At 47.1% G+C, this 144,179-nt stretch overlaps 1 protein-coding gene across 4 annotated transcripts; it reads right to left on the reverse strand.

Moving 5' to 3' along the window:
• Window positions 1-7,683: 7,683 nt before the first annotated feature.
• Window positions 7,684-115,244, reverse strand: ABLIM3 (actin binding LIM protein family member 3). 4 transcript variants are annotated; one of them, XM_070414641.1, is made up of 24 exons: window positions 114,932-115,242; window positions 114,432-114,531; window positions 73,353-73,490; window positions 64,312-64,495; window positions 62,354-62,466; window positions 56,058-56,184; window positions 51,189-51,282; window positions 45,030-45,117; window positions 33,380-33,438; window positions 31,180-31,251; window positions 26,871-27,026; window positions 25,302-25,331; window positions 24,676-24,805; window positions 23,870-23,968; window positions 22,248-22,295; window positions 20,280-20,414; window positions 18,737-18,801; window positions 17,295-17,442; window positions 15,965-15,994; window positions 15,321-15,379; window positions 13,617-13,677; window positions 12,925-12,932; window positions 12,308-12,388; window positions 7,684-9,814 (listed from the first exon to the last, which is right to left on the reverse strand). In XM_070414641.1, the coding sequence occupies exons 2-24, from the start codon at window positions 114,442-114,444 to the stop codon at window positions 9,701-9,703; spliced, it is 2,052 nt and encodes a 683-aa protein (XP_070270742.1). In that variant the 5' UTR covers window positions 114,445-114,531; window positions 114,932-115,242; the 3' UTR covers window positions 7,684-9,700. The 4 variants fall into 4 exon arrangements, with proteins under 4 accessions (XP_070270742.1, XP_070270739.1, XP_070270740.1 ...); XM_070414638.1 differs by lacking the exons at window positions 7,684-9,814; window positions 15,965-15,994 and having other exon boundaries at window positions 12,314-12,932; window positions 114,932-115,244; XM_070414639.1 differs by lacking the exons at window positions 7,684-9,814; window positions 25,302-25,331; window positions 26,871-27,026 and having other exon boundaries at window positions 12,314-12,932; window positions 114,932-115,241.
• Between the last annotated feature and the right edge of the window lie 28,935 nt (window positions 115,245-144,179).

Raw genomic sequence — 144,179 nt, forward strand, 5'->3', positions numbered from 1 at the left:
CAGGGCAAGCCCCAAAACCCCTTACTCGAATGTCTGCTCAATGCTGGTCATTGGATGAAAACCTCTCTTGTTCCCCTCAGCACAATGTTGCCATTATAGCCCCTATCCAGGAAAATGACACATGCCTGCTGGTCCACTCTGGGCCCCGGAAAGCAGATAGAGATCTGAGTGGCAGCTGCTGGGAGAAAGAGAGTTTCACGGATGGATGAAAACTCCTTCTTTTGTCAGACCTTCAGTTTCTGTTGCAGGGCAGGGGCTCCTACCTGCACCCAGGCTTCAGGGCTTAGTCTCAGTAGTCAGCAGTGGCTCGTGCACTGGTTGTATCTGGAGGAAAAGGAACTTTTGTTTTCATGTCCAAATGCTGCACGAAGCCCGCCCCCTCCTTTTGGGTCCTTCCTCCAGAATGGAGCACCCTTGGCTCCATAAGTGAGTCTCACAGGCTGAAGCACCTACAGGGCCAGGCGGGGGAGGTGTGTGTGAGCTGAGCTGGCCAGTGGGGCAGTGGCAAAGCAGGGCACTCTTGTTTCAGCAAAAGGCCAGTAGCCAGCAACCTGGGCCAGTGTGGCCAGTGGGAACATGGGCCTGAAGTGGCCAGATGTTCAGACTTGTCAGGAGAATCCATAAATCCAGATTTTAGTGTAAAATCTCTTTTGATGTAAAAAATGTTGGTAACTAATACCAATTGATTTAAGACATTGCAAAATCCAGTTAAAACAGCCTGTGGCTTAATCTGGCCTACAGCCCCCCCCCCCCCCCCCCCCCCCCCCCCCCGCCATATGGAACTCTGAGGAAAATTGTGGACCCAGGAAGACTTCTGGGGAGTCTGTCCAGCTGGGTGCCTCCACCCTGAGGGACGAGATTATGCCCAACAATACAGCACAGACTAGCTCTCCCCTGAAAAGCTGGGCTGCATGCCCATCGTCACCTCTAGGCATCGGGCTGACGCCAGGCTGCAGGTCCAAAGTGAATTTCTTAAAGCTGAAACTAGAAAAACTTTGGAGCCAAGAGGAGCCTGAGAGATTAGCCAGTCTGGAGCCTTCCTTTGTCAGATGAGAAAACTGAGGCAAGAGAGGAAGAAGTCTTGCCTGAGATCACATGAGACCTTAGGGGCAGAACCAGGAGTGGTACCCAGGGCTCCAGATTCCATGACACCAGAACCACACTCCTCCTGCCTTCAGTTTGTGGGACACAAAGAGCTTGACTTTGCAACGAGTCAGATCTGAGTTTGATACCCAGTTAAGAGCATGAGCTTCAACCTCTCTGAACCCTAGATGCCTCAGCTAAAAATTGGGGCTAATGACACCTCCCACACAGGGTGGTTATGAGGCTTAAATTCGACCACCTATGTATGTATGTACCAGGTGTACCCGTTAATAATGCAGATTTTGTAATCAAAGAAAACACGATAATTTCAAGAGAAACATCAAAAGTGCTTTATTCAAAGTAATGTCCATCGCTAGCTACACATTTCCCCATCTTTCAGGTAATTTGTGGATACCGTCCCAATAGAACTTTTCTTGTTTTGAGGCAAACCATTCAGAGACCCAGTTTTCCACTTCGTATGTTTTGAAGTGCTGCTCAGAAAGTGCGTGTGCCATCGATCGGAACAAGTGGTCATCTGAAGGAGCAAGGTCTGGTGAATACAGTGGGTGGGATAATACTTCCCAGGCAAAATCTTTTAACGTGTCTTTAACTGGTTTTGAAGTGTGTGATGGTGCATTATCATGAAGCAAAATTACTTTGCCGTGTCTTCTGGCCCATTCTGGTCGTTTTACGATCAAAGCGTGGTTCAAATTGACCTGGACGTTCTTTGTCTTTCACATAGAAATCATCACTCTTAAAGCGTTTAAACCAGTATTCACAAGTATCTTGAGATGGAGCATGTTCACCATAAGCTTCCCAAAGTATTTGATAACTTTCAGCAGCACTTTTCTTCAAAATAAAGTAATGAATTAAAACTTCCCACAAATGCTCTTTTTTTTGGGCACAAAATTTGACATTTTTATTTTTATTTTTTTTTGAGTTCTGTAAGCTTGAAACTTGACATTTTTAAATGTAAAAATATCTATGATGTTAACACCTTCAGAAAATTTGACATATGAAGTTTTGAAGCTTGTTGTCAATAAAATAAAATAGCATACATATCAAATCGCATATATATATCAACATATGTGTAACTCCATCTATTGAAAAAAATCCGCATTATTAACCGGTACGCCTAGTAAAGTGCTTGGTGCCTCGCCTGGCACCGAGGAAGCGCTCTCCAAATCCCTCTGTTTAGGGAGGAGTTGTGCAGCGGCCACATGCATGGGCTTTGGGGTGAGACATCCCTGAGTTCAAGTTCAGGCTGTGCCACCTACAGCTCTGAAACTCAAAGGCTCAATTTCCTCATCTGTAAAATGAGGATAAAAGTAGTGCCCGGAGGATTAAATGAGACAGCGTAAGCACTTAGTGCAGGGCCTGGCCCACCGGCGGAAGTGTGAGTTATTACTGTAATCAAGGCGGGTTTCCTCTGACGATGCTTCTGGAAATAGTAAGGGCGACTGAAGTCCCCGCCACACACCCAGGCTGCCCCCTGCAGGGTACTTTTTGTAAATCACACCATTAGGTTCTGCCAGGTTCCCCCTTCTCTGCAGGAACACCTGGTAGAGCTGTCATTTTGTCAGGACACATTGCTTGGGACAATTTCTCCTGATCCAGGTTGGCAAGGCTGTGTGCTAGAGAGGCAGTCACACTTCTTTTGTATCCACACGGGGGCTTTGGGAACAAAAGGGCCCTTGGGTCCAGGTCCTACGTGCATCGTTCAGTGACCGACCGAGGCAGATTTTGACCCCTTCGTATGTATTCACTTGGCTGCCCTGGCAAGTCTTCCCTCCCATCCCATGATCCCTCGGGGCAGCTGCCTGCACTATTTAAATTGTCATCACTCTCCCTCACACGGACAGGAAAGGCATGCATGCCAGACTCCACTGTCAGTGCTAATTCGCTCTGGAAGCCAGTGTGTCTTTCATGACTCCTTTGGTGGCAAGTGACGGAATCACAACTCCAAGCAGCTTAAACAAAAAGGGAATTTATTTGCTCCGAGGGTAACGGGGGAGTGGAAGGAGTGAAGTTGGCTTGAAGGCAAGCTCAGATCCCCAGGAATGCAAACGGAGTAGTTGCTACTTTCTCTCAATCTCCCACCTTCCTCTGTTCAGTCTTCATCTTTACATGGTCCCTTCCAACCTGGCTAAGGCCTCACCTCTCCAGGCCTGCACGCCTTGGTAGCAGAGGTTCCAGGGGACAAAGGCATGCCTCTCTCCCTGTAGTCCAGCACCGGCCCAGAGGGGGCTCTGACAGTCTGGCTAAACCACTTGATCTAAGAACGAGGGAGATGCTGTGGGGTCAGAGGTACGCCTCTCCTGCAGCCAGGTACTGTCCCTGAAGCACATCATTCTGTCCTTACCACCCTATGAAATAAGTGCTCTGATTCCTATTTTGCAAGTCTAATAGCATGTGTTGTATTGATTTGCTAGGGTTGTCATAACAAACTACCACAGACTGGGTGGCTTAAACAATTGAAAATTATCTTCCGGCAATTCTGGAGGCTGGAAGTACAAGAGCAGATGTTAGCAGGGTTGGTTTCCTCCGAGGACTCTCTCCCTGGCTTGCAGATGGCTGCCCTCTGGGTGCCTCTTCACGTGGTCTTTCCTCTGCATGCAACCCTGGTGGCTCTCCCTGTGCCCTGTTCTGCTTTCATAAGGATCCCAGTCAGATTGGATTAAGGCCCACCCTGACAGCCTCATTTTTACTTAATCACATCTTTAAAGGCCCTATTTTCAAATACAGCCACATTCTGAGGTGGGGAGAGGGGGGAGAAGGGACTGGTCTTCAACATATGGGTTACTTTTGGGAGCGGGCACAATTCAGCCTATATAACCGGTGCCTGGTGGTGAGGCTGAGTCCAGTTGCTGTGCTATAATGTCCCTGCCGAAGCTCACGGAGGTGCCCGTGGAGGCAAAAGCTTTACCCCCAGAGCAGCAGCGGGGGGGCGGGGGGGGGTGCAATGTCTCCAGGGAAAACCTTAGCAAGGGCCAGGGACTTCTGTTGGCATGATGCCCCGGACCAACCGATGGTACATGATGGTCTTGGCTCCCTGCGGTGGGCGGGGTTAACCCAGGCCCTGTTCGATTGTCAGAGTAGCTTGTGTTTTCTTCTCTCTGTGGCTCCTTCTGCTAGTTTTCCCTTTGGCTCCCCAAAGACCAGTCGTCACGAAGAATTGAGGGAATCCACGTCCTCTCCTCCCAAAGGGTGGAATTCAGACTACTGGTGAGGATGTGAGATGAACTCAGATGTTACACAGGCAAACGTATTTAAAGATTTGATGAAGTTGTCTAAATTTGTATTTAAAACATATAACCAGTCCTTACAAACCCATAATTTCCATGATATTGCTTAAAATAGAAACATCGGGTATGAATTAATTGAAATAAAAATATTACATAAGCAGCACCGACTGAATGAATAACCTTATGAACATTGTGAAGGTGATGTTTGAGTGAAGTTTGGGATCACTAGGATAGTTCCCCCTGAGAAGGAAATGCTTTCTGTCATGGGCATAGTTGTCACTTGACTTTGGTGACCTGATTCATCCGCACACCTGGCCCTCATTTGCCGAGAGGACGAGCCCTGGGGCTGACTGCAGGCCTGGGCTCCCCTGCCTGTGTCCCTCCCTGTGCCGACTGGACCAGGCTCAGTGAAGAAGCCAGTGGGCCCTTGGGTGGTAACGAGCGGCTGGCCGTCATCCTCAGGGCTTCCGGGTTTCATTTATTTAAAAGAGCCTCACTCCAGGGCTTCTGCACGGCTTGGCAGCGGCTCCGAGCTGTGTATATAAAAGCAGGTGTTTATCACTGTGTAGTCAAGGTTTTTAGCAGCTCCAAGTCTGATGAGGAGTGAAGCATGTAAAAGTTAGTTCCCCAGGGGCATTAACAGAGCTGGCATCCTTCTGCCATGTTAATTGCTATGAACTCTAGCAGTGCTTTGTCCTCTTTAAATTTTAAGCCCGTCTGCTCCACGTTTGGCTCTGCTCGGTGGCTAGTGCTGCTGCTGACACGTTCCACAGCCGGTCCCCACGTTTCTGTGCCCGGTGCCCAGTGAGGACGAGCGGCGCTGGAGGCAGTGGAGCTTCGGAGTCCTGATCTGCTCACTCAGTGGGCCTGTTTCCGTGGCTGCCAAATGTAGACCTCACGCTCTAACCTCCTGTTACTTCTGTGCTCCTCCCCCCCACCCCCTGCCCCCCCCCGCCTGTGTTCTGATTTATTAATGTAAGATTGCCCCCCAGTGTCCAAAAAGGTTATATGCATGGGGAACGGGCTCCTTTCTAGGACTTCATTAAGCCTAGACACAAAATGGTGTTACGCTTGTCCCTAAAAGGATGGTGGTTGAGAGTAGTGCTTCTCAAACTGCACTGTGTGTGTGAATCATTAAATTATTAATGATTATTACCTCATTAAAACGCTAGGGACACGAGATACAGCATTTCTTACAAACTCCCAGGTGACCCCAATGCTGCTGGTTGGGGAGCACACTTCAGTAGCAAGGCTTAGACTGCAAGTGGTTCTCAACCTTCCTAATGCCGCGACCCTTTAATATAGTTCCTCATGTTGTGGTGACCCCAATTTCATTGTTACAAGTTGAACATAATTAAAGCATAGTGATTAATCACAAAAACAATTTGTAATTATATATGTGTTTTCCGATGGTCTTAGGTGACCCCTGTGAAAGGGTCGTTCGACCCCCAAAGGGGTCGCGACCCATAGGTTGAGAACCGCTAGCTTAGAGTGATTCTCCCTGCATCCGATATATTAGCAACCACCATGCAAGCCAGACAATCTCCACAAAGTTTGAATGAATAAGAGGTGTCCTTCGACCCTATGCACGTTCTGGCCCCTGCTTGCCTTCCCACCTCTTCTAATCTCACTCCCCTCTTCATCTGCTTCACTTGCTCTGCTCTGTCCTCAGTGGCACTTTTAGTTTCTCAAATATATCAGGCTCTTACCCACCCCAGTGCCTTTGCACATGCTCTTCTTTAAGCCTAGAGTGCTCCCACCCCCACTTTTCCTTTTTCATCCTTCAGTGAATATATGAACTGAGTTCCTTTCTGCTTCTCTCTCCAGCACCCTATTTGTTGTTTCTGTAGCAGTTATCTTCATGCACCATCTCTTTTTTGTTTATTTTCTTACAGTCTGTTTTCTCCTCTAGACCAGAGCTACACGAGAGCGCACACCTGCCTTCCACATTGCTGGACCCTCAGTGCTCCTGCCTGGCAGCATATGCTCAATGAGTAAATGTTGGTTGGGTGCACGTGTAGGCAGGGAGCAAAGGAACATTCCTGACTATCCTTTTGCACATCTGAGCCACCTGTCCGGAGGGCCTGTGGTAGGGATGATACTTAGAAGAATCACAGAATGAGAGGTCAGGAAAGGAGCCTCTTTTGAGTCACATTTCATCTTCAGAGATGTCAAAACATGAAAAATGTGTGTATCTTAGGATAGATGAAATACAGCAAGTCTAGCATCTCTTAAACCGAGTTTTGTCAAAGTAGTTTGTGAATTATTGGATTAAACAAAGTTGCTATAGTACTTTGCAGACTTTTGCCAATGAGCATTGTGAGTGTCCAAGCAGGGGCGGCAGTGGCTGTGGCTGAGACACTGTGATTTATTTATCCCGATGCGGTTCCTTGTCTGCCCTGCTTCTCTCCTTTGCCATCAGGACGCCTGCCTCCCACTATAGAGGCTGAAAATGCCAAATGCTCAGTTTCTGAGGCTTCTTTGCAGCAAGGTCATGGGTCTGTTCCCTAGTTCTGGTCAGAGGGACCTGCGGAGCAGTCTCCCAAGGATTTCTGGGAAGGTCTTTGTGATGAAAAGAGACACAAAGGGAAGTTTCTTTCCTGCTTTTTGATGTGGTGTGTGAGGACATGATGGCTGGAGTCACAGCAGCCCTTTCGTAAACATGAGGGGGTCACACCTGAGGACACAGCCAGTGTGCTGATGGTGAAGAGATGCAACAACTCCCGGGCCCCTGATGGAATCACTGAGCTGCTTAATTGACTAGCCTTGCACCTTGGACTTCCGGTTGTGCAAGACAATGTGTGTTCTCATTGTTCAAGCCGTTTCTAAGAAGGCACCTTCTCTTGGAGCTGAACATATCCTGACTGATAAGAGTGGATAGATAAGCCGGTCTCTCCAGGCGGGCAGCTTGGAATTGGTCCCTGGCTCTACCAGGGTAGTTATGTATCCTCTTCAAAACTGTTTCCTCATCTGTGAGACAGAGATAAGAATAATGGCCACCTCTTGGGTTGTGACAGGGGCTTAAATGAGATGGTAGATGTAAATTCCTCAGCACAGACCTTGGCTCATTGTTGGGACTTAATAACGAGGAACTGTTACTATTATAACTGTTTGATCACAGAATCTTATTTGTCCTTGGAACACCCTCTTCCATCTTGCAGGACCCGTGTGCTGCAGGACCCAACCTGGGTGATGCTGACCTCGTCAAATTTTCCTATTTTACAGAAGGAGAAACTAAGGCCACAGGAGAACTGCCCTCTAAGAGACTCTTATTTTGAAAAAAGTGTGTGTGGTTCAGTCTCTTCCCATGTCACTCATTTCCACTCCCACTACGAACGACAGCAGGACACAGGTCTGGGTTGAAATCATGTGCCTTTATGGGAAACAAAAATATCCAACAACAATAACAAAAGCCCTTCAAATCTTGCCAAGTTCTCAACCAGTGACAATGAGGCAGTTTCAATGATTGCGTCTGGCTGGGGACATTTCTAAGGGGTCAGGACAGTTGAAAGACATTGGCCATAAAGAGAAGTAACCGAGAGGGTTGATGTTTTTAATGAGAGCATAATAGGCCTCCCTTCCGGTCCCTCATCCTTTCACCCTTTCAAGTTACTGTCTCCTCCCAGTTTACAAAGATGCTTCCTGAACTTTGCTCTAATGCAATCTCCTCTAGAACGCTCTCCTTCGTCTGCACCCACCGCCATCTGCCTTTTCAGTACTGTCACAAACACTTTCTCATGCCATCTCCCATCACTTTCAGCCTTACATCCATCACCGTTGAGTCCATGCCTTGTTAGTAGGCACGTCCCCCAGACCAGGCCCATGCTGATCGTCCCAGCGTCCCACATCCCTCCCCCGTTCAGTGCTCAGTATACAGTGAGTGCTCAGCATCAGCAGGTGCTCAGTGAGGGTGTGTTGAATTGAAGTCAGTCCTACAGTTGCCATGTCACATCACCGGCCTCTTGAGAGTCATAATTGTCATTTCCATGCATTGGTCCTTCCTCCAAAGACCTCAAAATTGCCCGACTCAGGGCATCTCCGGGAAGGAACGGGCCCCACCAAACATCACCAACTCAGGGTAGAAGGCCTGAGAAGAAGGCTCAGCATTCACTCCGTTCCAGAAGACAAGGAGGCAGGAAAAGCAGCCACTGGGGAAATCCAGGAGGCTCATGAGTGGGATGGGCCAGTGCTTCATTCTGGAATCTCATGAGCAGCCATTCTTCAGAAAGTTTCCCCTATGATACCTGGCACACTTTTTAGTGGGATTCAGGTCCTGGTTGGGTTGCCCTACCAGCCCTGGGACCAGCAGGCCTAGACCAGGAACCTTTCTTGGGAACATGGCCTTTGTTACCTTGAGAGGGGTGATGGAGGTTGTCTGTCTAGTTGGTCAGTTAGAACTATGGTGGGAACCTTAGTCCTGGGTGTGTTGAGTTGTCAGGCACATAGATTGTAGTAAGGCTGAAGAATACAGGTTGCAATAATGGGCCTCTCCTCCAAAGGGGGAAGGGGTCAGGCGGTGCTGGGAGCAGTGACAGAGTTGCGGGGAGAGGCCCCAAGAGGTCTGCAGCTCCAGTTCTAACAGGTGCCCTTCTCTGTCTCCCACTCCTGCTCCCAGCTCCCACTCCCTCTCTCTGGTTCTCATGGTAAGGGCCAGGCAGAGGGGCCAGTTGGAAGTGGTGGAAGAAAAGGAAGCACCTTTTCCTTTCCTACCATGAGTCATAGATTGGAACCAGGGAGAGGTTAGGATCAAGGACAGAAGGAGGAGAGGCCAAGGAGAGCTGAGGAGAGGCCAAGGCCCTGGCCACCTCTGTTTACTGCTGTGAGGAGTAGTCGTGAGGCCCACACTTCTAACTGCATCACCCCCAGAGAGCACCGAACTCCTAATTGTGGGTGATGAGAAAATTCTGCAAGGGCTCTCAAAGGTGCTCAGTGACTTTGGGAGGTGGCTGTGGATCCACCCAGGGGAAGGCCCCTCTGGGGCCAATAAGATGTGAAACAGCATGGTCAGCGTCCACACTCAAGACTGGAGAAAAGAGCTAAGAAGCAGAGAGAAGATACCTCAGGCACCTCCTTTAGGAAGGAGGGTTGGACCTTGGGGGACTCAAGTTAGGACAGATGTTTCAGTATAAAAAGGATCCCTAGTAAAAGGATGGGAGTCCCCTCAAATTCCTTCCCAAACCCCATTACATTTAGAAAAGAGAAAGTAAGGAGCATAAAAATATTTTGATGACGTGGGCTTGCCTGACAGCACAGAAAAGCAAGTCTCCTGGCAGGCAGCGTGCCCCATTACACAAGGGGATTATACTGAGCTCCAGTATAGAGATTTTACATATATCTTTATATAAGTGCATATATATTTATAGAGCCTCTGTCTAGAACAGCCGGGCTTGCTTCTTCAGTTCGTTCCTCTTCCAGAGGGCCAGCCGGTCAAACTCCGAGATGGTCATGCCGAAGACTTGGTAGAACTCCTCCTGGGACAGGTGGCGCTAAAAGGAAGTGGGAGGGGACAGAGAGGAAACAGCTTGACGATGTGAGGTGTAGGCTGGGGGCTGGTAGAGGCAGGAGCGGTCACTGTATGTTTCCTCTGGGTGCACTGTGCCCAGCGTGGTGTCTGACCCACAGAAGGTATGTGATGAATATGTGTTGAATGGATAAATGTGTGAATGAAGGTTTCCTCGGAGGGACCTCGGGGGCTTGTCTGATTGAAGAGGCTGCCCCCACTCAGGATTCAGGTGGGACTTATGCTTCACCTAAATGCCTCTGGATGCATCCAGGTTGACCTCACCCTTCTACATCCCTGCTACACGCATTCATTCTGTGTTTAGGAGTGTGTATGGACTAATGCTACTCCTCTGTCCTTTGGGGGAAAAAGGGGGCATAGCCAAGGTATTAGGGTGTATATCCTCTTATTAACATTTTTACAAATGATCTAGATGGCTGATCCTCAGGCTAGTCAATGAAAAACACTACTGTTCATGTTCATCCACCCACTGAAATGTCCTTTCATCTCTTTCTTATATGAAAAGAATACGTTGTAAAGTAAAACATTGCTTTGCATTCCGTGGCAGGACCTCCACCCACCCCTGCTACCTACCTTCTGCCTGCTCTCCCTCTCAAACAGTCTTGAAACTTGATACATTGTCAAAAGCTTTTAAGATTTAGAAACATATGGCACTTAAAATGTGGCAAAATATCAATAATTGGTGCATTTAAGTGAAGGGTAGATAGATGTTCATTTTGCTATTCTTGCAACTTTTTGGAGTTCTGAAATTTTTCAAAATAAAATTTAAAATTGTGTGTAAAGAGAGAAATATACGGCATATATCCTGCCTGAAAACTTACTGGAATCACTGAGATGACCTGTTGGTAGCAATTATAGTGGTTAATTGACTTAGTTCAGTCCACTTCCTGAACTGGTATAGGGGGGTAGGGCCCAGTGGTCTCAGCTCAGGCAACACGTTAGCTGTGCCCGTGCGTCTCTGAACACTGATGCCGGAGTTCCTTCCCCAGACTGCAGTTTGACTGGCGGACCCTCTATTGGTATTTTTAAAAAGCTCCTTGGGTAGTTCTGATGCTTAGGGAAGGCTGTGCTTCCCTGGTCTGAGCTTCTGAGTGTCCTGGAGGGTGTAGGAGAGCAATTGGTTTTCAGGATGAACATTTCCATCCCTAATGCTGGTCACGGAGCTGCCCTAGGAGCTGTCCCCTTCAGCACTGGAAGACACTCTCACTGCCAGACAGTGAAAGGAGGCCGTTGGCTGAATCACCTGTTTCTTCGCTGCTACCCCAACATGCTAGGGCTGGAAGGATTCACTTGCATTCCCCTCCGACTGCCCCAACCCTCTCTCTACTCTAGGTGAATTCCTCGTTGTCAGGTCAAGGTGGTTGATATGCTTCTCCTCCCAGTCTAGACCATGTGGTAGACGACACACGGTCTTGGCAGGCAGAGGAAATGGATCTATATGCTAGACACAGGGCTGGGGGAGACTGGAGGAAGAGGTGAGTGACGCATTCTGGGGGAGGCTTGGGGAGGTTTGGGGCACAGGCATCACTGGAATGCAGCCTTGAGGAGTGAGAAGGCTAGTGGGAAGGGAGGGGCAGTCCGGGGAGAGGCAGGAAGAGGCCCTGGGGTGGAAAGGACAGAGGGTGCTCCTGCATCAGAAGTGACCAGGAACTGGAACTTCAAGCCAAATGTATTGAATGGCTCGAAAGCCCAACGCCATGCTCAGGTCACATCCGTGCCTGTATCTATGCTGTTTCTATTGCATGATGTTCTCCTCCCTCTCTCTGCCCATCCAAACCTGCCCACTTTCAAAGGCCTGCCAAATCCTTCCCCTTGCTGGAAGCCTGGTCCTCCAGCCGAGCCTTAGTGGTCTCTGAGTAAGAGAAATCCCACACTGGCAAAGTGCTTGCTTTGCAGGACACTGCCTGACTCAACACCAAAGGCTTTGTTTCGTTGTGTCACTTGGCAACTGGAGGGAAGTATGACAATCACCCTACCTCACAGAGGAGAGAACTATGGTTTAGAAACGTGGTCACCTGGCCAAGCTGCCCACCAAGGGATGGCAGGATCGGGGTTGGAACCTAGGGAGTCTGACTTGAGGCCTCCTTATGCTTTTACTTCTGCAGTGCTACCTCCCTGTCGCCCGTCACAACACTGGTTTTCTCTACAATCCTGCAGAAAACCAGGGCTGACTTTCTTCTTATCTACCAGACTCTGAGAGCAGGGGCCAAATCTAGCTTCTTCTTTCATCTGCAGCATCATCATCTGCAGGTGGGACACGCTGTGCCTGTGTTGCACAGAGGCCGAGTGAATTGAGGAGGCAGCACAGAACATCAGGGAACAGAGCCTCTACTTTTTCAACAGGCTGTGTGACCTTGAAGCCATTCATTTCCCTGGGCCCCTCCTGAGCTGCGTGAGACCAGGCAACTGCTAGAAGCCCTCTGAGCCCAAAGTCCCCTGCTCAGTTTTCCACACTTACCTCTAAACGTGTCCGGTCCACGTCCTTGGGCAGTCGGTTTCTTCCTCTTGTGGTCACCAGCAGCAGTTCGTAAGGGTAGATCTAAGGAGAAAGGATGCGGGTAGGAGTTTGCAGATTGGGTGAGGGCGGTGGGCTTGTCCCTTCAGCCACATTTTGTGTCTGGGCTCCTCCTCTACCCAGAAAGAGCCAGAGGTTCAAGTCTGGAGGGAGGCCTGGGTCTGCCTTCCCTGGGGTTGCCTGGCAGCCTCAAGCCACCCTTTCCCAAAAGGCAAGGGTCCAGCGTTCCCTGATCTTCTAGGGATAAGCTTGGTGGCATTTGACATTAATGTGGGCACAAGGCCTCCTGAATGTAAATGGCTCTATCTGGTGATTTGGAAACTTCCAGACAGTCTCTGAGGCCTACGGGGAATGGTCTGATTTCAGGAGGCAAGAGTCGTAGGGAAGGATTTAGGGAAAGTGGGCCAAAGAATGGGAAATGCTGGTCTTAAGAGGACCCTTGGGGTTGTTTATCGATGCCCCCATTTTCTGCGTAGATAGCACTGTCATCCTCCTGCTGGTCCCCAGTGTAGCAGGTCCCAGTGTCTCAGGGACCTCCCGGGTCTGTGCATCTCCTTTACCTTGTACTCTGTAGAGAGAAAAGACACACAGGATGGAAACACATTGGTCTTTGCTGTGCAGACTATACTGGCCCCTGTCTTAGAGACCCTGTCCTTGCTGAATTCATCTCACATCAAGGCCAGTAGGAGTACCATGGCTGGCTGGAGATAGGGGTTGGGCTGATCCAGAGATAGGGTTTTAGGGGAAAAAATGACTTTTGAGAGATTTAGAAGAGAAATAAGATGAGTCTGAAGCACAGGGAAAGACCCTCCCTCCATTGCCTGGGGGCCCTCCATGTTTCTGTAGGAGCTGCCCTCCTGTCGGAGCTTGCTTGACGCTGGTGAGGCTGGCGGGAGAGCCTCTGGCAGACTGCCCACAGCTCATGGAAGTTTTGCTGGGAACAGTGTGCATTTGGCTCCGAGTGTTTCCCTGCACGCAGCGCTGGCAGCAACTCTGGCTCAGTCGTGCCGGGACAGCAGCGCTCGGGATGGCTCCGGGAACCCAGATGGGACAGATGGCCTGGAGGTCATCCAAGGCCAGGGATTTGAGAGGATGAGGGGTGAAGAGTGGGAAAGGGAGGGACTGGGAAGTGAAAGGGAGTGGGAACTTGGGGTTTGGACAGAGCCCAGCGTGAGGCCCGAGCCTGTAGCAGTCATTCACTGAGGGTCATGTCACAGCTATGAGCAGTGCATCCGAAGTCCCTGTGACTCACCTCGCATGCCCCAGTTGACGGCATTCATGCTGTCGTAGTGGAAGAGGTCCGCACTGGGTGTCTGCAGGGGAGACAGAGCCAGGGCCGGCCTGAGGCGAGCTCACCTTGCCTCCCTGAAGCACTCACCTATCTCCAGAAAATGGACCAGGGCGTGTGGGACATGGGGCCCTCACAGAAGCCCCGGTCTCCAGTTGGGGTCGTTTAACTCACTGCCATATCTCTAGTGCCCAGGCCCAGCACATAATAAGCACTCAGGAAACACTCATTTATTGGTGAATTACATCTCATGCTTTTCTTTCATGAGATCTACCCTGGCAACCCTATTTAAAAATGCTGTTGCCCTCTCCCCAAATCTGTGATCTCCCCTCTTCTGCTCAACATTTCCCCTCCCCTCCATAGCACTCACTACCTTCTACATTCCTATAATTTGACTTGTTTACCACTTACTACTTGCTTTCTGTTTGTCCCTATAAGAATGGAAGCTCAGAGGGCAGGGGTTTTTGTCTTGCTTGGTCCCTGATATATTCCAGGCACCCGGAGTGGTGCCTGATGCATAGAAAATACTTTAAATAAATAACTGTTGTGCGAGCAAATGTCCAGGCTCTGAGCGTGCAGAGGAAAGGGCCTGTGTGTCCTTCAGCAGGACAGCTGGATTAACACCAGCCGCCATGCTCCAGTGGAGCTCAGATCCCTTTCTTATGCTTGACCTTAAAGTAGTCTAACGGGTGTACAGCCTTCACTTCTGTCTTTCTGTAGTTTCTAGTCCATATAGCAGGGAGTCAGGTCACACAGCACGGTTACTGGAAACCCTCCGAAGCCCTTACCAGTGTGCAGGGCCCTACTGACACCCTGTTGGGCTTCATCTCCCGGGTCGGGCTTCATGCTCACTCCCTGCCCTGGGCCTTGGACACTGTGCGTTCCTCTATCTGGATGGGTCTTGCTGGTCTTCAAGCAGCAAGAACCTCTGTGCCCTCAGGCCTGGCTTACATCCATCCCCCTCTGACCGTCTTCTCTCCTTACCCCCATGCTTTGAGTTCCATCTTAGCACTTAGGACCACCTGACTGCAGATCCCACCTTTACTTGCTGGTTGTCTGTCTCCCCAACTAGAACTCAAGCTCCCCGGGAACAGCCACTTTATTCACTGAGGTACCTCCAGCACCTAGAACAGTGCCTGGCACTTAGTAGGTGCTCAGTTAATAAACATCTATCTCAGTGTCCCTGCTTTCCCCGTCACCTGTCCAGGCACACAGCCTCTCCTCTTGCTGACAAGACGTGTTTTTTATTCTCTGTAGGTCCTTAAACCAACTCACCATTTCTGGGAAGGTTTTATGTTGCAGGCCATCAAAGAGCTCAGAGGGCTCCAAGGCAAGTGTGGGCTGTGGGCTTGAGTCCTGGCTCTGCGCTTACTAGGTGTGAGAGCCTGAGCAGGGCACCCGCTCCCCTCCGTGCCTCTATAGTAATTACCTCAGGGTAAAGGCGTTAGTGCTTGTAAAGTGCTTAGCACAGTGCCAGGCATTCGCCAGCCTCTCTCGGGGGCTCCTTTTCACATAGGGCTCACAGGGAGGAGAGCAAGCATTGCCTTTGGGTTCCTCTCACTCTAAGGCCTTTGTCCAGGTTCCACCTCCAAGTGATCACCATAAGCACCACAGCAATGAGCTAATGCTGGAATCGCAGAGGCAATGTCCCCGCATAGCCTTTCTTACCCTGTGCAGTCCATTTCTTCTGTAGGCAGGTAGGGAGGCAGACTTGGAGATGAGGGGATCTGAAAAGAAGGAGCAAAACAGTTGCTAGGGTCCCCTCTCTCTCTGAGTTCATCTGGCTGCAAATGGCCAATATTACTCCCCAACCCCGGGGGCAAAGGGGTCATCGCCGAGGCCACCAGCTCCTCCCACTGCTCTCCAGGCTTGCGGCTGACTAATCTTAGGGGTACCTCAGCCTGACAGAATTCTAGGCCCACCCAAAGCACCCACTAACACAGTCTTCTGGCCTTGTCCTGCACCACCTACCTTCTTATGATGGACTCCTGTCCTGGCCACACGGTGGCTCTGGACAAAGGCCCTGGAATTGGAGGTGAGCTCGAAACCCAGACAAGTAAGCTCTCACATGGGTGGAAGAGGTGCATACTCTTCCTTTCCTTCTGGGAGCTACTGGGCACATCAACCTTTGTTCTAAAACCAAAAATCGAGGCCCACCAGTTGACAAACACAATAGGGTAGACTATTGGAGAGAAGGACTGTGCTGGGACATCCATGTTATATGCTCATCACAGCTATGGGGGACCTGCAGCTGACTCAGCTCTGGCCCTCACAGAACACCATGGGCTGAAGGTAGAGCGGGCAGAACATACCACTGTCAGCCAGGTAGTGGGACCGAGGGGCTGCAAGAGAGAAAAGCCACAGATCAGTGTTCATGGGGACAGACAGATATGGTGGACAAACAGACAGGAGCTGGAGGGGAGAAGAGGCCTCTTTCACTACCTCCTTTCCCACTGGCCCAGGGGTGGGCAAACTTTTTGACTCGAGGGCCACAATGGGTTCTTAAACTGGACCGGAGGGCCGGAACAAAAGCATGGATGGAGTGTTTGTGTGAACTAATATAAATTCACAGTAAACATCATTACATAAAAGGGTACAGTCTTTTTTTTTTTTTAGTTCTATTCATTTCAAATGGGCCGGATCCGGCCCGAGGGCTGTAGTTTGCCCACGGCTGCACTGGCCAGTTTCCAATTGTTGTACTTGTACCGCATCCTCCCTCCCCCTCCCAGCTCCTAGACCAGCACCTGGGGCATAGCAGGTGCTGTGATTTATTTGCTGCACATATGCCATTGAATGTGTTGAATTTTGAGCAGCATGGGTGGTGTACTGCACAGAGCCCAGAAGCAGAAGTTAAAATTAGTGCCTCTCAGTGGTCAAACAGGGAACTATCCTGGTTCTGCCATTAGTAGATACTTAACTTCTTCAAGTTACTTAATCATGCTTCAATTTTCTCATCTCTTAAATGGGGAGGGAGTGTCTCCTTTACAGGGTGATTGTAAAGAACATATGACCTCATACAGAACAGTACTAGCACAGTGCCTGACACACGCAAAACACTGAATGAACTGGCTTTATCATCATTACCACCATCTCCTTTCATCTCACCTAAAGTCAGGGTGATTATCCTTGATTAGGTTACTACTCATCCAGTATTGACTTGTATCCATCAAGTAATGATGTCAAGAGGATTATTCTTGACAAGGTTATTACCCATCAAGTATTGCCTTGAGATAGGATTTCCTGGCAGGACTGACTCCCACAGGGATAAGAAAGAGAGAAGGCAGATAGAGCATGTGTGTGTCCAGGAACAGGGATGGGATTGCAGTGACTCTTAGGGCAAACTGCTTGAATCAATTCTCTGCTTTGTGTACCTCCAGTGATAGGAGGCTCACTACCTCAAGAGGGGCCCCTTATATCTTTGAGCCATTCAGACGAGTAGAAGATGTTTTTGTTGACATTAAACCTGATTGGAAGTCACTGCTTCAGATGCCCCAAGAAGCAGAGTGACTGCTCACCGCAGCACATGGTCTCACTTAGTGCCCTGCAGAGCCCCTTGCCAAGTCTGTATTCTAGAACCAGGTGAGACCATAGCAGGGGGGAGGAGAAAGCCCCCACCAGGCAGGCCTCCAGAGCAGTGCTTACAGCCATTGAGGGACATGTCATAGCCAGCTGTGTGCAGGGCCTCCCGGCTGCTGGTGGAGCTCCTGGGCGGGGTCCAGGGATCTGCATAGGAGCTGGACCGGGCCTTCATCTCCTCTTTCAGAATCAGCCGGCCAATTCCGCTCTGGAGCTGGGGGTGGGGGAGAAGCAAGATGAAGTTAGAAGGAAGCCAAGAGCCCTGAGATGGAACAGGGTTGGGCGAGGCTGAGTGACTGGACTCTCTATAGTGAACCTCCGGCATTTTTGCCTTCCCAGTGTCCCTCCCTCCTTGCAGCACCCGTATTTTCTTCTGGGACTTCATCTCTCCTTCACAAGTGGTCCTGTGGTCGGAGTGAAAGTCACATGCTATAAACTTAACCATTTTAAAATGAACAATTTAGTGGCATTTAGTACAACCACAGCCTCTATCTAGTTTCAGACATTGTTATCACCCCTTAAAAGGACCCTGTACCCATTAGGCAGTCACTCCCTATTTCCCTCTCCTCCCAGCCCAGTCCCTGGTAATCACCAATCTGTGTCCTGTCCTCACGGATTTACCTATTCTGGATATTTCATGTAAATGAGATCGTGTAATATGTGGGCTTTTGTGTCTGTCTCCTTTCACTAAGCACAATGTTTGTGAGGTTTATCCACTTTGTGGCATGTGTCAGTACGTCATTCCTTTTTATGGCTGAATAATATTCCATTGTATGGATATGCCACATTTTAAAATCCACTTGTGAGCTGATGGACATTTGGGTTGCTTCCACTTTTTGGCCATGTGAATAGTGCTGTGATGAGCACGTGTGTACATATTTTGAGTACCAGTTTTCAGTTCTTCTGGGTATGTATCTAGAGGTGAAATTGCTGGGTCACATGGTAGCTCTACATTTAACTTCTTGAGGAACCACCAGTTTCTGCAGTAGTGGCACCACTTTCCATTCCCTCCGGCAATGCTTGAGAGCTGCTGGCACTCACGTGAGCATGAGGCCAATGCAGAGGCAACGGCACAAGAGCAGAGGGAGACAGCTTCCCCAGGACAGTTTTTTGAGCAGCTGGATCTAGTGATACTTGAAGCTAATCCTACCATTTGACTTTTCAGTTATGCCATTCCTTTTTTCCCCATCAACAAATGACTTTGCATTTGGTTTCTGTCACTCGCAAGGGAAAGCATCCTCAGTAACATACTGTCTAAGCCAGAGGTTCTCAACCTTCTGGCCCTTTAAATACAGTTCCTCAGGTTGTGACCCAACCATAAAATTATTTTCGTTGCTACTTCATAACTGTAATGTTGCTACTGTTATGAATCGTAATGTAAAAATCTGATATGCAGGATGGTCTTAGGTGACCCCTGTGAAAGGGTCATTCGACCGCCAAAGGGATCTCGACCCACAGGTTGAGAACCACTGGCTTAAGCATCTCATTCATCAGGGTGGCCGGCTCACCTTGTGCATGCTGCGGTCAAAATCGTCCTCCTCTCCTCCGGACGAGAACCTCCTGGCTCGGGGCACTGCCAAAAGACAGCAAGGATCAGTTCCTGCGTGTGCTGCCCACTCAGCCTGCTCTGGGGAGAGGGCGCAGGGGCAGTAGAGCCTGGACAGGTGGGCGTTTCCTTTAGGTGCTGCCACTTTCAAGCCAAGTGACCCTGCCTAAGTGCACTTGGTGAGCTGCCGCTCCACCATGGCCTCCTGTGCAGAGATGCCCAGCATCCCTTTCCATTCCTGGGCTCTGAGGTGGGCGTGAAGCTGACGGCCCAAACAGAGCTAGTAAGCCGCCCTGTTGGGACTTTGCGTGGTGGGAGAGAAGCCCTTTTTCTGCCCAGGGTAGGAGGTAAGCCTGGACCTGCCGGAGCTCCCGCTGCTATGAAGAGGGCAGAGTCAGACTGAGATGGAGCCACCCAACTCGGGGGACAGGATAAGTCCCGAAGACGTTCATTCACCTCTAGATCCAGCTGTGCCACGAAATTTTCAGTCACATGATCCAGGAAATCCCTAATTTGGCCTAAGCCATTTGGAGTTGGGTTTTTTGTTTGTTTGTGATTGAAGCAGTTTCATCTAAGATCCCCCTGCTCCCCGACACCTGCTGGCTGTGCAGCCTCTGAACACCTCTCTCTTATGGACCCTGGTCACTGTTCACGTTGGGTCACAGTTGTGCTGGTGTCTTAGCTCCTTTCTAAATGGAGGCCTCTTTGAGGGCGAGGAAGGGGTCCTCTCAGCTCCTCAGAAGCTTTGCTTGGAATGGACATTCAGTTAGCAAAGGTGTGCAGTGAATCCAAATGGCATTTGATGAAAATTCCTCCCCGTACTGAAAGGAAACACTTGGGATGCCAGATTGGTTGGGGTTGCACCTTGAGGACCATTAAGACTCTTTGCCAGGTGCCTACAAAAGACTTCCATCCGTCCTCCAAACTATTATTCCCCCTGCGGCCAAAGTGGTCTCTCACAAACATAGATCTGATCACGTCACTCTTAATGGCTTCCTACTGTTTAGGATAAAGACGAAAACCCACGGGGCCGGTGGGATCTGGCTCCTCATCACCTCCCCCACCCCACTCTGAACTCCAGTTAAGGTGATGGCCTTTCTTGCCCCGCATGGAACCACCCTCCCATCTTGGGCTTTGCAGATGTGCTTTTACAAAGCTTCCTCCTCACCCTTCCTGTAGCCACAGTCTCTGCATCTGAGACACTTTGTCATCTCCTAGGCTGGTCAGCATGCCCCTGTCATCAGCTCTCTTACCACCTGTGTCTCACCTCCGGGATATCACCTCCTGCTCTAGTTAGAACCCGTGTCTTCTCCACAAGGCCAAGGACATGGTCTGGTTTGCTCCCCAGTGTTTCCGTAGGCCCATGACTGGTTCTCATTCTCATTACATGTTTGTTGAATGAATAAGTGAATGATCATGTGAAGGAGCAGGTGACTATCCTGGCCCTTGTGTCCCTGGTGTAGGTGACAGGGCTCTGGCCTTGGCTGCCCTGTGGGGCACACTACCTTTGGGGGAGCCATGGTAGGTCCAGTACTCAGACTCTGAAGCGTAGTAGGGGTCTGGAGAGTAGGCTGGACTGTACTTGGAGGCCTGGCTGATGTCTTCACTTGTTTTGCTCTTGGTTGCTGTCGACAAATCACCTGCGAAGGACCCAGAGAGAGAGCTGTAGGGAGGCAGAGTATTCTAGACCAGTGTCCTGTGCACTGTTTCCCATGTCTCAGCCAGGCTCCAGCCCAGGGGAGTAAGGCCACAATAGGGAGCATTGGCGCTGGAAAAGCACTGAGGCCAAGGCCTGCATTTGACAGGTGGGAATCTGAACACCAGAGAGGGGAAGGTGCTTGCTCAGGACACACAGCTAGTTAGACCAGAACAGGATCGCACCTCGCTCAGGGCTCCTTCTACCACATTCCACGGACTCCCAGTATGCTCCTGAGTGAACACTAAGGCCGTGGCTCCTCCAGGTGAGATTGGACACGTCCCAGGTGAGCCCTTGCCCTTCTTTACCTTCCTTACCTTCGAGCAGTTGGCCTTGTTGTGGATTCAAGCCACATTTAGGGTGGGAATTGGCAAGCAAGCCCTGCTGCATGTTGAGTCGGGTCAACCTGCTCACCCTGAGATGCCAAGTCCTTCTTGGGGAGATTACATGACCCGAAGGAAGGAGCACTGGACAGGGAGGGAGTCAGCAACGCTGGGTTCTTTGCCCAGCTCTGCCACTTAACTCAGTTGTAACACTGGGAAAATCCTTCCCCTCTCTGCCTCAGTTTCCTCGTCTGTGAGCATCAGAATTAGTCTTTTGGCTCAGATGCCATCCAGCTTCCAGCTTCCACATGAATTCCACAGCATGGAGTGACCATCAAACCTATCGCAGCCACAAAACCTTCTGGGGCAGTGACTTTAGCACGTCTCAAAGACTGGCAAGAGGCTGACTAGGGCTGGCTTTAGGACAATTCCTCAGAAGAGAAGCTATAGGGACAAAGTTTACATTCCTGGCAGCCAGGGCAGCAGAGGGTCCTGGGATGGCTCTCAGCCAGCTCTAGGCTGTGCCCCCTCCCCCAGCAGCACTTTCTCCCAAAGCCTCCCAGTTCTCTTTGATGTGGTTCAGTCAGTCCCCAGCCACTCTCCTCCAGCCCTTTCATCCGCTCTCCTATCCACTCAGCCCACCTCCACCCCAGACGCCCTGCTTTGGTGCTGCCTCCCAGAGCCATCTGCAAATCCTGCAGTCCTGAGGGCTTTGGGGTCTGGGGGCCTTCTCCAGATGTAAAGTCAAACTAACTTTGTCAGGGTTGGTGACTTTCTGTGGCCACTTGGGGCACATGGTATGGCCTCTGCAGCCACACACAGACGTGCACATGCTCACAGATCTCCCTAGACCCCAGCCCGGCCTCTTCCAAAATCGAGGATGTTTGTCTAAATGATCAGGTTGTAAGTACCCAGAGCCACTATTTATACTGTGCCGTCCCTTCTACCAGTTCAGTGAGTTCAGATCCCGGCTCAGGGCTGCTTCTGCTGGCTCCATGCTCCACCAAATGTTACCCACCTAGACCCGTGGGCACGCGAGGGTGACAGGGTGGCAGCCGCGCCTCGGCTAAGAGGTGTGCTTACTTCACTGAGGCTCAGTAAGTGCTCCTGCAGGAACCGCCAGGCCTCAGTGATGAATGACTGAGCGTCAGTGCCCTGGGAGCGCCCCTCCCAGCGGTACGCTGACAAGGGTTACTCTAACCATGGAATTTAGGACACCAGACAGTAGGGAATGGGGGATTGGGGAGATGGTGGCAAAGGATTTAGGGGATATGAAGCCTTCCTTGCTCTTTTAAAATGTCAGCACACTCTTGTCCAATGTCCCCTGGAGTCAGTAAGGACCGAGGTGCAGCCTTGCAGGTGCCCCTCCTGGTGACCGGTGCAGCGCCTTCTGCACATGTGTTCACTGCCCCACATCCCTTGCCTGGCCATGCCCGCTCTGCCTCAGACCGTACCATGCCGTTTGTAGATCGGGGGTTTCCGGTAGATGTTACTTTCTCCAGCTGCCAGACAGACCCAGAAGGGACAGTAAGGAGGGGAGAAAAAGAGAGAGAGAGAGAGAGAGAGAGAGAGAGAGAGAGAGAGAGGAGAAAAGGAGAAAGCAGTTGGTCAGTTGATCTCAAAAGAGAGAGATGGTCCATAAGTTTTCCCAAGGGTCCACCATCTTTTCCCAGGTGGCCTTCTTCTTCAAAGCTGAACTTCCAACTTCGTACCACCAGGTTCCAGGAAAGGTGAGGGGAGAGGAATGGATGGATTCAAATGGTGCAGAGGAAGGACTTGGGGCTTGAATGGTGGGCATGCAGGCAAAAGGTGGGCACGTGCTCAGCAGGCCCCATGCAGGCCGGGCCCCACTGCCTCCACCCAGCAGCCACGCCTCATTCCATGAGAAAGTGCCCTGAATGCTGCAGCCAGGGTTCAGCGTCATCTCCTCCCACTTCCTCAAAACAGATAGGCTGGGACCTTTCTGGGGCAGGTGAGAAAGGTGTAGATGAAACAGCAGGATGAGCTCCCGGGAAAAGTGAGTGGGGAGTGAGAACCTGCGCTCGGAGGTGGGGGAATAGTCTAGGCCAGGGGTCCTCAAACTACGGCCCGCGGGCCACATGCAAATACAAATATTGTATTTGTTCCCATTTTGTTTTTTTACTTCAAAATAAAATATGTACAGTGTGCACAGGAATTTGTTCATAGATTTTTTTAAACTATAGTCCGGCCCTCCAACAGTCTGAGGGACAGTGAACTGGCCCCCTGTTTAAAAAGTTTGAGGACCCCTGGTCTAGGCTGTAACTCAGGGCGAGATCTTGTCCAGTTCACACCTACAAGCTCACCTATCACTATCCCCCAGGCTCGCCACCTCTAGCCACACTGGCCTGTTTCAGGGCCTTTCTACTTGCTCTGCCAGGATGTTTTCCCCTGGGATCTTCATAAGGATGATTCCTTCTCCTCTTTTGGCTTCAAGGTTGTCACCACCTCCAAGAAGCCCTTCCTGACCACCTCATCTAGCCCAGCCCCCCGCACCCCAGTCACTCTGTCTGTTGTATTATGTTTGCAGCACCTACTGTCACCCAAAATGATCCTTTTACTTATTTGTTTACTCATTTATGATTTCTCTCCCCACATTAGAACATAAACACCATGAAGGCAGGATCTGGGCTGGTTTAAGTTGCAACCTCAGGGTCCAGAATAGTGCCTGGCTGTACAGAAGGAATAACAGAGGCTCAGAGAAGCTAAGTAACTGGCCTTAGGTCACCAGCTTATATATAAGCAGCAGGATCAAGATTTAATCCCGAGTTTTGATGCAACAGCCCCTGACTTTCAGCCTGATTACTGCTGTGTCCCATCACGGCTCCTCCGCATTTGAGGCACTTCCCTGGGCTATTTCCTGGCAGTCCTGACCAAGTTGATCCTGTCAACAGAGTGAAAGACTGTGGGTGTATCAGGGCTGGAGGGTGGGTTAGTTCCGGTGATGGTTAGGGAGGGTCCCCAGGAACTGGCTTCTCCTCGGTGCCAGTGCAGGGTGCCCGGCAACCCCATGAAGCATGCATCCGTCCATGCCGGGAGTTCCGGGCTGGCAGCCTACCTGGGATGTGAAAGTGCTTGGGAGCCTGGTAAGAGGTTGGAGTGGAGGACCTCACATCTAACTGGCTATGGTATGGAGAGCTCCGGCCACTCTCGGGCCCTGGGGCACGCAGGCAGTGGTCCCCAGAGAGAACAGAGGCAGAGAAAACAGGCATTAACGCGGTGGCAGTCAGGCAGCAGTGAAGTGTGGGGAGAAGGGACAGTGGGGAGGCGGCTGTGCGCTCATGCACTGTGTCTGCAGAAACACACCTGACCCTGTTTTCTTGCTTCACCCCAAAGTCAGGTTTTGTGGGTTGGAAGAATCCACTCCACCAAGCTTCAGAAAGGCATTTTTACCCTGCCCTCCCTCCTCCTCCCCTCTCCCTGAATTGCTTTGCTGGCTTCACCCTTAATCTCAGGGCTGGCTGTCCACAACCTGACTGGCCTGGGTGGGGCTGGGCTGTGGGTAAAGGCCAGGCCACAGCCCCATTTCTGGTCCTTTGGTTCTATCCTCTGGACCAGGCAGGCCTAAGGCTGAGGACTGAAGTGTCTTCGTCCAGCTAGGGCCTTTGGGCTGCCTGCCACTCTCCTCTCCTAGCAGCTCACCACCCATTCCCCACAGCTGCTCTTCCTCTCCCCTGCCAAGGACATCTGTAAGGCCTCAGTGAGGCCCAGCTGGTCATCTGGGTGACCACAGGCCTCCAGAGGCCATGCTGTAAAATGGAGATCTCAGGAAAGCCCTGTTCTGTCTCCACAGCTGGGAACATCAAACCACTGTGTTGTCCCCCTGGCTCTTCCTGTCCCTTCGGGGGCGTCCCCCTTCCTTACCAGAGCGGTAGTAGTGGTGAGGTGAGCGGGAGAAGGTAGGGGACATGCCCTGCCGGCTGTACGTGGGGGAATCGATGTATCCCGGGCTGGAGGCCCGTCTCTGCCGGAGGTCCAGGTTCTCGTAGATGTCCTGGGGGAGGAAGTGGGACTGTGAGCAAGGCCAGCAACTAGGCGGGCCTATGGCCCAAGGGTCTGGTAGGCAGGTGGGGCAGTGACAGAGAATCTGGGATTCTAGGGCCTCAAGCATGGTGCTGCCCTTCTGAATAGAGACCCCTCCGTAGGTTACATGCACAGCCCAAGGCAAGGTGCAGAGAATTTCCAGGGCCTTCACCCATCACTCACAGGCCCTTGAATGGAACCTGAGGGTCAGGTCCCTGGAATCCTGGCCAAGGATCACAGAAGCATTGGGGAGGTCTTCTCTGGGTAGAAAGGGTACATCAGGTTTGCCCCCAATCATTTCTACCCTTTACGCCACCACCCCTTCCTTCCAGGTCATGCTCCTATCTCCCTATCACTGCCCTCGTTGGGTCAAGGACTTGGGGCACTTGGGGTGAAATCAGGGGCCTATTTGGTCAGCAGCAAGGGACACAATTATATAAAAGGTCTCCCCAAACCAGATTAATTACCTGGGAGTAGGGAGATAACGTTCCCAGCGACTTAGAAGCGAAGAGTTTGAAGGCAGTCATGGAAGGAGAGAGAAGAGGGTGAGAGAGAGGGACAGAGAGCAGTTAAATGGTTCAGCAAAGAGAGGGCCTCTGCTGCCCTCAGCCTTCCTGTCCAGATGACCCTCACTTAGAGTTCCAGGATAGCAGTGCTGACAGGTGGTAGAAAACCTTGAGATTATGCCCTCCTTTTGCAAATGGAAAAGCCAAGGCCCAGAGAGAGAACAGGAAGGCTCAGGAACTCTCAGGGAGGAGGTGGCAGGGTCTTCACCTGGACCCAGGCTTCTCCACTGCAAGCTCAGAGTCATTTCATGACTGTTCCGTGTCCCTTTACCAGTTCACAACCCCTCTGTGGTTTATGAGGACAATGCCTTGGTAGGGGATCCAAAGGTAGGGCCAAGCAAGGGCCCGGCTGGTGCCATCAACACGGGAGTTGGCCAGTGGGTGGTGTGGAAACTGGAGATGGAACGTCCCCTCCACGGAGGGCTGCTCAGCCCTAGAACATCAGGGCCAGGTTGGGTTGTCTGTCCAATGTTAACACAACTTCTTAAGTTTCCAAGATAAGTCAGAAAAGCAAATTCTTAGGTGAAATCTCCCAATGTTGAAATGTTGAAAACTAATTTACATTTTAAAAAGATATTTTGTGAGCAAAACAAAACAAATTTCAGGGGGTGGTGTGGCTTATGGGCCCTAGTGGGCCATCTCTGTCCTTAGGAAAATCAGCTTCTACCAAACACTTGGTCCCCTTTTCCTGGTCCATTTCAGGGGCCAGACACAGAGAGTCTCAGCACCAGGCTCTCAAACCAAAACAGAAGCCAGTCCCTCTAGAGAGGAAGGGGACAGTGGTGGAACAGGGACAAGAACCTGAGTCTGTGCCCCCCAGGCCAGGGATCCTTCTGCTCCAAATGATCTTAGCTCAGGAGTCTGGGATGAAGTCAGAAATCTCCTGGGATATCGATGGCCAGGACCTCCCGGGTAGTGGCCACCCTGCCTTCCCCAGAGAACACTTTCTCTTGTCCAGGAACCATTTATTTCAAAAGCCATCTGATGCTGAGTGTTTATACTGAGAGTTCCTCTCTTGCTTTGAGTTCAGGGATTTAAGGTCAAGTGCAAAAATCGGAGAACCTACTAACTAAGGATTATAAACCCAAATGGCCATTAATCGTGGCAGGGGATAAGAGCCATGGGCTGTGTATAAAATTTCTCCACTGTACTCCACTGTAAGAAAAACAGTATGTCAAGTGATAAGTAGTTACAAGTTCTCAGCTTCAGTGTTGGGGGACCCAAAAGAACTGCTCCCCATCTCTAAATAATGGAAATACTGGTGTAGTGTCATCAGCTCTAATTTTTCAAGTTAAGTCAGATTTTTGGATGAAATCACCTGATTTTAAAATGCTAATTGTAAATTCCAGTTTAAAAGAGTCTTTGGGTCAACACTGTGGAGGGCAAAGTGTCTGTGATGGAGGGGACTGGGGACCCCATGGACCCTCCTCTCCTCCAGCAGCCCCAGAGAGAGGGGGCAAGAGGCCATACCTCTCCATAGCCACATCTCTCCAGCATCTCATCAGACGTGTATCTGGAATGAGGCTCGTAGGAAATGAGGTCTGGGCGTTGTACCTCGTAGATGGACTTAACCTTGGGGAGAGCTGCCAGGTCTTTGTAATTAAGGATCTCATTATCCACTTTAGCCTGGGGAAGAAGGAAACGGACAGGAAAGAAGCAGAAAGATAAGAGGGAAAGGAGAGAGGCACAGGGAGAACAAGCTTCTCCAGTTTCCACAAGAAACAAAACTTTAGGATGGAAGACTCGCAGAATGTGAGAATAAGACAGGTCTTTGAGGCCATCCATTCCAACGGGGTCAACACTGATTGTGCACACAGGATGTGTGAGGCCCTGTGCTTTACAGGATTTATCTCCTCCACATGTCATGACATCTCTGAAGTGTCAGGGTGTTGGCTGCCTTCTGTCCCCACAGAGTGAAGATACCCAACTCACAGCATTCTTGAGGATGATGAAGATGGCAAAGACAAATAATTATGGTAGAAATTACTAGCTGACATTTAGTGAGCACTTCTTATGAGCCAGACTCTGTTCTAAGTCTCTTATTTGGATTAACTCCACAACTCACAACTGTAATAGTAGGTACTAATATTATCCACACTTTTAAGTAAGGAAACAGGCACAGAGAAATCAATTGACTCGCCCAAGGTCACATAGCTAATAAGCAGCAAAACCAGAATTCAAACTCAGCCAGCCTAACCTGAGCGCCTGCCCTCTCCAGTGGCCTCTCCTAGTTCCCTCGGGTGGGGCGTTCACTGGCTTACAGCTGTCAAAGGGCTGCATCAGAAAGCTGCTCCTCACGTCGAACTGAGCTGAGCCTCTACTACCTGACTTTGCCTGAGTTCAGTTTTCTAGAAATGCATGGATGAGGAGGGAGCTTCCCCTTGCAGGGGACAGCCCATGTCTCATGGTTTCTGAAGCCATGTTCTTTCCATGTCTGTGTCCTCCTTCTGTGACCTGGTTTCTGCTCTGGTTAACAGGATCTGTCGCCCCATAACTACTGTGCTCTCGAGGTCCTGAGGTGAGGCAAAGTAAGAGAGCTCACTAGATAGGGCATCCAAGGAGATTGTATTATCCTCATAACATCTCCCAATGCTTTGGGGGCCAGGTAAGTCTCAGGGCCATGACTAGTATAGAGAGAACAGCTTTCATAAAGACCCTAAAAGTGTTGGTATTTTAAATACTTCCCAAGGCCCTTCCCCTATTCCATCCTGTCCATCCCAGTGCTCTTTGGGCACTGTGCTATTCATCCCCCTTTTCTCCTAGACCAGTGATGGCGAACCTATGACACGCGTGTCAGAGGTGACACGTGAACTCATTTTTTTGGCTGATTTTTCTTTGTTAAATGGCATTTAAATATATAAAATAAATATCAAAAATATAAGTCTTTGTTTTACTATGGTTGCAAATATCAAAAAATTTCTATATGTGACCCGGCACCAGAGTTAAGTTAGGGTTTTTCAAAATGCTGACACGCCGAGCTCAAAAGGTTCGCCATCACTGTCCTAGACCCACTCTCCACTCTCCTTGCGCTGACCTAGGCTCCAAGGCCCCATGGACTCTATCACAGGCTCCCTGTCTTTCAGCTGGGTTGGCCAAAGCGGGGAGGGGGGGCACCTGCAGAGTGGGAGGTGAGTGAAGAGGCTGTGTGCTTGTCCTCCTTGCACCTGTCTTGCCTGGCTGTGGTTGGGCATGGCTCCTGCCTGGGACTGCTCTCCACAGCTCCAGCTCTTACCATCCTTTCCCTTTAGGCTGAGGGTGGTGACAACTTCCCGCTCTTGTAGTCCTGGGATGCTGCACTAAGTGGGTCCCCTAACCCTGCTCACACCTCTGCAAATGCTCCCTTCACAAACCCTGACTCACTTAAACCCTTTGAGGTATGCCGTCTCATTTCTGCCAGACCCTGCCTGGGTCAGACATCCACATCTGTACCAATTTGGGGGGGAGGGGTGTGTGGGTAAAGGGAACCTCATTTGGAGAGTCCACTTGCTGAAGTAACTGCTGCCTTTCATTCTGGGATATTGGATCTTGACCTTGAGCGCTCTTGGCATCTTGCAAACTTGTTTCAACCCATCAATATTCATCTCAGCATTTTACTCCAAACCTCAGAAACACTAAATTTATATTTCTTCCTATAGCTGCCTTGTTACAGGTTATAAATAAGTTCATAGTGATTGGACAGAGGCATCCTAACATCATTAGCCAGGAAGGAAGGAAGAGACCATGAGGAGCTGATCCAAGTCAAGTCACCTGGAGATGACTGTAGCAGTCAGTAGGGGTTGGAGCAAAGTTTGAAAGAACCTGTTCTCTCCAGGTACACTAGTAATTCTATTTTAATGCCAAACCTCAGTGTTTATGAACACTAAACCAGTACTCTTTCCTTCTTCCTGTTATTGCCTGTCCCAAATGTGGTTGGATGGATTCTTCCCTGACTTTGGAAGCCATATTTGGAACAGTCTGACTTAAAACATGGCTCACATCATGTGTGTAGTCATTCCCCCGAGTGTCTGAAAGTGAGGCGTCATTAGGGGAGAGTAGGAGGATACAGAAGGGAGCACACATGCCTATGCGAGGATGTGGGGGTTACTGATCTCAATGTTTAGGCCCCCAGCTGGAGGGCACAGTGGCAGGTGTCCCCAGTTGCTGTTGTTCATCTGTAGTCGAGCTGTGTCTGACAGGGGCAACTCTAGGAGCTTCCTCCAGGGTGAACACCATCAGTGCTTAGCTTATTTCACAAAGGTTAGCAAGGCTCCTCAGAAGCACAGAGACCAGCCAGGGATTAAGGGCTTTACAGTGCAGCTCTATATATCCTGAGTTCGTAGGCCCACTTTGGTCAATAACCTTCTCACAGTATAGGCCCTGAAACTAAGCTCATTAATCCTGCTGTGGTCTGGCCCCATTCAAGATTCCTGTCTTATTCTGACAGGAATCTTCAATGCCTACAGCCTGTGATCAAAGTCGCTTGTCCTTTGTGGGAGCCACGTGGCAGTATTGACCCGTATTGAAGTTGCAGTCAATGGTTACTCTTACATCTTTTAAAAATTTAAACAGAGGAAGAAAGGAAAGGAAATAGTCCCATCAATAGGCATAATCCAGCAATCAAGGAGGAAACTGGATGTGGATTTGGAGTAAAATAATGATCAGGCATGATGGGCAGGGCCCACCGGGGCTGGCGAGTTTGAGGACTGTCTCTAGAACTTCTTATTAGGGTTTCCTGCTCTAGACATTACCCCAAGCCCCCATTTCTGGTCTTCTTGGCTCCTCTGACTTGAGGAAGGTTGAAGTAGTCTGGCGTCAGCCAGACCGAGGTTTGCTGACTGTCAGTCCCTCCTCTGCTCATCATGGTCCTCTCAGGCTGTGCTTCCCCCACCTCCGTTATCTTACTTCTATTTACCTCTCAGGTTTGAGCTTAAATGTTTCTTCCTAGGATTCTACTCCCAATTGGTCCTAGACTGTCAGGTTAATCTGCAGCAGCATCAGAGCACCCTGTACTTTTTCTTCCTAGCACCTATCAGAGCTGCAACTGATTATCCATGGAATTATGTGCTCAACATTATGGATCAGGTTGGTGAGGTACGACCATCTCCCCAGTGCAGAGGACAGCATGTAGTGACGTAGACACTCAGTATGCATTTGTTGAATGAATGAATAAGTTACATACCCAAGGTCATCTAACTCAACTCTTGTCCCTGGCAATGATGAGTGTATCTGTATTTGAATGCCTCTAGGGATGGGAGCTCAGGCACATGCACAAGGTTTACTCCATCCCTGGACTTCTCACATGATTAGGGAGCTCTTTTATGTGTTTGCAAATCCTTTACGGCTGTGTTTCCACATTCATATGGCTTCTTCTTCCTTTCTGCCTCTTTACCTCACACCGCTGTCTCCACATTGACATCCCATTCAATACCCACTCTGAATAGGACTCTAATCTCTTGCCCTTGTCTCAGTTAAGTAATGGGAAGGATGGGCATTGCACTGTTTCAGAGCTCATCCAGGGCTCTTGCTGTTGCTACACTTTCTTTCTCATGTCCCTCCTGAACTCGATATTATCCCTGTAACTCTGTTACTAAGCTGTGTGCTCCGCAAGGGCAGGGACTATGTCCTCCCTGTCCCACCGTATCCTCAGGACCCAGCACAGAGCCTAGCACGTGTTGGCCCACTGGACAACAGTGGACACCAGCTGGATGAAAACCTGACAGCTGTCTCTGTCCTAAGAACCTCCTTAGATTCCAGGCTCAGGGATAAGAAAGTCCTCTCTGTGCTGAGAAGCGATACATACGCAGATGACTCGGTTGGGTGACCCAATGCTGGATCCAGGGGGTGAGATGGAAGTTTCAGACGTTCGCCTGTGCTGTGGGAGAGACAAAGACAGAAGGGGTGAGGAGCTCACCCCAACTTGGTGGAAAGGGGGAGACAGGGTATAAGAACCCAGCTCTTCAGGGAACATTAGCAATACTATTAAATGCACTCTCTGGCAATTCTGTACTTTCTCTTTACTGCCTTTTAAATCAATGTCTGAGTATGAATGAAATCAGAAATGCACGGGACTTCAGGCTGTTGGACTGAATATGGATTTGTTTTTACATATTTGTAATTGGCCTTTTAGATAGGAAGTTACTCATAAAACTTTTTATTTGAGGTAATCCCAGCCAATAATGTATTTACTTTAAATGAATAAAATTGGTTAGTACTATTCCTTAGTAGTTTGCTCATACAAAATATAAAAGTAGGTTAAACTTCATGTAATTGCACAATATACGTAGTGTTTATAGTATATCCATTGCAAATTGACATCAACATAAATGATAAACTTAAAAAATCTTTCTCTAAACAATGGCAATGATGGACTAACGGCTTCCTTAGCAGAACAACACTGTGTCAATCTCAGTGCATCAGAGAGAGGCAGCATGGTGTGGTTAAAAAGTAAACAGATTGAGCATTAAGGACCACTAACGAACTATGTGATTTTAGGGATCTTGAATTTCTGATCTATAAAATGAAGGGGTTGGTTTTTGGGATTGCTAAATTCCCTTTCAGATCTCTCATCCTACAACTTAAAGCATTCTGAGTTGGGCTGTATAGCAGTGTTTTGTGAACTAGTGTGGCTCTAGTGGAGATGAATTTAGGTAGAACAGTTGGTAACACAGAATCCTAGAGTGAGAGAGTAAAATGTGAAGTTCTATTTCAGTCCTCGCAGATCAAGGAGCAAGTCTTAATTTTGTGCTAATACATTTCAACAACTGTCTTGACAATTGCTAATTCCCCAACACCCCCTCCCCTGCCTTTTTAACAAAGAGTGCAGGCAACATGATCCAGCTAGAATTTCCAAGAATTATTCTTGAGAATTGTATTCTTAAGAATTATTTCATTTTCATCTAATTTATTTTATGGTTACCTTCTATTTATAGCAAGTAATACTGGTTTTCCACATGGTGCCATGAAGTTTTATTTTAAAATAAGTTTAGTTAAGTAAAAAGCAGTGAGTTGATATAAAGAAAAAGAAAAATGTTAATTATATAGTGATACAGGGGGCACACAGATATGGCAAAAAGTACCAGGGTTGTAGGGTAACTGAAATTTGAGAAATGCCACCAAAGAGGAGGACATAGAGGAAGAAAAGGATGATTAGGTCTTCTTACACCTTAAAAGAGAGAGGCATGGAGGAAACAGGAAAAAAAAACCCCACTCCTGGATCAAAAAAATTATACATCCATAAACCGTCTCTTTCCCAAAACTTACATTAGATGGATGAGATGGCAAAGGACACAACATTTCACCAGCTGGTCAGAAATTATACGCATGTGTTTTTACCTGAGACTCTGTAACTTTTAACACGGTCCCAGGGGCCCAAGTTGACCTGAGGGCCAGAGTGCAGGGGCACCTTGGAGATCATCGAGTGCCCCCAACACACACTTCAGGTATCTCCTGCGCAGCATCAAGGACCAGGAACAGGGCCCCTCTCTGCAGTTCTTGGATCAAGAACCCAGAGTCACAGTAATTCAGAAGGACATTGGTCCAGCGTGTGCCTGGAAACTGGCTGTGCTTCTGCCTGGCTGCATCACTGTGGGCAAATCCCCGCCCTCTTTAGACCTCGGTCTTCTCACAAGCAAAGCAAAGATAAAATTCCTTCCCGACCTGCCCCATAGTCAAATAAATCAAATCAGACAGTGGCTGTGAAGATCTTTTGCAAACTCTCAATCCCTGTGACAATATTAACTATTATTATTAATAAATGACCTTAGATCGGGGCATCTCAGAGAGGTTGCCATCTTGGTAAGCAATGGTTAGGGTATCGCCTCACCCCAGAAACGCTTAAAAACTCACATGAAGACCCTGCTGAACAGTTCTCAGCAGTGCTCTCACATCCAGTGTCTTAATCCCGCTCCGTGAGGTGGGTGTGCAGCACACATTTGGGGGCATGCACACTATTAAAGCCCAGTGCTCCCAGCCTGTGGCAAAGAGTAGCTGGGCTTCCTTACCTTTAACTTCTTCTCTGCTCGGGCTGCCTGTTTGCAGATTGGGTGCCAAACCTCAGAACCTAGGGGGCCAGGAAAGTAACAGAGGCTCAGACCTTTCACACCTACCAGCGTTCACGTCTCTCCCCACCCTCTCCCGTCTCCATTTACTCCCTCAACAGCATAGGAACCCTACACAGCAGCCAGGAGGACCCTTGCTTTTCCTGGCTCCCTGCTGCTACAGGGATTCAACCAGCCCTGCACTCTTTCTGCCTGTCCAAATCCTACCCATTCCTCAGGGTTAATGCCTGACATGACATCTTCTTGCAAACTTTCTTACCTGCCAGCTGAGAGTGACTTCTCGCTCCTCTGTGATCCATAGCTCTTTGTATCTCTCTTAGCACGTATGGCCTTAACTCATAGTAGCTTGTGGATTTATCACCCCAACTGAATTAAGAGTTCCTTCTGGGCAGGAGCTGGGCTTTATTCATTGCTGGATCCCCCGCAGCATCCAGCATGGGACTTTGCTCTCAGTGGAGTCTCCGTACATGTTTGTGGGGGTGAATAGATGAGTGGACGACCGGCAGTGAGTGACACATAGCAGGTGGTCAATAAATGTATGTTGAATGAATGAACGGCAGTGGAGGTGAAATAAAGTGGCAGACTGTGGTGAACTCCAGCTTTCCGTTCTCTTCAAAGATTTGTGACAGTCTACCAGAGCTATGACATTTAAGGGGAAGAAGTGCAATGATGTATATTCTGCTTAAGAGCATTGACTTGACCTGCTAATTCCTAAAAGACTCCAGACTCTTCAAATTTAGAATATTGCATTTCATTGTGGGTGTGAAGCCAGTTGGCCAACCCCAAACTGAGAGGCCGATTTGGAAAGGCATGAGCAACAGGTGGCTGGTCACATGCTGAGGAGCCCCAAATATTACACATTCCCCAAAGAAGGGACAGATGTCCTGGATTAGAAGAAGAAAATAGGAACATATTATCCCACTGGTGCCATTCCCCTTGTAGTAACCAGCCCTAAAAGGAAAGGAGCCAGCAATGGCTGGATTCCTAAGCACCCAGATGGCATTTGTTTGTCTGGCTTTGTTTTTGGGATATACTCACCATTATGGTTTGTTGCCTGGAACCCCAGGACTGGAATACTGGCTAAGTGACAGGAGGTTGATTTAAGGTTGAACAATTAGACCCGAAAGTGTGATGAAGAGGGGATGGACCTGGAATAAGGAGCCCTGGGTTCTTATGTTTGCTCGGCCTCTAACACCTCCTTTTGGGGGCCCCAATTTCTTCATCTGAATAACAAGGAGGTGAGATCTGGGTGGTCTTGGAGATTGTTTTTATCTCCATAATTCTAGAGCCATTTTGTCATTTGTGGGATAGTGATCTTAGGTTCTTGTTTGCTGACAGTCTTGGGTGTTCCTAATGATTCCACACATGTTTAATTCCTTCTATGTCAAGTGCAATGGCTCTCAGAGCCCAGTAGAGGGACTCTGGGTCTGCGGCTTCATCAAGAAACCTCTGGGTGTGTCTACTGCCAAGTGGTGGGTGGGGATCCTTGCTTTGGGGAGTTAGAGCATTTCCGGGTCCTCTTTGAGTTGCTGTTGAAGCCACCAGGAGTTGTTTACCCCTGTGGCTCTGGAGGAAGCACATGATGTCTAAGGTCACGAGATTAAGCACAAGAGGCATAGGAAAGGTAAAAAGTCAGGCAGACGTTCTCATGGGGGAAATCATGTGTAAAGGGAGGGGGTCAGATGAGATGGTCTCTCCATGCCATTGGCATATCTGCTCTGAAATAAAGCTGAGCCACAAATGGCTTCAGCACTCCATACACAGGAAAGCAGGTTTATAAGATGTGAGGGGTGAGAATCAAAGGGAGAAAGAAAATATAACTGAAAATGAAAAAAAAAGTTTGGGAGTTGGCAGAATATCATTTCAATTAAAGAGGGGAGGCGTTTGTTGGTAGATAGCAATAAACTTAGATAAATGAAGGTAAGAAAAGATGATTTGTCCATGAAGACCTCTATGAAATTATGGTCTGCTGAGCTTCCGCTGTGAGTTAATAGCTAGCTCTACAATGTGACATTAACAGAAAGGTAGCATCCAGAGTGAAGAGGCGGGTTATTCTCTTCTGTGAGCTTTATCCCCAGAGCCTTAAACAGTGCCTGGCTCATGTGAGTTTAATACAGAAACAGATGAATGACTGGTTGGCTTTCATCTTTGTATTATAAAAAAAGGCACAGTGATACGCATCCAGAGGGTGATGGTAACCATAACAAAAGGGTGAAAAGGATTTTTCTTGAGTATTTTAATGCTTCTCTGTGGGAAGAGGGATTACCTCATTCATCATCATGTCTTATAAAGTAGAACAAGGACCAAAGGCAAAAGTTTCAGGGAAGGAAAATTTCATGTCTGAAGTTTGAATGGGCTCATTCTGCAAGTAAGTTTCCCGTCCCTGCAAGTATTTAAGCAAACACTGGGTGTGTAGATGCTCAGCAGGGATGTTGTTGAGGAGATACGTCATGTGGTAGTGACACTCATGAACATTTACTATTCCGCCCAACCATGGAGATTTTATGTTTTTATCTTAACAGGCTTCTTTGTATGGAAAAATAATTATTTACCCCATCCAATATAAATCCTATAAGAAGCGGGATTCATTTCTGTCCTTTCTACAGATACACCTGCAGGGACAGCAGATCCTTAATTAATACTCACTGAATGAATGAATAAACATGAAATTCTATTTTAGGCCAATAAAATTCTCTAAGCCGGCCCAGAGATTTGGACAAGAGGTAGAATCTAGAGTCTAGACTCTGATTCAACAGCTACAATTTCAGATTGTCTACAAGAATATTCCCTAGATTGGGGTTTGTTGAAGTGTGACTTATGGGCCACCTGTCCAGCAGCCTAGTAAAACACAGATTCCTGGCGCCCCAGAAGAGCTCCTGAGGTCTGTGTCCTGGAGTTGGGGCCTGGGAATCTATGATTTTAACAAGCTCCCCAAGGTGATTTATGACTAAATTGGAGAACCACAGGGCTAAATACCTTTTAACACTCCAAATTTGTTCCCCTGGAATGCCATGGGATAAAGAAATCAGTTTTACAAGATGGGACTCGTTTAACTTGTAAAAATTCAACATGTTTTGCTTGTTACAAGACTCCTGGTTCCACAAGTCACTTTCATCCTCTGAGACTGTCACCCACAATTCCAAGTTCTGCAGTTAAAACCTCTGTAAAGGTTGTGGAAGTGAAGGATTAGCCATTTCTGTGTCAGCTGAATCAGAGATAGAGATCTAATTCTCTAAGACTGTCCTTGGGCCAGGTATTAAGGCTGTTTTTAGTCTGTAGCAGAGTCAGCATTCAGTCTTATCTGACTGGTTATGGCACCTGTAACATTTTGGACTTATTTAATGTTTGGGAACCCACTCACCTCTCTGTTGGACCTTGAAATTCAATTTGCCAACTCATTTACTTTTTTTGTATTAGTGGATATTTATGCCAAAACTGGAACTGGTGCCACAGTTTTCCAGAATGCCCAGCTGGGGTTACAAATAGAGCAGTGACTGGAGTTGGCCCAGGGAAGGTTCCATGTAGGCAGCACAGTGTTTTCTTAAGTATTTTTGAATATGAATGCGCTAAGGCCCGGCAGGTGGCCCGTGACCCTCCCTGCTGTCTGCCTCCTGGCCCTTCTCACTCATCTAAGCAATTTAAGCAGGCGATGGAGTTTTCAACCCTGATCCTAGCCAGCCTGTTCCTCCTCAGCAGGTTTCTTGTCTGGGTTTCTCTTGACCACAATAGGGTGGAATTTCTGAGTTCTGCCTTTACGTTGGCAGCACTACCTTTGTGACATAGACTTGCTAGGGCCTTGGAACGGCTCCTTTAAAGTCCCTGCCCAGATAAACAAGTGTGGTGAATCCATAGACTGGAATATTATTCAGCCATAAATAGGAATGAAGCACTGACACATGCTACAACATGGATGAACGTAGAAAACACTATGCTAAGTGAAAGAAGCCAGACACAAAAGGCCACGTATTAGATGATTCCATCTAAATGAAATATCCAGAATAGGTAAATCGATAGAAACAGAAAGCAGATTGGTGGTTGCCGGGGTCTAAGGGGAAAGGATATGAAGAGCAACTGCTTAATGGGTTCGGTTTCCTTTTGGGGTGACGGCATTGAGTTGCATAGCATTGTGAATGTACTAAATGCCACTGAATTGAACACTTTAAAGTGGTTAATTTGATGTTCTGTGACTTTTACATGGTGGGTATGTATAGGAAAAAACGTGGTGTATATAGGTTTTGGTACTCTCCGTGGTTTCAGACATCCACAGGGCATCTTGGAACGTATCCCCTGCAGATAAGGGTGGACCGCTGTACATGCACTTAGAACGGCATCTGCCTTGGCGTAGGCACTATGTAAGTGTTAGTTGTTTGCGTTATTATTATTATTTTCCCTCCCCTACCAAATAAAAGCTGTCTGCCAGATCCAGTTTGGGGAAGGGAAAGCAGTAAGGAGACACTTGCAGGGGGTGGGCGGTGTTTACTCTCCCAGGTGAGCAGGTGGAGCGAGGGGCTTGCAGCAAGCAGAGGACTGGCGGTGCAGGTGGAGTCTCTAAGCAGAAGCCTGACTTGGCTGCCAGTGTGCCCTTCTGGGAGGTTGGGCTTCTGCCCAGGGACGAGGGCACCTCGGGAGCAGTGGAAAAGACCAGCTTGCCTGGAGCTGACATGATCAAGTGGGCTTGAAGCTTAATAAAGATTGAGGGGCAAACCTGCTTAGCTACCATGAAGCTGGTTACCATGGAGGATATGAAGTGGGATGAGGAAAGGAGAACTGCAGTACCGAGTAATTCACAGGAAATAATAACTGCTGAAAAGAACAGTTAGGACAGTAATTAAAATGTGTTGAGTGCTTAGCGTGTGTCACGCACTAAGTATTTTTCTTCTTCTTCTTCTTATTATTATATAGCTAATATTTAGAGAGTGCCTGTGCCAGCCCTTATGCTATACACTGTGTAACAATAGTACTCAACTGAAAAATAATAACTAATAATGATAATAAAAATAATCAAGATAAGTAATAACGATAACATTTACGAGCACATATGCTGAGCCCTGTGCTAAGTGTTATTAACAATGATGATCTATTGACAAAAGCCAACATTGTTAGTGCACGGCATCATGGGGAATGGTTATTTCTACATTACTGGGTGTTTATTATGAGCTCACACTGGCAGAGCTGGTGGTGCCGGGCTCTATACTAAGCCTTTACCATGTCATGTATTCACTCCTTTAATCCTCACAGCAGCTCTGTGAGGTGGGGCCTATGGTTATCCCTGTTCTCAGATGAATTAGGGTTTAGGGAGCTTAGATGTTTTGCTGACCTGCCAATCACTGTCTCCCCACCCTGGCTAGGTGTGGGCATGTGACCAAAGTCAGGCTTCTGGGAGTCTCTCAGGAACTCCTCGGTTGAACCTTGCAGAGAACTCCACCCATCTGCACCCATGGTGTCCAGGGGCTGGCCATGCTGCCCCACCCCTCATGGAGGCAGCCAGTCTGCAGCAGGAGAGCCCGAGGCCACACACAAAAAAGCAGCAGGGAGAAGAACCACCTGCTGACACCCGGGGCCTCTCACCCCAGCTGTGCTGCTCCTCAGTTATGTGAGCTGTTCAATCCTTTTGTGCCTAATGTCATTTGAGTTGGGTTTCTGCCACCTAAAAAGTCCAGAGCAATAAAACATCTCATTGAGCTAAAATGTGAGTATCTGACAAGTTCCTGACTTGCCCTGCAGGCAATTTTGTTTCCCAGAAAATAGAGGAAGCAACCAGGGAAATTGCTACTGTGGACCTAATTTCGATCAACATGGACAAATTGGCTGGTGAAGTGGATGTGACATGTAACTGGTGAGAAAATGGCCACGTTGTCTCGAGTCTGTGGCAACCCGAGAGGAGCAAGTTGGAAACAAACTTTAAAATACAAACTTAAAGCTACTACACTGTAATATCTATAGGATTCAAGATGTGTGGTAACCCTAAAAATAAAAAAAATTGCAGCTCCTCAAAAATTAAAATGTACTCTGTTTAAAATGAAATATGCTTAGTAGAGTCAGACTTTAGGAAATATCAAGTTAGCACAGTAGCAGGATATGTTTGAAGAGTCTAAAATTATGTAGCAGGATTGGGAAAACATAAGATTTAAGTTTTTAAGCATAACTCCTACAACCTAAGCTGTCAGGAAAGAGATCCAATTCAAAATAACAATGCTAAACTACTAAATTATAGCAACCGCTATGACGTTAGTGCCCTTTAAAGTGTGGTTTGATGAGATGTGTAGGTTAGTCTGAGGGCTGGCATTCCATAAGCCATAACAACAGACGTCACCTCTCCCAGACATCTATTGCTCAGCAAACCTCTTCTATGGCACTTGTCAGAGGACAATGAGGCCTCCACTAAATATCAATCCAGCTGTGCAGACAGACACACTTCCTGGTACCAGGCCCTTGTATTATCTGAACCAAAAAAAAAAAAAAAAAAAGAAAGAAAGAAAGTGATCTGAAATAGACTCAGTTATACAAGAGAAGGGTATGGTGTGATTATCAAAGAAGGCTTCCAGGGCACTGCTTTGGATTTGCATTACCACGGAACCCAGGCTCTTCACTTTATTTTGGGCCATGGGCACTTGGCAATTTGATGAAAGCTACAGACCCTCTCCTTAAAGAAACACCTACATGCAAACTTTGGCAAGTGATTTCAGGGGATTCACTGAATTCAGGAGGCCAACTATGAACCACAGGTTAAGAATTCTAATAATAAATGAAAGAAGATGGACTGACCCCCTAGCAAAACAGGCTGGCTAACCTTGGCCCAGGGACATAACCTCTCTAAACTTTCTTATTCTCTAAAATGCAGATATTAATGGCTTTTGGTTCATAGGGTTGTAATGATAAAATGGTATATTGCAGTTAAAACTCAGTGTATGGCACATACTAGGCGTTCAACAAATATTAAAGTATTTTATTTCTCTATTATTACTAGTATTATTATTATTAGGACCTACAATTTGTTATAATATATTCCTCAGCAGAGCAGAGTTTGTCCTAGGATTTCATAAATGACTTCCTGCCTGGTAGGTTTAATTAAATATACAAATGATAACAGAGACCTGTTTAAAAATGTGCAGCTGAACTCCTGTTTCCAATGTTATTCTGAGAACATGGAGGTGTTTAGTGTAGACAGAAGGAGAGAGACAAGTCTCTCTTTGCTTTTTCCTAGGTATAGGCACATTTAGAGCAAGAACAATATTTATCTCATGAGCCACATTTTGGGTTTAGAAAAAGTCCCACTGGCCTGGCCACGGTAGCCTTTGTGATTTCAGTGTAAGTTTTGCCCTGACCCTGCAGCATTTTGGCTATTATTTTGCTGCACAAAATCAGTGATCTAATTCTCTGGTGAAGCCCAAATGAAGGGTTTGGGCAACAAACAGATGAGAAATTTTGGCATCTTTACAAAAACAGTTGCAAGACTGAATGCACAGCAGAATTTAAATAAAAGAAAACTTACTCTTGTCTCCTGGGACCTCAGAAGTTCTCACCCAGACAGATGTCAGACTTTCCCCAATTAGAGCCCATCAGAAAGCCATCACACGGCAATTATAACACAAATAAACTGACCAAGAGAACCTCCCCGCCAGGTTGCCAGCACCGTGGTTCTGTGTCTGGCTATGGAACGGACAAGGCTGGGTGTATGCACTTTGCAGGCTCCCAACACTGTCCCCCCTGTATGCTGCTTTGTGGGCACTTGGCAGCCTCACTTCCATCTCCTGAATATTCATGAGGACCTTGTGGCGTATGCTTGTTCTCAGAGCACTGGCCATGTGGGCTTGCCTCAGTTTCTCCACTATGCAATGCTTCCTCCCACCGTGGGCCTTTCCACCTCCTGTTCTCTCTGCCTCCTTCCCCTGCTCACTCTCCCACCTCCTACTCACTTTTAAGATCTCGACTAGATCAGGAGCCTTAAAACATACTCCATTGTTCCCAAACCCCCCTTCACAGCACTTATCATACAGCTTGTCATTGAATATTTGCACTTCTGTTTGAGTAAAGTCCGTCTTCCCTTCCTGATAGTGTACACTCCACTCGGAAGCAAGTACACCTGCCTCGTTCATCTCTGAGCAGCCAGCACATCACAGAGAGCCTGCTGCATAGCATGGCCTCAGTAGGAATGAAAGAGAGTGTAATTATCTTCATTTGATGGGTGAAGGAAGAGACCCAGAGAAAGAAGTAATTTCTTAAGGTCATAGCCCATTAATGGAAGTGCTGACCTTTGAACCCAGGAATCCCTGCTCTAAGCCAGTTCTCACCACTCCTGTGCTGCCTGGGAGACAGTTTTCTTGCTATTTCGGGGGAATATCATCCCATCCAGGGAGGATGTCCAAGGCAATCACAGGCCAAGCTCTCAGTAGTAGCAGAACCACCTCCCTCCCCCTAACCCCCCCACCCCCCCGCCCCCATGGCTGACATCCTCTCCAAACACCCACAGCCCAAGTCAGCATGACTGTAGCATTGGATGGCCTGGTCCCCCTCATTCCAGGATCACTCAGCATCTCTCAAGGCAGGTCCTTGAAGGCCCTGCAATTACTCCCACTCTCCCAGGAGCCAGGAGGGTGGGGAAGGGGATAATTAAGGAGGAGGGTGACAGGTCCTTTTTCATAACCAAGAATATCTCCTTCCTCCTGGAGGCACTTGCGCCCTGGGTTTGATTGTACATTCTCTCTCATGATCACAAAGATGTTCACTTCATCACTTAACTCTTTCAGCATTCTGTGGAGTTCTGGTCAGAAGCAGAGCTCAGAAGGTAGTGATACACGAGGACGGGCGCTCCCTGAGCGCAGGGAACTTGTCTGACTTGCTCACTGCTACGTCTCCAGTTGTTAGGGCAGTCCCGGGCACTCAGATGATGCTCAATAAATATTTGTTAAATGAATGAACTAAGAGGTTACCATGTGTCAGGAACCTAGCATACTTCTATATATAGGGACTGTTAAAAGCTGATTTGACAGGGTAGGCAACTGAGGTTCAGAGAGTTAAGAGACTCACTCAAGGTAAAATCTTAGGAAGCAGTGGAGCCAGGATTGCAAGCACCTCATGGGGCAAGATTAGGATTGAGAATTCAGGCAGAAAGGTAAAGGTGTTGATTGCTCTACTGATGTGAATGTGGGGGCAGTTTTAATGCTAGGAAATGTGTTAACCAGGGAATGTGGAGAGGAATACCATGCAACAAATTTCCAAACCAAGTGCAAAGTCCAGATTCCCAAGGTGGTCAGGGTCCATAAAGACATCGTGCAGGGTGTGGAGACTCAGGTGGGCTTTCTAGCATGTGGCACAGGGTCCTGCAGCAGGAACCACTCAGGGACTCAGACACCGAGGGATCGATGCTCATGGGAAGGGGCAGCTAGTTCTTGCAGGGACCTGAATAAGCAGGCAGGACCCGGGTCCCGGGTCCCAGGGGATGAGATGCAGAGAGTCCTGGAGTGGGAGTTACAAGGCCAGTCCTGTTCTGCCCCTGTACACTCTGGTTCACATGAAAGTCTCTTCCTCTCTCTGGACCTCACTATTCCCATCTATATAATGGGGTTGTTACTTTAAAGTCTCCAGTGACCTCTAACACCTGTGTGACTGTACATACAAGTAAGTAGTTGTAGAGTCACAAGCATCCAACCCAGGAATTTCTGCTCCAACATTCGAGCAGATGATAAGAGATTCTGTTGAATAGCTCTAGGCCTGTAGTTCTTCATCGAGGACGATTTTGCCTCTAAGAGACACTTAGCAATGCTGGAGATATTTTTGGTTGTCACAGTAGGAAGAGGGTATGTTATTGGCATCTTGTCGGTAGAGGCCAGGAATGCTAATAAATACCCTGCAATACAAAGGACAGTTCCTGTTCCAAAGGCTTATCTGGCCCCAAATGTCAGCAGTGCCACGGTTGAGAAAACCTGCTCTAGGCAGAGACTCATTTGCTCTTGCAGGAACTCCTGGACCTGGCGTTTGTGGCTATGACAGGTTGACAGGAAGTCACACTCTGTGTAACTGCCTCCCTGGCCTTAGATCTGCACCATAGGGAGACTGTAGGGAAATCCACAACTTAATACACTCACCCCTCCCTGAGAGATATTCACACATCTGGGATGGCTAATCGCAGCAGTTCAGCCAACAGTGATCACTGGTAGAGTGAGTACTTGTGGTGCCAATGTCAGGAATAAGGGCTCTCAGGGAGCTGGCCCGGAAGCTAATGCAAGCTGGAGGGGACCAAGTATAGACAAAGGGATGTAGGGTCTCAGGGAGGAGGGCGTGTGTTAAGTTGTGGGTGAGGGCAGGGGCATCTGGGGGGTTTATGGAGTGGGCAGTGACTAAACTGGGCCCAAAATGATAGGACTTTCAAAGGAGGGCATGGGAAGACAAGTGTCTTTGTTGAGGATAAGGCATACAAACAAAACCAGAGGCATGGGGGGCATGTTCATTTGAGGGGCTGAACACCATCCTAGTCACAAGGACAGGCCTGGCCTACCCCTGCCAACCTGCCTCTGTACCTCGGCCACACAGGCTCCCCTAGGTTTCTAACATTTGCCATTTCTTTACCCACCTCAGAGCCTGGTAGATTCTGTCCCCTCAGGTTGGTGCACCCCATATCTCCCCTCTTTGCCAAGCTAACACCTACCTACCCTCTTTCTCTGGGAATCTTCCCTGAGGCCTCTCCCCACCCTGTTATGTGCTCTCATAGTCCCATATGTCTCCTCTTCACAAAACTTATCCTGGTTGACAGTTATTTGTGTGATTATGGACTATGATCCATCTCCCCCATTGGACTGTAGGGCAATGGGTGTAGGGCTGTGGTTGGGACTCATTATGGACCCCAGTGGAGAGCCTGCACATGGTAGGAGCTCAAAAAATAGTTGTTGAATGGATGAAGAAACAATTGAAATTTGGCAGCTTAAGTGTTGAGTTGGTTCAAGGCTAAATAGGCAGTTTTGAGACCTCTTGAGAGGGTCCTAACTGCTAGGTCAGACTGGTGGGTAAGGAGGGGCCCCGCAGACCCCTTCACAGGGCTGTGCCAAGAACACCGTGATGCCCTCGGACGATGGACTGGGCAGAGGATGGAGGATTGAACCTGCCGGACCCTAGGAAGCAGGCCTGATTTGCTTCTAAGAGAGTGCTGGTTCCCTCCCCTTCCTCTTTGTGCCTCCCGAAAGTCCATGGGAACACCTGGGCAGCAGCCTGGTGTGATACTCTGAGATGTGGGCAGAAAGGAGGGGAGATGCTGCAGATACTCTGCAACTCAGGCATCCCTCTGAGGTTTTCTGACCCTGTGGCCTCGTTCAGCTCCACCTCCCGCCCCCAGGCAGAGCCAGTGGAGTCTGCTCAGAGCACTGCCAGGGAAGCAGGCCAGCCAAGCAGCGGGTGGAGGCGCAAAGGGATGGAAGGCAGATTAGATGTCACTTCATATTAGCCACACCGGCAACTTTCCCGAACCACCCAGAGAGGGGCGAGTTAATTGCAAATCTGAGGATAAGCCCAAAGCAAGATAACACTGAAATAAAAGGCGATTGTATCTCCTTTCCAGTCCTGAGTGGATCGGAATGCCTTACAGGGGGTCCGATTTGCTTACCTGTGAGGTACATCTCCTCCCCTTCAGTGAACATCTGGTGGCAGCGTACACATCTGGCACATGTTGGGTGGTAGTGCTTCCCTCCTGCCTATGGAAATAAAAAGGAGAAATAGGAGATCAGACCTGGGGTTGTTGTGTGTGTGTGTGTGTCGGGGAGGCGGGTGAAGGGGGGAAGGTTGGTTTGAACACTTCCTGGGCGTGTTAGTTTTGCTGGCATCTTCATGGCCCTGAGGTTGGATGGGAGTCTACCCAGGAGAGTCCAGAACTATCTAAAAGTCCATCCAGGAAGTTCAGTAATTACACAGCATGGGTTCCTGATGGCAGTTCGGGGGATTTCTCCGGATACCCACACTTCTGTTCTTGCAGTAGAAGGGCCGTTTGGAGGCCACCAGTCCCACCTCATTTCCAGATGAGGAACCAGGCTTGCTTTGAGGACATCCCAGTATGTCCCCGAGGATGGGGCCCTCACCACTGATGGCGCAGCAGATGCTTTTATAGGGTACGTGGGCCCAGGAGGTAATAACATTGGATCAATGGGGAAAAAAATGTTCTCCTTTTCAATCGTCTATCAATTCTTCTGATTTATTTTCAATGAGAAAGTACCAGTTTGGTGCAGTATGCCTTTAACATCTATCCCAAACTTACTAACCTATCTTTATAAGAATGAGAACAGGAGCCTCTACAAGCAGTAAAATCTAGCTAGTACTATACTTATTTTTTGGTTATGAGCAAGTGATCCTGGCTTTCCTGTTATCTGTATATATAAAAGCCTAAGCAAGCGTTATGACCAAATGACCGAACGACCTGTCGATGAGTCGCTATGACGTGCACTGACTACCAGGGGGAAGACACTCAACACAGGAGCTGCCCCCCTGGTAGTCAGTGCGCTCCCACAGCCACCCTCCTACTGCAGACCAACCTCCCACAGTCCCTAACCCCCCTCCCCCTCCCTCTCCCCCGCTCCCAACTGGGCAAGATGGCCCCAATCAGCCCCGATCACCAGCCAGGCTGAGGGACCCCACCCATGCACGAATTCGTGCACTGGGCCTCTAGTTATATATATTTCCTTATATGTAAGTGACCCAACTTAAAGACAATTTAAGGTATTAGTTAAGAAAGAGTACGCAAGGTTCACAGACATGGCAAATATTGTGAGAGTGGCAATGGAAGGACAGACTCATACACAGGAGACAAACAAAGGGACCCACAAAACCAGAACCTGTTGGCAAGCCTCTGATCCCCAGGCCGCTCCCGTGATTGTTGTACCTCGGTGCCTCCACCCCTATCTCCAGCTCACCCCAGTCTGGTGAGCCCCCTTCCCTACTCCCACTTTCCTTCCCTACCATTATTTTAAGGAAAAATGAAAATGACTTGCAGCTGCAAATTTTTTTTAGCTTCAGAGAAGGTCTGACTCAGGTCTTACTGAAGCCGGGAGCAATGTTGGAGCTGGACTCCTGAGGGCTGGTCACCAGCCCCTCACTCCCCTCCATGCTGACCGCTCTGACACTACAATCCCAGCCAAGAGGACTTGGTATGCGGAGCCCTTCAGTGGCAGCTCCGGGATTCCCACATGGGAGGAGCTTGGTGCACTGGTTGGGCTAGAAGGTGGGGCTTGTTTTGAAGGTGTATTTTGCATGTTAGGGTGAAGTTTTTTGGGGGGATATGTCTGGGGGAAACTGATGGATATTGGGAGGGGTTGTTAAAGCACCTCCCTAATCCCCAAGCCATCACTTGGTCTGATGCTAACAAGTTCCTTCCAATTAAAAAAATTATCATTGTGGCCCTAACCGGTTTGGCTCAGTGGATAGAGCATCGGCCTGCGGACTCAAGGGTCCCAGGTTCGGTTCCGGCCAAGGGCATGTACCTTGGTTGCAGGCACATCCCCAGTGGGGAGTGTGCAGGAGGCAGCTGATCGGTGTTTCTCTCTCATGGATGTTTCTAACTCTCTATCCCTCTCCCTTCCTCTCTGTAAAAAGTCAATAAAATATATTTTTTAAAAAAATTATCATTGTGTAACACTGAAGGCCTGTTTTCAAATCATGTTTTGGGGGTGGGAGAGTCTGGGCATAGGCTTGCTTATTCCGGAAATACTTGATGTAGTCTAAAAACTTAGCAAAAATGTGAAAAGGACAGATTTTTAAAAAAGGAAAACAAACAAACAACAACCCCGCCACTATTCCTTGTTCTACTCTGCATGGTTTGCGTGGTTCTCACCAATGATCAAATGTCCTTATTGTCATCAAAGCAGACCGTTCAAACTCTGGAAGGAGCTTGCTGTTTTCCCAAGCTGAGATGTCGTGGCACTGATGCCCCCACACCGTGGCAGGGATAATTGGTTTAATTAGTAGCCTCTTCCCACTTTGTGTCTCTTTTTCATTTGAATTATAGACCTGTTTTCTCAGGGTGGCAATAGCATGTTGGCAAAACTAAAGCTTGGCATCTTCCTAAATGTCATCCCACCACACAGCCTCGGCCGAAAGAGGCTTCGTGCCCACTTCAGCACCCTGGCCATGGATGGTGTTGAAAACAACTTGAGGGAGGGAAGAAATAAGGGAGGGAGGGAGGCTGCCAGAGCAGCTGGCACCAGCATAAGGGAAACCAAGTCAGTGAGATCAGATGAGATATTCTGTTTGGTAACAAACTGAAGTCATGAAAATGGTGAGGAAATAAAGGTGAAGCTCTAGTACCTGAAAAGGGGGCGCATATTGGAGAGCACCACACACAAGGTAGGAAAAGCACATGGGCACCAGGTGTGTGGTTCTCCTTGGCCAGGACACAGACGAGGAAGGAAGGGGTATGACTGGTGCTCAGCGTACTCAGCTCTGTCACTGAGGAAGGGATTGGGGGGTGGCCAGGGGAGGGGATGGGAAGGGGAAAAGGAATCTAATTAAGTGCCTATTGTGTACCTGGCAATGTGCTGAGCTCTGTAGTGGGCAACTGTTGTTTTTGCCTGGCCAACATCCTTCCTCCTTCTTCCAGAAATAGCATCAAGCCTTTCCTGGGTGGGACTTCCCACTCCCCACGTCAGTCCATGCGGCTAAGTTAAGTAGGGCTGACACCACCAATAAGCGTATTCCAGCTCTGGTCCAGATACTGGTTCAGAGATGAGCCTGAGATGGTCTAGTATAGTGGTCAGCAAACTGCGGCTCGCGAGCCACATGTGGCTCTGTGGCCCCTTGAGTATGGCTCTTCCACAAAATACCATGTGCGGGCACGCATGTACAGTGCGATTGAAACTTCGTGGCCCATACGCAGAAGTCGGTATTTTGTGGGAGAGCCACACTCAAGGGGCCAAAGAGCTGCATGTGGCTCGCGAGCTGCAGTTTGCCGACCACTGGTCTAGTAAGAGGCTGTCCCAGGATATTTGTTGAGTTATCAGAAAAGAGAAATTCTCCTTCCATTGGGGATGCTGGGTGATAGGAAGAATAAGCCTGGAGCCATTGGGGTCCAACTTCCCCATCATGAAGGAGAGCCTTCCTGAGAATAAAGTCAACGGAAGAAAGTGGAACCAAGATGGCGAGATATTCCAGATGCATTTGTTTGAGCACTTGATCCAGCTGTGCCTGACCTACTCCCAGGCTCTTTATTATTAATGTGAAATAATAGAAAAAATATATGTTTCCATTAGGAGTGAAATAGTAGTATTCTCCATTGAAAGATAAAGACTCTAAGATTCAGGGAAAGTGACTTGCTTAAGGTTTCATGGCTAGATGTGGTAAAATTGGGATCCAAGTCTGTTTCACTCCAGCCATGTATTTCTCATGACATAACCTTACTTCAAAAACCCCTGAGTGGCTGAGAGCTGTGGGCAGCAGTGTGGGATGAAGGGGCCTGGCGTCCTGGAGTTTGCTCTCTCTCTCTGCCAGAAACATTGCGTGTGACCTTGGAAAAGCATCACCTGTGTTGGGGCTCACTGTTCTCATCTGTAAAGTGAGGAGGGTGAACTAGTTGACTGCTGACAGTGTCTTCCAGCTCTAAGAAAAGAATCAATATGCCCAAGATGCTAATGGAGCCGCGTACGAATGGGATCAATTGAAACGCAGTCACAACAGCTTCTCTAGAAGAGGAGGCTCCCAGGACGCTCAAAGAGAGCAACAGGCAGGAAAGCCAGCCCCCACTGACAATTTCAGAGCAGCCGGGGAAGGCCGGGGCAGCTCCCATTTGCAGCCCTGCGTGTAATCCAAGTTCTTTCCCTTCTTGAAGGAAAAGTCTGCTTTTATGATCTCCCATCCCACTGACCTTTTATCCCACTACAATCTGGATGCTCCTCCCATACAATCCTGCAAACCCAACAAATGGCTCCCCTGCAGGTGACTTGCTCCACACTCCACAGTCTTTTCTCAGCCCACGCGGTCCTTAACCGCCCTGCAGAATCTGACCACCACTCTGACTGACCTTGCCATCTTTCTGAAGGTCTGGCCTCTCACTGCCCCTCCCCTGTTCACCACCTCCGCGACTGCTCTGCCTCTTTCTCTGAGAACTCCTCAGCCTCCACCTGCCACCTGTAAGCAGCTAACCCCTAAGGTTGCCTTCAGTGCGCGCTCTCTACCTCTCACTTTCTCAAATCCCGATGACTTCCATGGTGCTATTCAAATCCTAGCACTTCTTAGGTCCCTCCAGGACTGACCGTTGTCTCTGAGCTCTGATCCACATTTGGCTGCCCTCTTGAAACCACCCTGGAATTTCAGTAACAACCTGTCCCAGATGAACTCACTGTGTGTCTTTCCAGATCTGCAGAGGGCAACACCAGACTTCCTCTCACCCAGGCTTGACACTTTGGTTCAACTATTGGCCTCTTCTCTTTCAGATTTCATGTCTACTAGTTGCTTCACAGTTGCAAAGCTATTGGAATTCCACTTCCATGATCTCAGAGACAGGGTGGTTAGTCTTCCCACGGCCACTGTTCCTCCTGAGTCCTTCCCGTGGGGTCATGGCCTCCTCGCTGGCCTCCCACTTCCAGTTTCTTTCCTTCAAATCTGGCCCATGTACATCTGGCTATCCTCTCTAAGGTGCAGCTCTAAGCAGGTCACTTCTGCTAGGTCCTTCCACAAGCCCCCGCTGCCCAGTGAGTTACATGCAAACTCTTCACCCTGGTATCGGGCCCTTGGAAACCCGGTCCTACTCCCCTCCCTGCCTGTGCTCCTGTTTTAGGCCCTATCTTCCACCTTGCACTCCTATGCTCCCTGGAAATGCTTAATAGTTTATCAACTCTGCACTTGCTTAGCGTATTCTCTCTGACTCCCTATAATTTTTTAAAAAATCTTTCTAGGTCCTTTCTCCTGCTGAGCCTAGATGTAGCTGCAGAATTCTTCTTAACATAGTGCTGACTCCAGAGAACCACAACCAACTGGCCAGATTTGTTAGAATGAATGATTCTGCTCCAGACAGCTGAGCCAGTGTGCCATCCCCAGCCACTGTCAGATAGGAAAACAGGGGCCTAGAAAGGCAAAGATACTCACCTCCAACCTGGGCATGAGTTAGCAGTTGAGTGAATATTAGAACCCAATTGTTCTGCCCTTAGGCTATTGTTTTTCCTTTACACCAAACTCTTTCCTGTTTTCTAATATTTCAAGGTAGGTGGTCCCAAAGCTATGACGGTTTTCTGGGCCCACAGGTGTGGGGAGGAAGGCCAGGAAGGCAAGTGATGGGGGCTCAGGCAGGGGCTCAGCAAGGGTGCTGCAGGTTGTCTCTCACTGGCAGAGCAAGCTGTGCACTGGAGGCGGAGGAAAGCTGTTGCCATGGTGATGGACCAGCCAGAGAAGGGCTTAGGGAGCAGGCTGCTAGACAAACTGGTTCTTAAATCAGCACATTTACCAAATGCTTAAAAAATAAAAAACAGCTTCCATTCTTTAGCAGGGTTGGGAAAGAAATCATAATTGTTACTCGCAATCTACCTGGGTCTGATAGGTTACTGATATTCCCATCACAGCATTTTTTGAACCAGGAATAATTTTGTTCAGCTTCTCATTTTGAGGGTACCCAGAGAGGCAAGGTTATCTGCTCAAGGTCAATTAGCAAGCTAAGCTGTAGCAGAGGAAGTGGGGGAGGGGAAGGCTATGGAAGAAGGGCGTAGGATGACTTCTCTATCTTCAGTGATGACTCTTGGGAGTCACAGGCCTTCCTGCTTAAACGTCTTCACAGTTACCTGTACCCACTCACCTCCAAGACCCTGCCGCTGATGTATCGGTCACAGGTCTCGCACTTAATGCCAAACTGGGAGTGGTAGTCAGACTCGCAGTACGGAACGCCATCCCTGCAAGAGGAAATCCACACAGGAAGAGGGAAGTTGGAGGTTCTGGGGGGTGGGGGGTGGGGAGGCGGTGTCTGTGGAAGTTCCAGGACCTGCATTTGATGGGGACTGAGCCAAGATTAGGAGCACTGGGGGAGCTCATTAAAAACCAAACTCCCCAGACACCCCTCAGATCTACGGACTCAGAGAACCCCTGGGGGCCCGGGAATCTGTATCTTGACAAACTCCCTAAGCATGTCTGGGAACCGCTGCTCTGCTGCTGGCCAGGTGTTCCTTTTTTACTCTCCTTCTTTCCCCTCCCCACACATTCTCCAGACCCAGTCTCTGAAGACCCTTTACCCCAAAGGGCTCTTTTAAAAAATACTTAAGCTTTATTAGGAGTTATTTTATTTAGCATAGATAATATTTGCCCTTGGCACATTACAAAGGCATAAAGGGAAAAGTCTTTACCCTCCTACCAGCCCCTCCCAGTTTCTCTTCCAGGAAAACCAGGAGGTAATCAATGTGATCAATTCTTTGTGTATCCTTAAGGGCTCCTCTTCTAATTAAAAATTCCACCTGTGGTGAAAGCGTCTCCTGACTGCGCTCCTGGATAACCAGATACCAGGAACCTCTCCCGACCACCTCCTCTGTGCTCCATCTTTGCCTAGTGCTTATAACTTATCAGGCAGTAATAAGATTGTTGTTAATTATTCTTATACTACCCCCTGCTACTAATAGCCACTGACATGTATTGCTTGGTGTGCGGCAGGCCCTCAGATGGTGTTTTACATAGATTATTCCATTTAATCCTTAAGGCAGCCCTATGTAGTCGGAACTGTGTGAATGAGAAAAGCCAACTTGTTGGGCCTAGAGTTAGATTCATACCCAGTCAGTCTGGTTTCTCACCCAGATTTTTGTGAGGATTAAAGGATGTGGCCCAGGGCTCAGCACAATGCCGGCCTCTAGCGAGCACCTGGCAAGTGGCAGGCAGAGGAACCCCCATGATTGATGAGAAGGGTATTTAAGGAGGACGTGTGGGGCTCAGCTATCAAGGATCAATGTGGAGATAGTTGGGAACTTCAGAGTGTTTAGTTCAGTTCTGGGCCCTGTGTAGCTCTAAGGACTGGATCTGATGACATCTCACTGAGTGCCGACGTTGTTTGTGAGAAGAGAGGAACATTTCCCCCACTTTTGGGTGTGACAGAACTGGCTCACACACAGGAAGACTAAGGGACAGGCATGTCATTGTTCTATCTCCAAATTGTTGCCATGCTGGGATTGCTGGGAGCCCACCCTGGGCAGCAGGGCAGTCACTGTTTTCCTGAAGGAGAGTCAGCAGTGAGGACCGATGCCCAGCAAAGTCTGGAGGTGAGACTGTTGTTTGTGGGTCCATGAGACAAGCCTCCCTCACTCTGTGGGTGTGGGAGGGTGACTCAGCAGGGGATAAAGTCATTTGTCAGGATGTAGGGACAACGAGCCAGCAAAGTTTGGGTATAAATGCCAATACCACTTGCCGGGAGCCGGTCCATCCTTGCTGCTTGACACAGTCACTGCAGAGAAGAAACATCTGCACAGGATATGTTTCAAAGAACCTGGCGTATATGGCATACTGTTCTTAATATGTTTGCTCCCCTTAGCGCTATGTGTTTTAACCAAGGTCACCTCTCTGAGAAAGGTTGTTTTCCCAGGTAGGGATTTTTCCCTGAAGTCAGGGAGGGAATAAAACCCCTTAACTAAGTGCCAGGTGGGTAGTTAATCACTTTAACTAAGAACAATCACACTTAAGCTACATAATCTTTACTCCCTGGAACAAGAAACGCCCTAACCTTTGGAATAGAAATTGATAGGATTAAAATCAACTGGTATAAATACAGATGTAACAAGACAATAAAACACAGAACCTAGACTCAGAACCTAGACACAGAACCTAGAGAGAGACAGAACCTAGAGACAGGACTTGGCTGGAGATCCTACACAGAACCTAGAGACAAGACTTGGCTGGAGATCCTACACAGAACCTAGAAACAGAACCTAGCAAGAGAACCTGGCTGGAGAACCTAGAGACAGAACCTAGAGACAGAACCTAGCAAGAAAACATGGCAAGAGAACCTGACTAGAGATCCTGGCTAGCCTGCTGATCAACTGAATGCTGTCTCCCTGTCATTCCTTCTTCGCTGACTCCGTCCACACCTTTGGGGATCCCTGGACCTGTTGGGGTTGGACCCCAACAACCACTGCATTTGGACCCATGGGTTGATAAAGCGTTGGGGAATTTAAAATATATATGATTAAAAAGAGAAGCGAGCCCTAGCTGGTTTGGCTCAGTGGATAGAGCGTCGGCCTGCGGACTGAAAGGTCCCAGGTTTGATTCTGGTAAAGGGCACATGCCCGGGTTGCGGGCTCAATCCCCAGTAGGGGGTGTGCAGGAGGCAGCTGATCAATGATTCTCTCTCATCATTGATATTTCTATCTTTCTCTTCCTCTCCCTTCCTCCCTGAAATCAATAAAAATATATTTTTAAAAAAGAAGTGAAAGTAAAATTAATACTTACTAGGTACTTAATAGGTACGAAGCACAGATCTCTGAGCTTTTACACAACACAACCCTATGAGGTAGGTCATCTTCTTATCCCCACTTTTATAAAAGGAAACTGAGACTCGAAGAAATGAAATGTCTTGCCAAGGTCATGTGGGCTGGGCTTCTAACCTAGGCATCGATGCCAGAGCCAGTGCCTCTGAGCACCTGCCATTCTGCTGCCAGACAGAGGAAGAGCCCAGAGCCAGGCTGCAGAGGCCCAAGGTGTGGTGGGCAGTCTAGGCTGGGCCTCCTTAAGAGGAGCTCTGAGCAAACCCTTACTCCCCCGAGAATTCTGACTTAGGCTCCCAGACTCACGAAAGGCACTCCTGACTTGGCAAGCACAGAGGAGAATGCTAAGTCCTACTAACATGGCACTCAGTATGGTCTCAGTGATTCGACCTCAGTGCACCTGTGCATCCGAGGACCCTGCTGCACCTGTGCACACGCCGGAGCACCAGGCAACAGGACGGATGTGCCCCACACCTCCCTACCTTGCCCAGGCTGGGCATTCTGCCTAGAAGCTTTCCTTCGTTGTATTTTCAAATTTCATCCCCTTTCTAAGGTTCAGCTCAAATACCACCATCTTTCATGAAGCTCTCACAGATTCCACTTCCTGCTGGCTAGAAGTGATCTCCCCTCTCCCTGAATATTCCAAGCCCTCGCTTGGGCCTCGGACACAGACCAGTGCTGCCTGGCCAGTATCCATCTCCCCTTCTGCCAGTATCAGTGCCTCGTCACCCCTCCCCATTGCAGTTACTGAGGGCCACAGAGGGCTGCGCTCTGTCTCTAGGGGTCACATTCTCCTGGCCAGTGATTGGTCAGAAATGGGCATGTGACCCAAGGGGGGCCAAGTCCGAGCAGCCGTGGGATTTTTGCTGGAGTTCTCGGGAAAGAGGCCTCGCTCTCTGCAATGCTGAGCTGATAGAAAGAAAGCTTAGAGTTGCGGATGCTCATCTTACCACTTGGGGAGGGTGTACTTGAGAATGGATTCAATACAGAGGAAAGCAGAGGGAGGAGGAAGATAGAGATAGAGAAACAGAGAGAGAGAGAGAGAGAGAGAGAGAGAGACTTCTAAAGTGCTAGACATCTCAGTAAGCCCCTGGATTCACCACGCTGGGAGCTAGCATGCCTCTGGCCTTCCTGTTCCTATGAGTCAGTGAACTTCCATTTTTTGCTTTTAAGTGAGCTTGAGTTTGGTTTTCTGTCACTTATGATCAAAAAAGGTCTTAAGGAATAAAACTTCTCCTGAGCTCCCTATCACATATCCCCCGGGGTCATAATTCTCTGTGTGTATAGCTCATCTCCCTGTTAGACTGTAACTTTCCTGACAGCAGAAACCGTGTATGCTGCACTTTACATGCTCACTAGGTCCCAGTGTTGGGCCAGAGAGTGGTACCTCGGAAGTGTTCAGGTCACAAAGTGTCAAAGCTGCGAGCGTCTGTGGCATAATTCCTTCTGGGTACTTGAGTATAAATGTGGTCACCAGGTGGCTTGTCTAGTGCTGCAGTGTGAGGCCGCTAGGAGCTGGGCCCTCTCTCCTGATGGCTTTGTGTGGCCATCAATCATCTCCTCTCATCTCAATTGAACTCATTCAACAACTAGATTATTGGGTTGGGCACTGTGCTGAAGGCAGCAGTGGATAAAAAGAGTCCCCACCCTGGTGAGGACAGATATTAAATATTACCGCTGGAGCAAGTTACTCACTCCCCCGAGCCTCAGTTTCCATAGTTTATAAAATGGGGATAAATACCTCATGATGCTAGTTATGGGGTTTAATGGAATAGTCCATATATAGCAGTTAATATGTTCCTTGTACATAATAAAAACTCAGTTAATGGTAGCAAGTATAATTATCATTGCTGAAAAGTTAACATGGATAAATATGTAATTGCAAACGGTGTTAGCCTGGATGAAGGAAACAGAGCACTATGAGGGCCAGTAGTGGGGGACCAGAGGTGGTAAGAGATGGTATGAGGACAGCGTGGCACCTGTGACCAGGGGGAAGGGAAGGAGCATGTGAAGAAGGGAGAAGAGCATCTCAGGCAAAGGAAACACAGTGGGAGGCCCAAGGTGGGTGAGATGCTGTCTGAGGCTGTGATGTGGTAGCTGGATGGAAATGAAGGGAGATGATGCTAGAGATGCAGGCAAGGGCCAATGGGGCAGCCTGGCCCAGGGAGGATGCCCAGGCCCAGGAAGCCGGTGGGAGGGGAGAGACCCACTTGCTGATGTACTCCCCGGTGAGGATGACGCTGCAGGTCTGGCACTTGAAACAGCTGACGTGCCACTGCTTGTCCAGCGCCAGGAGCGACTGGCCATGCTTGATCTCCTCCTTGCATCCGGCACAGTCTGCAAACACAAGAGGACGTTGCTGAGGAAAGCATCCCAGGCCCCTTGAGCACTGCCAGCATCTCAGCCCAAATCAAGGACACCTCTGTGAACACGTTTTTCCACAACAGCTCCCACCCTGGCCATGGCACCGACCAGAGTTCCACTGGGGAAGAGAAAAGGCCACTGGAGCCCTGGCTTCTGGACACTAGTGTGAGGGAGAAAGAAAGGCTTCCCAGGGTTCCTCCAGAAAGTTCCTGCTTGCTGTCCTGACCACTGTTTATCCAGAGCGGGCCCTGCGCTGCTTCTGGCCTGCTCTCAGGTAGCTAACCAGCTCATACTGCTCTCCATGACCGGGACCTGCAGCATCAGCCCCACCGGGAGCTGCATACAGCAGCAGCGAAGGCCCTACCCAGACCTACTGCATTTTATCAAGGCCTCGGCTCACAGTAAAGTCTGAGAGGCACTGCTCCAGGGGATAAGCTTAGAACCTGTTTTTTCTCACCCTTAGGCTGTATGCCCAATGGCAGTGTTTTATGGTTAAATCTATTTTCTCGCCTAGCACCATGCTCAGCCTGAGAATAAATGAGTGGGCCTTACAGCACCCAGGCAAGGGTAGCATTTACCATGCCTGGCCCCTCCCCAGTGTGCTCCTATACCAAACGTTTGCCTCCCCAAGCAGCAAGGATGAAAACGTCTAATGCAGCGGTTCTCAACCTGTGGGTCGCGACCCCTTTGGGGGTTGAACGACCCTTTCACAAGGGCCGCCTAAGACCATCGGAAAACACATATATAATTACATATTGTTTTTGTGATTAATCACTATGCTTTAATTATGTTCAATTTGTAACAATGAAATTGGGGTTCACCACAACATGAGGAACTGTATTAAAGGGTCGTGGCATTAGGAAGGTTGAGAACCACTGGTCTAATGAGACTGTCCCAAACCAGAAAGGTACCCTCACTCTCTGTCCCCGTCACCCCGGAACGTGCACTGGGGCCACAGAATGTGGGGGGCCCGGCAGCTGCCTGTTGTTCAACCCATGTCTGGGGAGGGGCAGGAAATGGAGCCAGCGTCCAAGGTACTTGGGAGATTCTGGGAATTGGGGCCTAGCCAACCGGATGGCCCACTCTGGAGGAGGAAAGGGTCACGAGGCAAAGTTTACTAGAGGACAAGCCTCCCTTTTGCCTCCACAAGACAAATGCACCTCGGAGCAGTGGGGAGAAAGACACTGCATGCCATGTTGGGAGAGCCTGGCTGGAGGCCCTCACATCCAGCCAGGAGCCAGTCCTGGGAGAGAAGATGATGAGTCCGCATGTCCAGGAAGGGGGTGAGCCCCTGCAGGCTGTGGGAGGTCGGGGGCCCTGATGAAGTGTGGTAGGAGGCGGCTCCCACAGTACCCGCCTCTTGGCTGTCAGCATCTTTCTAACATCACTTAGCACAGGCGAGGGGCAGGGACCTTTCTGATTGCAAGAGACTCAAAGACCCAGGCTTTCAGATAGCGTCTGGGAAAATATTCTGGGTTGTTTTTTTTTTCTTCTTGTTCTCCTGGGATAAACTACCCCCAGCCCCCCATTCCAGTAATCACAGGCTTTAGAACGTAATAGTTTAGAGAGGCTAGGCATCCCCTTCCCTTTTATAGACAGACAGGAGTCTGAAGTGACTTGCCCATGCTTAGCATAGGAAAACCTGAGGTTCCAGGTATCTGGTCTAGCTTTCTAGGCCACACAGACTGCACCTGTGTCTCCAGGGGCCTTTCCAGCAGGGTAGACAATCCCAGAGGGGCTCAGAGTTCACAGAGCATTTGGTCCCAGTTTCACCCAATACAGGAACCTACAGCATTCTTGACAGTTGGGCACCACCCTCTGCTTAACCACCTCTAAGGGTGGGCAGCTCACCCCTTTGAGGAAGTCGACTTTCCTTTGGACAAGCAAGATGACCAGCACTGCCTTCTTTATATGGAGCCCGGACCCAACTCCTGTGACAGCCCTATTTTATGAAACCAAGAATAATCTACCTCTTCCCCCACATGACACTTCCTTCAAATATTTAAAGGCAACTACAGTTTCTGTCTTATTCTTCATTTCTTACACTTTGCTTTTTCTTGCTTGAAATGGTCACCCACTGGTCAAATTCACTTGTGGAGTCCATGGACCCGGGCATGTTATTGGCCAACAACACAATTCCCTACCTCTCTAGTAAACTCACTTGAAGAGCTGCATTCTTTCATGGACACCTTCTAGTAATGACTCCCATCTCTCTAAGTTGTAGTGACCTACCTGGGATGAACTGAGCACCTTGAGTTAAAATTTAGGAGGTGGTAGTATAGTGATTAGAGGTTCGGTTGAGAGTTTAGAGTGAGGAGAAAGAGGCTGGCAGAGGGGAGAATCCCAGCTCTCCCACTTAATAGTTGTGTGACTGCTAGGCCCCACTTCTTCATCTCAATCTTTTCCTTATAACTTTGGTGTGAAGATGAACTGAAATCAGGCCTGTGAGGACTTAGCACAATGCTTGGCACATATGTGCCCAATATGTGATTGCAGATTATTATTTCACATTCTCATGTTTTCATCCTATATTCTCTGCATTCTCTAATCTCTGATCTGAGGCCAGAAGCAATATCTCTATTGTAGGGAAGGCCTACTGACCCTGAGAACTCTGGAATACCTTTTCCACGTGGTTTTTCTTTTCATGTTAAACTGCTGGCCCTCCATTGTTCTGGCTTCATATTTATCAGAACTGTTTTTGCCTTTCTTTCTCCTTTCATTCAGGCATCTGATCCAGGAGCCCACAAGTCTCATATCGTAACCACACCCTGTCCCTAGTTGGTTTCTGTAAGCCAGCTCTCCACTCCTCGTATGTTCCTCTCTATTCCAAAATTACAACCTTCAGCTGGCAGAATGTACGATGCCTCCACCTGTTCCTCCCAGATTCTTCAGTTTATTGAGGTCTCTAAAGACCCCAGATAGACATTTTTAGTTTTTTTTTAACTGCTTCATTCATTTCACTTAGATCAGCAAAAATGAGTGGGTTTTGGGGGTCATAGCAAGCTTCCCACCTTGTTTTAGGCAATTAATCCAGGCACAGACCCCCTTTCTAAATTAGCAAATCATGTGTTTGATAGAGGGTGCTATGGGAGTAGCCTCCATGGTAATGCCGCTACTGCTGCTGACTCCTGTCAGTGAAGTCTGTGAGGAAACATTTCTTCTTCCTATGGAAAGAGCCCACATCTCTAGGCTCACATCCCAGTTCCATTACTTACTATCTGTGTGATTTTGGACAAGTTATTTATGCTCTTTGAGTCTCATTTTTGTCATGGATAAGACAGTTATTCTTATCTCCCTCATAGAGTTGTAATGATTAAATGGAGATATTGTATATAGAAACCTTAGTGTAGCCTGGCTGGTGTGGTTCAGTGGTTGAGCATCAATCGTGAACCAGGTGGTCACGGTTTGATTCCTGGTCAGGGCACATACCCGGGTTGCGAGCCCGATCCCCAGTAGGGGACGTGCAGGAAGCAGTCGATCAATGATTCTCTCTTATCATTGGTGTTTCTGTCTTTCTCCCCTTCTCCCTTCCTCTCTCTGAAATCAATAAAAACATTAAAAAAAAGAAAACTCAATGTATTTCTGGACAATAGTAACAATCAATGTTAGCAGTGGTGATGGTGGTAGTGATGGTGGTGATAGTTATAGTGGTGATGGTGGTGATGATTGTGGTGGATTAGATGGCTGTGATGGTGATGGTGGGGGTGAAGGTGATGGTGGTAGTGATGGTGTTGGTAGTTATGGTGGTGATGGTGGTGGTGATGGTGGTGATGGTGGTGATGATTGTGGTGGATAATGATGGCAGTGATGGTGATGGTGGGGGTGAAGGTGATGGTGGTAGTGATGGTGTTGGTAGTTATGGTGGTGATGGTTGTGATGGTGATGTGGTGATGATGGTAATGCCACTACTGCTGCTGATTCCTGTCAGTGAAGTCTGTGAGGAAACATTTCTTCTTCCTATGGAAAGCTACATGATTTTTTCCCTATTAACAGTTCCTGAGTATTCTTCTTGACCTATTTTCATTAGATATAACTCCTGCTTTTCCAGAAAGTCTTTATTCACCCTCCAGATAAAACTTCACATTCCTTTAGATGAAAAATACACCACATTTTTCCTCCTTTTTCTTTTTCCATGATCCCTTCCTCATCTTAGTGCTCTTTAGAATTTGGTTTGATTCCCTCTTTCCTTTGGGAGCTCAGCAGACCTTCCAACATTCCCTCTAGTCATTTGCAGCAGTGACAGGGACGACCTTCGGGCAGAAAATGTTTCTATGACACATGTGTTCTGTAGATGCACAGATTGATGTCTTTACTTTGTGAGTAATGAGATGAGCCATAGTCTTGGGTACTCCCCCCGGAGTTCTGCCCATATGCTCACTTGCTTCCCATTATCCATTCTTCCTCACCTTCCTCTACCTCCTGATCTGCAGGATTATGGTGGAGACATTGAGTAGCCTCTCCTTGAGGATACATTCACATGCAAGAATCCCACACTCAGCGAGGAGTCTCCCACCTGTCCGAGATCTGATGCACACAGTAACACACAACACAAGCTGAGAGAAATAACGATCTATTCGGGAATCTTCTCAGTTCACCTTTGATGTACTTTCTAGATTAAACCGCCAAGTGGACAACATACCTCACTTTATATTAGGGAGCACTTTACGTACTATGATGTATGTTAGTCCGATTCCTATACATTAATACATTTGCTTTCTACAAAGCTGGGTAAACTGAGCACCAGGCAGGCTACATAACTGCTTTGCATCACGCAGAAGGCTGGCAGGCCCCTGACTCCCAGCTCCCTTCTCTCTACCGCCTCACAAGTGGTTCCACTGGCCTCCGGGTACTTCAGCAGCATTAGTCGCAGGGCCATGGTCCTGCATCCCAGCATCCTGGCCTTGCTGTCTTTCTGCATGATGCTTTCAAAGAGTTATGAGAGATCACAGTGTGTGCACTCAGCCACCTTGAGATGGAAACCTGCTCAGAGCAGCAAATGGTTCTTGGGAAGAGCTGTTCATCCTACAAACAGATCCAATTTGACTGAAAGGAAGGAAGGGTGAGGGAGGGAGCCTTCCCATGGTCTTTCTCTCCCACTCACCACCTTGGGAGGATTCTAATGGAACCCCTGGGAGCCGACCCTGCTGACTTGGGTGTTGTGTGCTCACCCACCTCAGGAGGATGTAGTCCTAGCACGCTGACTCTGCTGGTGCTATGGCTGACAGCCCCCCGCACCAGCACAGTGATGCAGCACAGGAAGCTAATGGGTTTTCATTGATTCTGCCGACAAGGCCAGCGAGTGTCATGTAGCATGAAGGAATAATGGAGCCTGGCGTAGTTTACTGAGACCCAGGGGGCCGGGTCCCTGTGTATATGTCAGCAGCCTGACAAGGGTGTCTGGGAACAGTGAGTTGCCAGACACACTTGAGTGGAATGGACATTCCACAAATTAGAATGACTGTTCCAAGGAACTCTTGATCCTTAGTTCCCCTCCCCGCAGTCTGTGGTTTAGTGGTAAAATATAACGTTTGCTATAGCATGGCAGATGTCCTCCTCATCCCTAGACGGTGATCCTCAATCTTCTGAACAGAGAATGAATCACCCAGGATGCTTATTAAGAATGAAGATTTCTAGGTTCCTTCCCATAAGTCCAAAGTGGGCCTGGAACTGTGTTTTTCCCAGTTCTGCAGTGGCGCTGATGCAGTGGTGCACGGAACACACGCTAGGAGACACTAACACAGCCCTCGTGGTTCACTCTTTTGTAAAACATGTCTGAGAATTCCTTTTAGTGGAGCTTGTAAAAATGGAGAACCACTGGCAGCAAAACACTTGGTCAGCTCTGTTGGGGTGCCCTTGGGAGGTGGATGCAGAGGGGAGATAAGATCAAGAGCCCAGCTCATCCCAGAAAAGCCCATCGGATGGCATAGGCCATCACTGTTTATAGTCAGGCAGCTGCTCTCCCTGCATTTGTGCTTAGGGAAGCTTGTCGGTCTGGGCCACATGCCAACTGGGTCATGATTCAGAAGTCCTCCAGGGTGGGAACCTCCTGCACGTCTCTCCAGGCCTGCAGGAGCCATTAATGGAGCTGAGACAGGGGAGCCCTGGGAGACAGGGAGGTAGGTGCCCAGTGGGGAGGACTCACGGCTTGGTCCACGGATCTTGATGGGTTTACTGCTGGTCATGGACTGGGAGCACGTCTGACACACACACTCCTTCCCGCTGAAGGTCACTTTGTCTCCAATGGGGAAAGGCTTCCTGCAAGGGGGCGAGGGAGAGAGTCAATACCTCTTCTCTGGAGGAATTCTGTGTCTACTGGTGCTCTGACAACACGCGTCCTCAGAGCTCTTTGGTAACACACTCAGCTTGCCCTCTAGAGCCACCAGATAAATTCAAGCACCGTTCATAGGGCCAGGCTGACTAAACCACTCGGTCAGGGCCAGGGCCAGAACTGGAGGCCCACTTGGGCTAGTTACATGATTTCAACATGGGGAGAGTCATGACACTTCGTTGAGCATACATTTCTCATCAGGTGAATGAAATGGTTAGTAACGCCTCCTCGAGTTTGTTCCTTCTTTCCGGGACTATTTGCACCCCAACCTGATTTATCCCTGCATGGCTAAGAGAACTCATTCAGCTGCTGGACTCACCATCCAGGACCTTTAGAAGTCCACAAACCACCTCTTCCTCCCGCAGCTTGAGTTCTCATCTATGCAGTTTGAGTCCCGCAGCTCTGAGCTCTCAAGCTCGTACATGGCCGTCCTCCCTAAGTATACACTGCATCCAGAACCCCGCATTGTCCATCCCACCACCCAGCTCCTCTTGCGCCTGGTTTGGGACACTTGTTGATACAGACTCTGAGCATAGCCCCTGATATAGGCTCCCAGTGGCTCCACTGCCCTTGTGTTAGCAGCGTGGGATGATGGAGGGTGTCTTGGGGGCAAGAGTTGGGGAGCAGCATTTGCATAGTTCAGGCATTGACTCATGGTAAAGGGACATGGCATGACTTTGGGGAGGTACCACATCTCTATGGCGCTTGACAAAATTTTATACTCTATGGACCCTACTGTGCTAACCTCTGGTGGGCCTGGGAATCCAGAACCCAGGGCCCAGGTTTTAAGAGATAGAGGATGAATGAATTTCATTTCTTTCACACTGTCATTGGTCTCAATAAACAAACCCTTATCAGTATCTAACAAGTGGTTATTTTATGGGGAGGATAATTAATCTATAAACTCCTTTTCCAGTTTAAAATGCATGCATATATATATATATATATATATATATATATATATATATGCCAATCATGTTTTACTTATACCTTAATCAGAACAGTCCATTTCATTATAATGTATTTATGGGCAGGGCTGAGTTTTTGTTTATTTTTATCTCCTTAATGTGGTACTTGGCATACAGTGGACCCTTAATGTATGCTTACTAAGTTAACAAGTGATTGGGATTCTGGGAGAGGAAAGGAGTGAGATTTCCTTCACCTATTCTGAGGCTAAATGATTATCATTATGATAATGAAAATAAAAATAAAAGCGGACACAATTATGTATCAGTCACTGAGCGAAGGTCTTTGGGTGCCTCATCTCATTGATCTTCATGAAAACCCAACGAGGTTGGAATGGTTTTGATGCCCGTTTTACTGATGGAGAAGCTGAGGCTTAGGGAGTGGAGTCACTTGCCAGGATCCCAGAGGAAGGCTATACACAGATATCCCTGTCGCACAGGTGGCTGAGGTGTGGGAGCGGGCCAGATGCAAGGCTTCCAAACTGAGTACTGAGGCTAAGGAACTCAGTGGTTCCTTTGAGCCTTTTGATGGGAAATGAGAGGGTGAGTGTGGGGGCTCAGGTCCTCACTATGCCTTCACTGCAGGACAAAGTAGTGTTTTCCATTAGATCACATTTGACAGAAAGGATTCAGCTGTTAAAAGGTTTGAAAACCACTGGGCTGTCAGATCCTTCCATCCCTGAGATTCTAGAAACCTAAGTGTCCAGCCTAAAGCCCAGGAAGCCCCAGAACTGCCCGGGAAAGACCGTTTCTTCCCTTCCCTGGGGGCTCAGCAGAGGATCCGGCCTCTGCCGGCCACCCGCTCACCTGCACAAGCTGCACACGAAGCACTTGGGGTGGTAGGTGCGGCCCAGGGCGGAGATGACCTCGCCGGTGATGAAGTCCCGGCAGCTGTCGCACCGGGTGCCATAGAGTTGCTGGTAGTCCTGGGTGCAGATGTACTCCTGGTTCTTGAAGAAGAAGCCCGACTGCGCCAGGCCGCAGCCACACACTTGAGGAAACGAAGAGGGAAATAAGAGCAGATTGAGTCCAGGGAAGGTCTGCAAGCATGAGGGTCTTGTTGGAGACAAGGCCAGTGTCTGATTTGGTCATGAGTGACCAAGAGTGGTGGCACATCAGACTCATGGGTCTTTGGGGCCAGTGTTCCTTAAAGTATGGGCTGAAGACCACTTGCATCAAATCACCTGTTGGGCTTTTAAAAATGCAGATGCCTGGGCCTGAATCAGACTCCCAAGGGCTGGGCCTGGGCTCTGCATTTTAACACACTCCTCAGCTGATTCTGGTGCACGCCGACTGAGACCACTGATGTTGTACAATCCTGTCAATAGCGGATGAAAATTTAAGGCCATGTGGCTCACGCTATGTATCATGAACTTGATAAAGAATCATTCAGTTATGAATTTCTGGGGCACTTCTTACCAGCATGACTCTGGGGTAGGTGTTTTAGGTATGGGGACCATGCACTCGAATCTCAAACTGGACTCAATTTACGATGGCAGTGGGATGGATGACTTGAAGATTATAATCTGTCCTCATCATAGCCAAAAAGGGTGCATCTGTTCCCAGGCATGAATGATAAACACAATCCCCACACTGTGAAGGGCTAATAATATGTGTAGAGCGAAGATCGTATTGAACATAAATCATGGTGACAGGCCATCGGCTGGTGTAGGTAGAACATTCTGAGAGTGGGGAGGAAAAGGGAGCACTGCCAGTGTGGGAAGGATCAGGGGAGGCTTCTTGGAGGAAGCAGCACTTAAGTTGAACTTTGAAGAACAGAATAAGCTAAAGCATAGAGCAGCGGTTCTCAACCTGTGGGTTGCGACCCCTTTGGCGGTCAAACGACCCTTTCACAGGGGTCGCCTCAGACCATCCTGCATATCAGATATTTACATTACGATTCATAACAGTAACAACATTACAGTTATGAAGTAGCAACAAAAATAATTTTATGGTTGGGTCACAACATGAGGAACTGTATTTAAAGGGCCAGAAGGTTGAGAACCACTGGCACAGAGGCAGGAAGTTGCAAGTGATATTTGTGTGGAGATAGGGCTGGGGAAGGAGTGGTGTTTTCAGGGACTGGAGGGTAGTACTACATGGAAATATTGTAGTACTACCTCCTCCAGTTGGAGGAGGGCCCAGGTCTAGCTTTGTGCTATACTTAGAAGGTAGGAATGGTTTTTCCTTTAGTTTTTGAAAACTTAAAGCAGTTTTTTTTTTTCAAAAAACATAGACATATACAAAAGTAGAGAGAAGATGTTAATGATTCTCCATTACTCAGTTGTAAAAATGATCAATTATCTTGGTAGCTTTTGAATAGAGAGGCAACATGATTTTATGAGGCATTTCATCAGGTCTTTTGGGATATCCTTGTGGACAACATGAAGATGTATACAAAAGAGAATAGAAGAGCAGGTGGATATAATCATAGGTGTCTGAACAACTGACTCACATGTGACTGTCTTCCCTGAAAGGACTTAGGAAGGTGGGAAATGAGATTTCCTCAAGAGTGGAGTTATGAAATCAACACATAATGGCCAGAGCAGAAAGAGGCAAAGTTTCTTCCAAGAGATCGAATGGCTCTCAGGGCCGCCAGAACTGCTGAGTGTATTGATCCAGCTAAAGCAAGGATGGGCCCTGGCTGGTTTGGCTCAGTGGATAGAGCATCGGCCTGTGGACTGAAGGGTCCCAGGTTCCATTCTGGTCAAGGGCACATGCCTAGGTTGTAAGCTCAGTCCCCAGTGAGGGGCATGCGGGGAGGGGTGGAGGGGGGTCCAATCAGTGATTCTTTCTTATCATTAATGTTTCTGTCTCTCCCTCTCCCTTCCTCTCTGAGATCAATAAAAATATATTTTAAAAAATAATAAAGCAAGAATGGGACATCCAGGAAGGGGCTGGTCAGCAATCAGAGGCCTCTGGAGAGTCCATTCAAACCCTCAGACCAGCTCCCTTTTTCTGAGTGCATTCACCAAGCAGCTGTCTGATCGTTTGACTTTCTACATAGATTGCCTTTGGGAGAGAAGTGGCTGGTTAGAATAACGTGCACTAGAACAATGGGGAGTTACAGCTCTTGTTTACGTTAATAAACAGGCACTCTGGTTTTCTACATTGGTTTCCTGAGGATTTTATTCGCATGAGTCAACTTTCTCAAGTGTGGCCAATAGTGGGGAAACCAATGAGACAGAGTTTCCAAGCCTGTAAGCGTGAGGACCTGGCTTGGACAGGGTGACATCACCCCAGCAAATACCACCCCATCTTGAATAAGGAAAGTTGTTCTGCAAAAGCAGCCAGGTTAAAATAGGAGCGAATTCCAGGTGGATGCCAGAAATATTTCGCAAGTGTTTGTTCACCTTGCAGGCCAGAGGCAGGCTTGCAGGGCCAGGGTGAGTGAGGAGGGCAGCCCCAGATGTCACAGCACCAGTGGGTCAGCGCAGCACAGCAGGAGGCATAGTGGTCTGGGAGACAGGCCCCCTGGGCTTTGGTCTTGCCCTGCCACTAACTCTCTGGGTGTCAATGAACTTGGCCCTCTCTTGTCGGGGGCCTCAGTTTACTTATATGTAAAATGACCTGAGCTCTTCTTTTGACCACCATCCTGTGAGTCCAGGGAGAAGGAGAGCTTCCTTCAGGGCTCACGATGAGCCTAAACATTTAAAACTAGGTGTGAGGTAGAGCTGGAGGCCCTGGAGCCCACCCCTGTGGAGAAGCAGGGTGAGTGGGTGGAAGTGGTGGTAGAGGTGAGAGGTGGGGAGGGTTCTTTTTCCATCAGGCTTCATGAAAATTCATCACATCAAACAATGCCGGGCCTGGAGGGCAGGCAAGGCCAGGGTACAGGCTGTTCTGAGGTGTGCAGGTGGCGGATCAATTGACTTCATGGCTGTGGAATTAGTTAGGTCATGGCTTACGACCTCATTGGAAACAGCTCCTGTTTTTTCCCTTCTTTTTTCTTTTGTTTCCCCTGACAACTCCACCCCCAGAGTCACCTCTCCCAGTGGAGAAAACCAGGAGGCCACAAGAAAACTTAGAACAATCAGTTCCTTCTTTTCCCCCAAGGAGCTGAAGGAGGAAGTTCTTGGTAGAAAGGATGCTAAGGCTGATAAGAATCTCAGGGGCTCCTGGAAGTACAGTGGGGAGCATGGGGATGGAAGGCGATCTGGCCCATGACAGGTGTCTCTGGGGCTGAGCAGAGCCCTACATTCCAATAATAGGAAAGGCCCCACAGAGGGTCTGCAGTGCAGAACTGATGTGGAATCAGCATACCCAGGAAAGTCATTATTATTCCGGGAATCAAAAATATAAAATCTTGCCCTGGCCCATTTGGCTCAGTGGATAGAGTGTCAGCCTGTGGACTGAAGAGTCCCAGGTTCGATTCCAGTCAAGGGCACATGCCTGGGTTGTGGGCCAATCCCTAGTGTGGGGCCTGTAGGAGGCAGCCAATCAATGATTCTCTTTCATCCCTCTCTCCCTCTCCCTTCCTCTTTGAAATCAATAAAAATATATTAACACACACACACACACACACACACTGAGTGGCCAGATTATTATGACTGGCCAGATTATTATGACCACCCCATCAGTACAATGAAGTGAATTAGTTATGCAAATAATCTACACTAATAAAAGAGAAACATGGTAATTGGCGTACGACTGCTACCCTTCCCATTGGCTAATCAGCGTATCCTTATGCAAATTAACTGTCAGCCAAGATGGCGGCCGGCAGCCATGCACTGAAGCGAGCAGGGAGGCTTGCTTCCTCCAGGGACTGCAGACTCCAATGTTCCCCGCCTCACTTGCCGGCCTCTCAACTGCAACTCTAAGCAACTATTACTATGTTGCAAATAAGAAGCTAAACAAAACCGGCTTTCAGTCAGCCCCAGACTGCAACATTGTATCCATGTTTTCAGCAGCGAGGCCTCAGAGCTAAAGCTGGCCCAGAATAAAAAAAAAAAAAAGAAAACAAGGAGCGGTTGGGAGCTTTTAGTCAACTGCCAGCGGGAAAACAGCCCTCAGCCCCTCAGCCAGCCTGGCCAGGCACCCCAGTGGGGACCCCCACCCTGATCCAGGACACCCTTCAGGGCAAACCAGCCGGCCCCCACCCATGCACCAGGCCTCTATCCTATGTAGTAAAAGGGTAATATGCCTCCCGGCACCGGGATCAGCGGAGCAGCGAGGCTCCCGGCACTGGGATCAGCGGAGCAGCAAGGCTCCTGGCACTGGGATCAGCGTGACAGGGGCAGCACCCAAACCTCCTGATCAGCCCTGCTCTGTGCCTGATAGGGGGGGAGCTCCCCAATCCCCCGATTGCCCTGTGGCTCTGTGTGTGACAGGGTGAGGCGCCCCAACCCCCCGCCCCCACGGGCCCTGCTCTGTGTGTGACAGGGTAGAGCCATAACCTCTCCATCGGCCCTGCCCTGAGTGTGACAGTGGCGGCGCCCCAACCCCCTGATCGGCCCTGTTCTGTGGGTAATAGAGGGCGGCGCCCCAATCCCACTCCACGGGCCTTGCTCTGTGTGTGACAGGGTAGAGCCATAACCTCCCCATTGGCCCTGCCCTGAGTGTGACAGGGTGCAGCGCCCCAACCCCTTGATCCGCCCTGCTCTGTGTGTGACAGGGGGCGGTGTCCCAGCTCCCCTATGGGCCCTACTCTGTGAGTGATAGCGGGGAGCTCCTCAACCCCCTGATGGGCCCTGCTCTGTTAGTGACAGGGGGCAGCGCCCCAACCCCCTGATCGGCCCTCTCTGTGCGTGACAGGGGGTGCGCCGCAACCTCCCCATTGACCCTGCCTTGAGTGTAACAGGGGGCGGTGCCCCAACCCCCCAATCAGTCTATCCTGAGGGTGGCATTGCAACCTCCCGATCCGCCCTGCTCTGTGCATGAGGGGGTGGCGCCCCAACTCCCCAATCGGCCCTGCTCTGAGCCTGACCGGGGCTGCACCTAGGGATTGGGCCTGCCCTCTGCCACCCGGGAGCAGGCCTAAGCCAGCAGGTCGTTATCTCCCGAGGGGTCCCAGACTGTGAGAGGGCACAGGCCGGGCTGGGGGACCCCCCCCCTCCCAAGTGCACAAATTTTTGTGCACCGGGCCTCTAGTAATAATAATAAAACCTTGAGAGTATTTGCTTAGGAAGTTTTCAATATTCAGTATTTTTGGAAGTGTCAATGAAATACTGATGGGGTGGTCATAATAATCTGGCCACTCAGTGTGTGTGTATGTGTGTTTGTGTGTGTGTGTGTATCTATACTAATAAAAGGGTAATATGCTAATTAGACCAGGAGACCTTCCGGATGTCCCTCCGGACAAAGCCATGGTGGCGGGGGTCGAGGCAGAGGTGGTTAGGGCGATCAGGCCAGGAGGGGAGGGCAGTTAGGGGTGATCAGGCCAGCGGCGGGGGGGGGGGGGGCAGTTGGGGGTAAGCAGGCCGGCAGTGGGGGGCAGTTGGGGGCGAGGCCAGTAGTGGGGGGCAGTTGGGGGTGAGCAGGCTGGTGGGAGGGGCAGTTGGGGGCAAACAGGCTGGCGGGGGGGGGGCAGTTGGGGATGAGGCCAGCAGGGGGCAGTTGGGGATGAGGCCAGCAGGGGGGACAGTTGGGGGCAAGAAGGCTGGCTGGGAGGGCAGTTGGGGTGAGCAGGCCGGCAGGCAGAGTGGTTAGGGGCAATCAGGCATGCAGGCAGGTGAACAGTTAGGAGCCAGTGGTCCTGGATTGCGAGACATCCCCCGAGGGATCCCAGATTGGAGAGCGTGCAGGCTGGGCTAGGGACACCCCCCCCATGCACGAATTTTGTGCACCAGGCCACTAATATATATATCTATCTTTTTAAAAAAATATATTTTATTGATTTTTTACAGAGAAGAAGAGAGAGGGATAGAGAGTTAGAAACATCGATCAGCTGCCTCCTGCACGCCCCCCAGTGGGGGTGTGCCCGCAACCAAGGTACATGCCCTTGACCGGAATCGAACCTGGGACCCTTGAGTCCGCAGGCCGATGCTCTATCCACTGAGCCAAACCGGTTCGGATATATATATATATATATATATATATATATATATATCTTAATTTTAAAGAGAAACATCTCAAATGCTTTGACAATGGACAGAATACGAAAAGTTAGAAGTGCTTTGAGAAAATCGAGAATGAATGCTCACTGTGAATACAGAGCCTAGAAGAAGGACTTGCACACCACTTGGGCACGTTTCAGTGGGAGATGTACTGTTTTGCGGGTCACTGCCCATGTTCCTATTCTACCACCCAGATGCGACTTTGAAAAAGCTGCCTCACCTCTCTGGAGCTCAGTTGATTCATTTGTCAAATGAGGTGGTTAGGTGGTAACTGAGAACACATCCAGATCTGAGAGTCCAGGATTCTGGCATATAATTCTGTTGATTTTCAACTTTTCAAACAAGACTGAGTTTTATGAAATTTCAAAACCAAAGCATTAGAATGGCCCCTGAGGGTGATCTAGCTCATTACTTAAAATATTTAAATTATGAAATACATTATGCATGCAGAAAATGTATAAAATATGTATGTATTGTTTAAAGAAGAAAAATAAAATTCACTCCTAGGCATCTGCTGCCAAGTTTACGAAATAGAGCATTACCAGCACCTTGGGAGCCTATTGGCCTCTCCCTAAAGCATCCCTTTCCCACATTATCCCAAATTATATGTTTGTTGTTCCCTTGCTTTTCTTTATAGTTTTACCCCCTGTGATGTATCCACAAACAATATAGGGTGGATTATGGATAGACACTTGATACAAGTTTTATTCTCTTCTACCCAGTGCCAAAGTTGGTACAGGTGTGTCTCAGTACTGCCTCCTTCTCCACAGCCAGTTCATTTCTCACTCATCTATACCTTGAGAGTAAGACCTTTGGAAGGGGAAATCTCAGGCCTCCTATTAGAGTCCTACTTTGGCCAGGCTCCAGGCTTCGCCTCCTGCTCTCCATGATCCACATAGCCATCAAGGTAAAAGCTCAAGGTCTTCCAGGTTTAGCATGAACCGTCAGGATTAAATCTGGCACTGGCAGTCACAGCAGGATTTCTGCTTTTATTTTTGCTTTTCACCTCTTCCTTTCATGTCAGCACAGTAGTGTGTATTAAAAGAGTTGTAAAAGAAATTCATAGAGATTTTAGATTTTTCAAATGAGGTTATTTAGTATAACTAATCCCTGGAAACAAAATCCTCTCATTTGTTTCATCTCTAACTAAGCAAGTTGACATTGAAAATAATACTCTTTTCTTCCTCCTTAAAGTCCTACCTAAAGATTCTACCACCCCCCTGTGATAGATGTCAAAATGGCCAAATTCTTCCCTTCTCTGCATCCACACCCTAGAAATCTGATCTGAAGATCCACCCAGAAAAGGAAATATTTATTTCTCAGTGATCTTTTTTTTTTTTTGCAGATTTTCTTATTTATGTATTATTATTTTTCCTACTAGTTAACAAAATTATACAGGTTTCAGGCGCACAATTCTACAACACATCATCTGTACACTGTATTTTGTGTTCACCACCCCAAGTCAATTCTCCATTCATTACCATTTACGCCCCCCCCCGCCCCATCCACCTCCCTTTTCCCCTCCCCCCAGTATTTCTCCATAATCTTGAATCTGGGTTGGCCATTTGACTTGCTTTAGCCAATGGGGCATTAAAAAGTGTGACAGAAGCTGAGGCTTGAAAAGGTCTTGCTGATTGCACTTGAATTCTGAGACCACCATGCAAATGAGTCCAAGCCAGGCGGCTGGAGGATGAGGAGCCATATGGAGCCACTCAGGTCAACAGCCTGCCAAACACAGCCAGCTCACCCACCACGTCATCATGATGAGGCAGGTAGAGATAAGCAGAGCCAGCTCAGACTGGAAGAGCTGCCCAGTTAACCCAGAGAATCATGAGCTAAAAGATTGTTTTAAACAATTGAATTTTGGCATAAATAGAAGACAACAGATACATTCTCTTAAGACTATAATTGCAGAGCCATAGCTCAAACCTCCTTATAACAATTCTGTTATCTTTGTCCTACCTCAATTTCTGGTGATATAAAAATGGTCACTCACTAAGGTACTCTTGCAGGTCAACTTGCATTAAAGGGGTTTTCAAATTCCCAATATAAAATTTAAATCACATCAATTAAAATATATCCCATTTATGCTTCCATAAACAAATTGGGGAATATTTAATTTGTTTGCTCAGTGCTGAATTCAGTTAGATCCCAAGGGAAGAAATCCAGGATTTTCCTCAGTGGCAGGGGAAGTCAACCTCAGATACAGGAGGCTGAGGTTGGAAGCAGTTACCAAAATGAAAAGATCTGGAGGTTTTAATTGACCGTAAATTCAATGTACATCAATGGTGTGGAGTGGCTCCTCAGGAAGTATCAGTCACATTAATGCAGTTCTTCACACTGTCATAGAATAAATGTTCACCTCAGAGCCATGTTGAATTTTATCCAGGACAGTATGCTTTTTCATTCTCTCTCAAATGGATTTTTAGGCACAGGGCAGGACTTTTTTTAAGAGGTGTAAGGTAAGCATGCAGAATTGCCTTTTTCCTTCTGGGTCAGCACTATCATTCTGGGGTCACCAGGCTCCCTCTCTCACCCCCATATCCCAACACTTCTCACCCCCTTCCCTCCCTCTTCTCTCCATACTGCTTAAGAGAGAATTATTATAACAGGCTCGAGGGAAGTCTCTTTAGGCCTCTCTCTCTCTCTCTCTCTCTCTCTCTCTCTCTCTCTCTCTCATCTCTCTCATCTCTCTCACCTGTGTTTGTTTTGCCTGCCTCTGTGGCATGTCCCTGTCCCTGGGATGGGAGCACAGCCAGGAATGTGAGAAGGAAGCTGGGAAATTGGGCCTCTTACCTTGACAGGTGAAGCATCTGATGTGGAAGTGGTTATTGTGGACTCGAACCACCTCCCCTTTGCAGGTGTCTCCACATCGGTAGCACTGGATGGCATTGGAGCTGCCCCGGGGATTGTAAGGATTCTGCTGATAAGGAACTGTGGGAAGAAACAAAGTGATCACCATCCATAAGGCTCTCATTCTTTACAAAGTCTGCCATAAGACACCGTTATAATCTTGGAAGAAAAGGCAGAAAGGGTGCAAATGCTGAGCAAAGTACCTTCAATACATCATCAGGCTGAATATGCCAGTCTCAGGCATCATTAGAAGGGAAGTGGCATTAAGATGGGAGTCCATAAATCTCCTTAGGCAAGCAGAGACTATATATGAGTGAGCATAAACTTTTCTTACAATGATAGAGGCCAAATTCACAAATGAAAAAAAATAAGAGGAAGTAGAGTATTTTAAGGTAAATAATCCAGAAATACCATTTTTTTTTTTGGTGATCTCTGGATCAAAGCCAGGACCCAAACTTCTCAAAGGGAATTTAAATCTTGCAGTTGACTCAAGGGTCACAAAGAAAAGGGTGGCTGACAACAGGCCTTTTTGTTAAGCAGGTTACATCCCCTCTTGTACCTCGGTTTTCACATCTAGAAAATGGGTGTGGTCAATGGTAGCACAGACTTTCTATAAAAGAGGCACAAAGGGAGGCAGTCTAGTTGGAAGGAGGTTGACAAGGGGACTCATCTTAAAGATGCCTTTGAACAGCACTTTCCATAACATTGAGAAAATGTCAAAAGTGCATAATTGAGAAAAAAGAGGTGGTGGAGATTTGAAGGGGCTGAAGTCACTGGGGGTTGGTGCTCAGTGGGCGGCACTTAACGGTGTTCGAGAGCTCTACTAGCCTATCGAGTCTTGTTCTCTTGCTTTGGCCTCCTCATGGTACTTTTCTAAATCTCCCTTCCCTGAGGTAGACTTTGCTCGACGATGCTAAAACCTGGTCTCCTGGGATTTAATCACAGTAGGCACCTGCCTAGCACCCAGAGTATCAGGGTTGGGAGGGATATTAGCAGCTATCTGTTCCAACCTCATTATGTGTACACCGTTGGAATATCTGTGCTAGTGAGGAACCGAGTTTTCTCTCCTGTAGGAAGACCCCAGTGGCACCATTACTTCATTCTCACTGTTACTTCATTCTCACTCAAAGTGTAAAAGTCCAAAAACTTCTGCTCATTCTCTATTCGGGGAAGGCTCACTCTTGTCCTGGCTATAAAGATTATCTGATTGAAGGGGAATTGGTGCCTCTTTAAAATTAATTAATAGAAAAGCAAAGGCTATTTATTCAAAGGTCACTATAGTCAGGGAGTCAGCCCCCATCACTGGCATTTTGGTAGAGACTCAAAGGCAGGCAGAGAAGTGGGAAAGCTTTCTGGTGGGAAAAGGGAAAGATACAGGTTTTCCCTGACTGGTGGCTGTGGGCCTGGGGAAGTTCTAGGAGGCCAAGTAGAAGTAGGGTGTCCTATGTGCCTGGTTAGGGGTGCACATTTGACTCTCTCTAGTTGGTCCTAAGTTGGAAGCAGGGACAAAAATTAGGGATGAGATCTGGGTGCTTCACTGATGTTTTTTACATTCAATATTCTATTAGTTTCAGATGTGCAGAATACTGGTTAGACATTTATATAATTTCTGACATTTATATTTAACCCTGATAATTCTAATACCCACCTGGCAATACATAGTTTACGATAGTATTGACTATATTCCTTATGCTGTACTTTACATCCCCATGACTATTTTGTAGTTACCAGATTTGTATTTCTCAATCCCTTTTGGTGTCTATCATTTACACATGTTGACTTACTGGCTAACCTCTGAATAAGCATATTATCAATTACTCTGATTCACGGGAACCTTGAACTGCCAAGGAACTTAGAAATCACCCAGTTCAGGGGTTCTGTACCTAGTGTGGTAGTTGTTACGTCTGTTCACTGAAATTTGAATCTATTATTCTAGGCACATGAAGGATTGCACATGGTGACTTGCTTGGCAATGAAATGGTAGTTGCCTGTCATTTCTAATTAAAAGTGATCTGCCATGTTGCCTTCTCCATAGCCCAGCATCCAATGATACCCCAGTTGGTGTGTGGGGACATGTCAGTTTAGATCCCTGATTGAGCAGTCTAACCCATGATGATCAACTACCACGAGCAAGGAAACATTTTTTGTGGTTATAGCCTCTAAGGTTTTTTGTTGCTGCAGCATATTCTGACTGATACACTCGGGGTTTAATACTTCTTGCTAATTAAATATAAAATCTGGTGTTATGTGCATTTTCATATAGCTTTCTTCAGATTTTCAAAGATCATCTCCGTAACCCACCCTCCTCATTTTAAAGACATAGAACAGGAAAGCAGGACTTTTGATTATCTTCTACTTAAAGGGATCCCGAATCATACCTGTTCTGTAGGGCAGAGAGCTACTTCCTTAGCCATGACGCTGCTTCTGACAACTTTGCTATCTGAGGTGAGAGAATAATACCCTCACAGTCTTTCTTTCATGGAATCCATGCCCCTTATTCAACTCTTTTTCCTATTTTTAATTTAAGACACAAATTAAATGAATTAGCTAGTTAACTAAATCACAAGTTAACTTGTTAAATGGATTAATACAATAAAGCATTTCAAAAAGTACATCATGACCATCATATTCTCCCCACAGCTCAGTGCAATTCTTCCTTCCTCCCCAGAATGTCCATAAACATTCTCTCTAGTCCTATCTCCTTTTCTTCTCTTCCTGTTCCATATCCTTGGAAAATATTTCATTCTCCCCTTTGCTCCTAGTTTGTGAAAAAAATATGACCTTATTTATATGAGCAGTGTGGTGATCTACTATTGCTGGGGGAAACAAAGGTATGAGTCTGAAAATAGCAACAAATAGTATAATCATCCCCAATGATCAGAGCTCTAGAAATAACCAAAAGTCCCTCCAGAATCACTGCACAAATTTTCATCTACCTCTTCTAACATAACCTATCTTATTTCTCAAGAACCAACTTACAAGATCAATTAGATTTTTTCTGATTTGATTTTCTGGGGAAATGAATTTGTGATCATAGTCTTCAGTAATAACCCAGTCTTTAAACCACTCAGATAAAAAGGCAAAAAATCAGGGTGAGGGAATGGATTGGGAAAATGGGCTTTCTGGGGCCATTTACTAATGGTGCCCCCCTCCTTGACTTTGTTGCTTCTCTCAGGATGAGGGTACTGCTTTGGTGATGCTGACTGTGCCTGGAAATCCACAAATGTCTGAATTGTGTACAAAGTCCCATGAACAGAAATGCATGCATCGCTGGTGTGAATTCTTCCAGATTGCTGGTGTAAGCTGTGATTATAAAAGGGCAGTGGTGTAGCAAGATTTGAGTTTTAAGATGTGTGAAGACCTTTCCTTATCTAGACAGTGCCGCTGGAACTCTGGTGGTCAAGGGAAGCTAGGCCACATCTGATCCTGGAAGCCACATCATTTCCAATAAGATTTTGTATCCTTGGCTAATTAAATCAGCAACCTAATCTTATTCTCTGTGTGTGGAGCTATGTATGGAGGGTATCTTTCTTCCCACAGATCCATAACCCCCTATCCCGAAACACTAACATTTTATTGTTGATTTTCTGCTGGTTATTATTTCTACTGATTTAAAAAAAAATCTCAGTACTAAGTGATTCATCTCAGAAAGTCACATGATTTATAACATTTGTCTTATGGCAAATGTCTTTTGAATTCTAAATTGACTTACACATGAATTTTTGAACTGCTTCATGTGTTAGGAACTATATCTGTAATATTAACTTGAGAGCAAGATTTGAGAGCAGCCACGGCCTCAAAGGACATTAGCTCTGCTTACCTGTGATGTAATCTACAAAGTTAAAAAGTTTAGACACATAAATCATGTGATGTTTCTGACATGTGTGCAGGGAATCTCTGGCTTCTGTTTAATGTTATTTGGCCAATAAAGGGCATGTGGAAGAGACATTCCCAGTGACTAGTCCTTAAGCAGTGCTGGCCAATAGAACTTCCTGAGTTATGGCAATAAATGTTCTATATCTATGTTGTCTAATATAATAATTGCTAGCCCTATGTGGCCATCAGGCACTTGAAATATAGCCAGGGTGACTGAGGTACTTAATTTTAAATTACATTAAATTTTAATAAATATAAACTTACATTTAAATAGCCACAGGTGGCTAGTGGCTGCCATAGTAGAAACTGAAGTCTCATAGCTTTACAAATGGGATATACCTGGCATTGAGATGGGGACAGTGCATGAAACCTGGTTGAATTAATTTATATAAAAATACATGTGCAAATTAATTCAGGAATACCACCTGAGGCTTAAATCATGTTTTATTTGTTTTGTTTTATCCCTGAAGAGTTTTAAAGATGTATTTAAAAAATAATTTGCAGTAGGAACCAATTACACACACATTCACCCATCCTGAATTTGATCTGAAAACAAAAAATTCTGAGCAGTGAAATAAATACTGATTAAAAAAAAAAAATCACAGGTTTCCAGGCACTGCAGGAGTGAACAATCTTAATCTTTCCAAGAATAGAAGCAAGAAAATCAGCTGGCGATGGCTGTCAGTATAATTTTTTAAGACAGAAAACTAGCTAGTCAATGCCTACGAGATAAAAAATTAAAGGTCTGAAACACTAAGGCCTCTTTTATACACATAGCAAGTCTTTAGCGTTCTAAAAGCAAATGCAGTTTAATTCCATCATTAAATTTGCGAGGAAAGCTTTCCCCAAATGTTACAAAGATAATTTAAAATTGTTGGAGCACAACAGATCGGAAGGGCGGGGGCGATGGCCTCCTGGGGAGGTAAAAGGAGCCCGAGTTAAACAGTGCAGCATCCAGTTCCCTCACCTGGCTGTTCCTCCTTCACCCTGTTCTTCATCTCCTGTGTTTCTCTCTCATAGACAGAGCTGGGGAAACCTGGGTTCTAATTCCCTCTCTGCTGATACCTTGCTTTATAATTGTGGGCAAATAATCTAACTTCTCCTGGCCTCCATTCCCTCTTTAGTCACTGAGGAGCCAGGACACAATGATTTATAAAATTCCCTCCAGTTAAAAAAGTGGAACCAGAAGCATGAATACATGGAACAGACTGGCTAGTGCCCAGGGGGAGCGGGAGGGGGTGACTGGATAAAGAAGGTAAAGGAAATAGCGAAAGAACATATATGTGTAACCCATGGACACGGATACTAATTTGGTAAAAGCCAAGGAAGGGGGAGGTGGAGAGGTTGGAGGTGGGCAAATGGGGGAGGGAGGGAGAGAGGACTCCTACAATAATGTCACCATTAAAATAAATAAAAATAGGGGACAAGAAGAGATAAACCAAAGAACTTACATACTTCTATGCATAACCCATGGACATGGGTCATAGGGTAGTGAAGACCTGGGTGGGGAGGTAGGGGCTGGGTGGAGGGGGGGAAAGGGAGGAAATGGGAGATATCTGTAATACTATCAACAATCAAAATATATTAAAAATAAAATAAAAACAGGTAAGTAAAGATAACAGCACCCATTTATAAATTCCTACTCAACACATCCGTAGTATTTCCTGATCCGCATAAGGTATTTGTTAATCTTACCTGAATTTTACTAGTGTTTTAAATAATAAATACCTATGTACAAACAAACAAAAAAATTGATTCTGGCTCCGTGAGTCCTTTTCTGTGCTTCTTTCTCTCCCTCCACATTCTCTTCTCACCACTAACTGGTCTCACTTTTAAACTGTGTTGTATGTTATCAGATTTATTAGTCACTTTTAAAAGCAGATAATGGCATGCTGCCTCTCTCATAAAAACATGACCTAAGTTACCTTCTCTTTACTGATGCGATGCCTGCACAATGCTTTTCCTCCCCTGAGGGTCACTTGAGCTTGTAGATAAAAGTGTTCCCACATTCTAATAGAGTCATCTTTAAAATAGTCTTTAAAAGGTAGAAGCACCTATGTTGTGCTGGGGTATAATTAAAAGAGTGACAAAACTGACTTGGAGACAGTGTAACAACTGTGAATAATTGGCTGGAAGTGTAATAAAAACTGTGGGGCTTCTGGTTGAACCGTGAAACATCAAGCAGAGAATGAACCGACTCAGCAATGAGCTCGCAGCCCCCCCCCCCCCCCCCCCGGGGCCCAGGAAAACAAGCGGGTGCAGCAGCTGTCACGTAGGCTTCCCGACCACTTCATTCGAGCCCAGGCACCCTGGGTGTGTCCACAGGGATGCGACAAACACGGGGGAGGAGGAGACCCCAGTGTGGATCCAGGCACCTCACAGGTAGAAAGCTGTCTGCCTGAAGGTTAGGGGCGGGTCTGTATATGAGTAGGTGGTAGTTACCAACAGGGACCTTGTGTCTGATTTTGGGGTTGAATCATGGCCATGACACTGGTCCTGTTCGCTGGGATAAGACCACAGAGATGTGGGACCCTGCACTGAAGGGGGCTGAAGTGCAGGCACAGAGGTTAATGGTGTGGATGCTGGAGTCAGGAGTGCTGGGTTTGTGTTCCCCTTCTGCCCCTCACTGGTCACGTGACCTTGAGCAAGTTAAGTGTGTGGCACCCATCTCGGTTTGCTCACGTCTAGAGTGGGAATAACTCAGGTCATTTGTGAGTATTAAATTACTTAGATTACATAAAAGTGCTTAGTACACTGCTTGGCACATAACTTGGGCTTAAACATTAGCAATAATTAAGTGAAAGGATCTCTGAAGCTGTGCATGCCTACTTGTAATCCAGTATGTATAGGAATTCTTTCTAAATGTCCCCCATCACTTGCCACTGAGCTTGGCTCGAACGTTGTCAAGTCCAGTTTTGAAGCAGTCCAACTTGGGCAAAGCTTTTCTGGTTTTCCCTCCTTGGTGATTGTCAAGAAAAAAACAGCCCTTGGCTGCAACCCATTCGCCACCTTAAGTAACCTCTGCTTTCTTCCCCATCTCTGAGTGCTTTCTGTTTATGGGTTTCTGTAGGCCACAGAGGTGGGTGGCTGACATGCTTCTGATGTATCCTGCAGAGGAATGTGTGAATTGGGTGTTTCCTGTTGTGGGAAGGAGAGGCTATGATTTATGTTATCCTGGGGCGGTGTATTTTGGGCACATCTGTTGTTTCCAGGAGGACATGTTCGAGTGTTTGTTGTGTGTGCTTACTTATACTAAGTGAGCAATCTGTTTTCCGAAAACTCCGTTAGGGAGACTGTGAGAGCTGCTTTTGGTAACCCCTGAGGGTCATGCACGTGTCATCTTGTGTCATTACATCTATGTTCATTCAGTGAATACCTGGAAACCAGACTTTTAGAGCAGCAAGGGACTGGGAGGTTATCTACACACTAGATTGTGATCAACATGAGGGCAGGAACCATTTCTGTCATGTTTGCTACTGTACCCTTGGCACCAGGCATAGAATAAGTGTTCAATACATAACAGAATACATAACAGAATGAATAAAATGAGTCCAGTGGTTTCACTTCACCAATGAGAAAGCTAAGGCCCAGAAGGGAGAAGGGATTCATCAGAGCTCACACAGCAATTTCTGCCTCCATCAGTGCGAGGGGGGGGGGGGTGGGGGGGGGTGGGGGAGGGGGAGGGGGCGCTTTCTGGGACAACAGGATGAAAGACAAGGCAAACCTAGAGGGTGAGCTGGGCTGGTACAGAGCCCCAGGGTCATGGAAAGGTGGAGAGAGAATTCATAAAAGACTACATCACCAGAGGCCTGGAGTCATGCTGAGGTTTAGCAATAGAATAGCTGGGGGAGTCAGTGTTTCAGGATTCAGAAGCATAGCAGAGTTTAAGGAGCAGTACATGAAGAAATGGGAGGGGTAAATGCATAAGGAAAGGTCTGGTAGGATAAGACAGTACTTAGAGTGTGGTTACTCTGTCAGGAACTGTGCTAAGCAATTTACATATGTCATCTCATCGAATTTTCATAACTCACGAGGGGATATTATCATCATCCTCTTTTTACAGATGAGGAAAGGAAGGCCCAGCAAGCTGCGGTCACTTGTCCAAGGTCACAGTTAGTCAATGGCAGAGGTAGGATCTGAACCCAGGCAGTCTGACTCTGGAACCTGTGTTCTCCCACTAAGCTCTACTGGCTGCCACACACAATTGCCAACAGTGGTTACCTCTGGGGAGGAAGTGGGCTTGGGAAGGCTAAAAGGGTATCTAATTTTTCTGCCAACAGTAATTATCCATCCATTATCCAACTGATTACAAAGATGTGAATATATATTTCACAAAGACATAAGAATAACAGTGGAGGGTACTAGCGTCCAGGCCAGGAAACAGCATCTATGGCAGATGATGAAGAAGCAGGGATGGCTGCCCCCAGGCCCTGCCTTGAGCAGCTTCCCTGGCTCCGGCAGGTATAGCCCGACAGGTGTGCGTGCCTGGGCCCTGGGAGGCAGGCTCTGCAGGTGCAGGCAGCTGCAGCAAAGCAGAGGTGAGAACACCCTGGGAATCCCCAGGCCCTTGCGCAGATGGTCCCGGCCTGGCCACAGTTTCCCGTGTCAGCAGGTCATTACACAGTCTGTCACCCCAGGACGATATTGTGAAACCTTTGCTGCAACAGAAACTCCTCCACAGCCTCTGTGCCAGGCTCATCAGCCTGTTCCACAGTCATGGCGTGTGGTTGGCAACATGGCTCACGCTGCCTTCTCCAGAAATGTGTTGTCAGGACATGTGTCAGAGCCGCACGCTCTTGGCCAGGCCGGCTGCTCCTGCCTGACAGCCAGCTGCCACGCTACATACAGCTCTACAGGAAGGATCCGGGCCAGACCCAACGGGCCCCTCCACAGCGGTGTCACAGGCGAGGAAGCCCGAGGTGCCTCCCGTGACAGCAGTGACGTACCCTCACTTGTGTGGAGTCACCTGATAAAATGGGAACTGCATTTTGTCATTCCTTTTGCAAATTCAGAAAGCCGTCCAGATATAATGTCCCAGAGTTAACTTTTCACTTATTTCTATATTAATCTCCTGATTATATAAAAAAAAACCAACATCTCTAAAGCTTATGTCTGATTGAATTTAAGATTAAACCAAAAAACCCAAACCTCATTTCTTTCTTATAACTCAACTAGGTTTCTATTTCAAGACAAGCACAAACACAGTTTCAGCCAGTTCCCCCACCCCCACCCCGCCCCACCCCTCTGCTGCTCGCTGGGGTGGTGTTGGCACAGGGCCTCTTTCTAAGGACTCGAAAGATCCGAGTCTCATTTCTTCCCCGAGGCTCTCCTCCCCACCGCTGGGCCAAGGAATCATCCTGTTAGCTGGGGGAGAAGGAGCCCTTTCTGCCTCCTCTGTCTCTAGAATATTTAGCTTTGTAATAAATCCTTCCTGTTCTGAGGGCACAGACTTTTGAAACTCAAAAGCCAGGAAGCGACTCCTCTTGTCTCTGGCTTCTGCTGCCCATCCCGGCCCCGAGGCCTCGCTGATTGAATAGAGGGAAGACAGCAACGGGGGTGGGCAAGGGAAATACCAGTTACCAGTGAGCATTTCAAAAATATCATCTTGCCACGCTTGGTCAAGGCTTTTAAAAATATGATATACAGCGCTGTGCAAGAGTGGCTAAGGAACAGACAAGATTTGGTGGAGAAGGGGAAAATTCCAGGGCATTCTCCTGTCCCTCTCTGTCCCTCTCTGCCTTCCCCAAGCCCCCACTCAGGGACACCGAGGAGCTGTAAAAATAGCTCAACAAAGCTAACGTGAATTGGGCAGTGACTACGTGCCAGGCCCTGTGCTAAGTGCTTCGTACCTATCTCCTCATTTAATTCTTACAACAGCTCCACGGGGCAGAGACTACATGATCCCTACTGTAAAGATGGAGCAGCTGAGCCACAGAGAGGTTAGTTCCTTTGCCTGAAGTCACCTACGTGTAAATGCCAGAGCTAGGGTTCAGATGGGCATCCGGGCATCCGTGGGTCTAGGGGAGGCTCAGTTCTCTCTCCTCCCTCTCCTCTCCTCGGATGCCTTCCCAGGAGAGCCTCCTCCTGCCCAGTGTGGCTGAGGGGAAAGGGGGACCTGCCCAAGCACCCCCAGCAGGGAGACCAGGGCTGCCTGGCACTGGAGCCTTGTGGCACCCTTCCCAGCATCTCTAGCGCTTATCTGAAAAATACTATTTGGGTTTCGTCTGGGGTCCTGGAAACCATGTTGGAAATAGAGGAACTCCAGGAAGCCAGTGATTGTCTTCGTGCTGTGAGTGACTCAGCCCCTTGGCCTCTGAGCCAGGGGTTTTAATACTTATACAATGTTTGCTTCCTGAGGCCCTGGCAGGCCATCAAGCCCTGATATACTGTGGGAAATCCAAGATCATCAGCTGCCACTGGGCTCCCCTGGACTTACAGGTTTTCAGTATCAGAGTGGAGAGCATAGAGCAGTGGTTCTCAACCTGTGGGTCGAGACCCCTTTGGCGGTAGAACGACCCTTTCACAGGGGTCACCTAAGACCATCCTGCATATCAGATATTTACATTACGATTCATAACAGTAGCAACATTACAGTTATGAAGTAGCAACGAAAATAATTTTATGGTTGGGTCACAACATGAGGAACTGTATTTAAAGGGCCAGAAGGTTGAGAACCACTGGCATAGAGCAAACACCTCGTCTGGAGGTTTCCACTTTTTTTCTTTTTAAAGCTACAAACCCTTTCTTGAAATGAAGACATGGCCTCTAGGTTATATTGATTCCAATGTAAACCCTGCATGGAATGCAAACACACGATGACCTGGTGCTCATCCAGGGAAATCCCCTCGACCGAGGCTGCTTCCATTGGATGTGGCTCCCAGACATGCTTTATTTGGGCGGCCTGGTGTTTGTTTTTAAACCCTTCCAGATCACCATGGTTCCTACCTCTTCCTTTGGCCTCACCCCTGGCCGGCTTCCCTCCTGCACTGCCAGGTGCTTGCAGGCACTGGAGCTGAAGAGCAGCTGTGACTGCAGTGGGTAGGGCCTGGCACAGGGGTGGGCAAACTTTTTGACTCGAGGGCCACAATGGGTTCTTAAACTGGACCGGAGGGCCGGAACAAAAGCATGGATGGAGTGTTTGTGTGAACTAATATAAATTCAAAGTAAACATCATTACATAAAAGGGTATGGTCTTTTTTTTTTTAGTTTTATTCATTTCAAATGGGCCGGATCCGGCCCGCGGGCCGTAGTTTGCCCACGGCTGGCCTGGCATGTCACCTACTTGTGACTCCCTCGCTCCCCCAGGTTGTGATCAAGGCACCTTCTGCCCCTTGTCATCCCCATTCCTGCCTTTACAGATGCAGCCCCGAAGCTTGAGGCTCGGTGAGGGGAGGCACTTGCTCAGGGTCCCCATCATACTGGCCACACCAGGACCAGCAGGAAAATACCTTCTTTTCAGATCAGGGATAGTGTGCCTAAGGACAGGCTAAAGTGAGGTGTAGGTCACACATGTCAGGGAATTCTCAAAGCCATCCTAAGCAGCCTTAGTTCTCAGAGGGCAGAGGTTTCCTGGAAGCGTCCTCTCTGGTGTCTGAAGTGCTTATCCCATTGCTCAAAGTTCTACAAGGGCTCTTTTTGATAGCCTCTGCAGTCATCTTCTCACCTTACGCTCCTACAGTGAGACTACCGCACACTAGAGGCTCCCCTCATAGAAATCTGACCTGATAGCCAGGCCCAGGGCTGACGGGATAGCTTGCCATCATTCCACTGCATACCATCTTCTCCCTCCCCCCCTCCCTCCATCCCTCCCTTCTTTTTTCCCTTCCTCCTCAGTCCTACTAAGATTTCTATTAATATCTGGTTTTTCTTCTCATCTTTTTACTCTCCCATTAACTTTTGGTGAGGTCTCAGGCCAGGCACTCCCCAGTTTGGGGTCACTGTGATCTCTCAGTTTCCTTTCCAATCCAACATTCTACGCATTTTGAACACAGTTGCAATACAAAATACTTTCAGGGACCAGGCAGGTAATGTCAGTGGAAAATTGACCCACAGGGACCAAGCTGGTAAGACTGGCCTACTTAAAGGAGAAGAAACTCCTGGGTCCCAGAGGATTATTGTCCTGCAAATACACGTCAGGGTCACAAAGAGAGCTGGGTGTGTGGGGGGGCTGGATTCTGCCCATGGGCCACCAGTTTGGGATTGCTGCATCTAGACAGACAGATGACCACAAAGTCACTTCCAATTACCATCTGCAAGAAGTCGCATGTTCACCACATGCCTGTAGGACCTGGAAGAACAGAATACTTCCGAAATGAGGCCGTGCAGAGCCCCAGGCTGGAGAAGAGAGCACCCTAAAAGCAGGTCACTCTCAAGGTCTCAGTGACATCACTCAGGGACAAGCAGAGGTTTTCAAACTTTTTGGGGGACCATGACTCACTAGAAGAAATCAATTTTGCCACATGACCTAGCACACAAATATGTGCAACAAAAGTTTCACAAACAACACTTATTCTAAGCACACATGATATGTCCTGATAGTTTTTCTATTCCATTTCCTTGCAATACTTTATGCCATTTCTTTTTTCTTTTTTTAAAAAATATATTTTATTGATTTTTTACAGAGAAGAAGGGAGAGGGATAGAGAGTTAGAAACATCGATGGGAGAGAAACATCGATCAGCTGCCTCCTGCACACCTCCTACTGAGGATGTGCCTACAACCAAGGTACATGCCCTTGACCAGAATCGAACCTGGGACCCTTCAGTCTGCAGGCTGACACTCCATTCACTGAGCCAAACCAGTTAGGCTTTATGCCATTTCTTAAAAAATGTTGTATACAACCCAATGTGTGTGTGTGTGTGTGTGTGTGTGTGTGTATCTATATCTATCTATCTATCTATCTAATATGCAAAGTGTCCCCTCAGGAGTTTGACCGACCAGGAGTTCGATTGCTTGCTATGATATGCACTGACCACCAGGGGGAAGCATGGAATGAAGGAAGGCCCTAGCCATCAGCTGGGGAAGAAAGGCCGCTAGGGACCCTACCCATGCATGACTTTAGTGCACTGGACGTCTAGTAATATGTATAAGATCAGAGGTGAAAAGAATGATAAAGATTATTCTAGGTTTGCACTGTCCAGTATGGTAGCCATTAGTTATATTTGGCTATTCAAATTAAAATGAATTAACATTAAATAAAATTTAAAATTCAGTTCCTCAGGCATATGAGCCACATTTCAAGTACTCAATGGGCACATGTGGCTAGTGGCAGCTGTACTGGATAGCACAGAAATGGAACATTTTCATCACTGTAAAAAGTTCTATTAGACATCCCTGATCTATAGTGTTGCCAATGAAGAAACCAAGGTCTGAGGCCTCTCAAAAGAGATGTATTTGAAATTGTGACTGTATGGGTTGGGGATGAATGGATGTAGCCTCAAAGATGTCTGCCAGTGGTCACAAGAGGAATAAAGATAAATATGGGCCCTTTCAGATGTATCCTCACTATAGGATTCACAAGTCAGAGTCTACTTCCTGCACTCCAGATGCAAGGTGGTGGATCAACCTTCACAGAAAAACAGAAGCAAATTTTAATTGCTCTACAGGATAGTTATGAAGTAGTTTCTGTGGGCTGGAGAGAGAACAGGCTATGGAACCTGTTAGATCTGGGCTCAAATGCAGTCTCTTCCTCTCACAGGCTTTATAAGATTGAGCAAGGTGCTGTGTCACCAAGCCTTACCTTCCTCATATGTAAAATGGTGTTAATAGTATTTACCTTTTAGAACTTTTGAAAGGATCGGAAGTAATGTACATAAAGCACCTACCACATTGTCTGGTATGTTTCAAGTGCTGTGCCAAAGCTTGCTATAATAATGACAGTGATAACAACAATAATAAAATGAAGCTAAATATTGTGGAGATGTAATGGTAAAGTAAATGGTAAAGCTCCTACTTCAAAGAAATTCCAGGATGGAGTAGGGGAGATTATTTTTTATTGTTTATCTAATGCTGAACCCAGTACCTGGTACTAGCAGTCAATCAATTCATACTTTCCAAATAAATGAATGATGAATATATATATATATATATATATATCTCCCTAAATGCTACAGTCTAAGGTAGAGTTTGGTAAAGGAATCAAAGAAGTCCAAACATGGAGTGCTAAGATTGCTAAGATTTTTATGAATTATTTCTGATTGGGTAGGGGAAGAGAGAGAAAGAAATAAAAATTGGGGAAGGCACCATGGAGATATGGCATTTTAATATTTTTCAGTAGGCTGTTGATACATGCTATGTGGGACGAAAAAGTCAAGAACATGATAAGAAACCAAGAAAAAGAATAAAAAGACTAAAAGATAATAGGAGGAAAGATGAAGAATACTTGCTTTTGAAATAAAAGAGTTTATAAAAACAAAGATCCTCCCCCAAAAAATCAAAGGACAAAAGTTGCTTTTTCATCTTTAGGAAACAAAGCATCATTCAGTTTCGCATTTAATTTGTATAGTCTGGGGGAGTAGGGAAAAATGTTTACTGTCTTGTTTGGCCTATAAACAAGAGTTTATAGCCCTGCAAACGGCCTTTTTTCATACATAAAATGTAGTGGACATCTGTTGTTTTGCTTGTTCAGCATCTGCTCTCTGCTTCTTCTGGCAAAAGAACCTCTACTTCCCCAGGGGAACCCATTCCATGGGGTTAGGTGGGCTGATCCTGTTCCTACACAGGACTGGAAAGTAGCCCAAGCCTAGCCAATCAGAGAACCCCAATCTTCTTTCCACGTGATTGGCAGACACATGACTTATCCCTCTCTGGGATTTTTCTACAGGAGCTCTTGTAGAAGCCATCTGGGTTGCTAAGCCAGAGGGAGGTAATCTGGGTGCCTGGTGCCAGCTTGCCCCCCATGGTGAGAGAGCCTACTAGAGATGGAAAGAATGAACAGGTCCCTGAATGCAACACTTTACTCTGTGGATCCAGATGGGCCTGAAGCCCAATTATACTAACCAATATTGTATAGTCCCTTTCTAAAATAATGAGTTAGTTTGAGTTGGGGTTTTGTCACTTGCAACCAAGTACTTATATCCTAATTAATCACCGTTTTCTATCTAAGTCACAATCTATAAATTAAATTAAACAGATATTTCTGGACCACTTCATGCTGGACCTTATGTATCTAAAATGACCCACAGCTTCTAGCTGATGACACAATGATGGATGAGATGAACAGGTCCCTGCCTTCATGTGACTCACACTCCAGCTGTGGAAACGGTGAGAAAAGTGCTAGGAGAGAGGAAGAGGAGAATGGAAGGGGGCACTATTGTTTCTTTCCCAACAGACATTCATCTCCCCATCTGCTAACCTCTCTCTCCTGGGGGGGACTCATTCTTGTTTATCCTTCCCTGAGCAGCCATATCTTTCAGGAAAGGTTGTGACCCCTCCCAGTCTTGGGGAGGGAATCTTGATTGGTGAAACTGATTCTGATAATCTCATTCTTTGACAACTGATTGACTTAGGCAAAGGCATGTGATATACCTCTGGCCAGTGTGACACAGGGGAGGTCAGGTGGAAATGAGAGGCTTTCTTAGCTCTTTTTGGCTTCTGGAGGTGGGTGTTCATCTGGGGCACTAGAATGCAGCCTTACTGCCCATGATGAACTCTGAGGGGAGCCACTTACACGGGAAAGAACCCAGTGCTTGCCGAAACCGGTTTGGCTCAGTGGATAGAGCGTCGGCCTGCGGACTGAAAGGTCCCAGGTTCGATTCCGGTCAAGGGCATGTACCTGGGTTGCGGGCACATCCCCAGTAGGAGGTGTGCAGGAGGCAGCTGATCGATGTTTCTCTCTCATCGATGTTTCTAACTCTCTATCCCTCTCCCTTCCTCTCTGTAAAAAATCAATAAAATATATATAAAAAAAAAAAAAAAAGAACCCAGTGCTTGCGAGTGATGCTGAGCCTCTGAATTAACCTGCCTTGGATCTGCCCCTCTTTGGACTTCCTATTCTGTAAACTGGATGTATGTAGATGTTTAAGCCACTCTTAGTCACTTGTTGCTGCAGGCACTCTATGGAACCAAGAAAGCTATGCTATGGGAGCATCCAACCAGTCAGGGAACGTTTCCTACAGCCACTCTGAAGACGAACAAAGACACACAGAGGTAGGTGAGAGCAATGGCTGATCAGCAGAAGTCAGTGGTGGAAGTGAAACAGGAATAAATTTCTCCATGGAGATGCTTTGTGCTGCATGAGTGTTTGTCAAAGTCATCAGCTAACTACCTGTTTCAGAAACACCTGGGAGGAGGTGTGGATTGTCAAAGGGCAGGTTCCTGGGCCCTACCCCAGATCTACTGAATCAGACTTTAAATTTCAAACAAGCTTCTATGGAAGGTCTTTTCTTCACTGAAGGCTGGGAACCCTTGGTTTAGTGACCAGGAAACTCACACAGTCTTTGGCATTGAGATGAGAATTTTAGAAATCTTGATATCTGATACTAATGCATATTAAAGGGCTGTTAGAAAACATGCCAAATATCCTTTGGGTATTACACAGTATATTTTCACTGATGTGTTTGCCAACCTTCACATATGTTTAAAAAAATTGACTGGCAATGAAATGATGTTCTAATAAGGTAGATTAAACACACATTTAATTCACTCAATCCTGGCAGATGGTTTTTGTTTTTAAAAATTTAGCTTTTCTCCATCTCCACCAGCTCTGTCCCAGCCACAACCATCTCTCACACCACCATGGCCGTTCTGCCACACATCTTTCCTAGATCAGTGGTTCTCAGCTGAGGGCAATTTCCCGACCCCCCTGACCCTTCCCACCAGGGGTCATTTGACAATGCCTGGAGACATCTGGTTGTCATAACCCAGGTGTGTGTGATAAGTGTGTGTACGTGTTATTGGCACTAGTGAATAGAGGCCAGGGATGCTACTCAACATCCTAAAATGCACAAAATAGCTTCTTTCCACTCCCAGCAAAGAATGATCTGGTCCAAGACATCAGTAGTGTCAAGGGTGAGAAATTCTGCTTTAGATAGATCCTCGATATCCCACAGATCTTAGGTCAAAGGCCCCTCACAGAATTCCTGTACTGTTTTTGGTTCTCACAGTCCTGGGTACTGTCCCTTGATTACATTTTCAGTTATATAGCGATATCATCAGTCATGATTATCTGCTGAATCTCTTTTTCCTTCATTAGACTCTAAGGTTGATGAAGGCAGGGACAGTATCTATTGAGCTCACTTCTCTAGTCCTAATTCCAAGCACAATATCTGCCCCCCCGGACGTTTACTACAAACATTTTTAAAATAAATAAAACTACGTTGTGCAAATTCCTGTGCAATCATAAAACACACTAGTTAGCATAGCTCCTATCTACAAGAAAATGACATTCCTGCAGAGACTATCTGAAAATCCATATTACAACATAAGCATTTTGTAGTAAAAGAAAAGCACAGCAGTAGCAGTTCTGAAACCGTCTGGTCTCAGGACTTCTCTACATATTCAAAATTTATTGTGAACCTCAAAGAGTTTTTGGTTTGGTGCGTTGCATCTATTGGTATTTATTGTAATAGAAATCATATCTGAGAATTTATAAAAAACAAAATAACCCAGATGCATGCATTCCATTAGCAGTCAGAGTGATGCCTTCAACGTACTTCACCTCTGGAAGACCCCACTCTGTCCTCATGAGAGAATAAGAGTGAAAAAAGCAAAACACTTTGTAGGGTTGTCACAAAACAGTGTTGATCCTGTGGACCATGCAAAGGGTCTCAGGCATTTTCAGGGTCCCTAGAACAACTTTGAAAACTTTATACTAAAGGAATACTAATGCCATAGAGATAACTTCCTGCAGAGGAATCAGGGCAAGCTACTTGGAAATGCCACAACTGAGCTGACCCTTGCAAGATGGGTGGCATCCAGACACCCCACATAGACATACACCTCTTCTGCTGGCCCACTACATGGTTCTATATCAAGAGTAGGCAAACTGTGGACGGAGAAGCAATTCTGGTTCACTGTTTGTCTTTGTAAATAAAGCTTTATTGGAAAATAGCCATGCCCACTCATTTACGTGTTGACTATGACTACTTTCATGCTAAAATAGCAGAGTTGAGTAGTTGACCTGCAAAGCCTCCATCTGGCCCTTTCCATAAACATTTTGCCAACCCCCATTCTTTAGAATATTTATAAATGTAAATATATAAATAAACTTGATGTTGAACGACTTTTTAAAAAAAATCCACCTCTCCACCCCTACACTGGAAAAGTTAATGAGTGGGTAAAAACATGGGAAAGAAATACCTCCATCAGGTGGGGTTAAAAGACTATTAGCTTGGTCAGTCATACTGACACCTTTGATTTCTAGTCTTCCAACACAGCGGAAGATTTGGGGTAGGTCACTTACCCATTTTGGGGTGCTAAGGAGGATGGATTATACAGGGAAAACGTTACCAGCTGTCCAGAGATTAAATGGGCTGCCTTTCTAGATTGCGAGCTTCCCACATGTGGGTAGCTGGTTGGGGTTGCATGATCACCAGGCTCAACAGACAGGAATCAGGTCTTTGGAAATCAGAGGTATAACTGTACTAAATTAGGGAGCACAAACTCAGTGCTTAAGAGGGTAGGTAGGTCATGCTAATGAGTGAGTGGGCTGGGGTAAGATGAAAGGAGTGAGAGATGTGGCCAAACAGGCATAGGTGGCCCCTACTTGGTTCATTGGTTTCCTGCCATCTGGGGACATGAGCTCAGGGAAAGCAGACATCTAGATTTTAAAGTAAAATCTCCCAGTTTTTATAGGATGGCTCGAATATTAAGCAAATAAAAAGAACATTATGCGAGTCAAATAAAAGACATTAATACATCATTTTGTCACCCAGACCACCGGGATAAGGTGAACTTTTGTGCCTTTTCTAGCTTAAATATGCCTTGATTCTAAAATAAAAGCAATCCCTTATATTTATTGAGGGCTTTTAGATTTTCAGCGTCTTGACATCTTATCTCATGTTTTTGTATTTAATAGCACACTGAGGACTAGAACCCAGGACTTCCTATGCCAAGTCTAGTGTTCATGTTATGGTTGCAGGATCCACCATACCAGAAAAAAAGATTTGAACTTAGCAGAGTGGACGGGGTGGAATAAAATGGAGATGGGCAGTGAAGGCAGAGAGTTCATCAGATTGAGTGAGTAGGAGGAGAGTCAGTAACAGGTGGTGGGTAGACATTACTGACTAGAGCAGCACACATAGAGAAGACAGTCCATCTGGGTCTCAAGAGGAGCTGCTCCACCCAGACTTTACTTGAATTCAAAGGTCCAGAAGCCAATAGATTCTTGTTTAATTTGAGTAATTTGAACTGAGTTTTGGTCACTTGGAATTTAAGAGTTTCTACAAAGTCTTAAGGCGGAGATTAAAATGTTGTTCTATGGTAGTACAAACACAGCCAGAGACAATCCTATCTAATAAAGAGAGAATATGAAAATTGACTGTCATGCTGTCACAAAGATGGCTGTGCCCACAGCAGAGGTGGGGTTTCTGTAAGGAACCTTAATGAGCAATTAGCAGGGACCTGAGGCTATGTGGCGGTGGGCCGGCACAGGGCACCTGAGGCTGTGCCCCCTGCCCAGTGTGGCTTGACAGGGGACCTCAGGCCATGCCCTCCACCCTGCGGGGCTTGACAGGGGCCCTGAGGCTGCACCCCCCCCCCCCCCGGGCCTGGCGAGGCTTGACAAGGGTGGGGCCAGCTGGGTCTGGATCTCGCATGATTTTGAGGTGCTGTGGGTGGGCAGGGACTTGACTCTGGGTCCTGCAGCGTGCCGCAGACTCTGACAGGGGGAAGATTTTCATATACATTTTACTAATTTTCTTTCATCTCTGACACTTCTATTATAGAGAAAGGGCAAATAGCAATATTAAAATATTTCCTCTAATTAATCCCTTTTTAATGTGCATGAATTCTGTGCACTGGGCCACTAGTATGTAAATGAACGGGCATGATTGTGTTCCAATATAACTCTATTTACAAAGATAGGCAGTGGGCCAGAATTGGCCTTTGAGACCTAATTTGCCCACACATGCTATAGGATTATTGACTGGGGAGCAGAAGAAGTATGTGTCTATGCTGACTGTCCTGATGCCACCCAGCTTTCAAGGCCAGCTCAGGCGTCATGTGGCTGGGTTATTAGACTAGATATCCCTACCCACTATGACATTCAAGGGTGCTTTGGCCTGATTTGTCTCAGGATACAGAGGTAGAATCTCCATCCTCCAATTCAAGGAATGTTTTGAGGGAAAGTATCCTCCAACAAAATGCCTCCAACCATAAATACCAGTTCTATAACTGAGCATATGTTGGTGGAAGCCTCAACTCATACTGAGCCAGTTAAAATGCAAGGAAGGACAGCTAGCATATCTTTCAAGTTAGAGTCCAGGCTGTTAATTACTTTTGCAAAAGCAATACATAAACATGCAGATGGCAACTGTAGTAAATATGATCATCTGTATATAAACATCAAAATCCAACCCACTCCTCAAGGCCTATCTTGTATGAAACATACTTCTAGAAATATATCCAGGTCTCCCCCCCCTCACTCCCCTCCACATATGAGCTCTCTTTCTTTTTACAACGTCAGGATGCGTACTTCTTATGACTAAGCAGTGGCTCCCAAACTTGAGCATGCATCAGAATCCCAGGATATCAAAACACAGGCTCCCCGCCTCCCCTGAGTTCCTGATTCAGTAGGTCTGAGTGGGGCTGAGTTTCCAGGTGATACTAATGCAGCTGGTCTGGATACCACATTTTGAAAGCCACACTGACCTGGAGCATAGTCACTTTTGTTCTTGCTTTATTTCCCTAGCAGATTGTAAATTACTAGAGGAGGGATGCTACTCATGTTTACATACCCTGGAGTATTCTTGTGGGCATTAAACAAACATTTAGACACACCCATGGGATGAAATGAGGAGTTTCATCAGGATAAGCTTTTGGTCAGGATAACTTGACAGCTGTTTCCTACAACAGGTATTTCTTGCACCCACAAGGAAGCCAAATAAAACAGACTTGCTCCCAAGAAGTAATCAGTACAGGAAATTTCTGTGGCTAAACCACACTGTAATAGAAATCACAACACAGTCAAGTTTCAAGTTCAACATCTGGTGGAAGACCAAAACCAAAATGAAATTCATCAAATGGTTATGCAACCTTTCCTATACATAATGTGGTTACTAGGTGTATGTGTGGGGAGGGTGGGGGTGGACAATAACAAATTGTGGTTGGAGCATTGTCCCATACACCAAAAGGTTGTGGGCATGTGCCTAGGCTGCAGGTTTGTTCCTGAACAGGGTGCATATGGGAGGCAACCAATTAGTGTCTCTCTCTCTCTCTTGCTCTCTCTCTCTCTCACAAATAAAAGCATATCTTCAGGAAAGGATTAAAAAAAAAGAAAAAAATGCTGAAGGTTATCTAAATACCCTTTATAGCAGTGGTTCTCAACCTTCCTAATGCTGCCACCCTTTAATACAGTTCCTCATGTTGTGGTGACCCCCAACCATAAAATTATTTTCGTTGCTACTTCATAACTGTAATTTTGCTACTGTTATGAATCGTAATGAAAATATCTGATATGCAGGATGTATTTTGGTGACTCCTGTGAAAGGGTTGTTCGACCCACAGGTTGAGAACCACTGCTTTATAGGGAATCCAAGAAAAAAAAGTATGTTGGGAATCAGAATGTGACTGTATTTGGAGACAGGGTTTTTAACGAGATGACTAAGTTAAAATGAGGACATTAAGGTGAGCTGCTGTCCAATAAGACGGCTGTCATTATAAGAAGAGGAGATCAGGACACAGACATGCACAGAGGGAAGGCCACATGAAGACACAGGGAGAAGATGATCATCTACAAGCCAAGGAGAGAGGCCTCAGAAAAAACCAGCCCTGCTGACCCCTTGAGCTCAGACTTTTAGCCTCGAGAACTATCATAAAATAAATTTCTGTTGTTTAGGCCACCCATGAGCGGCATTTTGTTATGGCAGTCCTAGCAAACCCATATAGATGCCAGATCGTTATTTTAAGTAGTACAAACGGTATAAGAGCTGCAGGGAATCAAGACCATGCAATACCCCTCAAGCAGAAGATGTCCTGTACCACCTACCCCTTGTCTCAGTCTTATCATCTTATGCCTGGGGGATCCCAACAGGTCCTAACTGGCCTCCTTTCCCCTCTCATTCTCCACACAGTAGCCAGAGTGATGCTTCCAAAATGCAAATCTTGATGATGCAAATCCGATGATGCTTGATCCTGATCCACCTCCTCCAGCGGCATTTAACACCATTCAGTGGTTTCACTTTGCTCTTGGGACAAAGCCAGACTCCTTGTCATGTTCTCTGAGCCCTGTATGGCTTCTCCCTGCCAGCCCCACCCCCCAACTCATCTCAGACCCACCTCCTTACCAGAAGTAGATGACAGCCACACTGGCTTTCTTTCTTTTCCCCCAAACACATCTTGCTCCCTCTAAACACTGGGAGATTCCCTTTCACAACAGACATGCCAGAGGCCCTTCCACGTTCAGATGTGTTACCTGTCCTGGAAAATGCATGCTGAGGCCCCCGGCTTTTGGCAGGAAGAATTCCTGACTGTTTAGGCCCCACTGCCTTCCTCACATTAGTCACTGGTAGAAACTGTCTAAGGAGCAGCTGAAAAGTGTCAGAGCCTTGACCGAGCTGTCTGCAGGATGTTCTTCCCAAACTAGACCTGGCGGATCCCGGTGACAGGCACCATTCACCTGGGAATTGTAAAAGGAGCCGAAGGGTGAAATTCTGGGCCTGTCGGCCAAAACACGTCACCTGCTCTGATGGGCATGATGAAAGGATTCTTTCTTTTTGGTCTGGGTTGCTCACTGTCTTTCCAGACACAAAGAGAGGAGCAAAGCCTCTGTCCTATGCTCACTGTTCTGCATAGCTTTTTATCACCATTTAATTACAGAGAGCACACTTTCTGAATGAGATACTGAAATGCATGGTTGGACGCATGACCTAACAATGGATCCTAGTACCTGAAATCAGGACAACTTAACCAAAGGATGCTAGATTCATAATGAACCGACTCTTTCTACCTTGCCCCATTTACCTATAACCCAAATAAAGCTGGATTTGCCTTGTGCTCAATTTCTGTGTAGAATTATATTAAATTTTAATGAAGACACATAGCTAGCAACCAAAAGTAGTAAACAACACACAATTCAAACATATGTTTCTCTCTCAAAGAATAGCCAAGAAAAGAAGGCATGTACTTAATAACTGGCAAAAACAGAGGCCAAGTCAAAGGCTTTTTCATTCATTGCCTCATTTAATTGACATTTAACATCTGAGTCAGGCCAGAGGACATTCTTCCTGTTTTACAGATGAGAAAACTGAGGTTTAGGGAACTGAAAAGGTGCCCAGACTCCAACACACCCCTTCTCACACCTACTTCAGGGAACTTTCTTTTCTACACTAACACACACCACTAGACTTCCTTGCCACCATTTTGCATCCTAAAATATTATTATTATTTCCTGGGACTAATGTCAGCAAAAAAATGATTATTGCTGATATGAGTTCACAATATCCCAAGGGATTCATTACCATTTGATTTTCAAGCCCCAGTTAAGAGCTCAGACAAGAGGAAGCAAACATCACTGAAGCATACAACCATTTTCACTCTCACAGCCTCTCTAAACTAGATTAATGCATCTAAAAAAATCCTACCAGAATACCTCTCTCCTAGCCAAAGAGGCATTCTGTCCCCAGTCGACTCTGGGAACCCTGGTACAATAATTAACATGTGGGCCAGAGGCCCAAACTCATTGGCACCAGACAGATTCTCGGATGAGAAACAGTAGCCCCAGATCCTACTCACATAAAGGGCTTATTGCCATTATCTGTTGAAAGGAATACGGATTTCAAGGGAGACAGCAAGGTAGAGAGAAAGCATAATTTTGGCTTTGGAGGATGTAGGTGGGGGGAGGGGCACACATCTCCCCTGTTTCAAAGCTCCTTACATTTTCACCAGAGCATTCCCTAAGTTCATACCCTCCGTGGACTTTGCTACTGCCAAAGAGCATTTCCCCATAGCACTGACGTCACGAAGCCAAAATAATCCAGGTCAGCCAACACATTCCAGTTCTAAAACAGGAGGTTTCAGAGTTCTTGCAGACGGGATTAGCTGTGGGTGATGCCGGGTGCCCTGGGCTCAGGAGTGGCTGCTTGGCCTGGGGCTGACTCCATGGAGAGAAATGGCCTCAGTGAGGGTGTTCAGATCCAGAACCCCTCCCCGCCAAAAAGGTGGTTTGATTATTAGAGGGAGAGAGAGGGAGAGAATTAGGCCAAAAAGCTCCCCAAGATGGGTCAGAGGTCTGAAAGTGCTGAACAAGATGATGGGTGTGGACACAGGCATTCATTCCACTTGCTCTTGGGCCCTGTGCTGGGCATTGGTTGTGGAGGGCCCTAGAGGTAGAGGACACCTCCTGTGTGTTAGGTTATTAGATTGTTTGTACTTTAGCTTCTTCTTGACCTAGAGCAGGGGTGGGCAACCCCTGGCACGCGTGCCAAACATGGCACGCCAGTAACTTTTGCTGGCACGTGAAACCCTCTCTTATAATCTTACATTTACAGTTTTTTTCTTAATATCGACTTTTTTATTCTTCAGATAAATTCAGTGTAGGTGCATCTTGGGTAAATAAATGATTTTACAAAACATGTATAAATTAAAAAATAAATGTATTTTTCATCATCATATACTGTGTTTTTGTCGCTCAAATGAATTTTATTATTTCTTCAAGGTTCTTCACATACATACACCTTAAGAGATATCAAGTAGGAGTAACATGTTGTCAAAAAATTAGGGATGGCACGCAGAAGAATTTTGAGTCAGAGATTTTGCTGGTTTTGGCACACACTCACAATAAGGTTGCCCACCCCTGACCTAGAGAAAGATGCAGAACCCCCAGGCTGCATCCCAACAGAGGGAATACAAAGCATAGCTACACATGGAAGGTGTCCCAGCCTTCCTAAGGACAGGATATCCTAAAGCTGCCCTGAGTCCCTTGACACAGAAAGCTTTTCCTGAGTGAGCACGCTACAGTGACACCAGCATTATCTGGTGTCACTTTTCTAGCACCCAGCAAACCCCAGGGAAGACCTGGCTCCAAGCAGAAAGTGCCAAGTCAACACAAACAGATAAAGTCCATGTACTGAAGCTCATGTTCGTTGGCGCAGTTATCTATTCGGCAATGTTTACTGGCTGATTTCTATGTGCTAAGGACTGGGGGTACATTGGTAAATAAAAAAAAAACATTTTCCTCTCCTTTGGGAGTTTACAATTCTTCGGGAAAGATACGTAGTAAGTAAATAAAAACATAAACAGATAATAAAACTGTGACAAGTAGAATGAAGGAACAGAATAAGGGGTGGGGACAGGCAATCTGAAAGTAAAACATTTCACCTGAAACCACAAAAAGGCAAGGAAGCCCGTCATGGAAGACCAGGGGCAAGAGCAGTGTAGGTGGAGAAACAGCATGTGCCAGAGCCCTGAGGCTAGAAAGCCCATGGTGAGCTCAAGGAGGCTAGTGCAGCTGCAATATGAGGGCCAGGGAGAAACCTGAACGAAATAAGTTGGAGAGGAGGCTCTTGAAATGTACAATGCTCAAACGTTTACCAAGCACGTTCCCAGGTGTTGTTATAGTTGAAACAGCCCTTTGAGGTAAGCAAGGCTGACAGGATGCACCCATTGAATTGATGAGGATACTCACAGATGTCACAGAGTTAGTAGAAAAGCTGAGATTGGAGTCACTCTTCCATTTCTAAGCCTAGGAATCTTTTAAAGGGTCTCGCTCTCTCCCTCTTTCTAATGAGTAATGAAATACCCTATATAATAAAGAGCTAATATGCAAATGGTCATCATGCCCTGGTGCCCTCATGCCCTTGTGCCCTCGAGCTGAGGCCGAGGGACCTGAGGCTGCACCCCCTGCCTGGTGCCTGGCTGGGGGACCTGAAGCTGCGCCTCCTACCCTGCGGGGCTTGACGGGGGTGGGGCCGGCTGGGTCTGGGTCTTGTGTGATTTTGAGACATGCACGGGTGGGCAGGGACTTAACTCTGGGTCCCATGGCGTGCCCCAGACTCTGACAGGAGGGAGAGTTTCATATATATTTTACTAATTTTCTTTAATCTCTGACACTTCTATTATAGAGAAAGGGCAAATTGCAATATTAAAATATTTCCTCTAATTCCCTTTTAATGTGCATGGATTTTGTGCACCGGGCCACTAGTATAGATTATAATTACAATGAGTTTAGACAGATACATAAATCCATGTAAACAACATCTCAATCAAGATAGGATACATTTCCATCACTCCAGATAATTTGCTGCCACCTTTTGCAATCAGTCACTGCTCCCCACAACCAGAGGCAAACTCTGTTATGGTTTCCATCCACATAGATTGGTTGTGTCTGCTCTTGAACTTCGTATAATGGAATCATACAGTATGTGCTCTTGTTTGTCTAGCTTCTTTCACTCAGCATGCTTTTGAGATTCATTCATGCTGTGGCATGTACCAACAGTTGGTTCGTTTGTTTGCTCAGTAGTATTCCATTGTGTAAATGTACCACACTGTGTTTATCCATTTGTCTATAGATGAACATCTGGTTATTTCCAGCTTTGGGATGTTATGAATTAAGCTGCCAAGAACATTCTTGCACCAATCTTTTTGCAAGATATACGTTTTCATCTCTCAAGGGTAAATACCTAGAAGAGTTGCTGGATCCTAGGTAGGTGATTGATGAGTTGTTAAGAAACTCACAGTTTTCCAAAGTTGTTGTACCATTTTACATTCCCACCACAGTGTACAAGGAATTTTAGCCATTTTGGAGGGTGTAAAAAGGTGGTTTTGATTTGCATTTCCCTCATGACTAATGACGTTGAGCACTTTTTGTGTGCTTATTGACCATTTGCATATGTTCTTTTGTGAAGTATCTGTTAGAACTTCTTGCCCATTTTTGCTGCTTTGAGTGTTCTAAGAAGTCATCGCCTCTCTCAAGGTCATAAGATATTCTCCTGTATTTTCTTCAAGAAGCTTTAGTTTATTTAGGTCTATGATCTATCTAAAATTAATTTCTGTGTGTTGATTAGTGATGAATGAACTTGTCAAATATGAGGACTCCTTTATTTTTATTTTAGATTTTACTTTTTATTGTGGCATAACTTGCATAGAGTCATGTACACAAATCTTAAGGGTAAAGCTCAAATACTTTATATATGTAAACATCCATGTAGCCACATTCAGATCATTTGAAGACTCCTTTTTAATGTCGAGGATATTTGTTAACCTCTCTATATCGGTATTGCATTTAAGTAATAGTTATGGTAGCTTCTTGCCATATTGATTTTTCTCAAACCCATGCATTTGACAGAAGGTTATGCATTTGAAGCTTGGTGCACACATGGATTTGTAAGATCCAGCAATAATCCTCTGGCTCCCCAGTGGTTTGTGGCTTGCAGTTGGGGAGCAAATACACTATGCTCTACAAGAGGAGTGCTAGGAAATGCACATGAATAAACCATGTTGACTTATAGCAAATGAGCGGAAGCCTAAGAATGTTTTTAAACAAGGGCCAGGGACTTCAGAAGAGGGAATACAATCACTTCAGGGGTGGATATGAGAAAGCTGGAGTGGAAGAGTCTTTTAGCCTAAAGATGGCTAGATTCTGATAGATGGGGGTGGTTGTAGGAGGTAATTGCCAATGGCATGAAACAGCTAAAAAATGAACCTTAGTTAGAATCCAGCTGAAACCAGTGTAAGCAAAAAGGGAAGTTTTTTTTGTTGTTCTTACAACCAGAAGGTCTGGGGTGGGGGTGATAGGTAGCTTCTGGCCTCAAGTCTGTCTGGACGCAGGGGCTTCACTATACGGCCAGAGAGCTGACGTTCTCTATATTCAGACAGCTTCTTCTCACATATTAGACATATGGCCACGTATCCCCCAACCCCCATCTCTTCAGCTCAGCAACCTCAGTCGAATGAGTACTTCTCCTTCCAGTATCTTCTTATCCAATTTCAGGAAATACTCTGGCAGGCTTCTCTTGGGTTAGTGTCTACTGATGAACAAATCCTTGTGGCTAAGGGAGGTAGGAAACTCTGGTTGGCTAGTCTAGGTCCTATGCCATCCCCGGGGGAGGTGCAGAACATCACAATGGACAGCCCATTAGTACTACAAGGAATCGAGAGGAGTTCTTGCAAAGAATCAGAAGGAGGGATGATAAAACATACTGGACAGACAACACAGCACTGTATTGCATTACAAGGGAATGTGGGCCTCGAGTAGGAAATGTGAATGGGGAGCAACGCAGGAGGAGGCTTTGCTCTGGGCACTGAAGCACTAGCCTGGAATGTCTGTATTTGCCCAGTCGGGAGAGTCTCTGGCCTGAGGGTCATTCTCTGCAGCCCAGGAGCTGGCTACTGAACAGATTCCAGGGCAGCCTGCGCAGCTGGCATTTGGTTGGCCACTTGAGAAAAGTCATACAACACCAGAGTGTGACTTACAGGGTGTGCCGAATATGAAGGCAGCAAACAGAAAAGAGACAGCTTTGTACAGTCCTTCCTGTGTCTGTACTTCCAGTGCATCTTCTCTATTATATTTGAGGTAAACTCCCCTTAGTTACAAAGATGAACTAAATAAGGATTAGGCATTTCTGTGCCATCATTTTGCATTGGAATGTCAAAATTGGAAGATATCTTGGATGTCATGTAGTATAGGGGTCAGCAAACTTGGACCCATGGACCAAATCACTCTCCTTCTTTCTTTTTGTAAGTAAATTCTGATTAGACCGCAGCCCCGTCCATTTGAGGACACACCGTCTGGGGCTGCTTTCATTGCTATGGAGACTTTATGGGCTACAAAGCTCAAAATATGTACTATCTGACTCTTTACAGAAAAAGTGGTTTGCCAACCCTGGTCTAGCCTGACATGCTTCCTACTCAATTAAGAATGTCCTCTACAACATTAATTTCACCTCTGATGCATGCCTATGATCAAAAGAAACAATTCAGGGAAAGTTTAGAATATAGTCTAATGTATAAGGAGCACTCCTTAAATGCTAGCTAAAAATAATCCTGGGCTATCAATACATAGTCCCCTCTCCCAATGAAAGATCAAGAGGTGACTCTATCTTAACAGTACCAGGTGTTGATTAATTTGTATATGTAAAGGGTTTTTTCCCCAGCACACATGTATTTCCTTACTTCACCACTATTAAACATTATTGTTTTCTATGTGCCAAGCATTTTATGTCCAACCCCTCACTCAGTGCTCCCCAAATATTCCCGTCTTGAGAGGAAACGGGAGCTTTGGGGGTAAAGCGAGTCTCTGGAGGCTGCACAGCTAGTAAGTGGCTGAGCTGGAATTTGAACCCAGGCAGTCTGACTCCACAGCTCCAGTGCTAATCTAATACACTATCTAGGCATCTCGATTTGGTCGGTAACCTAGTTTTCAAAGTATCAGTTCTCACAGCCCCAGAAATCAGAATCAGATAACAGGTCCACCTGTGGGCATAAGGGTGGCAATGCCGACATGAATGCACAGCGGGCTGTGGGACCACTGCCGTCCTTTCGGCAGCCCACGCCTCCCCTCTCCCACTCACACGGGCACCACTGCACTTAGCCTGCCCTTCCCTGCCTCTGGGCTCTCTGATCCAGCAGGTATGTGTTGCCGGGGAGATAGTCCTAAATAATGCACAGCTCTGGTCGGGTCACTGCTCAGCTCAAAACCTCTCATGGCTCCCCATTGGCCATAGACGGTAACAAATACTCTCCAGCCTGGCATTTAAAACTCTCAACGATCTGATCCCCACCAACTCCCCAGCCTTATTTCCTCACTTCCCACCTACTCAGACGCTACAGAGTGTAGGCAAGCTGGACTTCCTGACATGTTCCCAAACACTCTGTATCTGTTTATTTCGCCCTCCACCCCACCCAAGAGCCCAGGATGCAGACGTTGTGCAATAGGGTTTGTGGAATGCGTGCCTGGGAGAAGAGTGAATAAGCCCATCTGGAATGCCCCTTCCTGCCCTTCTGCTCCGCTTAACAGAAGTTTATTCATTCCTCAAGGTCTTCTCCATGCAGTATCCCCAGGTTTTCCCAAGGCATTTGGCCTGTCTTCCTCTTCACTTTTCCCGCTCAACACCCATGATGGCTCCCTCTGTCCCTCCGTGATGCTGGAAGGAGGCAGTCGGAGTTCATGCTCCCTGTCCTGTGCATCTCCCATCTCATAGTGCCTGGCACCTCGCCATACACAGCAGAGGGGGGATTTGTGTCATTGCCCCAGTGAATGGGAGAGCAGGGCTGGGACATCCAACAGGAGACCCTAAGAGCAAGCAGCCCATGACCTTCATCACAGTAACATGGGGAGGGACAGTGAAAAGGAGGAAGGAAGGGGTGAAGGGAGGCCTCAGAGTAGGATCAACATGACTGCAAACACCTGCCCCACCACTTCCTAGCTCGTGTGACCGTGGCCAGGTGACTTTGCCTTTGAAGCTCATTTCCCTTTTATGCAAAATGGAATATAATGTTCCTCCTTAAATTCATCGACTCATATATTTGTTAGGCTTTGTTACCTATGAAATGTGAGATTTGGGATTAATGACTTCTCTGAGCCTCAGTTTCCTCCCTTTGTAAAAATGAGGATATTAGTGTCTACCTCCTAGGACTTTGCGAGGGTCAAGTGAGTTTATGTCTGCGAAAAGCATAGCGCTCTGCCAGGTACACAGTAAATGTTCAACAAATGTAAACTGTTATTAGCAATCATCACTCTGTGTGAAGCACTGGAATGCGTTTGGAGGACTCAGCAGTGAACAAAAAAGACAGGTCTGTCACAGAGCCGTCATGTGGCTTATTGTCAGAAGAGGATAACAGACAGAAATGAAGAGAACAAGCTATTGGGTAAAACAGTTACCAACTGTGGCAAGTTCTGTGAAGGATGGTGTGAACCAACATAACACGGGGACCTTCCTTAGATGCAGAATGCAGGCAACGCCCAGGTAGGATTGTTGCAAGGGTTAAAATATAATACATATACAACATTTACACTCAGATAGGCTATAGTTGGAAAAGAATGTCTCTTGAATAGGAAGAGAAAAAAATTGATCTGAGGCTAAGGCATCTCAGATGTGGTTTGGGCTTCTCTTTGTTCCAAAAATGCTCCCTCCCACGTCCCTTCTCCCTACATGTCATGGGCCCAGGCTCTGTCTCTCTCCTTTGAAAGAGGGATTTATGGTCACTTGAGGTTCCTGAACCATATAATCCTGGCATGATAGGCAATTCTCCTTCCAGAACAACACACGCTGACTGTGAATATATCTAATTTTATGGTTGCCTTATATCATCCTTGGACAGGCAGGGTCCAGATCTCTGGGCTGTTTCCCCGGATTTCACAAAGCAGGGACAGACCTCCAGCTGTCCCACTCCTGCACGCCGAGAGCGGCCTGTTGTGGGAAGATTTGACACTTGGTGGAGGGTACTTCAGGTGCTTAAAATAGATCAATTGTGCCATTCGACTATTGCAGTGCAGTAGTTTCATTGGCCTGGATGGTGCTGGTGAGGGCAAGAGATAACAGCCCATGGAGAAAGATCTGTGCTTTGCACAAAATTAAGCAGATGCCAGGAAGAAGCTTTGGAAATGATACAGGCAGTAGAGCGTGGAATTCTGCCAGGAGAGGGGGTGGGGCTGTTGCAGGAGAACATAGCAGCAACCACAGCACTGGGAGCAACAGGGCAGCAAAGTGGAGCCTGTCTGGACCCCCTTGTCTGCTGGGTGACACACTTAGGAAAGAGGCTAGAGACTTCTGTATTCCAGGAGTCAATCCAATAGCGTTGTGTGAAATTGTCAAGGGACCACCCATACTCTGAGGCGAACACAAAACCAAGGCGAGGGGCTGGTTCTGGCATCTCCCTACTGCTCCTTCACTGCCCTGTCCCTGGCGTGTTCGAGTCCTTCCACTGTTCTGGCGGCTCTTTCCCGGGCATGCTCCCCGTGATCCCTGTCCCTTCTTGAACACAATGCTTCAGACACAGCCTAATCAGGGTTCTGCGGAGCAGTGCTGCAACCTCTTCCTGCCCATGCAGCCTGGAATCACATTGTCCAGCAGCCCACATGGCTCCGTTCCTTCCTGCCAAACTTGAGATCCACCCACCCCTCCCCCACCCAACTCTCACTCCAGTGGCTGTGCCTGTTGTCAACAACACTGGGAAGTCGTCGCAGCTGAGGAGGGGACGCCTTCAGGTCATTTTGGAGAGGTCTGAGTGACCAGATGTGGACACAGCCTGAACGTGGGAGAGTGAGAGAAAAGGGAATGCACAAGGCCTACTTTCTAATGACTAATTTAGGTGAGTGGGCAGATGGAGGTTCTAGCAATCAACTGGAACCAAAATGTTGAAGCAGTTTTCCCCTTTATTCTCTTTAAAGAATAAGTTTATTAAACTGTAGGTTTATGTAAGTTTATTAAGATTTAGGCTGGAATACATTGGAATACCCAGGTGGGCAACTTAGCAGATGGTCAGGAGAATGAGTCTAGAGCTAGAGAGGCCTTCATTGTAAAGAAAAAGAGCAAGCTTTGCATGAATAAATTAGTTCATCAACTATCTTTTGAGCACTTACTATGTGCCAGGCACGGTGCTTTGCTTTCTATGAATTATTTGCTACCCTGAAGAAAATCGGCCCTCAACTGAAGAAATGGGGTTGGCATTATCTACTTTCTCACCTTTCTTTCTCAAGCAGGAGAACTCCAATTTGACAGAGGAGAGGTTTTGAGTAGCCATATGGGGGTCAATGTGTGGCCTTTCAGTAACCACTCCTTAGCTGGGTGCGTGTGTAAACTGCCCTTACTGTTACGGAGCAGCAGCTGTTGACTTGATGTCCTCAACTGCACCAGGCATGTCCCCTGTGCCAGAACAGCCTCGGGAACAGCTCAGCCTCCCAGGGCACCTTCCTTTGGGCTGGAAAAGGTGCCCAGAGCTGGAACCAATTATCCAGAATTTCCTTCCTTCGGTCTGTGCCTCAACCCCTACTCCTAGGTTCCCCTGGAAACAAAACTGACCTCTGGGAGATGGGGCGGGACGTTGTTTGCCCAACTGTATCCAACAGGATATGATATCTCCCTCCTGGGAATAGCTCAGCTGGGGAAATAAGGACATGCAGTAGGGTTTTGCTCACTTCAAGAGGACCTCAATAGCATGGCAGTGTTAATCAATTGCTAACTCCAGTCAGGACTTTCTTTCATAATAATTAACAGATATGCTGCAGTTTCCACATCTCTGTGTGAAGACACACTTCTCCGTGTTTGATGTTACATGGATCATCTACTAGACAGGGTTTAACAATTCAAATGCTTACAGCAGCAAGGGAACATAAAAACATTCAGCTGCTCTTGTGCAAGTTAATAGGAAGTGATGGCAATAGTGGAACACTGGAGGCCAGTACCCGGCACCACTGAAAACAGCAATTCGACTGACTGACTGTTTTCACACAGGAAAATGGAGCCAGGGATACAAGACCTTCCAGTTGTTTCTTTCAGAGAAGCTGTAAATCCTAATTTTGATTTCCCGACTTCTCAGTGTTGGTAGATGATTCAAATTCATTGAAAACCTGGTGTAGGGCAATTACAACATGTCCTGTCATGCTGGTCACCAGCTGGCCCTGTTTGATCTGTGAAGGCAAGGGCCATGTCTGTTATGTTTACTGCTGTGTGCCCAGCATCAGGCCCAGTGCAGAGGTTGGCCAGTAAATATTTGTTGAGTGAACAGATGAGTAAACCAATTCTTATTCTCCGTATTGGACATTCCCAGAAACTAGGCGGATTGAAAACCAGTACCATGACTGTTCATTTCGTTACACTATGAGATGTGACAGTTGTGCATAATGACCTGAACGGAGGGTCAGGTGGGGAGTATGTGTTTTCTTCAGACGGACCAGCTGGGGGCTACCAAGCCACTGGGGACCTCCTACATGTGAACTCTCCCCTTCAGGTTCCCAGAGGTGGTGAAATTAGGGTTTAAACATCAAGAGTAGGCAGATAACCTTTGTGACACGCGTTTTAATAATAAACTATCACTAGCCCAGGGGAATAGCTGATGTTTAGGGGAAACCAATCCACAACAAAATCTTCTCCTGGGGGCGGGGGTCATTTACTTAACAATTACTATGTTATGGCTAGAATTGTGTACCCCAAATTTATATTTTGGACTCCTAATCCCTAGGACCCCAGAATGTGACCTTATTTGGAAATAGGGTCTTTACAGAGGTAAGCAAGTTAAAACAAAGTCATTAGAGTGGGCCCTAATCCAATACCACTGGTATCCTTATCAAAAGGGGAAATATGGACACAGAAACACACATAATGGGAAGATAATGTGAAGAGAGAAAGGGACAAGACCAAAGAAGGGGCCTGAGGACAGGAGGAAGCAGATGAAATGAGAGAGGAGGGATCTTGGCCCATTGTACATGGTATATGCATGATGTTTCAACCTCAAGGATGAGCCAGCACTGGGTTTTGTGCCTAGGAAAGCCATACCTTTCAGGAGCTCTGGGTGTTCTGACTATGTGAGGAGCACAGCATTTATGGGATACAGAATTGACTTTGGTGCTCAGGGCCTCTGGCACTCTGGGGTCAACTGCATCTCCTGTAGACCAAGGAGAGAGGCCTGGAACAGAATTTTCCTCATGGCCCTCAGAGGGGACCAACCCTGCTGAAACCTTGGTTTTGGACTTTTAGCTTCCAGAAGTGTGAGATAATACATTTCTGTTTTTTAAGCCTCCCAGTTTGCAGTACTTTGTTATGGCAGCGCTAGCAAATTAATATACACTATTTTTATTTGTTTTATAGACATTTGTTATATGCCAGGCACTATTTTAAGCAATTCACAACTATTAATTTGTTTATTCTTTACAACAACTCTATGAGAGAGGCACTGTTATTATATTCCCTGTGATTATCATTAGAGGTGAAGAGCTGAGGTACAGAGCAGGTAAATGACTTGCCCAAGGTCACACAGCAAGTGTGAGGGCAGAACTGGAATTTGAATCCAGCTATTTAGTTCTATTCTGTGCCCTTAAGAGCTACAGGAGAACAATTTAATTGGCAAAGGTGCTTATATACTTCTGGCTGTTTTCTGTTCTTTTACAATGATATCTGGCTGATGTTGGGTATCAGCCAGTTGTTGACCATTCACCACGGCAGATGTTATCTAAGCAAGATAAAGCTTTTGCCAGATAGGAAAGCTGGAGTTCAGAATTGATATCACTTCCTTTATGCAATACAACTACTCTTGAAATCACATTGTGATTTGCAGAGATGTGTTATAGTCATCATATTGTTGCATGGTTTTTCAATTGTTCCTTACATTATTCCTCTAACCCCCCTTAGCCTCAAGTAATCGTTCGTCAAACTATGGTTCATTTGGGAAGCACTGTTGTTGTGTTTTTTAAATCTCTGTCCTTATAAAGTATATAGTCATCTCTATTTTATCTGTTTTGCAAATATAGAATTTTTTAGAGGGCATCCTATGTGCTTGTATTTGTAAAAGCACATTTTCTCAAGGAATTCTTAGAGTTCCTGACATGGTCAACGACATCAATAAAGGAAGGTCATCATGCTCCTTGTGCTGCATATCTTTAGTTCTGAACTCCCTGGCTCTCCAGATCCACTCTGCTCCCTTCTCTACCCTGCAGTGTACCCTGGGAGGCTGACCATGATGTGCCTTCCTTGCTCTCTGGATCTTGGTTGGATTGAGCCAATGGGGAGCACTGTAGGAGATCCTTGGGGTTGCCATGCATAGGCTGGCTGCCTTTCGGGAGCCAGGGGCCACAGCTCCTGCCAGGCGGTCCTTATCCTATAGCATGCTGGGTCTCTGAGTTCCTTTATTTTTTATTTTTTGTCCATCAGGCCTTGGGGACAGTTGTGATATGCGTGGTAATGAGCTGCTGTTACTATCCTCCTGGTACTGGACCATCCTTGCTTCTCCTCGTTTATTTCTCTACACCCTTCTTAAACACTTGCAAAGATTCCTTCTATTTAGCACCCTTCAAATTGCCCATCTGTTCCCTGCCAGGACCCTAACAGATAGACTCCTCTTCTACATCCTATTAACTCAATCAGGTGATTTTCTAAAGGATCTTTCCCCTTATTCCTATTCTTACAACCATCAAAATCCTGGCCCTCAGGCTTTTCCTGAACTAGTGTAATTATCTCTCACCTAGGATCCTAACTTCCTGCATTGCCCTTTTCAACCCAGGCCATATACAACAGCAGGTTAATAATCTCCCTGAAAGCTGTGGCTTTCCTATGGACAGAACCTGGTGGTGGCTACAATACCATCAGCAAAACAGGCTAATTTTCAACCAGAGGGGTTGTCTCTGATGATACCATCATTGCAGAACTTTGCTCTACTCAGCAGCCAACTCAATTTCAGGTTCAGTTCCTTCCCTGAGACTCAGTGCCAGTGAGTTTCTCATGTTATTTCACTTAATCCTCACAACAACCCTCTACATTGGCATCACTGCTCACATTTTACATGCGATAAAATTCAGGCTCAGAGACAAGATCTATCCTGCCCAAGATCACAGAGAGAGTACGCGAAAGGTTTTGCATTTGAACTCGGGAATCTATCATTCAGAGCTCAGGTTCTTACCACCCCAGGATGGTGTTGCTTATCCCATAACATCTTTGTGGGGGTTGTATGACCCCTCAATACTCTCTTCAACAAAACCTGTTGACATGCCAGTCCATGATAGAAACCCAGGAAGAGGTCAGAGGGCAGGAGGAAGGTGATGATGGCTCTAGGCACCCTTGTACATGGTATGCATGGTGCTTCAACCTCAAGGATGAGCCAGCGCTGGGTTTTGTACCAAGGAAAGCCATAGCTTTCAGGAGCTCTGCGAGTTCCGACCCAAGTAAAGAACACAGCATTTTATGGGACACAGAAATGACTCTGGTGCTCAGGGGCTCTAGCATTCTGGGGTCAACAGTCTCCCTTCGCTTTGGACCTAGAGGCTTTGGAAATCCTGGGCCAACGTGGGAATGGGAGACACTGACAGGGGATAACCAAAAACTTATTGTTGCCTAAGAATATGCACTTCAGATGGTGGTGCCCACATGGTTCTAAGGTTTTGTGAGAACAAGGGATCTGGGGTCAGCTCCCTCCTTGCTGTGTGGTTCAGGAAAACGACCTGGATGTGTGTGATGACAGACTTGAGGCTCTGAAGGAACAGGACGAAGGTGCATGGAGAGTGCACATCAGGGGCATACTAGCTGGGCTGGGGAGCTGGGAGGGCTTCCCCAGCTCTGGAGGGCAAGGAGACCAGCTGGGGGGAGGGGGAGTGGACAGAGGGTTTGGTGCTATAGGGGGGAGCTTTCCAGGAGAAAGCGACAGCACATGCAAGGTTGCAAGGAGCAGGCGCTAGAGAGAACGGAAGGAGGTATATGGGATGGGAACACAGAAGTGGTGCAGTGTGGATGAGACAGGCTGTGAGCAAGGCCGGGCCACTTTGGACCTGCAGGTCTCACTGAGGGGTTTCCTCTCACATCTTAAGAGCAATGAGCAATGAGCATTTGTAAAAAAAATAATAATAATAATTTTAGAGATGGAGGAGGGAGAGAGAGAGAAACATCAATGTGAGAGAGACACATTGATTGGTTGCTTCTGGTTTGCACCCCGAACCCAAAACCTAGTTATGTGCTCTTACCAGGAAGCTAACCTGAAATCTCCTGGTGCACAGGATGAAACTGCAACCATCTGAGCCACACCAGCCAGGGCAGGATCCAAATTTTAAGCAGAGTGTGATGTAGAGGGTGGATGGGGAGAACGGAAGGGGCTGGAGTGGATGACGGGAAACCAGTTGGTGGGCTGCCTCAGTAGGTCAGGAGACAAATGACAGATCCGTGGAATTAAGTTGGGCACAGGCCAGGGCAAGGAAAGGCTGGTGGTAGACCCAGCGGAGGCCAAGGTAGAGGCAATTGCTGTTTTCCCTTTCCTTCCGCTGAAGCTTTCTGAGGTGCTGTCTCAGTGTTAGCCCAGGGCTCCTGAGCCCTGCGTGTCCTGCTCATGCCTTTGGTGTCTTCTCCCTGCAGGGAGCTCTCCTTTCCCTCCCTATGGGCTCTGAGGGCCAAACCCCACCTGTTACATTCTGCAGGTCTGAACCACCACCCACCCCATCATCTCCAAATTCCTGTCCTGAAGCTCAGCTGGATTTCAGAAGAAAGGAAAATGCACAAAAATGAAACAAGAATGCACACTAAGGTGTCGCTGAGTGAGCACTCCCCCGTTTTTGCCATCTAAGGCATGTGTTTCTTATTGATAAAAACAATATACATATGTTTGCAAAGCATTTTTCTCATAATCCAGTGTCATCCTGAAAATCACACTTCTGGGACTCCTCTCAATTTATGACGACGGTGTAACGTCCAAGAGGTTGAGCGATCATATTGTCATAATGCTTGCTACTGTCATGAAGCCAACAGTGGCAACTGCCAAAACAGCCACCACAGCGACGACGACAGTCTGACCACCATCGCTGACATGATGCCAGCCATGCCCAAGGCACCACGTTCAGAATTTTACACAACACAGTAAGGTGTATCTCCATTCCAAACCGAGGGAGGGCCTGTATTCCTGTTTTGTGGATGGGACCACCATGCTGTGGACCACAGCTAATAAATGGAAAAGGAGAACTGGAACCCAGGACCACCTGACTCCAGGGACCAAGCTCTGTCAGCTCTCACACACTGTCCCAAGACTGCAGCCCCTCCTCCTCCCCAGATGAAGTGATTAGGACTCAATAATAAGCTCATGCTTTGCTCCCCCTTCAGTGGTGACCTTGAACCATGGATTAGGAACGGTATGCACTGTCAAACTATCATGCATCCAAGAACCGTTCATAATCCAACTATTAATTCCATGACTTGAAGAAGATATTGTAAACCTTTAGAAGACTTCACCTCTAAGACGGGGGTAATAATGCAATTCCACAGGGTGGGTGTGAGAGTTTGGGGTGCTCATGCAGGTGAAATGCTTAGCACAGTGGCTGGGGGAGAGTGAGGACCCAGGAAACGGAAGTGAAAGAGAAGCTGAGTTTCTCTGAGGCTTCATTTCAGGCATGAGGATTAGGTTAAAAATGTCACATTGCAAAGGGGAGAGCATTTTTGCTTAGATCAGGTCGCCCCAGAGATGTCCTGTCAAAACCCTGTTCCTATGTCCTCAGGACCCTGCCACACCTTCACTCCAGAGAGGTCTGATTTCTGCTCTCTCCACCTGCAGGCTCAGGGCTGGGAGGAGCCTCAGTGATGATGGAGCCCAGCCCCTGAGCCCGGAGCCAGTCTCTCTACAGTGTTGCCCAGGGAGCACTTCCTCTTATGGGGACTTCAGAGATCCTGAGGCTGCCCAAGTCACTCTACTCTGTTTATTTCCCACTAATCTCCTGACTTAGAAAAAGTGTCTAGAATGACATTTTTGTCAGTCCTCATCTTCTGCAGTATTCAACTCTATTGGTCATTCTTTCTTTTCTTTTTTTAAGTAAAATCTCTGTTTCATTCCTTCAAGAATACTCAGTGTTGCTAACAGGACAAGAATTCCTTACAATTCCAGAGAGAGAAAACGGAAGGGTCAGTGGCTTATTTTACCTTATTTCTTAGCTCCTTGAAAAGAAGGTGAGCCATCTTTCCGTTCTGTCATTTAGTGAGAAAGGACTCTGATAGATACAGTTTTTGCTGGAGACAGTGAGAAGTGACAGGCTGTTCACATCTTTATTTGCCTGAAAGCACCAGATGCACACATGTGGCCCCTAAGTAACCGGGTCTACAGAATTTTGCCCTTCCCCTGAGCCTGGTGTGAAGCCAAAGCACCGTTCCAGGCTGGCAAAACCAAGAGGCACATTCTTTGGCTGAAAGAGGCAAAGCGAGTCCAGCCTTGCTCGCTTGCTTCGCGCAGCCATGTAATACACAATGGGAGGCAGCAGAGAGAAGTCATACAAATACATAGTAAAGAAATATTTCATTTCCATCACAGTGGTTTTCGCTCTTTTCCGTTCCTCCTTGCCAACAGCCTGGAAATGGAGGGAAGGTGAGGAAATAGTGGGTTTGGTCTGGACACAGTCTCAGAAGGTTCTGATCTCCCTGGTATTGTTGCTCAGCTCTAGCTTTTTTAGAAGAAACTTGTAGGTTCTTATTTTTGAAGGGTCTCTAATTCAACCCCTCTCATTTTACAGACCATCTGGGATGCAGAAAGGAGACTGATGGGAAAGTCAGAGACCCAAGGAAGTGAATGTTCCTAGGGGTCCCCCAGTTCAATAACCCCACCTGCTGCTGGAATGACCCAGCAAGCTCAGCTGATGAGGGAGCAGGAGGGGGGACTTGACCCAGACCTCCCCTTCAGGGTGGTGCCACAGCGGGTGCCCGCGGTCTGAGGGACTCCAGTGATAAGAAATGGACTGGGCCTCTTTGTATTTCTGGCTCCATTTCTCAACAACTGGGGCCCAGCCTCGTAGCAAAATGTCTGGTCCCGGCTCTGCAAAGCAGTTGTTGCCTCTGGCATGTTAGAGGCCTTGGCCAAAGGGCCTGTCTCTTTCTCTCCTTCTGGGCATGGCTAAGCAGCCTACAGCGATGTGGAGAAAGCAGCTCCGGGCCCATGGGGCTGCAAGCACTCGGGAGAGGGATATATTACAATCCCCAGACCCACCCCCTGAGGGCCAGCCTCCCTGCTCCTCCCAGCTCCAGGACCAGCGGATCTCCGTGGCTTTCCAGCTGTGTGGAGAGAGGTCTCCTCGGAGCCCCCACAGTCAGACAATGGCCACACGACTGCTTCGGAGGCCTTCCCAGGCATTGCTAGAAGGAGACAGGCAGCCTTCCTTGCAGAGGCAATTGGCTCTGCCAGCCGATAAAACATCAGCAAAAATGATCATGAAAAGCCAGACCCCTGTTTCTCTGCGGGAGAGCACCGAGAGGACCACGAAGGAGGCTGGGGGCCATGTGTCCACCCAGATGCCAGCGTTCCTTCCTCCTTCCAGGCAGCCCTGGCGCAGGCTCCTGCACCTCCCGCCCCCACCCTGTTCCCATGGCGAAGGAGAGGAGGACCCACTTACTGCTCGTGTTCATGGTGATGCCTTTGCACTGAGTCTTTCATTCAATACGGAGGCCCTGGTTGCTTTTCAAATCTTCCGATCTTCCGACCTCACTCATCACCTGGGGGGCGACAAGGCAGTCCAGTGCCAGCTCTGTATCCTCAGGTGCTCTCTCTCCCTCTGCTGTCCCCTCTCAGTCCGGGCTGTAACCACTGGCCTTGAAGGCGAGTGGACTAAGAGGCGCAGGTGAGAGCAGGGAGGAAGAGGAGGCGGGCAGAACACCGGTGCCCGGGTCTCGGTGCGCGGGTCTTGCTGCCCTCGGACCCGAATCAGAGGCAGAAGCAGGGCTGGCGGCGCCTGACCGCACGCACCCCCAACTACTCCAGCCCAGCCGCTCGGGAGCCCAAAGGGGGTGTGGACCACAGGGAGGCAGGGCGGGGGCAACGCGCGGGGAGCCGGCTCTTCGGGGCAGCGCAGTCCCCGCCCGGCTTCGGAGAGCAGTGACCCGCCCCCGGACCCACCTTTCGGCCAGCGTCGGGAGCCAGAGGCCCCTGCCCGGGCCCCTGCGACCGGTTCATGAATCCTGTTTCTCGTCTGGGGTCTCGAATTCCAAGGCGAGCAAAGCGAAATAGGAGAGCTCGACATCCATGATGCGGGCTCGCGGGGTGGCAGTGCAGGGGGCGCGGCCGCTCGCTGCTGCCACCTGCTGGACACGCCGACCGTATTCAGGCCCCGCCCCACCTGGGCTTCTCTCTGGGTCCTGGGGTGTAATGGGATGACTAAGGGGACCCTTGTGCCTTGGGGCCAGCAAGGGAGTACTTGAGCTCTTGTCTCCCTCCCTCGGTCTTAGAGTCTAAGGGCTAGACAATGACCGGGAAATAAAGTAATATTGGGAGAGGCTGTGAAGAAGGGATTGGCTTTGTAGGAAGACCGGTTTCACTTCCAACTCTGCTTCTGTCCAGCTTGGTCTTGACCGGGTCACTGCTGTCTCTGGCTGGCCCTCCTCGTGTGTAGAAGGGAGCAGCTGGACAAGCAAATGAGACATTGGGGGATTCTCCCAGCCTCCTAATTTATGTTACTATCTCCCTCTTAATGCCCCATATCTCTGGTTCATTTGTGACAATTGTTTATCCTCTCTCTTCCCCACTAAAATGTTAGCACCATGAAAGTATGGGTCTTGTCAATGGGGTTTCCTATGGGATCCCTAATACCTAGAACAGTGCCTGGCCCACAGTAGGTATCAATAAGTATTTGTTGACAGACACTCCAGGTCTCTTCTAGATCTAATATTGTGCAGCCCTCAGAGTGGAAGGTCTAGGAACCCCCACCTTGAAACACTTCCTTGTCTGAGGCAAACAGCTGCTATGTGGCCTCATGACTCAATCTCACAGGTCCACCCAGTTTTTGTATGGCCAACTAGCTCTTATCCAAAGTGTTTTTGTTTAATTTAATTTTTGTAATTAGTTCACCTGGGTGTGTATTAGAGAAACCTATATTCTGATTTTTTGGGGTCATGAGTAATTCAGTGGGGTGGGGTTCTTTACAGTCGCCTATTTACCTTGTCATTTCCTGAATGGAATTCATGACCACAGAAGCATGACTTTTGAGTGTAGAAAAACAAGACAGAGAAGACACATGATCCCTGTCTATGGAATGACTCCGGTTAGAGCATGTGTTGAATCAGAAAGCTATGAGCACTCAACCCCAACTTATAGACAAGGAAACAGTGGGTCAGAAAGGCTGAGCTACCTGCCCGAGGACACACAGCGACTGGTGGCAGAACTGGACCGGGTCTTCTCGTTTTAGCCTGGTCCCATGTGAGAGTGAGTCAGTGCACTGGAGTCTGGGATGACAGGGTAGGGGTAGGTAGCCAACCTTTTAAAACTTGGAAAGAACACCTTTTAGGTAAATGCAATATTTCTGCCTTCCACATGGTGAAAAAGAAATTGATATGGCCATAACACCAAGATGTGATAGCGATGAAAGAATCTTCAGAGAAATTGAAGGGCCAGTGGATTGGAACACATTTTGGTCGCTTAGTAGGATTTGTTTCCAATGGGGGCGGGGGATAACCCTAAACCGACTCACAACGGTTCTCAAAGTTTTGTCAGTGCAACAACTACACGAGATATCTGTAAAAATGCAGGTTCTCAGGCCTCTGAGTACTTGCTCTGCATTTTAAACAAGTGTCCCAGATGATTCCCAGACCACTGTTTGCTACTGAAAAGGGCAGAGGCCTAGAATTGCTGTGAAGATAGAGTAAGTGATTAATAAATATTTAAATCATTCCAAAAGATTGGGTTTCCTTATTTGATTCTCCTGTTGTGTGCAACTTGCTAGGTGCCAATGCTTGGAAAAAGGTATTTTTTTTTTTCCCTGGGAGAAAGTTTAGCTAAGTTAAATATAAATATGTAAAATGAACAAGACTGTTCAGTGAACATATGTAGTTCTCATCCAAAGTTTTAGTGTTAAGAAATTTTCTGATTATAAGACATAGTCAAATAAAAGTTTAGTATTCATTTATTCATTCATTCATTCATTCATCCAGCAGTCATTTATTGAATATTTACTTTGTGCTAAGCCCTATTCTAGCTACTGGGGGTATAGTGGTGCATGGGATGGACAAGGACCAGACCCTTTTATTTGGGAGGGGGCAGGGGATAGACAGTAATTAACGAAGTAAAGCAAGAATATTAGGTAAACCCAATGATGGCCTGGTTCAGAGGCTAGGAGCTGCTTCCAGCCCAGCTGATTTTCAGTCCCAGTTTCACCACTTACTAGCTGTGTGACCTTGGACAAGATACTTGGCCTCAGTGAACCTCAAATTCTTCATTTGTAAAATGAGGATAATATGATACTTCATGAAATGCTGGGTGTATTAAAGTTGTTGGGTATAGTGATGACCGTAATCATTAGTATCATCCCTCTCTTATACCTACCCTCAGAGACGGTCCTGTCATTTTTCACTTACATAGGCCTTTCCATAGAGTGAGTGGTGGCCATGAAAATGTGCCTTAGAATTTTCCAACTACAGGGGGCTTAATTGACTCGTTGTTTTTGTCTAGGGTTCTTTTAAAATAATAAAAATCAGCTGGCTGCGGATGAATTCAGCTCTTTGGAGAGACCATTGCGCTTTGGACCGCTCTAAAAGCCCCGAATTGCTTCTGTTGGGGAAACAATCTGAAAAATTATAAGGCTAGGAAGAAAAGGGTTAAAAGAAGCTAAAAAAGCAACAACTGTGAGGATGTCCACAACAATCGGAGAGGCGGGAAAGACGCAGGAGGAAGCGAGGGTGGGATTCTCGGTGGAATGGGCTGTGAAAGTCATCAGGAAAGCAGAATCTTGGCTCTGCCCTTGCAGGAGAATGGGGCGGACAAGCACAAAGCAGAGGGGCCCTTTGTTTGGGTTTGTTTTGAACTTTGAGACTCCAGAATGGAGATAAACAAGTCTCACTCGGAAACAGGCAAATGCTCCTGAACGTTAGAAAACCAGGTGGCAAAGCCATTGGGAGGCAAATCTGCCACCGTCTTCGAGGGGAAAGAGGAAACTTCGGGGCCAGCGTCAGTCTGGCTGCTCCTGGGCTGACGCCCTGATGCGTCTCTCCTTTTGTTATGTGGGTTTAACAATATCACTTGGGCAAGGACAAGATGTGAGAGATTTTGGCAGACATTTTATTTGAAGAAGAATTCAGGTTTTTTAGTTCATTCTTTCATTGACCCATCTTTCCTGACTTCCTGTCTCTAATTGGGGTTGTCTCTATTCCCCTCCCCACATTCTGTCCCCTCATTGCTATGATTTACTAACACAGGCCTAGGTCCCCAACTTTCCTTTCTTCTTGCCTTTCTCTTGTTCCCATCCAGCTTCTTTCTACAGTTTGTTGTTCACATCACTGCTCCCTCCTCACCCAACTCCTGTGCTGCTTCTATTCATTCATGAATACCCTCTCATTCATCCTCACCTTGAATACAAAATCCTTCTGGCCTATGAAGTGTAGGAATGGTGGGAAGAGGTGCCTGTAACCCCATAGTTCCTACTTGCCATCCCTAGACTATTGAATATCCCATAAAAAGTGAGTACTTTTATTTTTGAAAAGTGATATGTAGTTGTTAACAATATGAGATAAATCTATATGTGTGGGTCGGGGGGAAGCAGGGGGCATTTTCCTGGTGTGCGATTAAATAAGAAAAGAAAATTCCAGAAAAATATATACAGTATGTTCTTCTTAAGGATCATGTATACTTATGGGCATATTTATTTATGCAACACAATCCATATAATATATAGAACATATAGAATGCACACAATGTAATATCTATATATATATATATAAAAGGCTAATGTGCTAAGTGTCCCCTCGGGAGTTCAACTAGGAGACCAGGAATTTGATTGCTTGCTATGATGTGCGCTGACTACCAGGGGGTGGCTTGGGGGGGGCGGGGGGAAGCACTGACGTAGTGAGGGAAGGAGGAGGCGGGGAGGCAGGGAGGCAGGGAGGTAGGGAACCTGATTGGCCCTGATCGCCAGCCAGGCCTAGAGACCCAACTCTTGCACGAATTTCATGCTCTGGGCCTCTAGTATTATATAAAAGTTAAATCTTTTTTTTTTTTTTTTTTTTTACAAATGGGACCCCATATATAGGTACTATATATACATATAACTATAATGTTTAGCAAAAGACCTGGAAGGACACACTCCTAGTTACCTTGCTCAAGGTAAACTTTTGGATTATGTGGGTTTAACAAAATCACTTAGACAAGTATAAGACGTGAGAGATTTTGGCAGACATTTTATTTGAAGAAGAATTAAGGCTTTTTAGTTCATTCTTTCACTGACCCATTTATTGAATGACTTCTAATGGAGTGTTTATTCTGTGCCAAGCACAGTGCCTGGCAGGAACATGGGGGAGGAGACGATACAGAAATAAACACATAGATGTATGATTGCAAGCTGTAAAGTTAGCGAAGAGAGGGCAGTAATAGACACTAAAAGAAGGATGTCTCATTCAACAGGTGACATTTGAGCTAAAGCTGAAGAAGGAGGAACAGCCAGTCTGAGTTGGGGGGTGAAGAGGGGGGTATGGAACTAAGCAGCAAGAGGGAATCACAGGTGTGAGGGCAGGCGAGACCGTCTGCTGGTGATAGTTCTCATGGCTTCTTTGTGGAAGAGCTCAGTGCGGTTCAGATGATCAAGATCATGTTCAGGCTTAATGGGCCCAGGATGGAAGTGGCTCTACTGGGCTGAGAGGTCAGAGGTCCTGCTTATAGTCCTGATGCAGCAGGATGTGAAGAAGCCCAGGAGCAGTGGGATAAAATGGTCTGGATTAGAGACCTGGCTCTACTCTTCATAACTGTGTGACCTTGAGCAAGTGACATAACCTCTCTGGGCCATAGATTTCTCATATAAAGCAGAGATCATGGTAGTACCTACCTCACTGTATGTGTCAATAAACAACTTAGCGCAGTATCAGGCACCTAGTAAGTGCTCATACATAGCTATGATGTGCCTTGGAACAATCTGACTGACTTGTCAGGTGACCTCCTCTGGGCCTGAGGTTCCACATTGATAATAGAGGGTTAGACTGGATGACTCTCGAGGTTCCTTTCACTGTAATGTTCTTGGTTCTCAGTGTCCTGCGGTTGGAGTTTGGCAGAAGGTCTCACCACGTGCTAGGCCTCTGCAGGGTCCTTTGATTCCCCAAGGGCACCACTGGTTTGTGCTGAGATCCAGGTCCTGAGCAAAAAGTGGACTTCCCCCAGGAGAGGGAGCCTCACATGGTGCTCCCTCCACATCTGCGCCCCTGTCCTCCCTGGAAAACCCTGAGGCCTAGATGGAGTTAGCAGGACACAGGCCTGTTTTTCTAACTAACAGCTTTGTGCTGGGGCCATGCTTTTCCTCCTGTTCCTCACCTTGTTGCATGGAGAAATGTTTCTTAAAAAATCAAAGGGGTAGCCCTAACCAGTTTGGGCTCAATGGGTAGAGCGTCGGCCTGGGGACTGAAGGGTCCCAGGTTCGATTCCGATCAAGGATATGTACCTTGGTTGCGGGCATATCCCCAGTAGGGGGTGTGCAGGAGGCAGCTGATCAATGTTTCTCTCTCATCGATGTTTCTAACTCTCTATCCCTCTCCCTTCCTCTCTGTAAAAAACCAATAAAATATATTTTTAAAAAAATCAAAGAGGTATGCATATATGCATAACCCATGGATGTAGACAATAGTGTGGTGAAGGCCTGGGGTGGGGGCGGGGCAGGTTAGGAGGTGTCAATGGAAAAAAAAAGGGGACGTATGTAATACTTTCGACAATAAAGATTTTAAAAAAAATCAAAGGGGTTCCTGTCTTTGGGAAGCTTCTGGGGGGAACAAAGGAACTGGCTTTGAGATCAGAGTGTTGGGGGCTGCAAGGGAACTCCAGGCAGAAGGTCCCACCGCGGGGTTCTGCTGGGGCTTTAAATTCACATCCTACCACAGTCCCAGCCTCCTTCCTGACAGAAGCAAGAAGCTGGGGCGGAGCCAGCTCCGGATGGGAATCTGGAGATCTGAGAGCTGGACTCAGCCCTGCCATTCCCTTGGCCAAGCTGCTCTTGGCTCACTTTCCAAATTCGTATCTAAAAGGGACCTCAGTGAGCCTTCTGTCCCGGTCTTCCATTTTGCAGATTAAGAGAGGGAGTCTTACTCATTATTCACCAATAATTTCTCTTCTGCCTACAGTTCTGTGGGCCGTGCTCTCCTCTGCTGTGCTTCCCTTGAGTAAAGCCATAATTTCCAGTCAATTTCTCAAGATTCCTCAAGTCCCATCGTCTCCTGGGAGCTGTCCTCTGCGCTCCTCTAGCACCTGCCCAGGTCAGCCATTAGGGCCCCACCTGATCTCATGCTCCTTCTCCCTTTGGCTCCCTGCACAGAGGGATTCCATGGCTTCCCAGTGAGTTTGCTCATCTTGGGAACTTTACACACTGTTCTCCACACCTCGTTTCTCTTCCCCTGCTCCTTTGCAAAGCTGGAATCCCCTCTCCTCCAGGTCTTAGCTTAATTGCCAGCTCCCTAGAGAGGCCTACCGTGACCAGCTAACTCAAGTGTCCCCAGAGAGTATATTTAATTAATGGGTGGAGTAAAAGCCTTGCAGACGCCATGGACTTATTCATCTCTTCTCAGAGTTCAGTTGCATTAACTCCCATGTCCTCTTCCCCCAAACTTGGCTCTCTTCCCTCTTTATTCACGTGGCTTTTGAAGACCTAAATTTTATCTCTGCACATGGTCTCCCACCAAATCCTTTAGAATCTGCTGAGAACTCTTGTCTCGCTTAGTTATTAAGCCCCCACAGCTGGGACGTCCAGTGTTGCCTTGCGCAAGAGGAAAGGACTGAGTCAGAAGACCCGGTTCCTGGGTTTAATCTCACTTCCTAGCTACTCGACCTTAGGCGACCAATGAATTCTTGTGTGCCAGTCTATTCTGATGTAATGTGTAACAGTATCCGTTAAACATCAGCGTGATAGGTACTGCAGTGATCCCTTTCCTGCGTGTGTCTTGGGGTGATTCTAGGAACAAAACGAGAAACGATGTGCGTTGTAAAACTAAAGTCTATGCAAAGGAGGTGGTGATTATTTTTGTCCTCATCTCACTGTAAATTAGAGGTCTAAACTCAGGCATTTTCACAGAATGTGCAGAAGGTGATGTCATATCCCCTGATAGCCAGGAAGGCCATGGCAAAGGGCAACCAGAAGGCAGCAGTATGTATGTGGCGCTCGTCATTTCCTCAGGAACACCAGGGAAGTGCGCTCGGAGTGATGCACTGCAGTCCACGGGCCCCCCTGCAAGTGCCTTGTAACGTCTGAGAGGGAATCGAACCCCTGCTTGTGGGGGAACCCCACAGCTCCACTCCCGGGGAGCACAGAGTTCTAGGTCGCCATCACTGGGAGAGTTCATCAAATGCACCCCTCCCTCTATCAAGTCCCCGAGGCATCGGGAATTGAGTAACGCCATGCAGTGAGTTCACGGTGAGGGCAGTGATGAAAAGAAAGGGTCTGTGGGGTCTAGATGGCCACTAGGTGCTTAGGAATTCCCACGGCTGATTCCCTTTTGGGAACTGCATTTGAGAGTCACGCTCCCTGTCAGCCTTAGGGGAACATTCTCAAAGTGGACAGAGAAGAGCTTTCAATCGAGTGTTGTTTAGTAATGCAGAGAGGATTGGAAACACTTGAAATTGCAATTCACAGGGAGATAAACTGGGGCCTATCTTACCAAGGAACATTGCACAGCAATTAGCAAAATGAGGTGAGTGTTCATGTTGTGACCTGGAAAGCTCCTTAAGACCCACTGTCTGATCGGGGTAAAGAGAAGTTGCAGCCATTACATGCAGTGCACTATAGTTTGTGGAAACAAACCCATAAAAACCGCACCGTCTCCTTTTGGGCGTACACACATATGCATTTTAAGGCATAAGAAACAGTCGGGAACACTATTCACTTAATTGATAATAGTTTTTAACTCTAGATGGGATAGAGGTGCGGGGACTAAAGAGATGTCAGGATTGGAGAAGATGAGCCTAAGCCTTAGGGACCATGTTTTTTTCATTTCATCTCTTTCCTTTTTTTTTTTTTTTTTTTTTAAATACGGAAAATGTATCCATCAGCTCTTGTGTAATTAAAAATTAATAATAATTTAAAAAATCTGCCTTCGCCTCTATTGAACCCTCCTCTGTGCTGGCAGGGCTGCTTCATGACCCTTGTATGTGTCACGGTGACCAAAGGGAAGGGAAGTCCACTTTCCATTTTGATGCCTTCCAGCCACTCTGCTCCTCAGGGCTCCTTTGGCCTTTGGAGGCCTGTCCTGGGCTAGGTCCTGAGTGGGAGCACAGTGTGGCCACGGTCCAGTGTGGCAGGGTCCTCCTGTAACTACCCTGATGAGTCAACATGCTGGAGGGGCCTGCACAGCACAGGTGACATAGAACCATAAAAAAAGTGAGCCTGGAGGCCCCAGTTGGAATCTCAGTCCTGTTTCCACCTTCCAGAGGGACCTTGGGCAGGTAGGTGCCTGTAGCCCCAGCCTGTGCCTTGCCCACGGCTACCACCTCCTCTCCTGGCATCTCCCCTTGCCCACTCTCTTCCAGCCACACAGGCTTCCTTTCTGTTCGCTCTGCCTCCCACACTTGCCTGGGGTGGCTGTTCCTTCTGACTTGAACCCCCTTTCCTCTGACTTCCATGTGACTGGCTGCTTCTCATGGTTCAGATCTCATCTCCAGTGAATGTTGTTTCCTAGCGAGTCCTGCTAAGTTGTCCTTCCCCCATCAGTCCCTCTCTGCCACAGTGTATTGTTCATTTTCCCCAGAGCATGGAACAACCCAGAAGTGATGTTGTACAATTCGTTTGTGCACTTTTATGGGCTGTGTTGTCCACTGGAAGGTATATGCATTAGGAGTGGACACCTGGTCTGTCCAAGGACCAAGCATGGCATCTGGCCCACAGTCCGTGCTCAGGAAAGATCGCTTGGATGAATGTGAACGGCACTTGGAGAAGGCCTCCACGCTTCCTGCCAGTCCTTACAGTCAGGGGTCAAATCCCCGAGTCAGGCAGGGTTGGACCAGGAAACAAGCCCCTGGCTCCTCTTCCCACGTCGGGCGCCATGAGGCTGAAGGTGTGGGGCCTGTTGCTTGATGCCCAGGGGCTCCAGTTTGCTCATCTCTAAGGCGAACGGATTGGACTAGATGCTCCTTTTCAGCTCCAAGCTCTCACCAGCTATAAAATATAAATGGCTTTGGTCCACATGCTCAATCAAGATATATGCTTGAATACACTTTCTTTACTATGCTCCTGATGTCAGTCCTCCCCCCACCTTTTCCTCTGACTCATAAAAAATGGAATATAGCGCGTGTGGCAGTTTGTTCTCTGGTGCCCTGTGATACGGGCCTTTATGCAAAATTCATTATTGAATCAAAGGCTGCACTTTTCTCTCCTCATTTGTTTCTTTGCTCTCCAAACAATTTTCAGCGTTGACATCTTTATTGGTGTCTTTGGGCCCTTTAGCAGGATGCAAATGCCGTGCATCTAGTCACTGGGGCTGTGTTCGGAGTGTGACTAAGTGGGCACGTGGAACAGGATGGAATGCTCGTCCCAGCGCTGCTCCTTCAGGCACATGGAGCAGGGAGAGAGGGGCGGGCTCCTGATTTGCCACCCAGCAGGAGGGAGCCCGCTCAGCGTGGTCTCTGGGGCCAGGTTCTGATTTCAGCGCTGCGCCTCCTCTTCTTTTTGCAGAGGTAACAGAGCAGGTGCCCTTGATTTGGAGGCCTGAGGCCAAAAGCATAACAAAGCCTCTTTCTTGGGAGCTCGCTGTGTGCTGTGCACCAGGCACGGTGCTGAGGACTTTGCATCCATTATCTCATTTAGCTTGAATTTTTCCAAGAGCCCTGTGAGATAGGAATTGTTATTACCTCTGTTTTTCAAATGAAGAAGCTGAGACTTAGAGAGAGAGTAAGTAGAACATCTAAGCTTGTATAGTGGTGGAGCTGAGATTTGAAGCCCGGTGGTCTGATGCCAGAACCTACAGTTTTCCCACAACCAATACTGTACACCACGTAGCAAAGGACATTACACATATCCCGGAGTGCTAGTGGGCTCTGCCAGGACAAGGTACAGCTAATAATAGTAATCCCTATCATTCAAGTCTCTAATCAAGAATTTAAAATAGCAACCAGCATCAGAATGAATAAATGATTGTTATAAGGAAGTAAGGTCCCATTTATTTCTTCCATAAACATATAACCACTTACTGTGTGCCAGGAGAATGTATATACTTTGCTGCCATAAGTAGAGATAGCTCCTGTCCTCATGGGGCTTATGGTCATCTGATGTCTGAGAAATTAAAGTTGAGAAATTTGTATAACCTGTCCAATCCCACCTAGCTTGCCATCAGCAGAACTGGCATTCAAACCCAACCACTGGACCCTTCAGCCACTAAACTTCCCTGCTCAATAGGAAGGTGTCTAATTTGAGTGACTGCCTATATTATTGGTCTTTTCCCTGATCTGTGGAAATACTCAAATAATCATTCAATAAGTTGCCAAAGATTTGGGTCAGTATGAGTTGTACAGAGCAGGTTTTCTTGACAGTAGCACCACTGAAATTTAGGCTGGATAATTGAAACAAAGGGACTTGAGTAATGAAAAAATCAAAACAAAACACTCATACAAAATTTTCCTTTGCTCTAAGCCAATATAGTTTTGCATACATGGGACTTATCTCATGTTGGAGGTTAGCACCTCAAAATCTCACTCAGTTAAAATCATTCTTGGAATGACTTGGAAGCCGGGAGCTAAGGGATGAGATCATAGTTTCCTCAGGTGAGTTTGAGGTTAATTGATGGGCTTAGTTTAGGGGTCATGTATGATCAATATGTGTCTTTAAACACTAGAGTGGCTCTCAGTGGGGAGAGATGCTCACACAGTGAAAGGCAAGGATTGAAGCAGGTAGCAGTTCCTTGCTCCCATCTTGTGCTAATTGAGGTCTCTCCATGGAAGGGAGTGGCAGTGGGTGACATAGGCTACTACTTCTTAAAGTGTGGTCTGTGGACCAGCAGCCACTGCATCACCTGGGAGCTTGCTGGAAAATGCGAAAGTCAGGCCCTGCCTCGGTTCTACAGAATCAGAATCTGCATTTTGATAAGATTGCCAGATGGGCCCAGCCGGTGTGACTCAGTGGTTGAGCGTCAACTTATGAACCAGGAGCTCACGGTTCGATTCCCGGTCAGGGCACATGCCCAGATTATAGGCTTGATCCCTAGTGTGGGTCATGCAGGAGGGAGCCAGCCAATTGATGGTTCTCTCTCATCATTGATGATTCTCTCTCTCTCTCTCTCTCTCCCTCCCTCCCTTCCTCCCTCTCCCTCTCCCTCTCCCTCTCCCTCTCCCTCTCCCTCTCCCTCTTCCTCTCCCTTCTTCTCTGAAGTAGTAATCTATGGTATTCAAATACACTTTAAGAATTTAGAACCAGCCTATGATTTAAATGGTTTTCTCTTATTCACTCTTACTTTTGTTGACTGTGCATACTTAAGTATGTGGATAAGTTTGTTCCTCTTATTTGTTTAACTGCTATAGGAATGTGGTTTGTGTAGGTGAGAAGCATCTGGACTTTATTATTAGGCAGAATTGGTGAAGGTGGAGCTGAGGTTTGGGAATGAAGGTTGTGGTATGTGTGTGTGTGTGTGTGTGTTTCTGGTACATGTTCTCTTAAAAGTTAAACTTTAAAAAATTATTTAATGAGAGAGAGAGAGAGAGAGAGAGAGGGAGAGAGAGAGAGAGAGAGAGAGAGAGAGAGAGAGAGAGAAAGAGAGAGAGAGATTTGTTGTTCCATTTACTTATGCACTCATTGGTTAATTCTTGTATGTGTCCTCAGTGGAGATCAAACCTGCAACCTTGGAGAACTGGGACTACGTACTAAACAACTGAGCTACCAGGCCAGGGCCTCTTATAAGTTTTAAAGGGTGAGCCTACTGTATATGATTCCTTCCCTCTCATCCCCCTTTCCTCCCAACGAATGTGTGGAAAAACCTACCCCTACCAATTGTTTGAAATATGATCTTAGAGAAGTCACCTGACTTCTCACACAAAGGCCTGCTGCTTCACAGGCATGGAACAAGGAGTCGATGACTTTGGAGGAGCTTCATAAACGGTGGCCTCCTGTACAATTGTAGGTTGTTATTTGTGATCACTGTATGCAGATTATTTCCTCTGCAGCTCAAATGCCCTGCCCGTGCTGCCCCCTGCTGGTGAAAGCTTTAAATTAATTTTGGTGTGGATCAAATTAAGAAAGGAGAGCCCAGCCTTGAGGATCCTTGAAGTCTATACACTGCCCCTCTGCCCCCTGAAAGGAACCCCTGGGGCAACATTTACCAACATTTCAGATAATCAGAATCACTGAGAAGGTGTATAAAACATTTCCAGGGGCCCTCTTTCAGGGGCTTCAGTGATTCACCGGACAGGACAAGGTCTGGGAACCTGCATTTGGATGAATCTGTCCAAGTCGGAAGTGCAGACAGGTGTGCAACCTGTTTCAGAAGCACTGGTCTGTGGCATGTTTCTCAAGGTGTGATTCTAGAACCGTCTCCTGAGTAAATGTGGGCTACAATAGCAGGGTAGTGAGTGAAATGAGGGAGGGGCCAGTGCCTCCATGCTGTATATTGGACAGGACACCTGGGGACTGATTTGGGCATGCCCTTTCCAGATGGACTGGCCAAAGTCCCAAGGAGCAAGATTGGCACAGTGTGGGGACTCAGCTATGTCATGTAGGGAAGAGGGGAAGGGACAGAAAGAAGACATGTTTGAGTTGCTCAAGGTCACACAGGAAAAGAATGAGACAGAGCCACTTATATTTTCCTCATCACTAAAATAGATCCATTAGACCAGTGGTTCTCAACCTTCTGGCCCTTTAAATACAGTTCCTCATGTTGTGACCCAACCATAAAATTATTTTCGTTGCTACTTCATAACTGCAATGTTGCTACTGTTATGAATCATAATGTAAATATCTGATATGCAGGATGGTCTTAGGCGACCCCTGTGAAAGGGTCGTTCGACTGCCAAAGGGGTCACGACCCACAGGTTGAGAACCGCTGCATTAGACTATGAAGACAAAAATCATAGCTGAGTCCCCACACCTTGTAGGTGAATGAATGGATCCCCATCATCAGGCTGATTTGGTCCTTTCCCTACACATCCAAAGTCACATACGTGGTGTGATTTTGTACATCAATGTGACCATGCTGTGTGCAGGTCTCTTCAGTTTTTGCTTTGTAATGTGTATTAAAGATCCTTCCTAGACTCCACATGTAGACCGGCTTCATTCTTTTTCACTGCTGACTAAATACACCATCATTACTTGACCCTTCCCATATTGATGGTCATTTAAGTTCTTTCCATTTCTCAGGACTTTCTGCCGTGCAGCCTGCCCAGGCCTCTGGTTGCCTCGGTGAGAGGAAAGACAGCTGGGGTGGACTGGCTGGGTGGGTAGAAGGGCTCCTCCTTCCTACCCCACTCACTGGGTCGGATGCCTGAAAACCTGAATTTCCCAGAAAGATAAGCTGGGCTGAGAGAAATTCCTTTCCCTGGGAGTGGTGGGGAGAGTCAGTCCTGACTTGTATTTTGCGCTTGACACACACACACACACACACACACACACACACACACACACACACACTCCCTGCCCTAGCCTCTCCCCATGGAACTTAATTGTAGAACATGAACTGATTAGTGTTGGCATGTTTTGTGGAAGCACAGGGAACTGAGAGTCCTGAGTTCTAATATAGGCTTTGCCACAAAATTGCCTGAAAGTATTGAATGAATGATGTCGTCTTTATGAGACTCAGTTTCTTTACCTTTTAAATGGGTTGAGACAAGAACAATGCATAGAGGAGTGGAGAGATCACTGTCTAAGGACACATTCCCTGCTAACCTTCCAGGTTCAGGCTTTGGTTGCCTGCTCTTGACCCCGGGTTTGCTGTGGGAGCCACGAAACAGGAAACTGCCTTTTGGGAAAGAGCAGTCAGCTGTTCTGGGCGAGGCCAGAACCAGCAGCTTGGTGACCTGTTCCTGGTTCAGCAGGTCAGCAGCCCCACCTCCTGCCCTGGAGCTGCAGGACCTGTTCCTCAGCTGGCCTTTGGTGAGGGCACGTTTCCCCTTCTTCGCAGAGGAAGGTCTGGGGAGCTTCTCGCCCGCAGCCGGGTCACCTGCACCTTCTGATGGCTGCGGGCCCCTCCACCACAGACCTGCATGGGGCTCCCTGACGATATCAGGCACTCTTCACCGTGGTGAGGAACATGTCAAATCGAATCCAGCAATATATAAAAAGGATAACACATTATGAACAAGTAGGTTTATCCTGGGAATGCAAAATTAGTTCAGTATTTGAAAAATCAATGTAATTAATTACATAAACAGAAAAGATAAGAAAAAAAAAGCCCTCATGATTATCCCAATATATGTAGAAAACGCATTTTAGCAAAATTCAGTATCTGTTAATAATAAAATCTCTCAAGAAACTAGAAACAACAGGGAGCTTCTTCACCCTCATAAAGGTCAAGTATGAAAATACTTAATGATGAAAGACTGCTTTCTCCCTAAGATTAGAAACAAGACAAGGATACCCATTGTTCAAAATCATGTTGAAGGAAAGAACAGGAAATAAATGGTGTACAGATTGGAAAGGAAAAAAAAAATTGACTTTATTTGCAGATGACATGATTACCTACATAGGAAATCCTAAAGAATCTACAAACAATACATTACAATAGCACCCAAAACATAGAGATACGTCTAACAAAATCCATGCCGGAATCCTATGCTCACATACATAAAACATTGACAAGAGCAATCAGACTCGACCTAAATATATGGAGAGACACACTGTGTTCATGGATTGGAAGGCTCAATGTTGTCAAGATATCAGTTCTCTCCAAAATAAACTATAGATTCAATGAAATCCTCATCAAAGTACCAGCACCTGGATGTGAGCTGGTGACTGCTGTGGGCACTCCAACCACTCTGATGAGACCAGCGTCAGTCCATCCTCAACACTGGAGAGGTCCTCCCAGGGTGTAAACCAGACCAGGCTGTGTCCTCCTTACAACGCTCATAGGCTTCCACTTAGCTCTGAGGATCAAGTCCAGTCTCCAAGTCGCCGGAAACACAGGCCCTGGATTTCATGACCTGGCCCTGACTTCTCTTGGCTTTCATCTGCTTATTCTCCCCAAGGGAGGCCCCGGGCTGGCTGAGACTTCTATTTTGGGACACATTCATTTAGAAAATGCTTTCTGTCACTGAGTGGAAATTTTTGTTCCTGTAACACCCACCATGGATGAGGCTCCCATAGGCCACAGAAGTGCAATCTCTCACCTTCATAAGAGCCTTTAAACACTTAAATGTGACTATTCCTTCTGAGTTTTCTCACCTGCTTGCTAAATATCTCCTGTTAACGTAGGTATTTCTTCATGTACTAACTTTCTTTGCTGTTTTATTAGTTGCCCTTTTCTCAGTGAGTTCTGGTCAATAAATGTCTATTTTAATATCTGTCACCTAGAGCTGAATGTGTGGCCTCAGCAGCTGGCCCCGAGGACAGCAGGATTTTCCATTTGCCACTTTGTTTACTTTTACAGCGATTCTCCTCCGGGGGCCTACCCTGCTTCAGCGTGTGGTACCCTCATTTACAGCGTCCTTCACACTAGAGCTTGAAAGTACTCTGAAGTGTTTCTTACGTTTTATTTTTAGCTATTTCCCCCACTTGTACTTGTGTCATTGTATTTTTGAGTGTATTTTGAGTTAAGAGTTTTGCCATTTATTTAATTTGCTTGTGACATTTCCTCCAAATGTTTCGAGTTGATGGTGAATTCAGATTCCATTTTCCCGTGCACCTTCTCTCCTCCCTCACCAATGCCTTTGACGAATTTGTGTCCAGGAGTCCCTCACCCAGTCCCCTGAACATCCCTTGATGCTCTTCACTTTGCTCTCTCTGCAGTGCCACAGCCTCGTTTGAGCTTCCTTCATCCAAAAAAGGAATGCTCATCTTAGCTGGTCCCCTATATCTACTCCTGCCCCCTCCAGTACTGTCACTACACAGGAGCCAAGCTAATCTCTACGAAACAGAGAGGTCTGTTAGCAGCATCCCATTGCCTAAAACTCTTCAAAATTTCTGTTGTTCATATCCCCTATGTACTCTATTAGCTTCATACACCAGCGTTCGTTTGTTCATTCATTCATTCATTCATTCATTCAATATTTCTGAATATCTACTATGTGTTAGGCACAGTTCTAGCAACTGGGGATACAGCTGTGAGCAAAGTAATAAAAATTCTCTGTCCTCATGGAGCTTATGTTTTGGCAGATAAATACAGCTCCTAACTGCTTCCCGCACCCTCTACTCATTGGCCCTTTATTTGCTCTCACTAGGCACAGTCCCGCCTGGCGCAGGGCCTCTCAGGGACATGCTGGTCTCAGGGATGCTTGTCCCTCCTGTCTTTGTCTATGTAACTCTTACGCATCTTTCAGAGATTAGCATAGGAGTCACTTCTGTAGGGAAGCCTTTCCTGATTTCCTCGCCTGGAGGAAACTCCTCTTTTACATGCTCTTATAGCACTCACTTTCCTCCCTGTCGTAGCCCTTACTGCACAGTCATTTGCTTGCACCTAACTTCCCAGTGGATTGTGGGTTCTGTGATGGCAGGGGCTCTGACTTCATTCATAGTGTTACCAGTGCTCACTACAGAATAGGTGCTCATTCAATATTACTTAAAGGAGTGAATTGGTGACTTCATCCAAGACTTTAATAAATTTTGGCCTGAATTGGAACGAGAGCTGAGACTAAGAACCTGCTCAGAAAATAGCATCCAAGGAAGCGTTAAGTAGCATATTGGCAGTCAACTGCAGTCATCACTCTGTCTAACCTTATGCATTCAGCCCATGTTTGCGCCATCTCCTCAGGGAAATCTCACAGAGGGAGGCTTTCCTAAAGGTTAGCTCACTGTGTTGACTGTACTCCCCTGCTCTGTTGACTATCCAAAACGAAAAAGAGGTTGGTCTGTGTGACCAGTTTTTGGTGGATACTTGTAGCCTCAGCAGACCCGGTCCTCCATCCTCTCACCTGTAAGACCAAATGTGAATCATACTCCTGTGAGTCCTCTTTCTGACGAGGCCCTGACCGTGGTCTCTGTCCATGGTGTACTCAATCCAGTTTTAGCAAGAATACTGATGAGTCAGCTTAGCAAACATTCTCCACTCAGCATCTGATCATCTCAACATCTGATCAAACTCCTCATCCCCTACCCTTAATATCCGATCATCCTCGCCCTAGCTGGTTTGCTCAGTGGATAGAGCATTGGCCTGCAGACTGAAGGTCCCGGGTTGCAGGTTCAATCCCCAGTAGGGGACATGCGGGAGGCAGCTGATCAATGATTCTCTCTCATCATTGATGTTTCTAGCTTTCTCTCCCTCTCCCTTCCTCTCTGAAATAAATAAAAATATATTTTTTAAAAAATATCTGATCATCCTTGCTTGCCTTCAGCAAGAACCCTCTTAAGTAGGTCTTACAAGAATCCTACTAGCCCTGAAGTTTCCTCTGAGTATTTTTCCATTTACTGACCCCACCCTGCTCCTTGGCTAGAAATTGCCACTTGTCCTTGTGTTTGGAGTTGAGCCTGATCCCTCTCCCCTGTTAAAAACTCCATAGCAGTAGTGTCTACTTGAATAAAGCCTCATCATCATTAGTGTCATGAGTAATTTTTCTTTAAAAAAAAATCAATTTCAAATACCTTTGACTTCTCATCACAAACCATGGGGACCAGAAGACTGTAAAACCACACTTTAATTAAAAGAGAGAGATTGTCAGAATTGATTTTTTAAAATAATGAGGCCCAATTATATGCTATTCATCAGTTATATACTTTAAAGATAGGTTAAAAGAAAATGGATTGAAAAAGATATTGTGGAAGATATTGCCCAAGAAGGCTGGGGTGGCTGTAGTAGGACACAAAAAGACATGCAATCATTAATGTGTGTGCTGAATAATAGATCTTTAAAATATACAAAGAGCCACTTGAAACAATTAAAGGGAGAAATAAATTCACAGCTGGGGATTTTAACACTCTCTCTCAATAATTAAAAGAACAAAAAATCACACACAATTGAAAGAACACAAAAAGTCAGTAAAAATAAAGATGATCTGAAAACACTGAACCAGCTTGATGTAATTGCTATTTATAGAACACTATGTCCTATAATTATAGAGTAGACAGTTTTTTTTCTATGCACGTAGTACATTTTCCAAGATAGTCTAATTTATGGAAGAATATGACCCATGCTCAAACTCATACGTCATCTGCAGATCATCTAGACACCACAACCAAATACATTGCAAGGGTATTCACTTTATCCATGACATTTACTTGCTGACAAGTCTTCTATCACTCTCCATTTCCTAGAAGGTTAATTTAAATCCCTTCAGGCTGACATAAACATGCTTCAGAATTTGGCTGCCATTTTCACCCCACCCCCCACCATCATAACTCACAGTACTCCATTCCATATAATGGGGGGGGGGGGCATAGTGGATATGGACTTTGTATTATCTGCCAAACATACATCGCATGTCCGACTGCCAAGTCTTCATCCATCTCTTTCCCACTACTTTTATGCCCTCCATCCAATCTTCACTCAAGATCTTCTGCATCCTCCATGGTTCACCTCAGTTCTTTCCCTTTATGGTCTCTCTCTCTCTCTCTCTCTCTCTCTCTCTCTCTCTCTCTCTCCTGACTTATGCTCCCATGTCACTGGTCTCATACTGATTCTGTTAGCTGATTCTTTTTTTTAAAAAAATATTTTATTGATTTTTCACAGAGAGGAAGGGAGAGGGATAGAGAGTTAGAAACATCGATGAGAGAGAAACATCGATCAGCTGCCTCTTGCATACCCCCGACTGGGGATGTGCCCGCAACCAAGGTACATGCCCTTGGCCGGAATCGAACCCACAGGGCGACGCTCTATCCACTGAGCCAAACCAGTCAGGGCTGTTAGCTGATTCTAGATGGAATGATCTGTCCTCGAGGAGAAAAGACAATTGGACCATGGCTAGTTACAGTCAAAAGCAGAAGTTTGGAAAAGCATGGAACAGGCAGAGACAGCCGCTTCCCAGCTCAGGTAATCTGTAACACTTGACATGAAGGATTTAATCTGACTCTAAAAATTGCAAGAAGTAAATCCCCAAAGAGGATGTGGATGGATGGCTTTTGAAATATCTCAAATTACCTGTAAATAAATCTAAAGCAAATGTTAACCATTCCTCTGAAATGCCATGTGAAAAATTTGGCTTCTTCATCTCCAAGGAGACCCTTCTTTATTAGAAAAACAAGCAAAACTGGCAAACAGTTATTGATTACCTACCAAATGCAAGGTACTGAAATAGATGTATAATTGATAGATTTTTAAAATTAAGAAACTAGTCCAGAAAAAGAGCAAAGAAGCAGTTCAAAATAGAAAAGTTCCAGATGCCCTAGGCCAGTGATGGCGAACCTATGAACTCATTTTTTTGGTTGATTTTTCTTTGTTAAATGGCATTTAAATATATAAAATAAATATCAAAAATATAAGTCTTTGTTTTACTATGGTTGCAAATATAAAAAAATTTCTATATGTGACACGGCACCAGAGTTAAGTTAGGGTTTTTCAAAATGCTGACACGCCGAGCTCACAAGGTTCGCCATCACTGCCCTAGGCCATAGCTTTGGGAAAGAGATGGGGGAATGATCTGCGTGCAGCAGGCTCAGGCTGCTGGGTTTATCCATAGGGTTGTCGGGGCATGCGCTGTGTCCACAGCACAGGACTGCTCTGGTGGGAGATGGTTTGCCTACCTTCTCCAGGGAGGACAACGTATCAATTACCTAAATTAACTAAATTACTTTTCCCATTTTAGCTGCTCAGTTGTCGGGGATACACTCTCACCCTGGAGAACATCAGCCCCTGTACCAGTGGTGGCATGAGACCTTCTCCTTATTTCCACAGTGTCCTCTGTTGTCCTACACCTGTCACCTGTGAGACCCAATGCTGCAGAGACTGCACACGTGGTAGGGAAAGGGAAAGGGAGCAGGAGGTAGGGATGGGTGCAAGGAGGGGAGGAGAGGGGAACTGGCTCATTGCATCCCCACAAGGCACTCTCTGGATTACAGACCTCCCTGAAGCAGCAGTCAGGGAGACCCCACAAACATCCTGGACACAAGCAGCAGCCAGGGGTGGAAGTCCTGGGAACCACTCCTGTGGGCTGTGCTGGTGGTTGGCCACTGGGTGTCACTCTTAGCCCATGTTTGTTTGGTGTCAAGTTTCTGAAGATGGTCCATCATTTGCTGAAGTCTCCATCCTCTTCCCACTTCCTGTCTGGGATATCTCCCTTGGAAGGCTCCACTGACCACATACATAGGAAGTGTACTAGCATGAAATCACACAGGATCAGACTTCTGACCTGCACACGGAAAGTGGCCTATTTGTCATGGAAGCAAGCAGAGGCAGCATTAGTAACTGATGCTATAGCAGCGGCTCAAAAACAAGCTCTTAAAACATAGAGATGTTTCATTAATTTTTCCATTCAGCATTATTTCCTTCTTTCTACAGTCTTTGTTTTCTATTTTTAAATTTATGTTCTTAATTTTTATTTAATTCTTTCATTCTACAAAACTAAACATTTAGATGAAATAGAAATTAAACTCAGAAAGGATTAGGAGAAAAACCTGAACAGATAAAACCATTAAAGAAATACAAATCATATATTTAAAAAATCTATTATTTTTATTTATTTTCTTCAGAACTTGGTGTGCTTTTTAAATCTGAATATACATGTCTTCAATTCTGGAATAGTCTTTGTCATTTCCCTGTGACTAGTGACTCAGTTTCTCCTTCTGGAAGCTCTATTAGATTATGTGGGGCATCTCATTCTATCTTGCATCTTGGGTAATTCTTTCATAGTTTCTACGTTGTTTTTCTATGCTGTGTGATTCCTGCAGATCTGTGTTCAGGTTCCCTATTTTTCCCCTCTGCTCTATTGAATCCTTACCCAGTGTGTTAACCTGAACACACCAGTGAGTCCTTAACTACAATGCCTTTGTGTTGTTGTTGTTGTTGTTGTTGTTTTTATGGAGTTTTATTTGGCTATTTATCAAATTTGTCTGTTCCTTTTTTCATAATACTCTATTCCTTCATTATGGTTCCCCATTTTTAAATTATTTTATATCACACTAGAGGCCTGGTGTACAGATTCATGTACTGGTGGGGTCCCTTGGCCTGGCCTGAGGGGATCGGGTTGAAACTGGCTCTCCGACATCCCCCAAGGGGTCCTGGATTGTGAGAGGGTGCAGGCTAGGCCAAGGGACCTCACCGATTGGGGCTGGGGAGGGACCACGGGAGGGCTTCAGAGCATGTCCGGCCTGTCTTGCCCAGTCCCAATCGGCTAGATCCCAGCAGCAAGCTAACCTACCAGTTGGAACATCTGCCCCCTGGTGGTCAGTGCACTTCATAGTGACTGGTTGAACGTTTGAACAAAAGGTTGGACACTTAGCATATTAGGCTTTTATTATATAGGATTCCCTTGCTTATTTTAGTCCTATTTCATTTTCATTTTCAGTTGTTTTTTTTTTTTTTATTTCCCACCTTCACCATGCTAATTCACTGGCTGGTGGCATCTGCCAGTTTTCTCTCTTAGTAATTAATTTTATTGTGTGATTTGTATCTCTTTAACTATAAACTACTCAAAACTGTTCTTTAACAGTTAAAAAATGGGCTTCTCATGGCATCACATTGTGAAGGGAACCTTTATAGAGTAGTTTTTGCAGTTGTTTCTGTTGTTTGCCTAGATAATTGACATCACTAACTCCGCTGACTGGAGAGTACATAGTAAATTCAGATCTTGTACCTTCTCAAGGAGCAGGCCTGGGTGCTGGATTTTTGCATATAAGGCTTCAGAGAGATGCGTGGCTTCTTCAGGGTGTCCTTGGGAGGTGGGAGGAAGTTTTCTAATTCTTTTTTGATAGAATAAGCAGCACTTAGAGACTTCAGGCTTTATGCAGGAAGCAACGTTCCTGCTCCCCTGCTTCCCAGAGGCCCAAGGTCATGTCTAGTAAGGGGGTGGGCATTTGAGAGCCAGCCCCAGATCCAAGGACCATGTCCTGGCTGACCCTCCAGGCTCCCTGTGGCATCTGCTCCCACTTGCCCATAGGACTTTGATTTCCACGCTTGTATCTGGACCCCAGGCATATCCTGTTCTTTCTTTAAAGCTAAATATGTATTACAGTATTTATCTTTGCCTACCTTGGCCTTGAGTGATTCAGTTTATCTTCTGGTTTTCTTATGAGGTTTTCAAACAGGGGTCATCTGAGATGTCGGGGAGAAGGACAAGTGACAGGGCTCCTGACCCTTCTCCACGCTACATCCTGCCCTCCACCTGGCTTTAAATGGGGGAGGGGGAAGCACTTTGGCTGCTCTGTAGCAGCAAGTGCTTCATCTTCTTGTGCCTGTATCTCCACCTGTAAAAAGGGAATAATAATAGTGCTGCCTCACACCACCTTTTTGCAATTAAATGAGATCGTGTACATGAAGCACTCAGGTCAGTGCCTTGTTCAGAATACACAGGAAGTGATCCTTGTTAATTATTGAACTCCAAGTTATACTTATATTTTAATGTAATTTAATTTATTTAATATTTATTTTTTTAAATGGTTCAGAATGGGGGCTTTATCTAGATCAGTCTAGACCAGCGGTTCTCAACCTGTGGGTCGCGACCCCTTTGGCAGTCGAACGACCCTTTCACAGGGGTCGCCTAAGACCATCCTGCATATCAGATATTTACATTATGATTCATAACAGTAGCAACATTACAGTTATGAAGTAGCAACGAAAATAATTTTATGGTTGGGTCACAACTTGAGGAACTGTATTTAAAGGGCCAGAAGGTTGAGAACCACTGGTCTAGACTATATGCTTTCTAAAAGAACTTCTGGTTAGAAAAGTCTTTGCTTCCATATCAAGTCTGCAGTAGGAAAGTTAGCTTTAGCCAAGCTACCCCTAGCAGGATAGGCATAAAGATCTCTATTGTTTACGCTCCTTTTCCTCCAGCCCTGACATTCCTTCAACCCCACGTCCCATCCCTTAGCAATTCCATTCTTTTCTTAGTGATTCACAAGGGACTTGTTGTCACAGTTGGACAAGCTGCCTCCTGACTAGAGTCAGCCTTGCTTCATGATTTCTCAATGTTGTCACCTCTCCCTAGGTGTTTTTGCTGAAATCTCCTAACCATAAAGAAATTTTATTTAATGGTTCCTCTCTAACTCTTTTTAAAAAAATATATATATTTCTTTATTGATTTCAGAGAGGAAGGGAGAAGGAGAGAGATAGAAACATCAATGATGAGAGAGAATCATTGATTGGCTGCCTCCTGCACACCCGACACTGGGGATGGAGCCCGCAACCAAGGTACATGCCCTTGGCCGGAATCGAACCTGGGACCCTTCGGTCCACAGGCCGATGCTCTATCCACTGAGCCAAGCCTGCTAGGGCATCCTCTCTAACTCTTACACTATGGTAACCTCTTCTTCATTTCCCACGAAACTGGGGATCATGTTGTCTCAAGGAAAGGATGGGGTTAAGGGAAGGGCTTCGCTTCTCATGAGAGAAGGTGCATTTTCACGGGGAGGGGCATTTTCACTCCCACTTTGTTCAGCCTAGTTCTGTGCTGATGAGCTGGTGACAGCTCTTCTTACTTGGGAGCAGGCTACGTGATGAACCAACGAGATGATGAGTCAGGATTCGGCCATGAGCAACCAGGGTCTATGGTCTCCTACCACATCCCAGGGTGCAGTGCAGAAGGTGGCAGGTCTGAGGTCCGGCACTGACTGTGTATTCCTAGAATCTTCTGAAGGATCTGAATGAACGTGCTTCCGAAGCAGCAGAAATTCATATGCGAAGGTGACAGGATCTTGAATCCCTTCCCTTGATTTCTGGTTGAGATCAATTTTCCTTTCTAAAACCAAACATTTTCCCCATTTGTGTGGACTCAGTTTAATGAAATACACCCAGTGCCTCCCAGCAACATTCTTCCAGGATATTTTAAGCCTCCCCCCACCCCCTCCCGCCCCCGCCACACACACAGCCACTCTGGGAAGCCTACAGGCAGGGGCTGCATTCCCATGTGATGCTGAAGAGCCCTGCTCTCGGACCAGCTGCTCAGCCACTTGGCCTCACATTGAGGCAGGGGCAGCATCGGGGTCCAATGTGGGGCCCCTCACCTCTCTTTGTGTAGGATCATTATCACCTGTCCAGCTGCGTGCTGATCAATTAGGCTCTTAGGAGAGACATGGGACCTTGGGCCATTTGAAAGCCCCAAGTAACTTCCGTTGGGAAAACTGTTTTCTTTTCCCAATTATGAGGACATGAAGAAAAGGGCCAGTAGAAATAAAACGCTACCCACAGGAGGATGTCCATAATGATCGGTGGCCACCAGGTAGGTGCAAGAGGAAGCCTGGGGTGGGATTCTGCGGGGCTCAGCTGCAAAAGTCTTCAGGATCCTAGCATCTTGGCTCGTTCCTCTCCAGGGAGTAGAGTCGAGACCTAGGAGCAGAGGGCCCCTTTGTTTAGAAGTTTGTTTTGAACTTTATTTAGACTCCAGGAAGGAAGATTAACAACTCTCACCCAGAAACAGGAAAACATTTCTAGATGTTGGAAAACCACGTGGCAAAGCCTTCGGGCCACACTGCTCTGCCTTTGTCCAGGGGAAGGAGAGGTTTCTGGCCTCACCCTCACAGGCCTGGGCCTGGGCTGCCCGCACCAAGGCTCCCTTCTCCTCAAGAGCCCTGCCTTTCTCACTTGGAGATGGAGCCGCAAGTCCAGTGAAACCATCCAAGTTGGAGCTGTCAGTCCCACACTGTGGGCAATTCTGGTGCCAAGAGTGAGGCAGTGAGAGAGTTACTATATAGAATATGATCCTATTTAGGAATATATACAGGGTGGGCAAAGTAGGTTTGCAGTTGTTTGTATAGAAAATAATACAACAATTAATAAATAATAATACAAGAATAGACTCTTTTGTGCACTCACAACTGTAAAGCTACTTTCCCACCCCTATTTATATGTATATATAATGCATGTATTTAACACATACACATATATATGTATATATGTAAATTTTTTTTGGTACAGAAATGGGGTCCCAAATATGTTGTCTGGAATGCAGTCAGTGTTCTAGAATAATACTCCAGGTGCCTGTGGTTGCCTTTGGAGAGGGGACCGAGCTTTGGTTAGAGGTGAAGTGGTTTGAAAGTCAGCTTGCATTTTTATTCAATATGTGGTTAGAACTCCTTCATGCATTTATCACTACTGTAATGTCACAGCTTTAAACAGAACACCTGCTTTCCTGGAGAATAGTACTTCACTCTCCACCCTCCTCTTCATCCTCCCTCATATAAACACGATCCCTGAAATTCCCCTCTGTACCCTCCACCTGCTCTCCCACTCCCCAAACCCTCCCGAATCTGCTGGACATTCTTCTCATGACCTCATGTCAAGATCTGTCTCTCTTCTCATGTCCTTTCCCACCCCCTTGGCCTCCTCATCCAGCTTGAGTCCGAGGTCACCCATTTTAGTGACTCTCTCACCAGCCCCCGGATTCTCTCATCCCGTGTCCCCTGTCACACTTGCTTTGTCAGCTCTGAGCTGTCCCTGCTCCATTCCAGCCTCCTGGGGAAAGACATAGACTCCCGTGACCGGGCCCTGGCCAACTCCCAATGCCAGCCCCGCCTGCCCTTCACTGTGCCCAGCAATGTTCTTACTCCTTTTTAACTGGCTTCTTATCATGCTGCCCTGTGTACCCTTCCCCCCTTCTCCTTGTTTATATTGTAGCCTTCACCTGTGAACTGATCCAAATGCACACCTCATTTCTCCATACTGTCGACACTTCCATGCATCACATTCTCCTGAGGCCCCATCTCAGAAGAACCTTGTTTCCAAGTCAGACTGTCTGTGCACCCTCAATCCATCTCAGTTTTTCTCTCTCTGGACTCTTCTACATCAGCATCCTTTTCTCTCTCTCTCTTAAAAAATACATTTTTATTGATTTCAGAGATGAAGGGAGAGGAAGAGAAAGACAGAGATATCAATGATGAGAGAGAATCATTGATGGGCTGCCTCCTGCACGCCCTACTGGGGATCGAGCCTGCAACCTAGGCCCTAACTTGGAATTGAGCCACGACCTCCTGGTTCATAGGTCAATGCTCAACCACTGAGTCATGCTGGCTGGGCAGCATTTTTCTCTCTTGCATCCTTAGTCTATTCTACACCACTTCATATGGGTGTGACACAGAGCTCCATCCTGGGCTTAGTCGAATTTAATAGATCCCCCCCCTGCCCCCCCCGCAGTGACTGAGGAAACCAAAGGCATGCTTGAAGCCTGCCTCGATTCCCACCTACCACGACTGGCCCACTCCTTCTCCCAGCGGCTGGAAGCTTTCGAGGTTGATAGCTCTCAGGTGAGTCCTTCTCAGGGACTTGCCGAGAACTGCTATCCCCATGTCATGCTCCCTTGTGGGCCAGTCTGCCCTCAAGGACTGGCCATTACAGAGCTGTAACCAGGCCAGTGACTGGTTATCTGTGCCCTGGGGCCGGGACAACTCTGAAGGGCCATGCCTACTCCTGAGCTCCCTGTAGGAACCAGCTGAGGACTCTGTTGGGTCTGCATTGCAGCCCACTTCTCCCTCTGCCCACTCCTGTTTCCCTCACTCCCCACCTGAGTGGACCCTGTGAGCATGTCTCCATACGCTTCCTGCCGGCAAATCTTCGACTCCGAGTCTCCTTCTTGGGAACCCACCTGCTTCAGCAGGCTTTTCAGATTTGGGGAGAGATCTAGAACATGGATGGGGACGATCAATATTCAGGCTGATTTTATCTGCTTGGAATGTAGACCCAGTCTGAGAGAACAAAGCTCCCTGGATCGGTGTAAACTTTTGGATTATGTAGCTTTAAAGAAATTCAGTTTTACAAATACAAGATGTGAGTGACTTTGGCAGACATTTTTTGAAAAAGAACTAAAGGATTCCTTACTTTTTTAGTTCATTCATTCATTCACTCACATAGGAGTGCCCATTCTGCGCCAGGGGTGGGGCAGCAGAAACAGGAGGAGAAGGATGATAAACTAACACCCAGACTTATGATTGTAATCTGTGAAGTAAATAAACAGGGGGCAGAAATAGGGAATAGAAGGGGTACCTCTTAGAATAGGTGATTCGAGAGGAAGACTGATGAGAGATCGGCACCATTATTAGTGGGATGGCTGCGTGGGTACAGTCAGAGGGAGGGAACTCAGAGGTCTTCGGGTCTTGCGCCCACCCCATGCTAACCCCCATGCTTACCCCCATGCTAATCCTCATGCTAATCTCCATGCTAACCCCTATGCTAACCCCCATGCTAATCCTCATGCTAACCCCTATGCTAATCCCCATGCTAATCCCCATGCTAACCCCCATGCTAACCCCCATACTAATCCTCATGCTAACCCCCATGCTAACCCCCATGCTAATCCTCATGCTAACCCCCATGCTAACCCCCATGCTAACCCTCATGCTAACCCCCATGCTAACCCCCATGCTAACCCCCATGCTAATCCCCATGCTAACCCCCATGCTAACCCCCATGCTAACCCCCATGCTAATCCCCATGCTAACCCCCATGCTAACCCCCATGCTAATCCTCATGCTAACCCCCATGCTAACCCCCATGCTAATCCTCATGCTAACCCCCATGCTAACCCCCATGCTAACCCTCATGCTAACCCCCATGCTAACCCCCATGCTAATCCTCATGCTAACCCCCATGCTAACCCCCATGCTAACTGGAGGCCTCCAGACGTTGAGGCTGCAGGGAGTTGCTGATGGCCTCCATGCTCAGTGTGGTTCCAAGACAGCACACAGGCAACACTGGCAAGCTCCCCTCAGAGCCTCTCACCACTAGTCCTGGGCCCAGATGAGGGTCTGTGTCTTACTGGTTCCTAGTGTATCTGTTTCTGTGGCTGCTATAACACACCACACTCTTCCTGGCTTGGAACAACACAGATGCATTATTTTATAGTTCTGGATGTCAGGGTCTGAAGTGATTCTCACTGGGCCGAGGACGAGGTATTGGCAGGGCTGTAGCCTTTTGGAAGTTCCAGGGGAGAATCGATTCCTTCCTTTTTCTGCTTTTAGAGGCTTCCCACATTCCTGGGTTCATGGTCCCTTTTTCCATCTAGAGCCAACATTGCAGTAGGGTCTTCAGATCTCTTTCTCTGATTCTGCCCTCTTCTAGTTTTGTCATCACATCTTCTGACTCTAACCCTCCTGCCTCCCATTTACAAGGACCCTAGTGATTATATCTGGGTAATCCCCCAAATCTCCCCTTCTCAAATTTCTTAATTATATCAACAAAGTCCCCTTAGCCACGTAAAGTAACATGTTCATAGATTCTGAGGATTGGGGCATACTTGGGGCAGGGGAGCATATTCTGCCTACCACGCCAGGTAACTCAGATCCATATCACAGGCTGAAAGCCCTGGCACCCTGTATTTAAGTGGCTTTTCTTTCCTACTTTCCCCAGGTGCTCACGCATTGCTGAAACCTCTTAAGTGCCCTGTTTTGCTTATTTGCATGACTCCTGCACATATGTGGTCACGTGTCATTTTAAATAATTCTTGTTTTTGTTATTAGACAAATGCTGCTTGAGGAAGGAGCTGGGGGTTGGGGCGCTGTGTGTTTGTGTCTGGTTCATGTTCTCCTGGATGTCTCAAGTGGTGAAAGCTCCTATATGTGCTGGCACAGGCTTGGATGTTCAAGAAAATCCATCTTTACCAATAACTGGCAAACTAGGCCTTAGAGAAGTCACCTGACCCTATCATCACTTCCTACATGGCAGGTTCAACCCCTATGTCATGGGTATGGTGTGAGAATGTAGTGAGTTGAAGGGTTTCATCAATAGGGAACTTCCTGTATAAGTTGTCATTTCATTATTTGTGGACGCTGAACTTTGAGGAGTGAAAGGGAACCGCTCAGATTCTTTTCACTGAGGAGTGGACTGTACCTGAATGTGCTGCCCCCCTCCCCCCCCCACACACCCCACCCCGCACTGTGGTTAAGGTTTTTATTTATTTATTTATTTTTTAATATATTTTATTGATTTTTTACAGAGAGGAAGGGAGATAGATAGATAGTTAGAAACATCGATGGGAGAGAAACATCGACCAGCCG

Source organism: Myotis yumanensis, unplaced genomic scaffold (assembly GCF_028538775.1).
Source record: "Myotis yumanensis isolate MYYU_CA2020_CCGP unplaced genomic scaffold, mMyoYum1.0.hap1 SCAF_5, whole genome shotgun sequence".
In the NCBI taxonomy this organism is placed as follows: Eukaryota; Metazoa; Chordata; class Mammalia; order Chiroptera; family Vespertilionidae; genus Myotis; species Myotis yumanensis.

What these genes read in the sequence shown, in the direction of transcription:
- ABLIM3 (XM_070414641.1), bottom strand. An exon ending in AGAGATGTGGCTATGGAGAG is followed by an intron (nt 25,332 to 26,870) that starts GTATGGCCTCTT and finishes TTCGCTTCTAAG; the next exon opens with TCGCTGGGAACGTTATCTCC. An exon ending in TGGACCGGACACGTTTAGAG is followed by an intron (nt 9,815 to 12,307) that starts GTAAGTGTGGAA and finishes ACTTCCTTTTAG; the next exon opens with CGCCACCTGTCCCAGGAGGA.